A 140,317-nucleotide genomic window follows, 5' to 3' on the forward strand; every position below is an offset into this window, starting at 1 on the left:
TGTAGCTTTTGCATAATCCTGCTAACAAACAAACAAACAAACAACCATGGATAAAAACATAATCTGATTATCATTTTTGGAGATTGAATGAGCTCCATACTGTTGGTTTCTCCCTTCCATAATCACAGCTCATTATAAATCATTCAAACTGTGAAAACACAAAGTACATTGGTTCACAAGCTCTCCAACTAATGAGTTCAGATGTTGTGGGGGTGCCGGCTAAATTTAAAGTTTTTCCTCAATTAAAATGAATGTGTCTGTGTTGGTGATATAGTTCTGGGTTTCTAAATCCCACTGCAGAGTAATTTTCAAAGAATGTTTGAGGGGTAATAATTTTATGGACTTTGGGATAGTTTGAATACGGAGCTGTATTGTGTGCAAAGTGTACTTTACGAGAAATAAAAATAAGCTTGAGATAACTGCTGAGTGAAAACTAATGATTCATATTAAAGGTCAGATACTTTTTTATTCTTTTGCAGCATTAATTTGATCGTCATATAGTAGTTTACTATAGTTTAGTTTTGGCTATTATTATGTAGAAAAAGGGCAACAGTTTAATCTGTGATCAGACAAGGCAATAGCATTCAGGACTGAGAGCAAGAATAAGCATTGCGAGCAAAAATTCCAAAGCTGCTTATCTTGCCAGGTGTATTTTTAATGGGAGGAAAACCAACACAACAACTGGATACCTCAGAAGATCCTGACCCGGACAAACATGTCTGTGATTTTTTTTTTTTTTCGTTGTTACGTCTCTTGGGTAGTTTGACAGCTACGATCACGTGTGTGACGACAGTGAATCGAAAGAAGACAAAAAAACAGAGCACTCAACAGTAAAGACGGGGAAGCGCACCGTCTCCCTTACACTGTGGTTTAGGGCTGTCCCCGAGAGAATATTGTTAATCCAAGAGAAGCATTGTAAAGTCTTTTGTCGTCAATCACAAGCGCTGATCTAACGGCGGAGTGCATGACAAGTCAGCCGGCAGCCAAATCACTGCAACGGCACGTCAACATTGTGACAGCGTCAGAAATTTTGCACCAAATTCCTGCAGCTATGACTCACTTACAAGTTAGTGTAATGACACCGCCAAGAAACACATTTACCTACAGCCGCCACCAGCCTGATTAATGCAGATGGAGGATGCAAGTGGACAAAGACGCAATCTCCATGTTGATTTTTGTTTTAAGATGTACATATCGACATCATAATCCAAGCTGTTGAATGGCTACACTCAAGCAGCTGCGATTAGATGTTAGCTGCTTTGCTCATGGGCACTTGTACATTTGTTGTTGCTAAGCGACGGCAGAATGAACATCACCTCACCCCTTCCAGCCTGATTTCCTCTAGAGCATCAGTGCTTTTTGCACAGTCTTCTTCTCCAACGGTAAGGTTTGCATCGACCCCCACTGTTTCCCTCTGCAGAGCTGTTAGCAATCAGACAGGTCTATTAAGAGCACGGTCGACCAGCATTGTGCCTTCTCACCAAGCGTTACCTGCTTTATCCCATTCCCATTTGTGTATCTGAAAACCAGGCCTTTAGATCCTTTCCACTGTGTGCGTGTAAAATCTTCAAATGTTTGCATAATGCAATGCATGATCAATATTCTTGGAAGTAAATCATTTTCAATGCTGATCGTTTTTAAGCACCATATTTGAAAAAGAAGAAGAAGAAGATCATTCAGAGAATGTGAAAATGCTTCATGTACATCAGGAGAACCTGTTGGTTAAATTCTTTTGAAATCAAAGGTGGTGATATATGAGCACACCAAACACTCATAGTGTGTTGTCTACAACACTGTTGTCTGAGGGACAAGAAATCACTTGCACACCATTGTAGTTTTGCCACAGACTTTGTGTTGTGAAAGGTAGGTATGGCGTTCAGTGACGCTGCCCCCTTAATTTTTGCTTTGAAATTTTGAGTTGATCCTCTGGCTCTCGCGGTGAGGAGAGAAAAGTACACAGAATAATTAATTATGTGACCAGACAGACTAATATATTCAATCTGGCAGTTCCGACAAGCTTGAAACAAGAAAAGCTCCTACATAACTCTGTTTTTTTTTCCCGGGGAAAATTAATTACTGCAGGACAAATATGTGTCATGCAGTGTGTGTGTGTGTGTGTGTGTGCGTGCAATCGTGCGTGCATGTTTAAATTACCAGAAATAACCACCTGGAATTGTCCTCTTGTTTAAACTACCTACATGCTCCTGTAGTCTCTCTCTGTGTAGATCAGTCACAGTCACTGAGCAGAGACAGACTTATCTGCGCCATTAGGAGATCTTCTGAAAATTAATTGCTCTTTTAGAATAAAAAATAAAAAAAAAGACTGCTATGGTGTCTGCACTGATTTTGCCAAGTCAAGGTTGATTGGATAATCAGTTTCTTTATATGTTTATTCATATCTACGTATATATTTATATAAAAAAATTATAATTTCATTTGAATTGATGAAAATAGTCAATATGGGTCTTATTCTTAATTTTTATGGACAAAATAAATCTCACAAACACGAGGACTCCATTGAGACCAGAACCTGCTGCCTTGTGTCCTTAAGCCCTCATCTGATTTTCCTGATCTAAGACTCCACCGTTGGATTTCTCAAAAGATGGATTTATGTTGTATTTTCTTCTCATTTTCCCAGGTATATAGTTTTGCAAGCAAACATTGGTTACGTGTCATTCCCAGTTCCCAATGAAAGTGTAAAATTCATATTTGCGAGTGTCCACGGGTTAATTGGTTCAAGACAGCTGGTGGGAAGCAATTTGTCCACTCTTATTGGAAAAGCCTTGCCTCAGTCAAGCTCTGTTGTATTCAGTCACACCTTTTTATTTGCTGGTTTCCACAGCTGCACAGCACGTAACTCGATCCAATTCAACCTAGATCAAATTCACTTGGTTAAGTGATTTTTATGGTGCAGTGTGGGTCAAATTCACTAGGGGAAGTAAATTTGATCTACACTGCGGAGAAGTGAAACAGAAAGGCGCTGTTAGGGAAAGTAAACGGGGTTGGTTGCAGAGACTGAGGTAATGGTGTTGCTTTTTGCCTTTTCACTATTTTCTCTATCTTTGTGAGGTTATTAGTTATTTTTCTTATTTTCTTTTCTTTATTTCTTTCTTTTTTTCAGTGCTAGAAACATAACAAACAAGACAGAAGCACACACTGGGCAAGAATGCTAAAATATTGCATCAATCATAGGATAGATATAGCCAAAAAACTGTATATATATATATTATTTATATATTTTATATTTATATATATTTTTACATTGCTTCCCATACTATTATTCATATGGTGATCCCCTGACTTTTCCTTAAGCGTCACCTAGAGGTTGACTTTTGTGGTTTTGAATGGTCTCAACAACTGTTGGTTGGATTGCCATGACATTTTGTTGCATGGAATGTGATTTAAACAATGTTTTTTTACTATTACAATGATTTTGAATAGGTTTGACAGACACAGCACAGAGTGCAACACAGCAGTGAGCTTATCTTATCTAATTTAAAAATGCCCCATTTGATTCCATGTGAGTTATTTTGCTTGAGATGGGAACGAACCATTGGTTCAACATTACCTCCTCTCCTGCGATGTGACTTCCTGCATCTCACCGACAGTCACTTCTGTTTTCAAACCTTTGACCCGAGCCGAGGCAGATTAGGTCAGCTGTTCCCTCTGGTAGTCAACTGCTGCAGGGATGTGGAAGGCATACTCCAGTTACTGGCTATGCTTTGTGGTCTTGCTATTGATCCAATGTGTTCATTAGTTGCTGCTCCAAATTATTTGTAAAGTCACAGAGGATGCACACATTCATCTCTGCCAGATGAGTTTGAAGGCTTAATCAAAGTACAAAGAGACCATGCTACAAACTATGTATAATAACGCTACCTCACAATCTTGCATTTTAAAAGATTAAAAGTCTGTACAAACTTCCTATTTCCTGTCCACCCTACGTTAATTGATCCCAGAGGACTTGTGGAAAGGAGTTCTGACTTTAGTGCCTCTACGGCCTTGGGATTTATTGTGGAAATAAGGGTCTACCCCCTTCCATGAGAAGAGCAGCTGTTATCTCTCACTGCCTATAAATTCATCCTCCACAGATTGAACCTTTTGGCTTGAGAGGACATCAAAAGGATTGGATTAAATGGGCTTTAACTCACAGCAGCGGTGATATAGAAACCCCTTCAAAAACTTTGAGAATGGAAAGGTGAGTGCCTTTGTTGTAAACTGAAGACATTTGGGTTTTAGACCAAAACATAAGCATGAGGTAAGGGTTCAGAATTTCAACTTTTTATTTCCTGGTTTATCCTTTTTAACACCAAGTGCAGTCCTCACGAGTGAGACTGAAGACCCAGGCTAAAATTCTGACATTCAGAGCTATTACATGTTTAAACAGTCAACCTAAAAGGCAACACCTGGACAACAAGAAACTCCTGTCACTCATATGTACCGAATGTTTTGGTTACTTGAAAAATAAAAGACTTAAAGTTTCTTGGCGTGAGACGCAATTTAGCATTTCTAAAGATTGCCCTTGAGGGAGGCATGCATCTAATGCATTTTTACGTGTGCATTTATAACAATATGGAGTAAAATAAGATTTATCAGGCATGGTGGGGCTCTCTCTAGTAGTGTCAAGAAGGGTATCAGACAACGGCTACCTTGGGTAGTGCACAAAAGTGATAAAGCATCAGGCTTTTACGAGGTCTGGCAATGTTTTAAAAACTTCCCTTTTTTTCCTTATCAACGTTTGACTACATAATACAATCTTCAGAAATCCACAAGGCCAACATCCGCCTCCAACCACTTTTCTATCATCAGATTAAACGATGCTTCATTGTCAGTGCTTCTCCTCACTCGGGGAAAAAAAAATTGTTGCAGTTAACAGGCTGATAGCGAGATGCAATAAATTTTCACCCTAATCGACCGACCAGTTGTGGATTGATTGGACGAAAAACCTGCATCTCAGGCACAGTTGCAGCACCTTTGAATTCACCCAGGCTGCAATGTAATGTTCTGCTTTCTGTCACTTTGTGTGGGGGGCCTCAGGTGTGGCTAAACACAGAGCAGTGATTTAGCACTTCTCTGGCAGCCAGGTGTTCATTTCACTCACAATAGAGCTGCGACGTCATTGTGCGATGGGCCAGCTCCATCCTCTCATCACAAATTAGAAAACATGGCCCGGCCACTGCCTCGCTTCCGAGTCTGACTTGTAAATGGTGTTTTTATTTAAGGCATCCCCTTTGTCTTGCTAATCAAAGATGCCTCTTGTTTGAAATGCGGGTGAATGAAATGGAGGATGGGATGATGGATGGGAGAGGTGGATGGTAGAGAGGAAAGGTTAAGGGATACAGTGAAAGGGTTCCTGTTTAATTCATGGCTTCAGTTCTGATTTGGTGCTCACAGCTGGGTTTTTGGATGTGTTATCTCCTTTTTTCAGTATCAATCCTCAGTGACAAATCCTTATCGTGTGATGACTAACAGAGACAATGCAAAGGCTCGGGTTCAGTGAGTTATTTGGAAACACTCGCCACAGATAAAGGGAAACATTCGATATCCGATACAACAGGAGACTGAAGCTAGTGGGAAAAAACCACATACTGTACCTGCGTTCTCCACAGCCCACGGGGGCTGAGCAGATGTCCGGCAGTGCTTAATCCATATACATGAAAAAAATTGCAGCTGACAATGTGGCTGACAACAACAGTCTTCACTATTGTTTTTGGACAAATACTTCATTTTATAATATTATATGTTTTGGGGATTTATTTGGATTTAAAGAAAATTCAAATAAACAAAAAGGGCTTTGTGGCTATCATACAAAAGAGAAACGCCGGATTAGAAAGGGCACGGCAGGTTTAAGGAATATTGCGCTCCAAATATCACATATCCCCGTGGAATGACAAGAAGACTAAAGATATAATCCACTGCTGGAGACAGGCAGGGGAGACGGCTGAAACGCCCAACAGACCGCTTCTGTTTAAAAGGAGCTTTGATGGATTACAAGACGGTAAATGAATATTCCTGAGGAGACAGGCTTCTCATTCAGCAGTCAGGAGCAGCTCTCCACTTGTCAAATACCACTACCTCTTTGCTCTCCTTTGGGGATGACAACAACTCCTGAAGAGCGCGGTTGATATAATTATACACTCACTCAAGAATACATCACGGGGACTGTGTTCATTGTCCAAAGTCAGATTATGCTAAACGTAAATGGAGAGAGGTTCTCCAGAGGTGCTCCAAAGTTGTTCAGGTGCCATTTAATAAACACTTGACGCGTTTGTGTGGTGCCAGCAGTTCTCTGCCTCCATGATAAGCATTGACTTTGGACAATGTCTGAGTCAGGGGGGGCAGGTTAAATGTCTAATCAAATATTGACCAAATAATAGTGTGCTAATGTAACCAATTAGAATCACGGCCAGGCATTAGTTTAGTTGTGCTGACAGAGCATTTCTTTCAAAAGCAAAAACATTAATCTGATTGTTTTTTTAATTCCTAGAGAGATGTCCGTAGCTGGCTTGTGAACAACGACACATCAACCACAATGAGGAAGAAAAAGCGAGAGCAGTGTCTTGACTAGTTTTTATGGTTACATATAAATTGAAGGAGATAATATAAGGCTAGAGCATATGTATTCAAAAAACACATTTAGACTGTTATTGCCCATTATGGATGTTTAATTTGACGTACCTGCAGCAATATTTGTGCTTGAACAACATGACAATGTGCAATGATCTGTTACATAACAAACCTTTCTAAGCCATATTGTTTCCTCCGTCACGTCGTTTGTTTTCAAAAGTTGAGTCTTATTATTGCTGATTTATCATCAACACAGTCTGATCAGAAGAAAACACAGACTGTGGATTCCGGTTAAATTTATCTCTGATTGTTTGCAATCCAAAAGTCATCTTTCATTTCTCCATGGCTAGAAGATCTATAACAGATATATCATGCCAAAACCCTCTCATTTCAGAATTGAATTAATAAATGGTGTGTGTGTGGTGGTGGTGGTGGGGGGGGGGGTTATCACAGAAGGACTTTTTCTTGGAAGAAATTATTCAAATGTTGTGTCTTCATTTGAAATGCATGCAGCTCAGAAAGCGACGAAAAGGCATGAGAGTTACAGACGAAAAACATCTTTGCTCCAGCCTGGTCTGGTACGATTCTTTACAGATCCTTTTACAGAATTAAAATAGATTTCATAGTTAAAGATATCCTAGTTAGAAAAGCGAATACCCAAGCATAATAATCACTCACTTTGTAATTCATCAATATGTTCCCATCTATCATAACTCTTAAATGCTAAAACAGATAGAAAATCAGATGCAGCAGAGTGACTATTGATCAACAATCGTTACACTGTGTTTCTGGGGGACTGCAATGTCTGGCAGCGTAAAGCAAGCTGCATCTATGACTTACGCCACGGCCAAGCCTTTCTGATCAGCCCACCTTCCATCATAGGATCAATAAATCAATGTCATTGATATCGGAATTGTTATTTCATTTTATATCACAGTCATCAGCAACTTTTAAATCAGAAATGACCAATCAGGCAATGGCATGCTCTCTTTTCTAGTTGGGAGATTTTCAAGAAAAACAGCTTAATAATTATAAGCTCTCAGTGATTACCTGTCAACATTTTATGACATAATATGCATTACACTAGGGGGAGACAAATACCCTTCATTGATGGACAAGTGTTGCATTCTGGAGATCAATTATTTAAGAGCGTATTTTGTGATGAAAATAGTTGCAACTCTTGTTGTCGTTCCTCGGCGACAACCTACGCCGACCACCAATTAACCAACAATAAGTGTGTGTGTGTGTGTGTGTGTGTGTGTGGTTGGGGGGGGGGGTCAGTGTGGCATGTACAGAGTGCTTTGTACGGCCGGGTGAGTCCCTTTCTGTCACTATAGCGACAAGTGATTTAATTAGCTATTTCCATTTCCAAGGAAGGAAAATCGTGCTCACAGTCACATCCCGCCTGTGTTCCTGGCATGACGTGAAGTAAAATGCTTACCAGAGCACTGAGACTGTCGGGGCCTGGTGGTTTAATTGAAGCGTATTTTAGTCAAATGTGGGCCATATTACTGGGTTGCATCCTCAGGGAGGAACATTGTGACAGCAGAGAGGGAAGAGGGAGAGACACAGAGAGGCAGCGAGAGGGGGGAGAGAGAGAGAGAGAGAGAGAGAGGGAGGGCTGGGGGGTTGAGAATCACACTTTCACAATGAATCTCAAAGCTATAATGCCCTATTGTTGCAGAGTTTATGGGATGTGTTGCACAATCAATAACCAATTTATGTGAACTTGATGGATGGATAAAGGGTGCGCTCTTTACGTTACCTGTTTGCCATTCAGACAACATACCTGACCTTGGTGGACTAGTGGCGGCATTTCTTCTTTTTCCAGGAAAGTCTATCAAGCCTCTCCCATACCTCCTGGAGGAGAGCGTGCTGGGGGGCCGGTGGATGCTTTATAGTTTGTGCATAGTAAGTAATAAAACGCTCTGCATTTTTTATGGCTGTGCAAAAATGGAATGTGTCTCAACTCTTGCACAGTGACGTCTTTACTATGCAGTCCGCCTGGCTACAGGCATGCCTGGGTTGCCATAACAACAGCTGCTGCTAAATCTGTCACTGCTGTGGGTCACGGCTAGCTAAAAGAGCAACATATATCACATCTCTCTCTAACTGCCTGTCTTTTCCCACATCGTTTCTACTGCTACATTCAGCTTTTGTGTTCCAGCACCACTCGGGGCCCTGCTTATCTGGACCAGCTCTGATCGCACCGAACAAAACTCCATGCCACACGGAACTGCAGTGTTGCAGCTCCGTGAAGACTAGCAATTAAAAATACACACCCTTTACATCGAGGGAAAACAAATCAAAAGTCGTTTGTGTCAGCTCCCACTCTGCGGTGTTAATGAGAGCTGGATACGCGAGAGGTTCTCAATGTGGCTGGTGTAGAGCCCGCTGCCTTTCCTTTCAACGCCACCACGACGAGAGATAATGAGAACTTAAGCTGAAGCTGCTGATAGAGACTATTGCATTTTCCTTTCAGCAACCCGGGAAAAGTCTCAATGTGGACTTCAGAAGAGGATCTCTGCAATTAAACTAAAGTGAGAAGTTGTGAGTTAAAAGAAGACCTTCAGCGTGGATGGTGGAATGCATTGTATTTAATTGTTCTAAAGCAGCTCACTCACACAGGAGATGTGTAATAGACGATGAACGGCACAGTATGAAGGAATCACAAAATATACACAGTTCCCCAGTTTTTTGACTGTAGAAATAGGCACGCAACAATTCTCTATAGCAATCTTATTGTAGAACGTCACAGCCTCAGAATAAATTTGAGAGTAACAGTGTGCAGTAAGGCTTAACCCACTGAATGTACTTTGATGGATATAAGATTTGCACAGAGGAGAGTATAGGAAAGACCCGCAGATGAAGTCACATCAGCTGAGATAGTGTGATTTGATACGTATTCATATGTTATCTATGTTTCCAGTGCATTGATGCAAACAGGGACAAAATGCACATCCATTCAGTATAAAAGCTATGCAATTCAATTTCCTTAAAAAGACATTAAAAATATATTGGCCGGTACAAATAAAGCTGTGACCCAAAATCTCAGCATTGACTATAAAATGGTAATAAAACTAAATGAACTAAGCAAGTACCACAGAGTCAGTAGAACAGCCTCGACAGCGGTCGGACAGATTCTTTACTTGGATTGTTTATGTATATCATAGGTTATAAATCACATAGGCAAGCCTCACTACCAAGAAAGTGTTCAGCAATTCCACGCACTGGCAGGTCTGAAAAAAGCATGGCTGCTATTTTTCTCATGATAAGTGCTAGACACCGACAGTTTGGTTCTTTAACCTGCTGTGTTTATGCTTTCGGGTGCCTGCACAAAGGTTAAAGAAAAAAGAAAGAAAGCAAAAGGAGGAGAAAATTTGAGCTCTTAAAGATTTTTGACTGGCTCTTCACAAGACACAGTCGATACACAGGGGAGGTCAGTTGGCAGGATTCCCACGGCTGTCTGGGAGAAACGATACCTTCATCGTGGCATAGATTGGGTTGTGGAGTCTAGTCCTGTTTCTGTCACCTGACCCACTGTGACCGGTCAGTACCTGAAAAGAGCAGAGAACATGTAACCCTTTTATTCCACATGGAATGATTTATATGCTAAATAACCACTGTCATATTTGTAATACCAAACAATATACACGTTCCACATCTTCCAATTCACAAAGGATTAAGATAACTCAGGAGCCCTTCTTCATAAACATGCAAATGCAATGCATTTCAGATTTTGATTTAGATAGATCTTTACCATGCAGTGCAGTGCAAGAGGAGACTGTTTGAATTGGAAATACTGTATCTGATATTGTCACGTTGACATAAAACCTTTGGAAGAAATACCAGTTTTCACATGAGAAATCAAACGTTTTTTGCATACTCTATGATAATAAAAAAAAAAAATATATATATATATATATATCACTAATTTCCCTGCAAATACAAATGCAGATTCTTGATAGTGGCAGAGATTGTGCACTGAATGGAGAGTGAAGACAAACTAAAGGACGAAAAAAGGCGGGAATGAAAGACCACTTGAAGGGAACGAGCTGGAGGAGACAGATGAGGTGCTGAAGCAACGGGACTCCACAATAGAGGTACAAACGATGAGTTGACGGGATGATTTCATTGGTTGGGACGAGGTTGAGAGAGAGAGTCACATTTAAAATACCACTTTTATTCGGTAACAGGAGCGGCTGTATTGTCTTTCTGCTCAGAGGGAAGGGCTAGGTAGTTTGTCCTGCGGGCAGATTGGTAGAAAAAAACAGAGGAGTTTCTAAGAACAGGCTGTAGGGTCCAGCCTTACCACCATACACCACACTCTAGTGCTCCTTGAAGTTTGACATCATTAACTTCAGTGCGACTTCACTGAATTCCTGTTTTTTTTTGCGACAGTGAGTTTGTAACATTTAATCCTAATTCATGAGGGAACTAATATTAAAGGATAAAAACCATCACAGAAACGTGAGCAGCGGAGAACTGCCGAGCTGGCTGCACATCAAGAAGACATGAAGTCCGTATTTACAGTTTATAACAGCAATGTTTCATATTGTTGAAAGTATTAAAAGTACCTCCGTTGAACGGGCTCAATTCAGTGGATCTGCACAGAAACTGTGTAGGCGAAGACTTTTGGGACTCTCAGCAAATACTAAACCCAGCCCCACTTCATATATCCAAAAAATGATTGCTTTTGCCGCTGCATCTTTTCCCACCCTAACAGGACTGATATGATCTGGGCCACTAATGCATCACAAAATGTAACCTCAAAATGTTCTAGATGTGGTACGTATCCATTTAGCCCAGGTGGCAGAGGAAACAGCCTCTTTGAGTGGGTGTAGCCACTCACTGATGGATGTGTTGTCACACAGGTCAATAATGGCTGTGAGGCGGCAACACGCCATTAACTCTTTCAGCTGCAGGAACTGATGAAGTTGACAGCTCTGCTCATGCCATTACTTGATGCTTAACTTAATGTGCCCTCCTGATCTGCTCGTTGATCAATAAACTTTACCTTAATGCAGACGGTAAAGTGGAATGTGATCTCTGCCTTAAAAAAAAAAAAAAGGAACATTAGTCCGCAGCCGCTTTATGGCTTACATGTGCCACTAAATGTTACATGGAACTATCATTCCCTGATCTTTATCAGCTGATTTGAAAAGGACAATATCAATTTGATTTCCCATGGACAATAAATTTGCAAACAAATAAGTGGATGAATAAATTAAGCTTTTTCTTTCAAGGAAATTCCTCGACTTAGAACCAGATTATGTAGTTACCTCCAGAAAACTGTGTGTTCTCCTGTTAAACAACACAGTAAACTGAAACACCTTTCTATTCTATTGCAGAATACCTTAAGGTTATTCTGTAATCTTATATAGTGTTCGAGCCGCTGCATATTTAATATTCTAACAGCATACGCAGTATTAGAAATGCCCTGTGCAGGGCTTGGGACTTATGTGTCACTGGCACTGGAGAGGGACTCGGAACCAGGGTTAATTCCGCCAAACCACAATAACTCAATCAGCACATGTGCAGTGTGTTATCTGTGAATGTTCTGTTGGGGACATAAATTGCCAATTTAAAACTTGTCAACCTGGATTGGCCTGGTCAAAAGCAGGACAATCTGGTGGGAGCTGACTATACAGGTGCATTCGGGGTCCTTGTCAGCACTGACAAGGTGATGCAAAAAGTCTGTTTCTGAGGGAGCTGCAAATCCACAGTAGATGTAAAAAAAATAAAAATAAAGGGCGGGGTGGGGGGGGGGGGGTAGAAAAAAGAACCGTCAGCAGTGCTCAGAATTATTCAGGCCTGTCAGGCGGTGTAAGTAATAAGACAGATTACTACTGTTGCAGGTGGGTTACAAACGGATAGAGTGTCGACTCAATTACGTCTCTGTCTGTCTTCCTATTTGTTTGCCTGCCTGACTCTCTTTACCCTCCTCCCTGTGGCGCTCTCGTCACGATCACTTCCTGCATCTGTTTTGCGTACGTGTTTCTGAGATTCCAAATTATTATGACGCAATATCCAGAAATTCAAGCATACGAAGTTCACACTTGCAGTTATTTGACAAACACACTGTCTGGCATAGAAAAGAAAAAAGTTAGTCTTGACAAAAGGTTTGTTTTCGGGACACACAGTGTTTCAGTAAGTTGTGTTCAACTGTGACCCGGCACTCTCACATATCTTGGGTCTGTCTGTACGTGTGTGTGTGTGTGCGTGTGTGTGTGTGTGTGCGTATCTCTGTGCGAGACTCACGCTGTGTCCTGTGCCTGCTCGTCAGACTTGGAGATCTTCCTGTAGCAGTAGACCATTTCAACCAGCAGCCAGAGGGTCAAGAACACCAGCAGCACGTACATCATGATCTCAGAGTAGAGCGCTGCGGGGTCTTCACTGGCTGTGGATAACACACAGCAGGGAACAGGCATTATCCAGTGTGCATCCTTTCCGCTGAATGTTTTGCTTTGTTGAATAGAGTCGGGGAGAATTATTTACTCAGGGGTTTAGGAAAGAACATCGCTGATCCACAATCGCCGAGGTCGTAAACAAATGAGGCAACGTTTCTACATCATTTTACTGAAAGAAAAGTCCTGATCAATATGTAAAATAGTTCTTACTATGCACCTGAAGGGTTAAGCAAAATCACGCTCTCTGGTGAACTTCCTGTCCGTAGATACATTTGAAAAACGATGCACAAACTATGTTGCATACAGAAGATCATGACCGTGTTATAATAGTAGAGCCTAGTGAGTTAAAGGTGCCCTGTGGAGTTTATTGTATCCTCACATCCAATGAAAATGTTGGATGGATTTTCCCGCAATAAACATTGGGGGAGGCAACTATTACAAATGTTTTGATAACATCAATCTTTGCTTGTGAGCAGTCTGGGTCTTCACTACCTTTGCTGCTGCATTCGTACATCTGTTGAGTTGCTGTGTTAACATCTGTCGATCAGCAAAAAAGCATGAAACTGTTAGCAGGGTGCGAAATGCCCAACCCCTGTACATACACACATGTGGCCTATATCCTGACCTTGTCCCTGTGCACGTTGCAAACACATCAATGACCCACTTATAAAAAACGCTGCTCTACAGCACTACCAGTGGTCAAAAACTCCACAAAGTACCTTTAAATATGAAATAAGAGGGATATGCAAAGTCACAGTGGTTCTCAGGGCATTGCACAGATTTCAAATCCAGAGATATGATGACCTCATATTTCAGGCCACATTTTGATTTTACTAACCCAGCTCAAAACTACGAACATTCAAACCAATTCATTGAGTCATATCATCGTATTTACCTCAAGGATTGGATTACATTCAAATCAACGCTTAAATCAATACTCATATGCCATTGAAGCTGTTTTTGCTTGCTGTAATCTTTCCTCCTGGTCATACTTTTCATTAAAAGATAATTTCCCAATAAGCTTCCAATAAGATGATGGGGGGCAAATTATAGTCCATTTTCTGTGCAAATGGTCCAAATAGTCATGAGTTAAATTGAGGCTTCAGAAATCTGAGTTGATCCAACCAAATGGCTAACACCCAAAGTTACAACCTTTTTTTAGTATAGAATACTGTGTTTGTGTCTCCTGAGCTGAGCTGTGGAGTGAGAATTGTAACAGAAATAGGGAATTTCACACAAAAATCAAATGTGTTTTTGCATGGACAGAGGCATAAGAGCACCTGACTGTTGTTTAAAACCAGATTAAAATGTCATGTTAAGATCATTATTAGCCACTGTGAACCACTGTACCAGTGAGTGTGTACCAAATTCCAGGGAGCCTGCTGACCGGACAGTTGACAGCTTTCACTGATTTGATTCTGCAGCCTCTGCAAATGGAGCCTATTAGTGCAATATAATCCCGTAGATGGGAAAGCCAAGATATGTTTGTCGTGAGCAAATCCATTTCGCTTCTAAGGGCAACATTACCGTAACATGATTCCCAGGCTATGTAATTTACAATACACTGGCTGCAGGCTTTGGGAAATTTGATACCACTGTTGTATGAGATGTAAAGTAGAAGCTCTTAAGTATTTAATAAAAATTCAAACAGTCGTTCATTTTATAAAGTTGCACTTTGGAGGACAATCGCATCCAAATCTGGCATTTCTCTTTTTTTGAATACCAACCAAATGCTAGAATACAACAAGCTTCATATGCCTCTGACAGTCAACTAAATAACCACGTGCAAGCAGATATGGAAGATGTTACGTTAAAGAAATGGGGAGAGTTCCGCTGTTCCAAATATACATGTGTTGTATATTCGATCAAGGTGGAATATGATACATTCAGCAAGCGAAAGCATTCAGGAAGCAGAATACATTACCCCTTTTAATAGATAGCAAAGTAGTTGGTTTGAATTAACCCCTTCACTGACAACAGAAGAAAGCGTTGATGGACAATAAGGCAGACAAAACAAAACACACAATTATTCATCTTCATCACAGTCACAAAGGGGCGAGAAGGAAAGTGGCGCTGTTAGTGGCAAACTGCCCTCACACCGATGCATCACAGTGATTTCGAAAATAAATAATAAAATGCAACATCCACCTAAAGCTTTCTGATAATCGCCATATGCAACGTCACAGGAGGGGCGTGTACAGCACAAGGGGAACACTAGGTACACAGGCGTCAACACAGCGCACAGACTGGTGTTTCCATGAGGGAATGTCATCCTCACTATCTTCAAATGGTTCAAAATGTGTTAAAAATGTGCAACATTCCAATGAAATGATCAGTTATGTTGTCCTGCATCTGCAAAACAAAAGCTTGATTTACTTAGGATTTTGCAACGCTCTGTAAATGACGTGTATTCGCCGTTCGACGACTCCATTTGCGACACTACTGGATCACTTCTTTACAAGAGCTCACACTTATACTGGGGCCAAATAGGAATTATACATTTACTGCGGGGTAGTGAAAAACGTTTTGATTCTTAAAATAAGAACTACTTTGTTATGATAATAGATTATGTAAATTGCGAAAACAGCTTTCATGACACTTTACGTGTCAGGTTTGAGTTGCTGATCTCTCGGGACCGCTGTCTATTATTGTAAACCTGACGGTGGCATGCCACTGCCTGAGAGGCACTCAGCGGGTCGGAGGCCTGAACAACCTTGTGTGCAGCTCGGCAACATCCTCGCCACGGCGATTTTATCATCACAGTCACTGAACATGAAGCCGCGCTGGCACGGAAACCAGGCATTTGGCTAAACCTCAGCACACTATAAGGGGGAATGACATTGAAGAAAGTGGAAAACAATCAGCCACACCTTTCTCTTTCACCTTCAGCGTGATGTTCTTCATGGTGTACACCGAGGGAATGAAGAACTGAAACTCGCGAACCATGTGACACTCATAGACACCACTGTCATTAAAGGTGACATTGAGGATTTGAATGGAGACGTCTTGCAAGTCCTGGCTGCCGCTCCAGGTCAGACGGCCCTTAAATGGTCCATCCAACGCCACTGGTGCATCATTCTCGTACTTGTATATCTAGGACAAAGCAAGCAAATATATATTGTGCGGTATAATGTTGTGGACACACTCAGATATATGTTTTTTTTCCCAAATGCAATAATGGCTAAGCAAACCTACATGAGTTTTGGGGATGTCTTTGTCATTTGTTGGCATGTAGTACCAATCCACACGTGTCTTTGCCTTGAGCTCCTCCCTCCTCATACAGAAGATGCAGGTCAACATCATGGATTTTCCCAGGACTGCGTCTGTCGCCGAAGGGACGTCGACACACACTGGCTGGCTCGGGTGGACTGGGGGAGCAGGGAAATGTTTTACACGTTTAGTGCAGGTGACAAGTTCAAGTCCCCACATCCACTCAAAAAACTTGTTTGGCTTATTATTCCTTCACCTGGATGTTTGGCCTTCACCGTTTAGAGTGATGAATGTGCAGAGTTTGACACTAGAAGAAATGTATATGTGCTCACCTAGGGTCTCTGTTTAAGATGAGTGAGTACGTAAGGATTTCTGACATCACAACTACATAACATAACTAATACAAGTATGAAGTTCAAACTTGACAGGTTGCCTTTTTTTCTTAAGGGTTTCTGATGAATCTCTTAGAAAATGTATTTTGTCGAAAGCAAACTCAGAAATGAATTCAAATTTAAAATCAGAGTACTTTCATGGGTCTGGAAACATGTTAGGGGAGAAGCTTAAGGTTTTATACTCCGTTAATCAGTAACGACTTGATTAAGGTTAAAAAAACGGCAGCACTTTACATTTCTTTCAGTTTTTGAGGAGGGCTCTTCAATACTCCTACTTGTTATTATTACTATATATTACTTTATTAATCGTTACGGTGTTTAACCACAAACACAATTTTCTTTATCCAATGACTCTGACAATACGATCACACACATTACTGTGGCACATTACGTTATCTGTAATGATAAACTGGCCCAGTGTTTCTTATCGGGGGTCATCAGGTGCTCTGAATACATGGTGGAACCAAACGCAAAACTCAGTAAGTGTTAAAAAAGACATTAATTCAATCATGCAGCTCCGTGAGCACCGGAGAGACTTGAGTCACAGCACTGACGCAAGATCATCCAGGCCAGTGAGCACTAATAATGACCTCTGCACATTATTTTCAGCTGGCAGAGGGTGGAACAAGTGAGTGGGAGTGTTGGATGTAGGAACTGTGGAGGGTGCAGGAGGTGGACAGCAATTGCGGGGGCAAGAATTGATTGATTTATCCTGTAAATGCATTACATGACAGAGTCATTAGAGGCAAAGGAGGGGATTATACACGCAAAGATGGAAGTGATGTGAAGTGAGGCAGTAAGCATAGCCACATGGATGTCTTTGAGCGGCTGTTGCAGTGTTGGGTCCAGTGCTCTTATATAAGGATTCAAGTCCCCCCCCCGCCCCCCCAGGGCAGACAGTGACAACATTGATTCAATCTCATCTTTCTCTTTTACTGAGGGCGCACGCACACGAAGGAAATGAGGGCAGAGAAATAAAAACAAAAAAAAAAGAAGGGGAGAAGAAACGAGGGCAAGGACCACGAGGGGAAGGTGAAGCTCTGCTCACTGATGACAACACTGCACTCTTCAGATGTCAGGGGCATCCTGCCGCGAAACTTGGCTTTGGAAGATCACCAATCCATAGACAAGGCCCACGATCTGTGCAGCGCTGGACGAGGACATGCAGAATTCACAATCAGACATGTTCAATTTAACATCTGGCCCAGTCATACTTACCGACTAAGAGCAAAAGGGCCAAAGTGTGCAGGTGAACCCTGGTTGGAGTTACCATATTAGGCTTTTGTTCCCCCTGCGGCAGCAGGTGTTGGTTGTTGGTTTTGCAGGAAAGCCTGAAGTTGCCCTCACAGGAAGCCCGAGGTGAAGTAAGGAGACGCGGAGACGACTTCAGCACCGCGGACAGCGCCTCTCCTCTCCTTCCCTCTTCACGGCCGGAAGACAAATCCAACACACGACGTGCTGCGAGGAGCCGGGAGTTCAGGAGTTCAGGAGTTCAGGAGTTGGAGAGACGATGGCGCGCAACCATGGGATGAGAATCTGCCACCGGCCCGGCGCGCTCGCGTTCCAACACCTATCTTAGAAATAACTAAAACTTCACCCCGCCCTCCACTCGCTGGGAATAAACAAGTCCGTGTGTGCGTCTGCGTGCGTCTGCGTGCGTGACCGCGCAACAGTTCCTTCGCCCACAGACGCTGTCATTCAGTCCCGGTTCCGTCCAGTTGAAAACCCACCGAGGAGAGGGGGAGAGAGAGAGAGAGAGAGAGAGCGAGAGAGAGAGAGAGGAGGAACCTGTGGCTGCAGTCACTGGCCGAGGCGAGGTGTGGAACCGCGTGCGCGCACGAGCGGCGGCGACAGTTCCTCTGGTGTGTCCCCCTCCTCAAAAGAACGACACCGCCGACGGTCGGAAGTCTGTTTCCCCCATTGAGGGTGACTGATGACTGGTGACATCTCCCAGCCGCGGCTCCCTGCCCTTTGTTTTCCGCCAGTCACAGGAGGGGAGGCTCCGATACGCATGCGCGAGTCCCTCCCTCCCTCCCTCCCTCTCTCCCTCGGACGCGCCGGTGTCCATGGCCGCATCACTGTCACCCGGGGTCACCATGCGAGGCCTGTTGCAGTGGACTTTCTCTTGTCAGTAAAGCACACAGCATCAGGCCCCCCCCCCACATGTGACCCGATGCAAGGCAGGTTGATTAAAGCTTATTCTAATGAGAGTATCAAAAAGACAAGGAGGTCTTTGTCATGTGTCCGATGACCTCGTTTAGCAGCTGATGGCAGAGCTCCTTCTGGTTATAGTTCATTTGGTACACATCAGCGCTTGAATTATTTCCAAAAGTCTTTGTGGTGTCCAAAAAACATAAATAGGAACGTTGTTCACAGGATATAGTGATTCAGCAATAAAGGCTTTAGGTATTCACAGCGTGCACAATACTAAAGCTATAATAATAATGTCCTCACATATGCAGATATAAAAAACATGAAATTGAACTATACATGTACAACAATTCATTTTAATCTGTATATTTATATCCAGCGAATGCTAAGCACATACACAGGCTAATCTATATATGTGACTTACTGCAGCAATAAAGCTGATAAAACAGCATGCAGGACACAAGCCACTAATCTAATGATCGTCCATCCCTCCATCCTTGAAAAGGCCCTGATCTTTTCTGTTTGGGTACGAACTCTTCGCATTCTGCATGACTGCCCCCCCTCCCCCGACATGGACAACACTAAATACAGAGAGTAAAGAACAAATATTTTCATTCGACAACTCGAACGTCCTCATTTTTGTTCACAACACCAACACAGCCTGTGCCCAAGTGCCTTTCGAACACTGTAATTATATGACATTTATTTTTTCTCTTTCAACGGCAGCGACTTTACTCAACTGGAGGCTGAAAGATGTGATAAGGAAACAATAAAATGGCCAACAAACTGAATCCACAGGGAGTATTATGCCCCCCTCCCCTTTTTTCCACAGACCTATAGTATATCAATAGACTCCCACTAACAAGGTGGGATATCTATTAATCTATTCTGTATCCGTCCCCCTCTGTATGAAAGGGGTCGTGCTTCTTCACAAAGAAAAGCTTTTGACATATCTCTGATTATAAGCGAAAACATTAAATTAATTTAGATGATTAAATTAATCCATACAGAATTAAAAGTCTATGAATGATTTCCAAACCATTATGAAGACAGACTCATGCACTATATTTTTGTCAATCAGTTTTTCATCATAATTATATACAAAGATAGTAATTAGGGGGGTGCCGTTTCCATGTTTCGCTCGACAAATCACAAAATCATTGAAATTAAATTGAAATGTCTCTGAGACGATAAATCAGGATTACTGTGATTACTGATTTTTATACGTCAACTCTGTGAAAGACCAAGGGGAAAAATGGTTGATATGAAGCTGTGATACGGCCCCCTCCGCTCTGACAGAGCCACACTAATCGCACTGTGACATTAATCTTACAGCTATTGTATATGGAGTAATAAGAGGATTTCTCTCACGAAAATTGTGCACGTCGAAATAAAAGATGATAAACCACACACTTCTCTTTTTACTTTCTCCATTTTGTATTTTTCTATCAAAAAATTTAATGAGGAATCCGTTTTTTAGGGCTAAAAAAAAAAGGCTGAAAACTGTTGAGAGAGAGAATCAATAAGTTTTTCGCTGTAAAGCTTTGAATTTCCGGCGAAACATTCAATGTGGGAAGATCAGCCGATAGTCGGCTGACTGCAGATACTGTCAGCACCGGCAGCAGACTGGCATTCTGAGGAGCGGGCTAAATATGGTAGGCCTGGTTGAACCACATCCTGGAGATAGGGAAACCATAGCAACAGCAATGCAGTGCCATGGTGATAACAGGTCTGCTTCACCACAGCCCACAGACGCAGGAAGGAAGCCTCAAGCACATCTCTTTGTTTTCACAGGCAGTGTGTTTTACTCACTTTATACAAAAAGCAAATCATTTCAAAGAACAAAGGTAAATCAATGATGTTTCCACTGGTGTTTTTTGTGTCCAGGTCTAAGGGCTTTCATCACAGTGTACACCTGAGATGGAGCCAGCACATTTTGAACATATGACATTATAAATTTAAACTTAAACTTAAACAGGAGCCCGAGGACAATTTTCTGTTGTGATATTGAGTCAAATACAGTTTTAACGCTATTTGACTCAATATCACAGTGGCACTCAGTAGAGTGCACAACCTCCAGCCCAGGCCCCAACTGTTCTCTATGATTCAATCAATCCTCACAGCTAAGCCAACAAACCAATGCAGATCAGGAAATCATCATCTCCATTGATTTTTTTTTTTTCCATTAATAGTCATAAATATCACACAAAACCGTGTATCCCGCAATGTTAAAGAAAGTGATCCTGGATCTGCATCCCTCTAAGTTTTGTATTTCTGTAGTTTTTGCATCATCCTGCTGACAAACAAAACAACTGGCAGGGGTAAAAAACATAACCTCCATGGAGGACGCAACAAGGAGTTTACATCAGGAAATAAGTAAATTAAGCAACTGAGTGTATAAATAAGTGAATAAGAGAGAATATGTTTGTTCATGTCTGTGTGTGTGTGTGTGTGTGTGTGTGTGTGTGTGTGTGTGTGTGTGTGTGTGAGTGTGTGTGTGCAGGGGCCCTCGAGTATTTACGACAAACAGCAGATTTCAAGGGATTTGGAAGGATTTCAAGATTATAACATGATTACAGCAGCCAGCCACGGATGAAACATGTTGGAAACTGAGATGTAAAGCTCATGTCCTGCTCCTTTTGAAAAAGCATCTCATCTCTCTTAATATTTACCATCTGTGTTCATTCTTGATCCAGCTGTGGGTTGACTGTATCTGTACATCCTGCAATCATCTGTCCTGATGCACTGTGAAATGACATGGGATTTTGCAACTATACAAATAAACTGCATCAGTGTTTCCCCTAGGTTTAATATATGGTGGGGGGTGGGGGGTAGGGTTAAAAAAATGACTTTGCTCGGCATTATATGTCAAATACAATTTTTTTTTTAAAAATCTATTTGACTTTTAAGGGGGTTAGGGTAAGGAATATCACAGGATGTGTGACAGACATTTCATACAAAAACAAAGCAAGTTGTTGGTCTGGATGAGTTTAAGTTGTGCTTGCATGTATCTGACTGTCTACTGTTACTTTGTTGTGGAGAGAGGGGACAGGAAAACCAGTAACATGCTACAAAACAAATCTCCCGCACGCCTCTGCATGTGCACACAGAATACATATACAGACATATACTCACACAGACATCACACAAAGACTCTCTTTCCTAAAAATAACCCTTGTTGATCAAAAACCAACTAGAGCAAGCGTAATGCTGTACCACTGCAAACAACGCACAAACACTTAGACACACAGCTCCACGGCAGCTCAACATACGATGCCATTGTCACACACACTGGCCAGATCAGTGGCACATTGCGGCTAATCTAATTGATAAGGCGTACAATCTCTGGGAGCTGCTGAACCACACCTCTCTTACGCGCACGCACGCACGCACGCACGCACGCACGCACACACACACACACACACACACACACACACACACACACACACACACACACACACACACACACACACACACACACACACACACACACACACACACACACACACACACACACACACACACGCGCACACACAGCTACAGGGCGATGGCGGATTCAGCCTGGGGGACTTGGCACAGACCTCAGAGCTAACACTGATAGTAAGTGAAGACTTGTTCCATCTGACCTTATGATTTGGCTCACAGTCCCCTGTAGTAATACTCACTTTCTATTATAAGACCCAGTGCCCTGTGCGTCAGATGAAGCATCAAACCAGGAAAAAGAAAAAGGCAGCCGTTGTGTACTGTAGCATTCACTTCTCTTCTGGGGCAGCATCCAACAGACTTTTCAAGTTGTGTAGCTACGGTTAGTTTCACTTGGTTAGAGGAAAAACGACAGAAGGGCTTAGAAAAGAAAAACAAAACAGGTTAGAGGGCCTACATGTGAGCCAGACAGCGAAAAGGGTGACATAATAACTGTTGTTTAATATCAAATACTCATGACGACTTGTGGGACGTCACCTCGACACAACGGAGAGGGAGTTGTGAGCAGGAAGCAACACAGACGCGTGCACCTTGTGTTCAGTCGGCTGAAGTTTATCGTCTTAATTAGAATATGGTAATGAACAGAGAGCCCGTCTTCAAGGCTGGAATTAACTCCTGACTGAGGAACCGCTTGGACAAGATGACAGACTGTGTCACGCCACCGCATGTTGCCGGAAATAATTTCTGTCTGGGATCACAGATAATTAAAAAAAGAACACAGCTCGGATCATTTCCCGAATTAAAAACAAAACAGAATATTATAGAGTACAAAGATAATTGAGCTTTTGTGTTGTAGACACGAAGCAGCACAAAAGGACAATGAAAAATAAGGGTCAGAGAACCGCATGAACAACAATGTTTTGTTAGCATTTATCCATATTCAGATCCAGTTTCCGATCGACAGGGGCCCACATGTTGTCAGTATCTGTATGTGCAGTTGTATTTTCTATTGTGATCTGACCGTTAGGTTCTGGTATTCCTGGCACATTTAAATGCAGCTGACCTTGGCTCGCCGGCATCTGGCAGTCCAGTCGTGTCTCAGGCTTGTTGCTCTGGACAGAGTCACTCCACTGCTGGTCAGATATATGACCCTCAAGTTTATGGTTCCCAAGAACTTCGCTCAGTACGGTTTGTTGGCGGCGACTTTGGCCTGCTGGCATACCGTCCTGCTGCCGGCCGACAGTGGGGCAGCAGCCGTCAGCGGTAGAGTAATGCTCCCTCTGTCCCTGCTGAATGCTGCTGCTGTCTGTGTGTTTACGGCCTCCCGTCCCATCTTTTGACTCGCTGCCATGCCGCTGGCACTGTCTGGTGTGGCTTAATATGATTTGGAGCTCACGAAGACGCTGTAATACATAGCGCCTCTTCAGGTCCAGCAGCACTGTTCCATTACAACTCAGGCTTGGCTTGTTGCTTGTCGACATAGCCCGCTGCAAAAGGATACATCATAGAGTATGAATTGCAGATCATGATGATGATGATGATGATGTAAACGAGTTAGTGTGCAAAGTCTTAAGCGATGATGCAAATATGCAAATACAGGCACACATTCCCGCGTGCTGATTCACACATTTTTCTCTTCAGTCAAGTCAGAATAGGAAAAAATGAATAGGAGCTTGAAAAATCAAAATTTTAAATGAATCAATGTGTCAATAAACATGTCATTCTTTGAATGGAAGGCTATTGAGTAGTGAGAAATGGAAAAAAGGAATATCTCAGCATGTTGAAATGCATAGGATATAAAACACTAAGAGATCATTTGCGAGCCCTTCACGAGACAATTACCGCACATATTAATTCTTTGGATTACGCAATGTATAATATTTGGGTTAATTACCGCAGAATGGTTCCCAGCACTCCTCTCTCTCTCCTTGTGCCAGCTGCTCATCTGGGCTCTCTTCTGAAGCTGCATGCTGAGCTGCAAGAAAGACTCGTTCAGGCGGTCGATTTCTTCCTCTACACAGGATATCTGGAATAGAGGAAATGCTGAAGTAAGAAACGTGTCATGCTTGGAGGACAGAGATCCTTTTAAATTAACATACTGAAGGATTTATAATAAGTAAATATACCTGTGTCGGTGTCCCTTTTGGTGGCAAACCTGCAGAAATCAAACTAAACCTTTAATTATTCAGGATAAAACAACAGATTTTGTGTAGAGGTGTTAATGGAATTCAAACCGAATTAAGAAGTCAACGATAGAAATACATTATAATGTGCGATTGTGTGTCTACCAGAAACCCGCAAACAACGACGGGCTTCAGAATCGCTTCAGTGCTCATTGGCATGTTGTCACTAAAGTCACACACTGTGTGCACTTGGATATTGACCCATTCTTTTGGAACAAAAAGCTCTTCAGGTGACAGAGCGGGTGAAAATCCAATGTTTCTCTCCAGGACTTGCAATAATGATTGACTGATCTTGTGAACTTGAGAACTTTAATCTGAGACCCCATTTGGGTTTGTTCATTACTTTGTATTGGTGTGTTATTGTTGTGAAATAGAGGAATTTCATGGATTTCACAAAATAGCGTTCTATTATGGATCAATGGCAATACAACTGGGATCTGGAAGCATTAAACTCATCCCCACATAGGAAAGACAATTTGTACAAGACTCCTCGTATTAACTTTAAAGGTTTAACACTGATCAAGGGTCAAAACTTTGTGCTGAGGATTCTTTGTATATTTACTATAATTATCATGGTTTTTAAATTAACAAATTGCAACATGTCATGTTCTAAGCGTTGATTAATTTGGATTCTTCTACGATGATACATGTCTGTTACCATCACCATATTTACAGTTACTTTGCAGTGTTTCATGACATAACTGCATCTGACTGGAAATTTGCAATTGCCTTACCTGTGCCTGTGTCCTCGGCTGACCGGAGGTCAGAGACGAGCTGCTCCAGCTTGAAATACTTGTATTTCTCAAGTCTAAATGGGAGGATGGGCATAAAAAGTTATATATTTGAACGGTTTGGCTCTAAGGACACGCTAAACTCTGCTCCAGGGTTCACATTTCTTACCCACCTGCTAGCTAACAGGTGCTCAGTGAAATGTGCCTCAGTGGGAACTCTGGTGTTGAGAAATTCTTTAACCAATTCACCATGCTGCCCCGCTGAAGCATTGGATTTTGACTGTAAAAGAAGAGGCATAAAATGAATCTGCCCCCACCTGTGCAGTTAGAAGGATGATGTGTGGGGTTTTCAGCGCTCACTCACCTCTGCTGTGCTCCATTTGAAAGAGAAATTGAACAGCTGAAGGCTAAGAGCTGAAACGGCCTCATGGAGAGCTCGCATAAAGCCCTGGGGTTTGGGACCTGGAGAAAAATACATTTAAAAAAAGCTTTTTTTTTCCCGATTGTAAAGACGATTACATACTTAGTGCTTCCAAAGATGATTGTCAGAGCTATTATACTGCACTACACATGGCTGCTGTAATGCCAGGACAAAAGATTGGATTTTCAGGACTTACTGCAATGACCACTTTCCAATTACCTGACGCTATGTGGGCCATGGACTGCAGGACGATGGCGATAAAATGCCCCACGTGCTGAAGCTTTGCCTCGGACAGATAAAGGATTTGATTGGTCGCGTCAAAATGGAAGTCCCCCGAGCAATGGGCCAGCATGGCCTCATCAGAGGAGGATGGAGAAACAGGGATTGACTTGGCCACTAGCAAAAGCACGGAGGGGAACAGGGGGCGTTTTTCAAGTAGCTGCACCACCTGGCAACCGAAAAGGAAAACAGCAGCGTGTGGAGGTGAGAGGTCGTCCAGTGCAGTTGGGATGAGTTGCCCATCATGGTTTTCCTGGACAGAACGCTCTGAAGCTAAAAAACAAAAAATAAAAAAGAGAGAAAGGGATGTGTGCAATTGTTGTTGTTAGATTCAGTTTTTTCTTGTATAAATTTTTTTTATCATGTTTGTACCATTGTGGAGACGCTGACTAGGCTCAGCTGTGGAGAGACTTTGTAATGACTGCTGGATCTCATGCAGGGTCTTGAAAAGAGGAGATATGCTGACCAGCTTGGATAGATCATGGTCACTTAGACAAGGGGCTGCACTCTGTAGATGGACTGCGGAAAACAGAATAATTTCGCTGGTGTCGTATAACTTCCTGATGCTTCTGGCAATGCAGCAAACCTTTATGCAGATTTATTCTATACCTGGCTCACGGGCAAGAGCTTCCACTTTGGTCATATTCATCGATGAAAACTGTGGACATAATTTGGAAGTAATGGTAATTCTCCACTTAATTATTCCTAAAATGTGCTGAAAAACTGTTCAAAAGACACTACAGTACCTGTGTGTAACACATGTTGATGTCGCCGCGTTGTGTGTATCCAGCATGTGGCTCACAGTCCCTGGCATCATGAGGACCAGTATGACAGTATGGGAGGCCAGTCAAATCCTGGTTCTGCCAAGCTTCTCCTGTCAGCCTACACAACAGAGCTTCCACAGACCTGAGGACAGTTCCCAGTAATGCTACAGAGGCCTCAGCTGGGTTGATGGGAATATTCAGTTCCATGCATGAATAAAAAAAGAAGGAATAATAATAAAAATGCTGACTTGAATTTCAGCCTCTCAAAGCACAACAACAGATTATTATATACTGTACAACAGTTAGATGTGAGTCTATGGGTCATTAAATACAAAGGAAGTCGACAACTTGACAACTTGGTTTGAGGTACATGCATAATTTATAGATAGAGATACTTTACTGATCTGGAGGGAATTATAGAGCACCTCCAGTTTAACCAATGTGCTCAAGTAGCTCTCCTGTTAACATATGTTTAGGCACAAAATGTCTCATACTGTAGTATTTAATAGTACAACACTTTGTGAAAAGCACAGAGGACACAATTACTGTCCTGTCTGTACATTCAGCTGCTTCTGTCTACAACACATATAAAAGCTCAGGTAACATGCTGTTAACTATGGCTTCATATGTATGGAATAAATATGTGTTATCGATCCTCTCATCCAACTGTCAACAAGAAAGTGAACACACATTCTTTCCAAACACTTTTCAGCGATGGAAACCTTTCCAGTTTTACCTTGTGCATCTCTCTCTCCCACTCCGCTGTCAGAAAGTTTATCCCTCATTGCATTATGGGCAAGAAGCTCTTTGAGGAGACTCAGTTTTTTATGATCCATATTATCAAAGACATTCTAGAAAAAAAAACAACAACACAGTTTTACATAGTTTTCTTGTTGGCACTTGAGACCAAACGTTCTAGATTTTACATATCTTATGCATTCATATTGTGCCACTGTAGTGAAACTCACCTTGAGTGTTTCAGTCTGTTGACAAATGTTTCTGTAGAACTCCTGCGTGTCTTTGCGGTGTCGAGCCAGCTGTGAGGCTATGTGGAGGTTCTGATCCTCCAGTTTGTCGTACAGAGTTTTCACATTGAACTCCTCTAAATCACAGAGCCCAGATAGACTTCCTGAATGGGAGCAGTTAATATCAATAATATGTACTGTAAGTTAGAAATGGGTTGAAATAATGAGGAAAACATCATCACTTTTTCCTTCTAATTATTCTAAAGACCTGAGAAGATACTCTCAGGATTAATGAATGCACCTTAGAAGTCAAATGCTTCCATAACTGGGCTCCAGTAGTGTATAGGTTTCTAGATGGTTTTGGAAGGAGCATGCAATGGCTGATAAGTACTCAAATTAAGATTGGACAGGCTAACTATAGGGAACTACGGATAACAGTGCAAGTCATTAAAGTGTGATATTAGCCATTATTTTCTTTATCATCAGTCAAATGGGGAATAGGCTGTTAACTGCTACCGAGTCATGCGTGGTGATTTCATAATGATCCGATCAATGGACATTTAAACGTCTTATCAAGCTGCATGAATAATGCAATAAGCCCTAAGTGAGAACTCTACCTAAAAGTAATTTCAAACCATATCACACTCCAGCAGTGAGCGATATTGAAAAGCAGTCAAACGGAAAACTGTTGTCAAAGTTTGTGTGCGTGTGTTTGTGTGTGTGTGTATGCGCGTGTGTTTGTGTGTGTGTGTGTGCGTGTGTGTGTGAAATGATCAGTTTATTACTTGGATATTGAAGTGACATAGGAAGTAAAGACAGATAGCCTAATTTATTGAATTTAATGAAAACCTTTATTTAACACGTAACAATCCATGAACTGTGTACTTCACAGTTTTAGCAGAGTTTACTGTTTTGGTTTCATTTCTGTCCTGCTTGTTGACGTGTTTGAGAGGGAATATTTAGTCATCAGCAAGGTCGCCTTTGGAGCCAGAAGCACATGTTGCTAGGTAAGGATGCTGTGTCGTAGATTATATTTAGACAGAGATGGAAAGTTTCTATGGAGATATGGGAGAGGGAGGTTTTTGGATAGGAACAATGTGTAACAAATTAGGAATCTCCTCAATATATCGAGCTCGGTAATGAATGCTTCTGGACAAGACATCCACGGTTTCCATCTTCCCGATTCACCTTAAATTTCATAAATTTTCCCCATTACATTGATCTGGTGGATTTTAAGTAAAATTACTACTTTGGTCCAAACTGAAATACCTCTATAACTATTGGATTGTCATGAAACATGGTACTTGCTATTTTTCATCCAGCACCATCATCAGGTCCAAAATGAAACTTTTGAAATACTTTTGGTTTATGACTACAAAACGAACAAAACTGTACTTTAGTTTTAGTGCTAATTACTGAATATTTGCGTGATGACACGTTAAACTATCTCATAACAGAATATTGTGATGATTTCAGATAGAACAGAATATAATTCCCCAAATAATCTTTAATATCTGACTGGCTATAAGCTCACTGAGCACTCCACCACCACCACATGAGTCATGTTTCAAGAGGAAAATCGATATCACAGTATAATAAATATTGACTTTACCTCCCTTTGAAACAGCAGGTTCCTCAGCCTCTGCACCTTCTCCTACACCCCGACTGCCTAGGACGCACCCCATGCTCGGGACCGCCATGCTGAAAGGCAACACACAAGCCCCTTTTTAATCTTACACATTTGTAATTATATTTATGTGATTTAACAAAGTTTAGAATGACACGAAGGATGCCATGCTGCATTGAGCTTTAAACCTGTCATAGTACATTGTACTTAATGTGCTGCCTGTACACGCAGATTGTCAGCAATATCCTAACACGTGGATACAACATTATTATACCTGTGGTCACACCAACAGACCTGTCTCCATTGCAAACACACTCCACTGGACAGAAGGGCTCCCCGAGACTGCGCCACTTTGGCTTCATCCTCCACTGCGAGACGAGCCTTGCTTTGCTGGGTCGCAGGACCAGCATTGTGGTAGTCAGAACTACAACCACAACCAGCAGCAGACTCAGGACCCCTGTACACAGTCAGCATCTTGTTATGACAAAGTGTCAAGAGCTAATCCATCAAAAGTTAAACGGTAAAACATGACCAAATGACGAGTAGACATGAAAGGAAACACTGGGGATACACACCAGCTATCAATTCCCAGTCCGGCAGAAGGTTGAGTCTGTGCTGCTTGACAATCCCGTATCTGACCAAATGTGCCGGGGACATTGGCTGAAACACTGATGCCCTGGGATCGCACTCTGTCCCCTCCTCACTGACCACCACCACCATACTCCACTCTGGGACAGCACTGTCCACAAACACATACTTGCCTGTTTCTGGAAAGACGTGGGCAAACCTGCGAAAGGAACAGACATTTGTGGCGAAGACATACTCTTTCACAAAGTGTCATTTGAATTATTAACAACTTGAGGTTCTACCTACAGCATACGGACTCAACTCTACCTTGTGGAGTTAAAGTTTGTCTGTTTCATGAGCATCTGCAAATGTCTGAAGGCACCAAAGTCCCAGCTGGGGTTACTATTAAACAGGTGGTCTTTTTGATACACTGGGAAGTGACTCAAATGGCGGTCTGAGGGGGGTAAATTAATTTAGAGCAATGTTTTCATTATTACTAATAAAACATAAAATACGTCACAATGTTGTGAATAAACCAATATTCATGTGTGAAGTCAACGAAAGCAGTACCAGTGTGGTTGATGGTGAGATGGAAAATGAGCATGTCACCGGAGGATAAACAAGCAATGGGGTTGGGGATTCGAGGAAGAACAGCCGGGTCATCATCATCATCATCATCACCACCACCATCATCATCATCACCTGTGTCTCTCCTCTTTCTGGGTCTTGTATTCAGGAGTTCTGTTGGTTCTGAGTAGAGGTAAGTCAGCAACAAGTTATCAATAATCAGCTATTTTCCCGTAAAATTAAACCAAACGTGGAGTCAAAAATAATGATCAGAGACATGAAAACAAAACAAAATCAACCAGTATAATAAAAAGTCTAGTTACCTGATAGAAACGGATTGATGAGCCGTGTCTGCGTGGGAATCCAACCAAATACTCCTTCAGAGTCAAATTGGACCAAATGGATTTTCCCAAAGTTCTTTGCATGGATATCTGGTCCTAAAACATCCATTACAGTCTATAAGTAAACAGAAACAAGTTTGATGAGAACTGATGCAGCATCAAAGTACAGCATATTATATGCCTTCAAGAAAAAGAAAAATCATAACTTCGTAATTACTGACTATATATTTGAAATATACTACTATAACACAATGCTGGTTCAAATCAAGAGGCCTTGTTTCTGTCATATGATGTTTACATTGTTGTATGTACAATCTGAACATAATATTTAAAGAAAATCTAAATCTCCTGTTCTAGAGAAGAACCCACACATTGACATAACTGGGAACACTAGTCCTGACAATATATGTTTTGTTTTTTTCCATGGACAAACAAAATTATCAAGTTATGGCTGCTAGATATATCTAAAGCCGCTCAAGTGTACACACACAAAATATGCACATTCAAAGATGCTGAAACGAATGGAAACAGATGACACCAGGTAGCCATCCTGTTGAATGACTAAAGGATTTTTCCAAGCATGGAGGGAGGGGAGTTCATTAATCACGTTCTCTTCACTGTATTGTGCAAAGAAAACACAGAATCTGCAGCTGCAACATTTTTCCAGGTGTCCTGCTAAGACTGTCTGGGCAAGAACCTGATAAATGTTACATCCAGCTTCCCTCCAACAAACCAGTCTATTTAAACAACCTACAGTCTGACAAGCCTCTTTGTTTAGTACAAAAAACTAATGTTGTATTTGTGCATATTCTTATCTGGTGGTAGCAGATTCCAAAAAACCCTTCCTCTCATTCATACCCAGACTTTATATAATTGATTAGTACGTATAGGGTAAATAAAAATTGCATGTGCTGAGGTGTAGATGCTCATCAGTTTGTCGAAAACCCCATCCCCACTCCCTCACCCGTGCCCAGACAATGCTGTTTCTTTCTTTCAAGCTGAGCAGCAGGTGTCCGTCTGGTGAGAGCCGGGCAGAGAGCTGAGGCAGGCGGGAGAGGCAGGAGGTATTGCAAAGTTCCTCAGCCGACACATATCGCTCACAATGGCAGCTGGTGTGTCAGGACCAGGCAGATAAGAGAAAAGACAGAGAGCATATTCAACTATTTTATCTCCTCAAATATAAACCGTCACTCAATTGAATCCTGGTCTCCAGTAATGGCCTGGAGCACGGTGGACACAAACAAATGGGAAAAACAACAAGAGTGGATAAACTCCTGGTGCCAATGTGCATGCCAGTTAAGCATAATGTACATTTCTACCACTTTAATATGGATGTATCTCAAGTTCAGAATTTTTTGGGATGAGCAGTTGTTAAGAAAAAATGTAAATACAAAAATAAAATATTCCTTAAAAACCCTATCTTACAATAAGGTGGTTCAGAAATCTTGATAAAGTCTTTACATACCACAGTATCAGGTATCCATATTCCTCAAAAGTGGAATAAGGTCCTATCCAGGATTATCTGTTTGCATGTGCTACACATAACCAGGATACTTAAAAACCTGATCATAACCAGGATATTAATGCACATGTAAACAAACTCAAAAATGTCGCCCAGCCACTATTGGAGGAAATATGGCATTTACCACATTGGCATAATTGATCCCTTCACTACATACTGTATAGCTTTAGTAGTTTTAAAATTGTTAAGAGATTCATACATTCCCATCTCCAAATCCAGAGTTCCTCCATGTGGTCCGCAGGCGATATTACAGGAGTGGAGGGAAGGTGGCACACACTCTCTGGATGCTGCCAGGCGTACCTGTCCTGTGGCACAACGCCTGCTCAACTGAAACACACAGTTTCGTAACATCATTCATGATTGAACAAAGGTACAAAAGTAGATAACTGAAAGGTCAAGAAAATCCTGAGTCTAGATCTACCACTGACCTCAGGCTGGCAGTCCGATTCACTGTCAGAGGTGGAGCTTTTCAAATCCAGTTCATTGTAGAAGATAAAGCCAGTTCTACACACACATGAGCCATCAGAGTGCTGGAAGGCACGGTTCTTACCAATACAGGTACAAGAAGAGGAACCTGAGGAAAAAGGAGTGACGCAAAGGGCCAATATGATGAACAGAGATACCTTCCTCCTCAAAAACAAATGCAGACCCTGCTCAATGAAAATTAGCTGAATACCCCTATTTATGTTTGAATAAATTAAAGCTATGTGTATTCTTGGCTCAGAAAGAATACATTTTATATGATCTGAAGTTTTGTAGGAACATCTGAAAATGTCTAACCGGCAGGTGAGGTAGAGGAGCTTCCACAGGGAAAACAGGCCCTCTGGGCAGGCAGGTGGCTGAAGGTGCCAGCGGGACATGGGTAACAGTCAACCAATTTCTCAGCATGAGTGAGGTTACCAAAGGAGCCAGGGGGGCAGGGTATCGGTTGAGTGGATCCCATGGGACAGACGGACCCAAACGGGCAAGGGTTTCTTTTGTAGTGGTCACTACCTGTTTAATTAGAATAAAATTACACTTTATTGTGAGTAAAGCAATGCAATGAAACATGTTCTCCACGTGAAATTAGATCTGGGATGATTTGTGGTGGTGATTGCACTACAGTACCTGGGGGACAAAAGTATCCTGGTGGACACGGAAGGCATTGTGGGACTGGGGAGAGATCAGGACGGTAAGTGCCTCCCTCGCACACACTACAGCAGCTGCTTTTGGATCCTCTGAGCCCACTGCTGTTGACAGGCATGGAGCCCCCTTCGCAGGACTTGATGGCAGAGCTGTTGGCTGGGCAGTAGTGTGGAAAAGGACAGCTGTGGAGCATGGTAACAAGGTTATTTATAAAGCTTTAACCCACGCCCTGCAGAATCAGTCCGAAGCCAGGAGCTTTCGTCATGTCAACAATTTAGACAAACTTACAAACATGTGTTCATGTGCCAGGTTTTACAATATTAGAACTTTCATGCACTCACAGCTGTTTGGGGGTATTGAAGGAGTGGGATCCCTCAGGACAAAAATAACCTTCAGGACAAACTTGAGGCTCAGCAGTCTGAGGTCCACAGTATGAGCCAGCTCTGCACAGCCTCTCTGAGACTGCACCTGGAGTATGAGCAAAAACTCATTACCGCAGAACCCCACAACTCTCTTTAAAGAGAAGGGTATTAATTAAAATTAAGAGTTAAGAAATTAAAAAGTCATTACATACAGAGGCTAATATGGTAACATTATAAACTGTGCTAATAAACCCACCCATGGGACATTGATAAGAGGCCCTGCAAGGGATTCCCTCGACATTGGGCTTCCCTGTAGCCCGAGGGTCCGGGCAGAAGGTTCCCCCAGCACAGGTTTCACAATGTCTGGGTGTAGCAGCTCCAGGAAGTGGCCTCTTGGTGCCTGCGGCGCAGTAGATGGGGGGGCCAGAGCCACTGCACCAGTAACCAGGCGGGCAGGGACTGCTGGAGTAGTCTGTGAGCCCTGGAAAACAACCTATCACTTCACAAACTATAACCAATGCAGAATTACATCTGTTGTATCATTATCCACAAACTCTGAGCAGGACTTTGAGTAATAAAGCTGAACCATAAACCATAAAACAGAATTTCACCAATACAAGTGAAGTTCTTTTCTATTCATTATTTAAGAAGCCTGCATTTATGCATGCAAAGAACCAGGAAGGAGGGAGGAGGACGGTCATATCGTGGGCATTTTCAAACAGATAAATTAACAATATGGTGATTTTTAAACATTAAGCTTTTGTGAGGGATCTTGGCCTTGTTAGAAAAAAGGTATTCCCTTTGTAAATCTATCACTCAATCATTACTATAGTCTGCAGTCTGACCAGTTTGATATATAAAATGCCCTCAATCACATACCTCCTCTACTCCTTTATCTCTGACACACGTATAATACGTCTGCATACATAGCGAAATTAATACAATCTAGCAAGGTCATTTTCTTTGAACTGTCCTTGCAGATGGAAATTCAAACCCACCACTGAGAGGCATATTAAGGCACTTCACAGTTCATTATAGAGTTGGCACAGGATTTTGCGTAATAAAAACGGCCAAAGAAAACCTAAAATGGTCAATAATAGACATTTGTATGTAAAAGTGTACTTCATCTTTTTACAAAAGTGAGTTGCAGTCTGCCGTGTTAGATGCAGTGTGTCAGACCTGTGCTGTTACAGTGCGAACCAGGAGGGCAGGGCACGCAGTCACCCTTGCTGCCTGCTCCAGGGGTAGCTTGATAGGTAAACATAGGACATGGCTTGGGTCCTCCGCTGAAGTGACCGTCAGGCAGACCATCACAGTAATGACCGGCAGGACACAGATGAAGAACTGGATCTCCTGCAAACAAACAAAAGAAGAAAGGGTTCCAGCTATGGATGGGAAATTGATTGAATTTATTTCACTTTATTGATCTATTTTAATGCTCACCGAGCACTTGCCCTCGGCTGCATTTCACACCTGTTAACCTGTCATGAGCCCAAGCCTTGTCATAATTCCCGAGGAAGGGTACTCCCGGCTCTTTCTAATTCTCAGCCTGGTGGTTTTAACTGTAGTCATGGTCCTAGGAACCTGCGGATATCTACTTAAACTCAGTTTACATGAAATACACAATCAATGGAGTGAACTACGTGGCAGGAAAGCAAATGAACATTATGCTGTGCTCCAAGCATTGAACTGAAACCTCCTCATCTAGGCCAAATAAATTATTCATTTTATTACTGTCAGAGCTCTGAAACTACAGAATACAATGATCTTCCTGCTTTTACTGTCTGCACTGTCTTTAACTCAGCTATTTCTTTGCATAAACTCAAGACTAACTTATCAAATACAGGCTGCCTTGTAATTTAAACCATTTCCTGCATTTCCCCCTCTCAAAATGTAATTACAGTAGTAAAAAAAAACACTTCTAACCACTTCAAAATACACACAAACAGGCCATTATCAGCTCATACCAGGTTTACACCAGTACTGAGGTGGGCAGGGTAAGCAGTCCTGTAGGCTGGTACCTCCTGGTGAGCTTCTCACAGTATTTGCAGGACACAACTGAGCCCCCTCTGTGCCCTCTGGACAATAGAAGCCTAGAAGAAAGAAAGTGCTCAGTCTTACCAATTTTTTTTTTGTAATAGCTAAGCTTTAAATTGAATAACCACCCATATCTGATGGTGAGAACTAATTTGAGAAGTCAAAAAATTAGAGAATAAAATATGCATATCAGTGCATGTAGTCTGGATATCAATTGCTGGTAGCATTTCCTTTTTATTGCGTCCCATTATTATTTGCTTAATATCGAGGGAATTTCTTCAAAATTTGCTGCAAACATTCAGCGGGACTGATCCATGAACTGATCAGAATTTGGTGGACAAAGGTCATGGTGACCTCACGTTCTTGTGAACAGGATACACATTAGGAACAACCACTCATTTTGTCTCAAAGATGAGCTGATCAGGTTTTGGTGGTCACAGTTTGATAAGTTAAATTCCACCCCAGAAAAAGGTATAAAGTCTGAACTACATACAGTAAATAATATGAATCTGAACCAACATGGAATTAAACTGCAACTGGGCTGGTTGGCAGAAGAATACAACATGAGGTGGTCATTGCAGTTTATCCATGTATTGTACCTGGCGGACATGGTCCGGCACACTGCACACCCCACTGACACTGGGTCAGGTTAAACACTGGGCCCTGAGGGGTGAAATCTGCACTCCCAGAAGCACACAGATACCCCGCGGCACAGAGGCCCAGAATCCTCCCAGTCCTGCAGAAAATATACACAAAATTACAGGATTCACTGCAGACACACAGAAACACATATATACACAAACAATAACATTTCAGACACTAAAATGCATCCTTCATTAGATAAATAGAATTATGATGACATCGTTTCTAACATTTCCACCTTCCACATTCATTACATTCATGTAAATGAAGATGTTCATTTGTCTGCTCAGTGATCCGTGACTCTTGAACGTGTTCTATTCCATCATTCTGCTAATTGTGTGTAAAATCAAAACAGAGATGAACCTTTGAGCGAGCGTTTGTGTGTGTGTGTGTGTGTGTGTGTGTCTGTGTGTGTATGTGTGAGTACAGGATGTGCATGTGCCATATTCTGCATCTGTAAGTGTATATAGATAGGGTACATGTCATGTGAGTGAAATAAGGGCACATTGGAGGACTTTGGTATGCCTATCACCAGGGGTTTCATGCATCCAGTGAACAGTACCTGCAGAACTTCCCAGAAGGGCACGGTAAACACTCTCTCTCTTCCTGAAGTCCTCCCTTGTTTGGATGAGTGTATGTCCCATTGGGGCAGGGCTGAGGCACCATGGTGCCTGGAGAAAAAAAAGAGATGCAATAGAATAGAAGCAACCTGCACGATTTACATTGTTATCGCCACAAAGGCAATGACTACCAAAAGGTAATACTGTATCTTGCAGCTTTAGTTTTTCATTAAACTAAATCTTTTTTAGTAATTTCTGAGTCATTGCTCTCTCCAGGATGGTTCAAAATGTTAAACAACAACTCAAGGAATAGTTCATCATTCTAGAGAACAACCTTAATAACTTTCTTTCTGAAAGTTAGATGAGAAGATCAATATCACTCTCAAGTCAGTATGGTAATTATGAATCTACTGCCAGCAGCCCATGCAGTACAATGGACCACCTCACATTTTGTGCATGCAGAATTCAGTGTGTTTATTAGTGAACTGTAGAGATGCCGGTAGGCAGATTGAAATTATTTTCCCTAAAGTGTACCTGCAGGGCAGAAAGAGTGCGGCGGGCAGGGCCATGGCTCCCCCACAATGGCCTCCTCACAGTAAAATCCAGGTCGGCAGGGGATACAGCTGTCTGAGCCTGGGTTCGGCTGGTACTCTCCTGTGGGACAAGGTAATGCCAGGGCAGAGCCTTCTGGACAGTAGTGGCCCTAAAAAAGAATGACAATGACAATGGTGGATCTGAGGGGTGGCATTCAATGTAGCAGGACATTAATATTAATCAATGTGAAACAAGCTTTTCTCTGAGAGATTCAGTGAGGAAATACATACGAACAATGGATAAGAACAGGGAAGACAATACCGAGAGAAGAATAGTAGAAGAGTGTACAAATAACCTTCACCTTGGGACAGAGGAAGGCATATGGAGTAGTTGAAGAAAAGTCAAAAGGGCAGTGGAACCCAGCAGCACAGGGGCCACTAGGGTTGGCCAAACCTTCAGTGGAGCAATAGTGACCGGCAGGACAGGCCGAGCAGCTGTCCGTGGACACACCTCCTATGACAGGAGTGAAACAGATAGTGATTCAGTCAGACAGGCAGAGATCCCATTATGACCTCTTTCATATGTAGATGCGAGCTCCAAAATAATAATGTTTCTATTAATCACACAATGGTGAAAAAGAAAAATGCCCTTTTGTGGCGAATGTGAAAAGTAGGTGTACCGGTGGTCTCGCGAATACTGCCAAGAGGGCATGGAATTGGGGAGAGGCACCCCGCTGGACAGTAGTGGCCCACAGGACAAGGGCCATTCAAGGGGAAGTCGTCAGAGCGCTGTGGTGTAGGTCCCATGGCCCCACCTTCGCAGTAGTAACCCTGCAAACAAGAACCTACAAATACAATCAACACCAGTTTGGTTAGCTATTACTAAATCATCTTACTACTGTAGCATGGAGCATTGTGCATTTTGCCAAAAGTTTTAAATTGCATTACCACATAGGTATGTGTCTGATCACCTTGTGGCACTGATGCTCCATATGAGCTGCAGAACACTCCAGCGGAACAGGGGGTACATAAAGAGAGAGAGTGGGCTCCTGTCTGGTTGTTGAAAGTCCCCGGAGGGCAGGGCTGAGGCAGGGCGGTTCCGGTGGGACAAAAATGACCTACAAAAATACACATTATCAATATCAATATAGTACATTAATATTATTGTAGCATATTCCACCAATGGATTATTTTCATCACGCTCACCGGCTGGGCAGATAGAGGGCTCTTGAGTGGCTGAGGAGGAACACATTGTCCCCTGGGGGCACGTTGTGCAGTGGGCTGCTCCAGGGGCAAGACTGTAAGTGCCAGGCTCACAGGGCAACTCCCTCGTTGAGCCAACAGGACAGCTATGGCCAGCAGGGCACAAGTAGCCATGGGAACCATCTGAAGGGACGGGACTGTTGCTGCCACCCAGGCACACATACCTGCAGGCATCAACCGCGAAAACAAATTTTGTATCACAAATATTGCAACAAGCTGTCATTAGCAGCTTTCGCCAATCTGCCGCGAAAGAAATGTAATTTCTTTAAATTCAAATTTTCAATTTTAGAGAAGCACTGATGTGAAAGCAAAGGCAATGGAAAATAGGATGTGCCCCATAAAATACTACAGTATTCAATGTTAATGCAGTCAACATCAAACTAGTGTCATTAACTAGACATATATTCAGGTCTGCTCAGAAGTCTGCACCATTACCTGCTTAGTGTGTTCCAGAAAACTTATTTTAATAAACAGGCAAAATCAATTTCAAGCTAAATGTTTTTGAAATGCATTAGATTTGAATTCTACTTGCCCCTTTCCCATATATTGCTTGGCTTATAACCTCAATAGAGTTTGAAGATGATTTTTGAACAGACCACATCTTGCTGACATATCAGACTGGTCCATTTAATCCAAGTAAAAAGCCCACACATTATAAAAATATATATTTTCAAGTTACAAGGTAATAACAATTTGCATAAGACATTTGGGAGAGACTGAAAGAAGTACTCGTTGTTGATAAAACAGAACTGTGCGCACTTCCAAAATCAGAGTAGGAAGATTTAAAACTGAAAATTCATAAGAGCAGATGTTTTTACCCAGCATGACATGGGAGCGCATCAGAGAACTTTACTATTGCAGGCTTGTCACAAAACAGTCCAGGGGGGCAGAGTGGGCACTCGCCAACTTCCTTCAGTCCTCGGGAGATGGAGAGAGAGCCTGTGGGGCAGGGGAGAGGATAGCCAGTGCCAGAGGGGCAGTAGTGGCCAGAAGGGCAGAGATGGCTTCTAGTAGAATTCCCCTGAGAAACAGGAAACATTGAAAGACATGACAAGTCTAAGGCATTAAAAAAGTCATGAAAAACATGGTTATTTCATTTTCTAGGAGGGAGGTCATATGTTAAGGAAAGTTCTGCTTCGTAAAAATGTAAAACGTTTAGGAAAGGTTCAGAGCTCACTATAGGCTGAAATATTTATTGCACACCACAGTGATAAAGTGCCCCAATGAATATAAAACCTAGAGCCTTCGTCAAAGAGGGATCAACATGTGATGTGGAAGGGTTATGTAGTCATCACAAAATCACATATGCATCTGATCGGCATCATGGCAATATTATCATTTGATTTTGTAATGTTATGTATGAAGTTGACACTGATCTCTATTTGGAATATAGAGGAAAACTTATGGAGTAGCCAAATCATTTGGTTTTATTACAATCCACCAATGAGATGGGACATTTTCATATAAAACAGCATCACCGGCATCACTAAGAATAATTCACTGTGGTCAAGGACCAGTCGACCAACATTGACAGGTTATGCACCCACAGGGGGGACAGAGAACAAGAACAAAACCTGATGGTCAGTTGAGTTTGGGCTGCTTGATCCAGCAGGACAGTAGTATCCTGCTTCGCAGAGTCCTGCGGGCTGGGACCGACCAGGCTGAGAGCAGAACATCCCTGCAGGAAGCACCAACAGAAATAAGCTATCATCATAAATATGTAAAACACACTGTGATGTAGGGTTTAGGTTAGGATGATGTGAAACAAAACATTAATCCTGTCCATACCTGCAGGGCAGGGCAGGCAGGCATCAGGACTGGAGGCTCCGAGTCGGCTCTGCACAGTGCCAGGTGGGCAAGGAAACTCCAGTCCTGAAATCAGTCCTGCAGGACAGTAGTATCCAAAGGGACAGAGGGCAGGATGTACAGTACCTTCAACTGAACCACACAAAAGAAGAATTAATGAACACAGGCGATGTCTGATTAGAGCAATAAAATGAACTCCTCCTCACGTGTCTCACGTCTTTGAGAAGATACGACGGCCCAATTAAAAAAAACTGACTTTGACTCTGGAAAATCAGTTGTCAGTTAGATAAGTAGAGACAAAGAGAGGGGTGACTTCCACTCGTGGTCCCCATTTTACCTCAAGATGCATCATCTCTGCTTCAATTAGCAAAACTTTCCAAATGACTTTGGACAATCCCCATGGAATGGGTGTGAATTTGTTGTTTTCATTAAACTGTCTATGTCTAGAGCAACTCATTGAAAACATGCCTTGCGGCTGTGCTGCATGCTAATCTAATGTGACTACTGGTGGAAAACAAATTGCGCTGTAGCCCCCCGTGTGTTGAATCGCAGATAAGTGTTGTAGCTGAAGATAATCCACGGCTCCTACTTTGACAGTAGGATCCTGGGGTACAGGTGGTGCAGTCGTCCTGGTGTGTGTTCCCTTCGTTAGAGCTAAATGTGCCTGCAGGGCAATGCATGGGGGCTGGTGTCCCACTGGGGCAGAAGAATCCAGCCGGGCACAGAGCTTGATCTGCTCTGCTAGAGCCCCAGCCGCAATAAAACCCTGCCCAGCAATCACCTAGAGGACAACGTGGAAATGAAAATGGAAAATATTATCTTTAAGATCCACCAAATTCAACACTCATGAAAAAACTTTTTCTGTCTTTTATTCCATGTACCTGCTCTTTTCCCCTTTTGGCAGAAAATCCCCGGTGGACAGAGAGATCCAGTGCTGTTGTCCGTCGGGTTGGGCACCGTGGCTCCCATCAGACAGAGAAACCCAGAGGCACACAACCCCGACGGCTCAACCGATCCTTCGGACCCACAGAACTCACCGGCTGGACACACTAGGCACTCACCTGCAAACACAGACTGACAGCTTGGACCCCAGGCCTAAAAGCAAAACAAGCTTCTTACCAGGTGCCATCAATCAACATGGCAGAGACGGGTGCACACTGCTGTGCATCAGTAGATTCCTGCAGTAAATAAACCAATAACTTACAGGAGGATCCTTTCAAGAAAAAAAAAAAAGTTGAAATTGTTTTATTCTACTTTGGACAAGTCATATTATCTCACCTGACTTTTTTTTTTCTTCTTTTGTCTGAAGGAAAATCTCTAAGGTTGTGGGGTCTACCTGTGGTCGTGAGACCCTGGTTGGGGCTGTAGGTGCCTTTGGGGCAGGGGAGAGGACGACTGTCTGGACTCTCTCTGGGACAGAAGTAGCCAGCCGGGCAGAGCAGCGGGCTGGACACTCCGGTGGAGCTCCCCCTGGTGGGGCTGTGACTCAGGCAGTGGAACCCAGGAGGACAGGGATTACACTCTTTCTGGCCTGATAACTCCTGGAACCAGCCTGGTAAAGACATTCAAACAGTGAGGAAATCTTCAGAGAGGCCAAGGGGATTTATACAGCTCAAAGAAAAGCTAGTAATGCAGAGTTATTTTCACACAGTAAAGCTTCTTGTTTACCAAGAGGGCATGGCTTGCAGTCGTCTTTGCCTTTTCCTTCAGTCTCATTTCGGAAAGAGCCAGCTGGACAGGGTGAGGGTACGCGGCTGCCCTCAGCACAGTAGTGGCCTGCTGGACAAACACTTCCAGATGCACTTGACAAAGGAGTAGCAGTATGCGATCCCTCTAGACAGTAGAAACCTGGAGAGAAACACGCTGCAAAGCTACTCTTATCAAGTAGGATAAAGCATCCCAGTAACATACCTAAATCCCTCTTATATTTCTCACCGGGCAGGCAGGGTCCAGAGACTGCGGAGAGGCCGGTCTCTGAACAGTAGAAGCCAGGACTGCAGCTGCGACACTGAGACTCATCTTCAAGTCCACTCTGCTGGCTGTCAAAGGACGCAAACATTTTAATAACTGCTCATCACAAACGTAATTGCATCTAATTTGCATAAGAACCGCTCAGTATTACATTATAGAGATCACTCAATGCCACTACATTAAATCATTACTACTACCACTACACACAATCATTGAGTCATTTTTTATACTAAGAATGAATTAAGTTTAACAATGATATTTACCTGCTAGAACTTCTGTGGATTTGATGTTAAAAATGTAAAATATAAGAACTAGTTACATAGAGAACAATATTTAGACTGGACACAACATAGTCGCCTATACAGTAAATATAATTGTTCATGGTAAAGAGCGATGCAAGGGATTTGTAGGTCAAAAGAATATAGTATATACACTCACTGCAGACCTTATTAGGAACATCTGCACACTCTCTAATTTGTACACGTAACCAATCAGCCAATCACCTGGCAGCAGTGCGGTGCATAGAATCATGCAGATACAGGTCAGTAGCTTCAGTTCATGATCACTTCAAACTTCGAAACGAGGAAAATGTCATCTAAGTGACTTTGACTATGATGGATCTGGATATGTGCCGAGGCTGTTAGTAGAATGAATCCATGACCTAGACCAGCCTTCAACCAATCAACAATCGTTTGAATGCCACAGCTTTTAGCTGAGTAATGCTGCCGACCATGTGTATCCCATGTATAGTGCGCCCTGTCGACTCATTCTGGTTTCTTGAACATGACAGTGAGTTCAGTGTACTGCAGTGGCCTCCACAGTCACTCTGGGATTTAGTAGAACAGGAGATTGGCAGCATGAACATGCAGCTGACACATCTGCAGAAATAATGTGATGCAATCGTGTCAACAGGGACTGGAGTGTCGAAGGAAGGTTTCCATCATCTTGTGGAATTCATGGCACAAAGAGCTGAGGCTACCCAGCACTAGTATGGTGTTCCTAATAAAGAGCTCGGTGAGTGCATGTGGTAGTGTATATAGACAACGTGCAGGAAGTGCACCTGAATGTTCCTTTTGGACATGGTTTTGGCACAGCGGTCCCCACAGAGCAGTAGAACCCAGGAGGGCATGGGGATCCAGTCAGATCATCTGAAGGCGAAGCTACGGAGGCTCTCCCAAAACATACGAACCCTGCAGCGCACGGCCCACTCGGGAAAGTCCTCCCTTTAAACATAACCAACATGTATCGTTCAAGCAAGGCTTTCAATCACCCAAATAACAGTGCAGGTGTTCAATTCTAACTGTTTCTGGGTCACACTGCAGCTATCCACAAGATAGATGTCAGTGAGAAATACACAACAAGCAAATGACAGGTGTAAGGGCAGTGGATGCATTATACCGGTTTCTTTACAGTACAGCCCAGGGTCACATGGTGAGCACTGCCATTCATCAGCCAGTCCTGATATATTTCCATAGGTCCCTGCTGGACAGGGACGATGATTTGCTGATGCACCGGGACAATAAAACCCTCTCTCACAAACAAGTGGAAGGGTCATTCCTGTTGTCCAAGATAAGATTCCAAAGGAAATGTATTTTAATTTCTATATGTATCTTTGTATCTGTATTTTTTTTCTCAGCTGCTAATGCTTAATCATTAAGCAATTTTCCACCCATCGACTTTACCTTGATCGTGACAATAGAAACCAGCAGGGCATGTCTCGCAGCTGCTCTGGCCTCGTCTGTGCTGGTAGCTGCCTGGGAGGCATGCTGTCGGTCGCACACTGCCCTGAAACCGACCATTAAATTTCATTAGACGTTATATCTAGGAAATAACATGCATCATCAGGAGTAATCGTGGTGCAACAACGACAGTGGGGAAGGACACAGCGCCGGAAGAAGTCTGAGACAGTTGACTTGCAGCACACTTGTCATTACAGAATAAGAACCACATCTAAGGATGCATGCAGAGGCACCCCATGCAATATTCAGCAACCATGAGTGACAATAGCTTAAAGACTTATACTGGATGGCTGACCTTCTCACAATAATGTCCCACTGAGCAGATATGTAGTTGTGGTCTGTCAGAGCTCTGTCCCTCAGGACAGTAATAGCCTTCTGCACACTGGCCACTTGGCTCAGCTCTGCCTCTCGGGTGGCAGTAGTGACCTGGAGGACACACCTGGCAAGCCTCAACTGTAGCTCCACCAAGGGAACCTGGTGCGTGGCACACAGGATACATTTCAATTGGAAATGAATTAGTTCATTCTGTTGTGAATTGTTTGCAATTCTGTCTATACATCCACGTGTACACGTCTGTCTGATGAGAAAAAATTAAAACAAATCACATTTTAAGTTGGGGTAATGGAAGCATTGAAACGGATAACAATGTTAATTCAATGCAAAGTACATACCAATTCGCTTATCAGTTTGTAATTCATAACCATACAAAGGTGCTACAGCACATTTTAATAGGATTCTAGTTGTGCCCCGTGAGACATGAATACAATTACATGATTAAACCACTTTGTGACTGAAATTATTCATAAGTGCCCAAGGGAGAGAAGAAAAAGGATTCAGCATAAGTTCATGTTTCTCCACATCACTGAACGGCAAAGACAGACATGAGTTCATGTGAGGATATTAGCAGGAAAATCTGTGCAACAAAGGGGATTAAGCATTGTATTTCTCAGTTTGGCGTTGTGTCTGATTACTCATTCATCATTAATTCATGAGCGAAAAAAAGGAGGGGGGAAAACTCACTCCTCTCTTTCTTTAAAGGATGTAGCTCACAGCTTGTTTTAGATAATCAAACAGTTCACATGAAAAAAAAATCTAGTACATTTTATTTATAAAGCTCTTTTCAAGCTACTCAAAGACACTTTACAGTTAAAACACACTTAAAACAGATAAATCAAACACGTACAGCTATATGAAAAAAAGTAACAATATCTCACTTGTTATGGTTCCAGGAGGGCAGGGCAGAGGAAGAGGAGTTCCAAGGGGGCAATAGTGTCCAGTGGGGCAAGGGGAGGCATGGGGGCCTAAAGAGCCTTTCGGGCAGTAATATCCTGCAGCACAGGGACCTACTGGAGCATCTAGACCCGTCTGGTTACAGTGAAAGCCAGGCTCACAGGGCTGGGGGTAGGCAGAACCCAAGGGACAATAGAAACCTAAAGAATAGACACAAAAACTATTAATAATACATCACATACTGCAAGACCAAAATACCAATGAGGAGGATTACAGCTCAAATTCACACAATCCCTCGACTGAGAGAGGATTTTCTCAAATCCTGAAGTTTTTTATTCCCGCATCCCCATTTTCTGCTTGTATTTACTGTTAAGTCGCCAGATTTCTTATCCATCAGGGGGCAGTAATTACTCTGTTGAGAGAATTTAATTCTGCGCCCTACTGGTCTGACATTCTGTTTTTATGCGCATCGCCACACGTCCATTTCTGGGGGAGTCCAACAGGTCTTTCTTTGAAGATTTTAAACCCCAAGAATGTGGTCCATCTGCAGCATTTACATAAGCATTAGCGTCTATCTTGTGCCGCCTTCGCTGAGTTACTGTACCGTTAAGATAGTTTCATTACAGAGTTTTCTCTAAATCTCAATGTTTTCGTGAAACTAACTAACTGGGCGTCCATTTACCTCTGTCTACATTTCTGTAATATTTTTTATGTGTCGAAAACAAAACCAAGGTGAATTGGTATCAAAGCTGGAATTTGCCACACATACTAAACACACACTGGAGATGACAGTAGATTTGACTACCATGTCACGAGCACAAAGATATCGAAGACAAAGTATCACTTCAAGTTCACTGGTAGGATTTACCCACCCCTTGGGCATATGTCTCCTCTGTAGGAGGTACATGGATAATGTGGACTCTTGAGACATGGCGGGGGGTGAGTCACAAGATGGTCTGAATCTGCCTGCGGCGTTGTTACCACTTCCATCCTCGTAGAATATCTCCCTATAATAGCACGGCAGATAAAAGCATCAAAGATGTTTAAGTCAATATATTTGTCTCCTATGCAGGAAAGCAACAAGGAGCCAATCTTCTCTTTGTACAAGTTGATTCAACACTTTTGACTATCAAGGGTACAACAATCTTTGTATAACGAAACACTGAAAGGCAGAATACTTCAGGGGAAGGACAAATTGAAAGCTGGTGCTCTGAGGGACATTCATCACGTCACATAAGGTTCTGTTCTCTGGTTGAATAGTTCAAAGAAAGCAATGTACTGTTCTTTCAGCAGAAGCATTCATTGTGTAATTACAAAGCGAAGAAATTCACGTTTTACCAAAATGACTGGAGTTATTGAAGGAGGACAGATTGTGCATCCAGAAGGCGGTGGCTGTCTTCATGGTAAAAGCCTCCAGTATTTCATGAAGGCAGCTGAACAGAGAGGAGTTGGCTCGAGGCGTGGGGCTATCTGCCCCTCCAGAGCAGAAGAAACCTGCAAAACACAGACCTAAACCAAGGAGGAATCATAAAACAGTTTGCAAGCATGGATTGATTAAATATCTGATAATGTGTGAGCTTAGTCTGATAATCAAACTAAAAGACCATTTAAATAGAAAAAAAAAAACTGATGTGGGCAGAGTTTCAGTGATCTGAAGCCAGGTTAATGTGACGTGCGTTACTCCTGAACCTGTGCTTAGTTGGGGTAAAACATTAGGTGTTTTACACAATTGGCCCTATAGACTCCTTAAGCAGTAATAAGCGTGAGTGTCCTTGATTAATGGAAACCTGCTGAAATCTCCCACCTGTTGGCTGCGAGGCTCCAGGACTGAGGCAGTATTTCCCTGGGGAGCAGGGCTGGCAGTGAGATGGGGAGGAAGCTCCAGGCTCTGGGAGATAGCTGCCAACAGGACAGGGTTTTGGTGCCCCACTACCCTGAGGGCAGAAGTGTCCCAGAGGACAAACATCTCCATAAGGCTGGGAGATGGGAGAAATCTCGGTGGACCCCAGGGAACAAAAATGCCCTGTGGAAGACAATGCAATTAGAAATGTCACTGACAACACTACAGCATTTGCAATGTAGGAAAAAATTAACTGTGTGATTCAGTGGAAACTGGCTTAAAGCAGCAGAGAAAAAAACACACTTTCATGCTGTAGCTCAATTCTCTGACAGTTTATCCCAAGGTGAAGATAGATTGTCAGACCTGGGTGGCAGAGCCCTGACGGCTCTGTCAGAGCACTGCTGTTACAGAAGGAGCCAGGGGGGCACGGGGAGCAGTCGCTGAGGGACGTCCTGCCAGGTGATGGACCGACATGGCCCGCTGGACACGGAGTTGGCACAGATGAACCCTCCGTACAGTAGAAACCTGGGCAAGGTGGTGTGTCTAATTTAATATTAACCTTCAGGTTACCTTTGTTTCTGTGTGTACAGTTTATTGTCTACAAATATGAGTAGACAAGTGTTCGTTTTTTTTAATTACCCGCTGGGCAAATGTTACAAGCCGACTGTCCAGATGAATCCTGGAACGTGCCAGGGCTACAGATGGATGGCTCAGCACTACCATGTGGGCACACGTGGCCAGGTGGGCACTGGCGTCCTGCGACACAGTCAGATAAAGAAATGTTCAGACTCATTCCTCCTCCTTGTTGTTTACAATGCAAGCAAAAGTAACGTACATGTAAAATTGTGTATTCATATAATTTATTCTATAAGTACACCAAGGTGTTATTCATGGAAAAAGAAGAATGGATTCGTCATTCCCAGTGTGGTCGGAGGGAAACAAAGCAATGAATGAAAACAGGGACTGCTGTTCGTCCTGAACATAAATCCTGTGGGAGGCGAGGAGAAAGGAAAGCAGCCTCAGCAGCAGGTGCCCTCACTCTGAGAGCAGTGAGCTGGAGACTATTGATAAGTTGGGGGCCATTTCATGCTCAAAATAGCAAAACGTCTTTTCAATGAAAGGTGAATAGGGGATGAGGATGACTTTCAAAGAATCTGTAGGTGTACCTGTAATATTGGAGGAGGAGGGACGCTCATTCCAGGAATAAAAAATGACCTCCATTGTATATGTATATGCACAGTTAGGTTAGTCAAGTGACACTCTCTCCAACGTTGGTAATATTTAGTTTTACAGGAAAACTGACAGATGAGGTAGAAAATTTGCCAACTTCTTACACTAAACAATCTAAAACTAGTTGAATTATTAGAACATTCTGCACAAATCTGACAAAACTGTTTGTTTTGGTTTTCAAAGGACAACAACAAATGACACATGGAGAATGGTGATATTGCTAATGGCACTGCAACTGTAAGTGTCTTTATTTCATAGCAACACAAAATGTGCAATATCATTCATATGTAAAGTTGCACTACTTTACAAATGTTTGCAATGAGTAAGTTAAGCAAGTAAAATTTGGGTCCACTCTTCCAAACTCATTATTTGAGCATGTGTTGGCCAACTATTTGAAAGCTAGATTTACTATTTACAGTATGTGGTCAAACACTGTAAAGAGGGCAAAAGAAAAAATGATGAAGTCTTAAGACTACTGTGGTTAAACCGGAGCTGAGCCCTGGTCATGTTTACTGTACCTGGCTGATGTCCAGACATTGATCCTGGAGGACAGAACCAGCCCCGGGGGCAGAGGAGGTCAGCAGAGATCTGAGCCCATGAGGGGCAGTAAGATCCTGGGTAACAAGCTTCACAGTCAGCTTCTGACTCAGCTCCAGACTTCCCCAAGAAAGTGCCTAAACGGAGAAGACAAATTGTCATGTGAGTAAAAATAACCTCCCCTCTATTTCTTTATGTCCTTAACACCCACACAGAGTGTGAGAGAGAAAGAGAGGGAGTGAGAGAAAAGGAAATAACATAGTGTCATGTGTGTGTGCCAAATATGTCTCCTTTTAATTCACTTGGTTAAGCAGCTGTCTGACCATTATGACAGTTTTATTGGACTTCCATTAGGTTTTACAGCCTCCTCGTAAGTTTGGGGGGGTTTTATGGCACTGTACAAAACCTTTAGAGGCAATGCAATAAAAAGTGAGAGGTCAGACACAGCTCTTTCAGGGAAATGACAGGGGACTTTCATGTAAACCTCTGTTCAGCAACACATTCATGATACAGGAATAATTGTCACTTCCGCCAGAGTTCTGTGTGGATGTGTTGGTTTCCTACCTGGAGGACAGGAGCTTGGCTTTGCACTCCCTCTGGGACAAAAGTGGCCGGCAGGACACACATCACCATGGAACTGACCCAGGTCTGAATTGCCAGTAAGTGGAGATGGAGATGTGAAATCTCCTGTAACTGAGACAATGGACCTTTATTGAATGCATCACTCATTAGGTTAGCAAGTGAAATAAAAGGGCAGAACCATTTCCTGCAATCCAAAGATGAAAAATACGACAAAAGTGCAGTGCGAGAAAATGGTGCAATGGTGAAGCTCGGTTTGCAAGCTCTTGTTTTTTTATACCACAAATAAAATGTCTATAATAAGCAGTTGTGTTTGTTGCCATGCATTTATTCACACTGCATGAAAGGCAAGAAGAAACAGCCTGTTACCTGTGATATTACCCCAAGGTGAGGCTGTTGCAGATCCTCCTGTGCAGTAGAAGCCGGGGTCACAGGGCCCAGATGGGGAGGAGAGGCCAACCGTGGCACAGTAATGGCCAGGCAAACAGGGTCGACATGCTTCGTTGGAAACTGCCCCTGATGACCCAAGAACATAACACATATATGATTTGAAAGGTAAGACTGGAAGTAAAACATGGTATGAATTACTGAGAAATTAAGTATTTTCACTTCCCTTCAAGGTAGGAAAATTCTTTCATTACAAAAATGCATACTTAACACCATCAATAACGTCGGTTAAATTATTCTATTATGTTCAAATGTCATAAACGGTGTATCTGTGTAATTATGCGGTGTTACAGTATATGTCACCGTCAATGGAGCTGAAGGTGCCTGCAGGGCAGGAAACCTTATAGCTGGTGCCCTTGGGGCAGTAGGACCCTGCAGAGCAGCGGCCTCCTGTTGGGCCCTCCTCTGGCTGGGCAGAAACCGAACCATGGATACAGAGGTAACTAGGGGCAAAGAAACAATGAAGACAGAGACGAGTGGGAGGGGCATATGGGATGTAGGAAGTGATAGACAGAGACAGGGCAAAAAGGATGTGTAATTACAGAGACAGAATTAAAGACAACCAGGATGTCGTATCTTTCAAAGTCTGTCGGTGAACATGATGAGGTATGTGTTTACCCAGGAGAGCAGACCCCAGTGGGAGTATCCAGTCCAGGGGAACTGCAATATTTCCCGGGAGGACAGAGCTCACAGTCCGACTTATTGGACAACCCCATCTGCCTGCTGAAGGTACCAGCTGGGCACGCGAAGGCAACACCTGACTGCGTTCCTGTGGATTAGCATATAATATCTACAGATGGTCGTGGACGAAACATAACAGAACATCAGCGAGCTATTCAAGATCAGGATGCTGTTCACCATTCTCATCTTGTAAATGCTCAATAATGGCCATTGGCAAAATTAGAAAGCCAATTACTGTTATAACCATTTGTTTTGTGTGTCCTCGGTAGTTGTCACTCAGGAGTACACACACGAAAACAAGAAGAATGTTAAATAACATTTCACATGCAATACAAAACATCATTAGTTAATTAATCAATCTCACTGACCCTGCGGCACCACTTGTGTCCCATATATTCATAACTGATTATACATTTGTCATGAATGTGTTTAGAATAGCTGCACTCTTGTATCCTACCTGCTGGGCAATAGTGTCCTTTAGGACACAGCATGGGTGCCTGAGTCCCAGACACATGCCCAGTTTCGGCATCCACTAGGATGGGACAGTAAAATCCTGCTGGGCATTTAACACACTCTGCCTGTAGAGGGGTAAATTACACACATCATTTTTTTAATACACAGCGCAAACACAAAATTATGACTGCAGATGTTCATGGATATAAACAGACCAGAACATGCTTGTGTTGGATATGATAAAAGCTAAACTATACGCTGTTTATAGTACGCAGAGGTGTTGAAGAAGATGGGCCTGCTGGAACATTATCTCTTTGGTTCCCACACAATGTCTAAATAACGCACCCTCACAATAGATTGAGTACTTATCTTTTATAGGTCATAAAGATTTAGTCAATAGCACCATTTTAGATTCAGGTTTAGATTAAATCAAGGTTTAGATTAAATAACTACTTAGAGTATTTTAACATTAAAAGATTTTTCATTCCAGTATGTCAAGCCTTATGCTGTGTAAAACAGTAGCACAGTGGCTGCAGGTAATTCTAAGAAGTTATTATTAATAAAGGTGCAACCAGTATTTTTATTTAATAGGTGCACTGTGCACTTGAAACTGCAGGATATATCAGAATATTACTTATCTTCCTCACCTGTCCTGGTAAATCCTGGTAGGTACCTGGCAAACAGGATACCTGCCTATCAGTTCCAGGCGGGCACATGTTTCCAGGTGAGCAGGGTATAGAGGCCTGCTGGTTACTGTTGTCTCTGCCTGGACAGTAAGATCCAGCAGGACAGATATGAGAAGGGAAAGAGAGCCCTCTGGTGACACACAGGAAACCTATAAAACAAAAGCAACACGGTGAAGCAGTCACAGAGTCACAGACACTGTACAAGGGTATTAACCCTCCATAAATAAAGATGTGTAATGGAATCTTTATCTTCTGACTGATAAACGACACATACTTAAACACTATTGTGCTGAATTAGTGCCAACCTGGGGGACAAGGCAGGCAGCTGGAGAGATGAACGTTGCTGGTCTCGTTGCTGTAATATCCAATGGGACAGGGCAGTGGTGCTGACGAGCCCTGGGGACAGTAATGACCTTCAGGACATCTGTCACCTGTCTTCCCTCCATCCTCTGGTGTGGGTGACGAGGCCCCAGAGAAGCAGTAGTACCCAGCATCACACTGGCCTGATACAACACCCTTCCCAGGGGAAGCACAGAAGGAGCCTGGTTCAAGTGGGGGGGGAAAGTGAAATTGGGTGAAATGAAAAACTGTCTGAATTCTAGTTGAGACAATCCCAGCTATACAATTTTTTGTAATAAAGCATTTAATTACCACTTACTGTCAAGGTCTCTCTAAACCCTGTAACAACTACTTACTCTTACCGAAGCCCAAATTCATTAGTAGTAAATGGCGTGTGACCTGGAGGGCAGGGCAAGCAGTCCTGAGGTGTTGCCATCTGAGTGCTGGGGTTGATGGATCCAGGTGGACACGGGTGCTGGTGTTTGGACCAGGTCCCAGACAGGCAGTAATGACCCACTGGACATTCATTACTCCCTGACGAAGAGCCATTACTACTGCCAGGACAATAAAAACTATCCAGACAAAACAAGAAAGGACTTTGTTCGTGCTGGTGGTGGTAGCAAATTGTGTCTCTCTTTGTAATAAGTATGCAAGAAAAATAAGTTGTGTGCATGAATATCCAAAACATTTACTGGATCTATATTTACAGTTCCTGCATAATCCATCATGTTCGTATGCGAAAGTGTGCATGTTTACAGTGCAGAGTGACTGTGTGGCAGATAAGCCAGTTTACCCCTGGGGACAGGTGCTGCAGTTGGCTCGGCCATCCTCAGTACTGATGGTTCCCTGGGGGCACTGCTGAGGAGTCACAGAGCCCTCAGAGCAGTAATAACCTGGTTGTGTGAAGACAAGAGTCAAGAAAGAGATGCACTCACACACACACACACACACACACACACACACACACACACACACACACAAACACACAGGGACATGCACATATCACTGGGGACAGAGTTCGATTTCTAGTGTCAACACAACAGCTGCTTATGTTACGCCCTATTAACTTGAATGAGTGTTTTGTTTGCCTTTTCACCATGTGGGCTCTGGGCTCATGTAAATTGTAAAGTTACTTGTGTGCTTCACAATTCCCATTTTCTTTTGTAACTCCTGAAGTAACATGCAGGATTTGTAACATGTTTCAAATTTCCTGTCTAAGCAATTGGCATCTGATTACATTATCCTCATGTTTGATTCTCATAATGCATTTCCTTTCGATATTTCTCTCGTTCACTCTTAGAACCTTTTGGGCAAGGTCCTCCACGGCTGTCTCTGAAAGGAGGGTCAGGACGATCTGCACCCCCCAGACAAAAGAAACCTTCCCAGCATTTCCCTGAAGGCGCTGAGAGCCCCAGAGTGTCGCAATAGTAACCAGGGAGACATGGCTGGCAATCCTCCTGAGAGGGGAAATGAGAGAAACAAAAGATGAGAGGGAGACAAAAACAGAGAGGCTGTTAATAAATGAAAGTAAGAGAGTGCACCACATTGCAACATTGATTTTTTATTAGATATTGATTGCTTAGACAATCAAAAAATCCAGACAACATATAAACATGAATCTGCTAAATATTATATGATATTTATAATATTTATTTTTAAATTCATTACTATGAAATGTTATTTTTTCCCTTCTCCTTTCAAAGGTCTGTTTTTATTTCACAATGACATTTTCCCTAATGCCCATTTCATCTGTAAACAAAACCAGTTCCCAGCTATTTGTGATATTGTCTGTTACTTTAGACTGAATATATATTTTCTTTCTTTTATTCATATTATCAATTATATCCTGTCTTATTGAATACAAAATCTAGAATTGTGCATGTACTGTTAAAAGAAATATACCGTCCATACACACATTTCCAAAACACAAAACAAAGGGGAAAAAACAGACGGAAAAACAGACGGAAAAAAATGACGGAAAAAAATGACGAAAACAAAATATGACGAATCCATTTCAATTCCATCCGGGTGTAACTCTGAGAAGATAGATGTCTCGCCTGATCATTGGGAAGGACATATCTGAGTGGGATGGTGAGTCAAAGTCACCTGGGAGATTAATGTTGTGAGGTTAGAGGACGTTCCACGTGGACAGGGCAGAGGATGGATGGAGGCCTGGGGGCAGTAATGACCTGCAGGACATGGCCCTCCCTCTCCTGGTGAGAGAGAAAGGGAACACAGCAGCTATTTGTCAACCATCTCGTCATTATACAAGACTATATTTTTCCTGAATTCGTCAACATGTAGGGCATTGTCGGTTACGTATTCCATGTGTGTTTACCTGCATCCTGTGAGGCAGGCTGTGGAGAGGTGTTTCCACGTGAGCAGTAATATCCTCCATGACAAGGTCCAGTGACAGCTGTGCCATTTCTGGAAGAGCAGTAATGGCCACCGTCACACTGCCTGCACTGAGAAATGGACCAGTGGCCTGGTTCAGGACCATAAGTTCCCTCTGGACAGCCTCTCAGGTCAAATCCAGTTCCTTCTGGGCAGTAAAAGCCTGCAGGTCACAGACCACACACAAGGAAATGCATAAAGGATCAAAAAAAATGAATTATCTTGTCCGATACATTCATAACAATAGCATTCAACTAAAAATAAGTACAAAATTGAAACCACAAACCGGCAGGGCACAGGTACAGCTTGCCAGACACACAGTACCAGCCTGGCTCACAGGGTTCACACTGAGTAGCATGTGTGACAGCAACGTATGTCCCCGGATCACAGGGCACAGGCTGAGCAGTTCCCTCTGGGCAGAAGTAACCCTTAGGACAAGGTCCCCCTGTAATTCCATCAACAGGGGTGGATGTGACGGCTCTCTCTACACAGTAATATCTGCAGGAGAAATATGAGAGCATGAAAAGTCTTCAACAAGTACATTGAGTACTTATATTATGAGCACCGGTGATGGCTATTTTTGAAAATTAAGTGATAAATGGCTTGGAAGCATCATGTCTATTTAATCAGTCTGATGTACCCCCCACTGCAGGGTCCACTATGTTTAGTGAGGCCAGCAGAGTCACAGTAAAATCCTCCCAGACAGGGTTTGCAGTCCTCCCGGCTGCGCAGGCCTGAGCTATTTGACCAGCTTCCTTCAGGGCAGGCCAAGGGAGCCGTGGTGCCTAGAAAGATTAAAACAGATACCGGCAAAACATTTCAACTGCAGTTAACACAGGAGTGTGCGGATGGAGAACTGCTGAGAGGAACGTTGTAGTTATGTGGTGAAACACACTACACTGTGAGCAGAACATAAGAGCAGCTTAAGAGTGAAACACTCATTGTTGAGCAACTCAGGAAAAGGCAGCGTGAACCCTAGAGCGGCATTTTTTAAAGCATGGGTCAGTGCCCTGAGTAAGAGAGAACTAGTGTAAAGATTAATTTGAAGAACACAACATAAAAAGTTACAAGATGAACATTGTCAGAACTTCCTGTATGCCACCAAATGGTAATTAGCATGAATAAAACATTTTAGCCCCAGAATATTAGAGAGTAAAATGTTAATATCCTCACACAGTATAAATTTGGTTATATTAGCCTATTCAAAAAAAAAGTTGCATCAGCAATGCAATGAAATTTGGACCCTCCTCTGCAACTTAAAATGTTCATGCATCAGCAGTGGCAGAATCTAAGCAGCTACAGGTGGCTGCCTGCTTATTAAAGGCGAGCAAGCAAATAACCTGAGGGGCAGTATTGACCAGGCGGACACAGGGAACCTGAGAGTCCATCCAGTGGGCTGGGAGAGGATGCTCCCTCTCTGCACCAGTAACCAGCATGGCATGGTCCTATGGGTAGAAAAAACACACGACAATCAGTTCATGATGACATAAATACATCTGTGGCCCAATTTGCTAGCGACCACCAATTCTGAGTTCAACCAAATAAATACCAATACCAATAAAAACATGTATTCACTTTTAACAGTACAAATGCTGCAGTTTTGGCCTAGCTTTAGTACTTAAAGCAGACAGAAGGGAACCTAATTCTGAACAATACATAAACCCTTCAAATGGCATGAACAACAAAAATAAATAACATGAGAAAACTGCAGAGGTTTGTTTGTTGAACTACAGAAAATAATTGCCAAAAGTTAAAAGGAAAGAGAAGGAAGAGAAGCGATTTCTCTTCCTCACCTGCAGGCTCTGGCAGTCCCACAAAAGGACAGTACTGTCCACCAGCACATGGCATGCAGCTCGTTGAGCTGTCTGAGCGCAGTCTCGGGTTGAAGGAGCCTATAGGGCAGGGGTGTTGGTTCGGCAGGGCTGTACCTGCAGGGCAGTAGTGACCTTTAGGGCATGGCTTCGGCAAAGAGACATTGGCAAGACCCTGTCTCGAATCACAGTAGGAACCTTTAAAGAGGAGAAACGCGTATTTTTAAATAAGCAATTGTCAGTGTGGGAATGCACTGAATGCACAATGATGGAAAATTGAACACAGAAAATACTGTCAACAAACTTGAAAAGTGCAGTATAATAAATAGAACGCATGCATGTGAACAAGCCATCAGTTTCAATCAATAAGCAATTGCTGGGTTGCTTGAGAGCTGTTCTCAATATAGCCTGTTCAGCAGCACAAAACAAAAACAATTGTATGCTTCTGCTCAGAAGGAACGGGGGGTACAAAGGAGAGAGGGCAACTCCTACCCGCCTCACAGACAGTGCAGGCTTCCTGTTTCCCTCTCTCCTGGTAGGTTCCTGGTGGGCAGGGCTCTGGGGCTGCACTACCCTGTGGGCAGAAGTGGCCAGGAGGACACGGCAGAGCTGTGGCCACAGTCTGACCAGGAGGGCACCAATAGCCTATCAAGTGACAACAGACACAGTAGAGTAAAAGGATGGAGAACAGGTAGGAGCTTTAAATAAAATACTGCAAAGTTTTAAAAGGGATATTAAATCAATTTATGGACCGACCTTGACTGCAGGGTCCTGTCGGACCCCTGAGACCTGCTCCTTCACAGTAGAAACCCGCGACACAGGGCTGACAGCCAGCCTCATTGGTTCGACCTGGCACTGGTGAGAAAGTACCAGCTGGACACAACTCTGGCTCTCTTGAGCCCTCGGCTGTAGAGAGAAATAATCGGAGAAGGCTGTCATTCAATCATCTGCTCACACGTTGCCTTTGCATACCAATGCCTCCGCAGAATTATAGGGGCACTGTAGATTATACCAGGATGTCGTGGTTTGCACAAGGCAGCAGAAAGGACGACCCAAATGCAGACACAGACCAGGCGAGCCAGGACAGTTCAGTCATTTTATTAGAGGAGATATTAGAGGTTTACAGGCAGGCGGTAGCATGTACGGGGAAAAAACAAGTAACCAGACAGCAAGAACACAACTAAAGGAAAAGCATGAATGACACAACAATCTGGTAGTAAAAAGGCATGTGTGGCAGTTATGAATGGGTGATTAGGGAGCAGGAGGCTGCTACGGTAAGTAGTTGGGTTTGAGTAGGTGTAAGTCAGAGGACAACTTGTGCACAGAACTAACTCACTAACAAGATTAAACTGGGCAAGGGTTGGTATCTGACGCAGGATACACTGGGCAGAAAGTGTGGAGACACCCTACACAGGTCAACATTTTATCAACGGGCTGACAAGAATAGATTCCAAGATGACTCGCACTGATACCTATGACTAATTTAGAGTTAAATCCACCTGAGTCATAGTTGAAGCTATTTCAGAGTCTCAGTCCACCTAATGTACACGTCTTTGGTCTGTGGAAAGAAAACTTAGAGAAAACCCCATTGTTAAAGGTAATCAATTCATAAGAGTTGCCCTTTGAATTTAAATTAAGATCTGACAGGATGTTGCAGACTCTTATTCTGTGCAGCATTACATACACATTTTATAATATTTACTTATTTAATGGTTTCGGTTTCCCTCGACACCCTCGGCCTACTTCTGCTTAAGGTGACGATGTCCACCATTTCCTGTATAGGCATGTATAGATTCCTACAAAGACGTGGAATAACTCACTTTTTGCTCTTCAATACTGAGTTAATTATGATGCCCGTCATCTGTGGACCTAGTGAGATGTCCATTTCACCGAGCACCTGACTACACAATTATTCAAAGGCTTCAAAACTGTGTTGGCAAGTTATAGATAAAACCGCTCCAAGGCGATAAAGCAGGGCTTACCACAGTATGTCCCCGGTGGACAGATGCTGCCTGTTTCTCCATCTGTTGGTCTGGCCTCTGTGGCTCCACCAACACAGTAAAACCCAGGGGAGCAGGGGCCCATCGGCAGAGCCAAACCTTTTGAGAAGCACAAGTACATTTGTTGTATTTTATATATTCTCCAAATATTACAAGTTGAGTCGAGTCTGTCAACCCCTTCTGCAGAATAATGTGCCCCTTATGGCTCTGGAATCATACAGCCCCAGGGTTGTCCTTTCTTCACTTGCACTCTTTATATACTATATTGACCACTCAATAAAACACAGATTATATAATGTACATGAGTATTTCTCATAACCTTAGCATACATATTGTGGCCAGAAATAATAAAAAAAAAAGGTGCAGAAATTAAAAACCCATATATCCACCTGTAAATTATAATAATAGTTCCTCATCATCATGCAACAAAAATGCAAGTATATTTTTCAAATATTTATAATACTTTAGGAAAATATGGCTTAATAGATTTAGAATATATGGTAAAATGCACTGTCACTGTGTAAGACAATATACAGTCATATGCAGTATTCTACCAACAATTATGAATATATAAATGTAATGTAATGTAAAATTACATTTTGTTTTTCAATAAATTTGAATACATTTTTATTATATTGCAGTATAGTTTTCATTTTCATATTTCTCTTTTTATGTTTTATTATGATAGATTAGCAAATGTTAAACTGGGTCCAACGTAGCTTTAGCAGGCACCCTGCTGGCCTTGGGGTTCAGGTGCTGCACATGAAAAGCAATGTACCTAGTTTGGGTTTTCAGCCTTGGACCTCTATTGAATGTCACAAAGCCTTACTTTACAAACACATGTACCCTATGTACATTTTCACTGTTTACGAGGTTTAATAGGGAAATTATATGTGATATTAGATGTACATGTTAGTAAATCCTAATGTGGACTAATGAAAGGATTGGGTATTAAAGTATCAGTGTCCACATACCTGAGATGTTACAGAAAGCTCCAGGTGGACAGAGAAGGGGCTCTGAGCTACCCGAGGGGCAGTAAAAGCCCACCTGGCAGCGCCCCCCCGTTGAGGTGGCTGGACACAGACAGTTGGCGTTTGTGTAATTGTCCAGGTCAAAAGGCTGAGAGTTCCACGCTGCTGACACGCAGAACCAACCTGAGAGGGAAACAACGCAGCAGGAGCCAGAGTGGGAGACAATGACAGCGATGTACTAGTGCTGTCTGTCTCTGCGATATTTAGAAAATTTGTAATCCTGATGTATTCTGTAGCATCACTATAGACATTCATTCAGCACAGTGGCAAGTAAGAGGCTTAACATAGCAGGAAGACAGTAATTCAGAGCAAGGTGAGGGAGGTGAGTCATCAATGAGAAAAACACGTTCCGCAAACCAGGTAGCCACTGTTCTAATAACTGCCTGAGACTATGCATTTTGATGTTGACATATGAAGTCAGGCTGTTTGTACATTAATAAATAATATAGAGGGGGGTATTTATAATATGCTGTTGTTATTGAAATGCCAGAGTTAAAATGCATAATGAGAAGTAAAATAATCACTGATGTGGCTGGTGCAATTCTAACAGACACAGTCTCAGACTGGCTTCTTGGCCTCTAGAGACTGTATGAATCTTTGGTAGAACTAAGCAAAGACACTATTACTGACCAGCCTTGCATTTTCCAGACACTTTGGTCAGCCTCTCCTTCTCGCAGTAGTGTCCTGGGGGACAAGGCAGGCAGCTGTCCAGGCTCTGAGTCATGGGCTCTGGGTTGTAGTATCCACGAGGGCAGGGAAACTGGGTGGCATGCTTAGTTCCTATGTGTATAACACAATTCGATTTTAAACAAGTGGCACGTGCCATGTTGCCGTTTCAAATGCTATGATTATTTGCCTGTATTGTAAAAGTCAGAGAGGGAGAGTTCATCAAATCAGAGAAAATCTTTCGGTGCAACAAGGTGCTCCTCATTGGAGACTATGATAGATTCACAAGGTGGCAAAATTATTTCAGTTAATTTATGAAGACACACAACCATGACTGATAGTGTTTTCGGGTGCGTCTACCATCAGGGCAGTAGAATCCGGGGGGACAAGAGAACTCGGTGAAGTTGCCAGTCTTTTCAGGACAGTAGTATCCAGCAGGGCAGCGGGAACACAGTAACTGGCCGGTGAGGTTGGCGTAGGTTCCAGCTGGGCAGGGCACTGGGCCAGCACTGCCTTCGGGGCAGTAATGAGCTAGTGGGCAAAGACCTCCATCTGAGCCTGGAGAAGAAAAAACAATTAGATATGGCAAATTAGGGAGATTATGACTGCTAAGCCCTTAATGTGATAAACCCTGATTAATTCAGTAAGCATTCGTTCAACAGAACACCCTAACACATTCAGATCTCATGCATTTATCAGCATCTGTTTCTCCTCTATCTGATGCCTATTCGTAAGATTCACAAGAAGTTTACACCGCAGAAGGGATTAATGGAGTAAAAAGTTGTGCTGGCTGTATTCAATAACCACAATAATCACAAAAAGTCAAGTCTAAGCATTGAGCAACCTTACCTGTAGCTTTTGTATCTCCCCCAAGACAGTAGAATCGTGCCTCACATAGTCCAGATGGATGAGTGAGACCTGCAGTACCACAGAAGTGACCCGCTGGACATGGACTGCAGCCAGATATGTCTGTCAGGTGAAGACTGCAACCATATGCACATAAACATGTACAGTTACATACTGTAGTAAAGAAAACCATTGTGAACTGATAAGGGATGTGTACATAATCATCTCTGCCAAGGAGGGGGTTTTTTTTGTTGTCGTTGTCATAAGGATTACACAAAAACTATAGCACGGATTTCCATGAAACTTGGAAGAATCATGGGACATGGGCCAAGAGAGAACACATTCAATTTTGGCATGGATCCAGACAAAGGAGCAGAGCCAGGACTTTTTTTTCCTCACATTCTTTAAGATTGCAAGATAGGGCATTTTGGACATTTTCACCAATATCCCAGGTATTAATGCATGAATATCTTGACGAAAAAAATCAGGCATATTTAGGAGACTGATGTCTATGAGTGTGTGCAATTTGGTGCAGCTTGATTTAATTTCAAGGGAACTGCTGGGCCATGGCAGAGGTACACGCACCACTGAGTTCTATTCTAGGGCGTAATGTTTCTGCCCACCAACCCGTTAGAGTAGGTCCCTGGTGGACAGGGCAGAGGCAGACTGGTGCCCTCAGGACAGTACCTCCCCTTTGGACACGATCCTCCTACTCCTGTGCTAAAGTTGCCATCCGGGTTCGGAAAGTTTACACCTAGAAAAGTTTCACATTTTAGTTAGTTGCAGTCAACTTATCCTGTTTGCCAATACAAAGGCATTTTTAGAGTACCATGTCTTTAGATTAGCTAATATTTGACAGGTGGTTGACTTATTGTCTACTCAAAAAAGCAAACAACTGTGCTTGTATCATACATGTGTACCTGCTAGGCAGTAATAACCAGCCTGACAGGGTGCAGTCGGTTCAAACAGACCCCAGTCCTCACAGTAGAACCCTGTTAACAAAGCATGAAAATGGAGAGCAGTAAAAATAAGGCATGAAAAAAGTGTTTATAACAAATCATGTCACAACAGAAATTATACTGCCTCTAGATAATTGAATGTGATAAAACATTCAATTATTGCCTTTATTCAAATGAATTGGTTTCAACACATCCATCCAATAAATCACAAAGTCATGCATTAAATCCGATTCAGCTCACTAAACACTTCATGGAAAACTTCCTGCACTGATGAGAAATATGTGACAACACTCTCACCTGCTGGACAAATGAGGCACTGCTCCACTTGGCTGAGGCCAAAGTGAGGGCTGTATGTGCCGGGAGGGCACGGCAGGATGCCCTCAACACCACCACCAAGACAGTAGTGTCCTGCTGGACAGGGCTGAACACCTTCTCCTGACAGACAGTAGGTCCCTGTGGGACAGTCATCGCAAACCTCTGCTCCTTCATCCCAGAATAAAGAAATAAAAAAATGAAAAGCTGCCTGAATTTTATATTTCAAATTCTGATACCCCATATTTAATGCAGGTACCATGAGATGTTTCGTTTTTTCTTGTACCTGTAGTGTTTGAGTGAGTTCCATCGGGGCAGAGTACAGGGGAAGCTGAGCCCATGGGACAGTAATGTCCAACTGGACAAATTTCCCCCATCACGCCACCTGAAGGCTTTTGAGATAAGGCCCCTCCTGAACAGTAATAACCTAACAATCAGCAGATACAAAATTTTCAATCAAAATCTTTTCTGGCTATGTCTTTATTCTTTTCATTGAGTTGCTCTTGTGTCCCTTTAATGACAGAAGTATCAACATTAATATTTTGCTTTTCACTCATATATTGTCATACCCGCATCACAGATTCCTGTGGGCTGGCTCAGTCCAGTAGTGTTGCAGTAGAGTCCTGGAGGGCAGGGAATGCAGGAGGACAGGTTTTGGGCTCCAACAGTGTGGCTCCAGGTTCCTGCAGGGCAGGGGTGCTGCTGGGGGTGCTTGGTCCCTCGTGGACAAATGTAGCCCACGGGACACATACTGCCAGAGGCCACAGCCACCTGTGGGAATGTGGGAGTAATTGTCAGAACGTTGCAAAGTTTGAATGTTTTGGCTCTCAACATTTAAAACTTAAAGCTGTGGGCAGTTTGAGTTATTAGCTGTCATTCATTTCCCACGCACTGCAGCTTATTCAAAAACACTTCTTAAAAAAATTTATTGAACTAATGCCAACTTGACAAAATGTGTCTTTCTGAGTGAGAGGGAAATTAATGGCTGCCATCAAATTAAATACACAGCTTTAATTAAGAAAGCAGAAATGCTCAACTTAAAAACTAGGATATTTTTCTACCTCATTAAATCGCACCATGTTTTTCCCCCTCCCTCTCACTGACTCATATACTGCCACATTCTAACAAAACACAGCATTACCTCACTTGAGCAAAATTAGAAGCATAATCACAAGCACCATTCACAAGGGTACAAAACATCCAAGATTTCACCATAATCATACCATTCAGAGATCAGCATGGTAAATTATAGACTGGTTCCTGGTTACATTGCTGCATATGAAGAGTGAACAAAAATATATTCTAACAACAATTTAGTTATATGACATCAAAACATTGGGGTCAATGCAAATATTTTCTTCAGTGTTTGTCGAATCAGGTGATTGTATCAATTATTTCATTATCTGTGCAAAACCTCACACAGACCTGTATTTGTAGACTTCACATTCACTTTCATGAGAGTACCACCATAAACATCAGATAAACTGCTGGACACAGGGTTATCAAAGCTGTTATGTGTTACATCTTACTGGAGAGGCAGTGGAAGCTCCAGAGGTGCAGTAGTGTCCCGGATCACAGAGACCCTGAGGGCCAGAGAGACCGGCTCTGCTGCAGAACCAACCTGCCTCGCATGGCCGACAGTGCTGCACAGCATCGCCCCCAGGCTGGTCAGAGTAAGAGCCCTGAATAATCACAATGTACAATTTCACAATATTAACTATGTGAACTTTGATAGAGGGTAGACGAAACTCCTGATGCTACAGTGCAGAGATGAACATTACGGACTATGAAGACACGTAATAAGACTGAAGAATAGGGCTGAACAGCTGAATAGACATATTTTCACACAGATACTGACTGGAGGACAGGGGCGAGCAACTGAAGACCCTGGAGGACAGTAGTATCCTGTGGGACATAGTGGTGCCTGGGACAAGGCCGTCTGGTTGCACAGTCTGCCTCCCTGACACTCCACACATGACTGTGCACCTCGTTGCTGTGGAGGATTTATGGACAAGGGAATAACCTTGACTATGGTATCATCTTATCCTCTCATTTTAACAGCACACGTTCAGAGGAGCAGGAATTTGCATTCTGAATGGATGATTTCGTACCATCTGAAAAGTGCCAAGAGGACATGGTTGTGCCCTGAATGCCCCCTCCGAGGTAAAATGACCCTTTCCTGCTTCATTCTGAACAGGCGAAGCCGAGCCACCGGTACAATAGTAGCCAGGAAAACAAGGACCTGAAGGTGAGGTGTTGTTGAGACCTAAACAATAGAAACTGTCAAGCAAGGAAATATATTGGTACACAGAGTAGAGGCCTCGGTTTCACATAGTCCTCTATAAATCAACTCATGTCATAACAATCATATTGCAAAAATTAACTCGACGTTACCCTGGTGGACAGCTGACACACTCCTCTGGCCTGCTGAGGCCTGTGCTATTGCTGAATGTGCCGGGGGGACAAGGGAGGGGAGTGGCGGAAGCTCGAGGACAGTAACTTCCTGCCGGACACAAACCTCCTGTCGGACCATCAACTGGAGTCTGGATATATTCACAGTACATACATGATAGTACAAAATGTACTATGGTGAATAATGTCATTCCTCAAATGAATTTTAAATAATGGAATGTAATAAATGTAATTATTCTTTAGGCAAGTTTTTTCGCGACACTGACAACCAGAGATTTGAAAGGTTCCTATAATCTTTTTTGCAGTGCCTCTTTTAGAAAAAAACTAATCAGATAGAAAGGAACCTATTGTTAATTTAAGTTAATTTTCACATGGACTCGCAACCACTTTATGGAAGTCAATGGAGATCCAAATGTATAAAGACAAGGATTAAGAATTAATGACAACTAGCTTTATTTGATTAATAATTTTTTAAAAAAGCTTTCTCGTACTGCAGACTTGGCTCCCTCTCGACAGTAGAAGCTCTCTTTGCAGCTTCCAGAGGCTTCTGTGAGGCCACCACCGGTGCAATACTGGCCTCCGCCACAAGGGGAGCACTCGGACCTATCACTGAGAGCGGAGTGTGAGCTGTAGGTTCCTTCAGGACACGGTTCAGCAGCAGAGGTGCCCTCTGGACAGTAAAAGCCCTGTGAATTGTGGGACAAAAGACAAATAGAGACACAGAGCCAGAAACAGGATGTTAATAACACATTTAGTACATACTGTTTGTAGTTGAAAACACACCACCCAAAGAAGTTACTCTCTCATCCATTCAATATAACTTTTTTTTTTAGATGCTGGAGATTCCCAAAATACCTGAAGACAGACGATGGGCGTGTGAGTTCCCAAACTGGCACAGTAATGCCTGGATGGACATAAAACGCATGCCTCTCCACTGTGACCAAGTGTGTTGTTCCTGTATTGTCCAGCCTGGCAGGGGTAGGTATAGGGGTAGCCAGTCCCTAGGGGGCAATAGTGCCCATCAGGGCACATCCCTGTCTGAAACAGTACAGAGTACTCAATAGTTGTGTCATAAATCTTGTAAGTACATTGTGCATCTACAACTAACCTTACTAAATATTGAAACAAATGAGCATAATACACAAATATTTGTATTCATACACTTCATTTAAGACTTATTTAGAATTATTCGTTGAAAATGGATCTGATGAAGGCATGCACATTACAGTATTGGTTTTTCATATGCTGTATATATCTAATTTATTTGGTATCTTACAGGCCCGGTAATAGGCTGCTCTTCCGGCTGCTCAGAGTAACAGTACTTCCCCTCTGGACACTGGGCACACTCACTAAGGTCACGGAGACCTGGAAAATCACTGTAGGTACCACTCGGGCAAGGAAGGGGGTTAGGATCCTACGAGGCAAATCGGATTTGCAAGTAGTTTAATGGACAAAAAAGTTCTTCAAACATATAAATGAAGCAGTGATGCAATGGAACATATGAATTAAACTAAATTCTGCATGTGTTGTTCTCGGACTCACAATGCCTCCTCCAGGACAATAGAAGCCTCGGGGACAGAGGGTGGCTGAGCGCTGGGGGTCTCTGGCCAAACCCTGGGAGCAGAGAAAGCCTGGGGGGCACACCATGACGCTTAACATGGCTTCCTCACTGGTGGTCTCATTACTGCAGTAGTGGCCCTGCAGGCACGGAGAACACTCCACAGAGCCCTCGTCCTACACACAAGAGAACGTGAAGGAAGATTCAGAGGGTTGAAGTTAAGGATATCAACTTATACGGGGGAGGGACACAGAAAAACATGCACTAAAAAGGCAAAAGGAGAAGAGGATTTAACATACTACTAACTCTGATGTTACATTTAATCACAACTATGATAAAAAGTTAAACTCCCTCTTTTTGCAGACATTTACTGAAGTACATACATAGTAAGAGCAATGCAAAACGATAACACTGTGGGTGGAAAATGCAAATCTAAAAATAGGACAATCAGAATGGCTTGTGGAAGGACTATAAGACTATAACACAGTTGACCAGTCGCTGTGGACTGTGTTATAGACGGGGCCTTACAGAGTAGCTGCCAGTTCCACACACTCTGGGGTTGACAGTGGCTGAGTGGGGACAAAAATAGCCAGCGGGGCAAGCAGAGCAGTCCTCCAGCCTCCGACCTCCTTTCAGGCGGCGAAAAGTGGAGCTGGAGAAAGACAGGACAGAGTGGCTGTACTACATTTTACCTATCACACCAGCTACACCCCTTCATTTACCCCATATTGAAAATTCTTTCTATATCATCATCCTCTGCCTCTTCATAGCTGCCACACATCCCCTGCTGATGACTGCTTACAGTGGGCAGGGTGAAGGTTTGGAGGTGCCCTGCTGACAGAACGAGCCTTCGGGACAAATCAGGCAGTCTTCTCTGTGTCTGTTACCCATTTGCATGCTGTAGGTGCCCGCGGGGCAAGGAAACTGGGTGCCATATGCAGTCCCTGGTGATGCAACATCGATCGACACTGTTATATATACACGGATGACTCACAGGAAGATAAATCTATAATTTATGAAATAATTTTATATAAAGCTGTATTTAGTTTGTGATGTAAAACATTTAGATACTTCTGTGTGTCTGATCTGCAGCAGTAAAAATGTTTATAAATTGAATATAGCTACTACTAATATTGCCACTTAGGTCTTGCTCAGGTGTACCTTCAGGACAGTAGTGTCCGGAGCTGCATCGACCTGTCGGAGCTCCAGACCCGGCCAAACAGTACCAGCCCTGCGGGCACGGCCGACATTCGATCTCAGCTTCCATTCCACTGTGACTATTCCATGTCCCCACAGGACACTTGTACTGGGTGGGGAACATAGTCCCAGGGGGACAAAAGTGCCCTGCAAAACAGGAGAGAGGTGGTCTCTGGATACCACCAGTTCCTGATGAAGTGTAAAGAATACGGGAATCAAGGAGGGAAAACTTGCAAACAAGCAGCACGCTAGGATTTTATTGATGCAAGGTGGGATCGCAAGGTCTTGGTGCAACTGACACAATCAACTATCTTGGGCCAAATACCTCAATGGTGATAAAATTTAACAATATTTTGGACTTTATCATCATAGCTTTGAAAACATGTTAACATGAGAATTTGTTTGTGAATTACTCGTAATGTTTGGCTATAGTGATGACATTGGTACAGACATCCATTACTAATGTAATTTCTCTAGAATCTATAGTGTCATTATGTATAATATAACCACAATGCATCTTTTATGTCGTTGGTGGGAAAACACCTCGAAGACAGGCGTATCGTGCGGGGCACTGCTGACACTGAGAGCGGTCAGTGAGGTCAGTGCGGTTGCTCAGTGTCCCTGGTGGGCAAGCATTGGTTGGGTCGTTGGGTTTGGAGGAACCAGGAGGACACACAAACCTATAGGATTCAGAGGAGATTAAAATAACCTGCCATGACTGGATTATATTATAGGCCATATTAAAAGTTTTTTTGTTCTTTTTTACCTCAAATATACACCACCAAAAACACATGTTAGCAGTATCACTATGCATGCCTGACAGTAAGCCTTTTTTCTTGAATCTGAAGAGGTTACTTACCCTTGCATGCAATCCACATCAGGGGCTTTAAGAGCTACCTGTGTGCAGGCCTTCCCTGCGTAGCACTCTCTGCAGTCAGCCAGCTCATCCTGACCCTCTAGGGGGTTGAGGGAGCCCGCTGGACAGGGCACAGGGTCGCTGGTCCCCTCAGGACAGTAAAAACCAGCAGGGCATTTGAGACAATCCTTCACGCCTGGAGGAACATACAAACATGCTGTTGTCATGCTGAGATGAACGCAGGATTAAAAAACACTATATTATTTTGTAAAGATTTATGTTTTGCACTGCCTGGTTGTATAGCTCATCATCAGGTTTCCCTCCATCATTAAGGCCCGAGCACCGACCAGCAGGAGGCTGGCGAAGGCCCTCTTTTTTCTATAGTTGACTCACAGCTCTTACTTTCTTTCTGACTTTTTTTTTTTCTTATTGCTAAATTAGACAATTCCTGTCTTTGCCCTCTTGGCATCCCTCTGTTTCCCATCCATATATTCCACTTCATCATGGAAGTTGAATAACACATCATTTTCACTGAGTTTCGCTATATAGCACCATATTAGTTTTAGCTGAGCATTTGAAGGAAAGGTTCCCAGGTAGTTATTTTGACTTATAATTAAAAGGAAACTCAATGACTGTGATGAGTGAATATTTCTTAATGAGTGGTGAGTATTTAACAGCAATAACACAGCATATAAACTGACTTAGTGCCCCTTGATGAGGGGTGAAGGTGCCTCGAGGACATATCACTTCCTCCAAGGTGCCAGCAGGGCAATATCTCCCCCGAGCACAGGGCAAGCCAGGAACCGATGAGCCTGTCTCACGCGCACACACGCACGCACGCACACACACACACACACACACACACACACACACACACACACACACACACACACACACACACACACACACACACACACACACACACACACACACACACACACACACACACACACACACACACACACACACACACACACACATCCACACAGAAAAAAAGCATAACATACATAATGGGGCAGTGGGCACAATGCATCCTGCAATAACATTTAACCACTAGAACGTATCTTCATTTCATGTTCTTTCTTCAAGTATGGCTGTAGTTACTACGTTGCATAATTTGAATTATTTTTTTCAGGATTTGTTGCTGTTGAGTATTGGTGACAAGACTTACCTGGAGGACAGAAGCGTCCTTCTCTACATCTTTTACAGGCTGCCCTACTTGTCTGACCCAGTTGTCCCCCCGCTGTGCCAGCAGGGCAAGGTGACCCATGAGGGGTGGCAGTGCCTTCTTCACAGTAATAGCCCGGCGGGCACAAGAACTGGGAGATGGGTCTCCGGGAGCTGCCTTCCAGACAATAAAACCCTAGAGAAAAGTATTTATAGGGAAAGTCATAACCTTCTTTTAAGGATATCATATGTGGTAAAGTAATGGAAAATAATTGCCTAAGTAAAATTGAACTAATAGACTGGAAAAACCATTACTGAATCTAGAAGATAGTAGGCATAGTAATATTATATTTTGCACGAGTTACAGTCTTTGGGGTGTGAATACGTCATTATAGAAAAATAAGGTAGAAGGTCTGCCACTCTACCTGCAGGACAGATTGTGCAGTCTCTCAGCCTCTGCAGACCTTTTATAGGGCCATAAGTGCCTGCAGGACAAGGTAGGGCTACACCTCCTACACAGTAATGACCTGGAGTGAAGAAAGAAATGTTCAAATGCATGTTAGTCTTCATTCATCCAGCAACTATTAAATGACAGTAAGCAGTGATATTCACTAACCTATTGGACAGACCACACACACCAACTCATCCCTGGTTTCTTTGTATGTTCCTGGTCGACAGGGGATGGGTTGACTGGATCTTTGCACCGGTTGGCTCCAGCGGGGGGGCACAGCTCCCCCACACAGTAATGTCGTATCATTACAGCTACGGCAGAGAGTCTGTCCAGGTGCAGAAGCCCAACCAGGAGGACAAGGAAGAGGCTGTGACATACCATTATCTGGACAGTAACTTCCTATGAAATAAAGAGGACATACTTTTGATTAAAAAATTATTAATATTGAATAGATAATCAGACTCATAAAAAGTATTTTATTCCTGCATTACCTGCGGGACATTGCACACACTGGATGGTGCATATAGTGGAATAGAAGCCAGGGGCACAGTCGTCACACACAGTGTGATCTATGCTGGGCTCTTTGCCAGGCCCACACTAGAAGGCAATATGAGAGATCAATGATCAACACGTGAGACCAGGGAGAAAAAGCACAGGGCTTAGAATACTTCTTCACCAGATACAAAACTTTTTTTGGAAAGTCTGCTGCCATCGTCACCTTATGAGGGAATCCAGAATTGCATACAGAGTCTACAGGGCAAGTCAGACACTGTGGGACCCCCTCAGGAGAATGTTGTCCTGGGGGGCAAAAAAAGAGCGTCCCATCGTCTGGGTCGCATGAAAACCCTGCAGGACACAGCCTACAGTCCACTCTGTCCTCTGAACTGATCAGACCTGGAAAACATGGCTGCAACACATGGATATCAAATGAGGGCAGCATAATGACAACAACAATACCTGTCATAAAGTGTCAAGCTCAGTATTTTAGGTATTTCAGTTACACACTCATATGATGAGGGGAATTATTAAAACTAATGGGAAATATTTTTTTTTTTCAAAGCTGGCATTCTGTCGGACACAGGTATAAGTCAGTATTACCTAAATAAATACTGGAGCGGTGTCCTTGTTATGACAAGTCAAAATGTCTGCCTCGAAAAAGGTCTATCAACCTGATTCACTACTAGAAGGACAAGTGAAATACACTCTCTCTTTGGCTTTCAGATGAGGGCATGGCAGAAGGAAAGGTTTAGGAGGCACTGACTTGATTGATGATGAGGGTTTTTTTTCATTGTAGTTTATTACCTTGCAATCACTGATACTGCTTTTTCCTGTGTAGAGATTGAATGTTCCTGCTGGACATCTGTGAGGCGCAGATACATTGCCTGGACAACTACACAACACATATATATTATATAACAGTTAAAGGTTACAAGCAGTGATTAAATATGTTTCATTTTTTGACATTTCATTTTAAATTCTTACACGAGACTCCTCAAAAAATAATATCTCTTTACATTTTCTTAATACACACATTAAAAGGTATACAAGTCAATAATTTCAAAGATTGCTGATGACTTACAAATGACCCGAGGGACACTCTAAACAAAACTGGTGGGCGATGTATTTTCCTCCTGGGCACTGATCAGGGTCTGTCTCTTTGCTGACTGAGGGGTCTGCACTCCCCTCAGGTGATTCTTAAACAAATAAATTAATGTTTGGAAGGTTGAAGGACTCTATCATGTCTTGATTTGTTAAATATGCGCAGAAAAAAAACGACATAACTTGTAACAATCGTTCCTCTTACCTAAGGCAAGTCCAGACTGCGTCAGCAGCAGAAAACTCCATGAAGCTGAAAAACAGAATAGATGAATTACTTTACATGAGCACATTATCACAGAATCTCCAATCGAGTCCGCCGTTTCAGTCATTTGTGTATTTTCATTCACAACTGCTTCTGGTCTGAGCCTACGTGACTGATTGTTAAAGAGGCATGAAAGTGAGAGGCCCTCAGTCACTGACACTGAAACAAGAGCACGGAATGTGATTCCCAGGAGGCTGCTCTCGCTGATGGGGCACAATGATGTTCTGTAACTGTACCTTCCACCTTCATAATGCATAAGTATGTGCCACAGCTAACCACGATATTGTTCCTGTTAGTGGAGCTTCAATTATTCATGAAACCTATGTGATTCATTTAGAGGTTAGAACAAAAATAGATTAAAAAGAGCAGTAACATTTCTGGAATCATTTAAATTTGTCTAATACTGAATTCATTTTCACAACCGACTCCTTTGTCCTAAAAGGCTGAGGATTTAAAAAAAAAAAGTGAATGCCAGGCATCCTGCTGCAGTAGTGCATCTGCAGATACATGTGCAAACCACACTGTCATGAATCTTTTCTTCAAGCCAGGTACTAAACGTATGCTTTGTGGCATTAATGCGAACCCAAATTTAGGTAATCTAAATGTTAGTATGTCATTGGTTTATCATCATTTTGGAGTAAATACTTAAGTCCTTTGAACTTACAACTGAAATGTATTTTTCCAGGAAGTGCAATAAATGGAAACTTCTAAATCCTGTTATAAACCACTTCCTGCAGCCTTACCCAAAGTTTGGGTATTGCAGTACTGCTCTGCAGGTGCAAGCATCACCAAACTCCAGACTCAAGAGCACAAGATTGATTGCTTTTTTTCCCTTTCAAGAATCAAAACATTTTTAGCAACAATGAGCTCAATCCACTTCACATTGCTGTTTTTTTGGTTGACACAAGGTAAAGTTCATTCAAAATTGTTAGAAAGGTGTGTTAAATCTATGTACATTACATTTTGACATTGTTTTCTGTAAAAATTTCCTCTGCAGATTTTGTGAGCTGTGTTAATATGAAGATACCCACGGAATCCTTGGCCGTAGTGTTAGGAGACTCTCTGACATTAAACTGCACCTACAATTGCTCCACTGGATTTGTTCGTGGCTGTTGGAGCAAAGCATCCGATAACTCTGGCTGTCATGGGATATTCAGCAAAAGCAGCTTTTGCACAATATCACTTTATCTGTCCAATGTTTCCACCGAAGATCTCAAGAAAAGCTACACTTGCTACACACAGGACACAGATGACCCTCTGCTTCCACAAAAGACTGAGCGTATTGTTTTACTTCAACTTCAAGGTAGATTATATCAAAATGTGAAAATGAATATAAGTGTTATATTGTCATTGGTTATACAGAGCCAGGAGTAGATTTAATTTCAATGTTTTTGCTTTCAGTTCAAACAAGTGCCCCACACTGGACAGTTACCACAAAGACTGGAACAAAAAATGGTAAGGACCTTTTATGTAAAAATATAAAAAAAAAGAAAAATATCTGATATAATAATAATGATCACATTAATTGTTATACTTTGTTTAATATTTCTCAGCATCTCTTCCTGCTAAGCCAAAAGACTCAAGTAGAGGTGAGATTGCACTTTGAAACAGTGCAGAATATAAAGTTTATTAACATAGATAATGTAAGACTGTGTGTCTGTTGTATAACTACGTGCATCTAAATAAAAACTTTTTTTTTATGTAAACAGGAGAGTTTACTGGAATTAAGATTTTAGCAACAGTTACTGTTTCTGTGGCCATGGTGCTTGCGGCACTGGCTGCATACCTGTGTATGAACCGGAACAGACAGAACTGGAATGGTAAAGGTGATCACAAAATATAACGTTATTAACAAAGATAAAATATCACTTTTTGAATGAGGAAAACATATGAAGTTTCTACCTCTATATCATTAAACTAACAATGTCACACCTTCCAGGGGAGCCTGTTGTGTCCAGGACAGGGTGAGTACAATATACAAATGACTGTTTGGGAAATGTGTTTAATAACCTTCAAGAATAGGAGTTAATTTTCTCATCTATTACCATTGCAGCTCACCACTACCGTGTCATGGCGTCCTCTCACCAGTGATGGGTAAATAGTTTTTAAAAAATTGAATTTTTTTTATCCTTCAAATACAGTCCTGCCATTTTGACTCATATTCCGCAGGGTCAGTGTCAACACAAAGTGAAAGAGTGACTCTGAGGATTCCAACACCAGGTGAGATAAACTCACTGAGGAGTAACAGCACACATTTTTACCAAAGTGACCAAAATCACTGTTTACAATGCAAAGACAGACGATTGGTGATATATTGTACAATTTCTTTGACACAGATAATGACAGTGACACTGAAGTTCCATATGCTGACATTATGATCACTGTCCGAGGCGTCAGCACACCAGAGCTCACTCAGGTCGGCTACTTGACTCCTGGAGATCAGAAAGAGGTGAGGGACTTCAGGGTCAACTTTTTCGTCACTTTTATCTTCTTAAATTCCAAAGAGGCAGGACAGATTTTTGTCTCCTGTTCCAATTTGAGCATGTCTTTGATACTATAGATCAAAATTATATATCAAAACCTGGTAAATGCCTATAGCTGACTGCCGGGTGTGCAAATAGGCACAGTGAGGACAAAGACTATATCAGCATATATTCGTTAATTGGCTATACTTCATACCCATCTTAAGGCCTAGGTTAACAAAGGATAAGTACATGGAGAGCATCAGTCACTTTGGGGTAGTCAAACAAGAAATTGTGGAGTCTATCATTTTATATCATAATGTTAACACTATGCTAATCGGAATCGTGCACGATTCCACGCACTTCATAGTTACGGTTTTGTATGAACAGACATACTGTCAGAAACCATTTTAATTATTCTAGTCAACCATGTTCGACTTAACTGCAGAATATGAACGAGTTTTAGGGCAAGGCATTAGGGGGAAGATCTTTCTTTTTTGTTAATGAAGTTTTAATTTTTTTTATTTAACATTTCGCCAATTAAGTCAAAATTTCGAGAATGAAGTCGAAATGTCGACAATAAAGTCGAGCCCCTAAACGTCCGTGCTGTGGTACCTTTCAGCTGGCTCCAACACGTCCACGTTAACTAACGTTAGCAAAGCTACGCTAGCTTTGGTAACTGCACGCCTCCCAAAATTAACTAACGGTTGTTTGCACTTGAACGCTATATTGTCAGGACACACGTTGACGTTCATGTGCAAAACACCCGCTGCCCCGCGTCGTTTCTTCAATCGTTTATCGCAACAACGCGGTTAGCAGCGAGCGTTAGCTAGCAAACTGGCTAGCAAAACGGCTAGCAAAACATCAACATCCGGTTGTTTTGGTGCGGCTGAAAAGTGCTTCCGGGTCACAATTTTCGACTTTATTCGCGAAGTAGTATTTCAACTTTATTCTAGACATTTAGACTTTATTCTCGAAATGTTACCACAAAAAGAATCCTCCCACTCAGCACGGTTTCCAAAATAACCATACCATTGAATCATACCATTTTTTTTTAACTGTGTAAATAAAACCTGAACATAGCCCTAATGAAGGTAGGATTTACGGCAGAGGTATTGAATTAGATTTTGTCATTTTACAACACAAATGTTACAGGTTTCTATGCAAATCTTACAACAAATAACTTAGAAACAAGTAGTAGCTTACCATACACGTGTTCGTGTCCCTTTTTAAACACTTTAAACCACGTTTATCTTTAACTACCAGCGACACTTTCATCAAACTCAAAAGAACGTGTCTTGCTTTTTTTTCCCCTCGTTTCATGACTTTTTCGTCGCTTTTACCTCCAGTGGTGGGGAGATGATTCGAGGTCTCAGCTGCAGGCGTCACGATCAGCTGACAGGCTTCACGTCATGCTGCCGAGGGAGGTCAGTCGCAAGATGAGCACCAACTCGGAATACGCAGTCATCACATATGCTTGAGGAGAGAGGGAGAGGAGCAAAACACGCCAGGTGTTGCTGTACATGCTAGTAAACGTCCTGTGTCTTTTTCTACATGGCGTCATGATGTAAATGTAATATGAGATTAGCGTGGTTTAGCGCAGGAACCCGGAAGTGAGTGGATACAGAGGCTTGGGCGGCGAAAAATTGTGTTATGGGGAAGAAAAACTGTTGCGATGAGCGAATACACGTTGTGATGGATCACAGGACTCAGTGTCACAGCGGTGGCGTCTCGGTTTGCTCTTTCTCACTTTAGTTGTGAGCTCAAAAACTCTTCTCTAGCCACGGAGTTAAGGCTCGACTAGTCGATCGCCAGTGAATCGATCAAAAAGTTGACATTGCAACTTAAAAAACAGAACATGCTGTCTACTTCACAAGAACGGGTATATCAAACAAGTCATATTAATGACACAAATGATCGTTCGAAATCACAAAGTGATGGATACAATGCATTCAAAATACCCACGGGACACTTTTATTTTACTGCAAACCCGTGAATATTAAAGATAGTCATCTGACGCCATATTTCAAATGTTTCTTTTTTTACTTGTACTCATCATATTGTTTGCTTTGTGTGTGTGCTGTGTGAATAATGGACATGCAATTGTGTACAATAAAAGATTACGTCTTGTGAGTTTTGTCAAATTTGAGCTTTGTCAGTATCCGTAGTTTGAGTCGTTGCCTAGGAACCGTTATCAACGAACCGCCAGCCATACAGCGTTTTTAAAAGTGACGGTGTGCGGGAGTTGCAGATCATCTCAGGCCGCAGGTGTAAGTAATAACACCCATGTACACACTTTCTAAATGTCACTGAATGTGTGTTTAAGCAGTTCACGTTGTGTGTGGTGCCTGGATAGCGAATGGGTGTTGAATTACACACGTTAGCGGAGGCAGACTATGCCACATGCGACTCCCTTCACTTTTGTTTTTGTTTTGTTTTTTTCCCGATGTTAGAGATTAAGAATTCTACCTGACAACAGCACTGGACTTATTTCTGACTGTTTGTTGTGGTTGGTTCACCAATGGAAGCTGTGTCGAGCCTCCTTTGATGGGCGGTTTGACCTCACACAGTAACGTCAGCCACCAGGACAGGAGTCGAGACGACACCTGGCAAAACCGGAACGAAATGATATAGATAAATATATACTTATAATCGTTGATACACAGAATCTCCAACTGAGTGGTGTTTTATTGTCATCACATATAACTTGGTTACAGTTATATTTTTTACAAAATCCCCAGCCAACGTTAGCTTCTCTCAACCTTCTTACGCTACGTATTGTATACGCTGCCGAGGAAAAACGTCCCAAGTACAGCAGCCTGTGAAATGGCAGTGCCTTTCTCCAACACTCACCTGCGGGTCCCGCGAGGATTTGGTACAATCCTGGAAGGACTGGCCAGAGAAGTCATGCGAGACCAGCCTGAAGACATCCCGAAATTTGCTGCAGAGTACTTCAAGGCTCTTCTCACGCAAAGAGAAGGTAACTCCAACTTCATATGCATTGAATGAGTCAAATGCCATTAACTGCTTTCACATTATATTCATATGTCCAGTTGTTTATTCTTTGTTATTTTCCTTGTAGAGAGTGACGTGGACCCTTCTGAGTGGGCTGCTAAACTGGAAGATAGATTCTACAACAACAATGCATTCACTTCTGGGGTACGACATCAACCTATAGTGCATAAGCCTCTTTACTTTCAGGTATTCTATTTGTCAGTGAGTCCCTTTTTACCAAAGCACCTGTGTTGTTGTTGTTGTTGTTGTTTTCATCCCAACAGGCTGGCCCTGAAAATGAGACTGCAACAGAGATCGCAATATCCAAGTGAGTCTCACCTTATGTGCTTTCAACAGCCAGGAGGATCAACAGGAGAGGGAGAGGATCAACACGAGGGAAAGAATAGTGACAAGTAGAGATGAGAGTACAACTTTTAATGTCTATTAATAAAATGTTTACAGCAGGACTCATTTGGTGTGAGGTTTGTTAAGAACATGTTTTTCAGCAAATTCGGTTGTCTATACTAATTCACTAATATTTATCGTTGTGTGGTCCAATTTCATGCGTCAGTGTTTCAGAGAGGTGTATATAATTGTCGGCACATTGGTGGATTATAGACCCAGAACTGGCATGTTGCATCAGCTCAATATTAAAAGCACTGTTAGGTTTGCAGTGTCGTGAGGGACAGATCAGAAAAAGCAGGCTTGATCCAGCAGCTGCCACCTGCACAGTGACATGTTCCAGAGAAGCGTCACCTAAATTATCACGTAAAAAAATGTTCCCATATCATACTGCACATTTCTCATTTGAAGTCTTGGTACTTTTTAGAGAAAATTCATACGAGTCCAACACTGCAAATGAATCAAGTCAATCAGCTGAAGCCGCAGAGCTTCCCACTGCACAGCCTCATGTCTCAAAAGAGGTGGATGTGACTGAAGGTTCAGAAGAAGAAGAAGAAGAAAAACAAGACAATACAGAGAAAAATTACATTTCAATGGAACAGGGGCTTTCAGAAGAGGAATCAATCAACAGGCCCCCCACCACAGATGTACAGTCAAAGGAACAGAGCAGGACTGAGGAGGAGAAAGAACCAACAATATATACTCTTGATAAAGCTGTCAGTGAAGCTAATGAAAAAGATATCACCTCTGCTCCAGACCAAGATGTACCCCGGTCTGCGTCCACTGACTTGTTACTCAGTGGTGTTGCTAATGTGGACGTATGTGCTCAGGAGTTAGGAATGGAAGAATACGGACCAGGTGATGAACAAGAGACTGCAGTTTTAGATAAGGAGATTGTAGACTCAGAAGGAGAGGAAAATACTGAAGGTGAAGAACCAGTAGGGGTCTTTCTGCGTCCGGGGCTGGCTGATGTGGACATTTGTGCTACAGTGCTTGAAGGAACAGAGATGACGATGGAAAGGGCCACTGCTGAAAACGATACACACTCTGTTGAAGAGGAATCCCTGAATCCTAAACCTGAGGAAACCCGTGTACAATCATCACTGTCTCACTTTGAGAGCCCCGAGGGTAACCATCAAGAAGCAGCAGGAACAAAGGAGGAGGAAGAAACAGAGACGAGAGCTCCTTCTGGGGAAACACATGAAAGTTTAGCTCATGTTGAGGATGCTTTAGATAGTGATACCATACCAAAGGAGGATTTGTTGGTTGAGATTAGCTTTGAAGATGTTCCAGACGCTCAGCAATTTACTGAGGTTGGGGAGAAACAGGCAGAGAAAGAGGGATCAGTGGAGGTATTACAGACTAGGGTATTAGAAATGCAACAGGACGAAGAGCCCAAGGAGGTTACTGCAGTGGCAGTAGACCAAAATATACCAGGTACACAACACGAAGATGAACCCGAAACAGAGGGAGTTGGAAAAAAATTAACATCTGGAAGGGAGGGAATGGAAAGTCAGCTTGAGGCGTCTGAGGAAAAGGTGACCACATATTACTCTAATTTAATTGACAATGATGATGATGATGACGATGATGATGATGAGACGGAAGAAGGTGTTAGACACATCAGCTCATCTAATCAGCCCACCACCGAAGCAGACACAAAGGAACCACAGGATGAAACCGATCATGCGATTGAAGGCAAGAATACGAGAGAAGGCGAATTTCACCAGAGTGAGGATTTTGAGAAAGAGACAGACGATGAGATGACAGACACAGTTGGAGGAGACAAAGAGGAAATACACACAGAAGGTTATAGTGAGATGGAGGACGAAGACATTCATGACGGTGGTGCAGAACATCATTCAACACAGGTAACCCCGTCAAATGCAGCCGCGGTGGAGGGGGAGAGTGAGACTTTAGGAGCAAGTGCTCAACATCCATCAGAGGAGAGTCAAGGAACACTTGTAGAGGCACAGCCAGAGGATAGAGTGGACGAAAAAGAGACACGTCACATCACGTCGAAGGGAGCAGAGAACGTCCGAGAGGAAGAAAATATTCATTCTGAGGTAGAAGAGACGAGTGATGCAATGTGCGAAGAGGAGAGCATTGGCGTCACCCACATCTCAGATGGGACAGCTGCTGATCACCAAGGAGAAGAAATACCACTTGGGTCTCAAAAGGACACCACAGAGCCTGAGGAGAACAAGAGTACTGTCCAGGTAAAGTTTGAGATGTTTAAAGTATGTATATAATTTGATTGATTTGAATATAATCCACTTTTTATCGGCAGGCTGAGGATAAATGTTCATACAGCCGTTACACAGAGGTGTATTAAGTTAGGCTACAGCCTGCTCTGGTCCCATTCTTGTCTGAAGTAACCTATATAAATATACCCTTCAAGGACGAATCAACAGCGACCCTTTCCTACTCCCCTGGGCTCTCTAGGGGTAGGTGATAGAAAATATCCAAAATAGTTGCTCTTGAACTTTGGGAAAGAAACTATAATTTCTCAGCGAAGACGAATTAGATTACGACCCCCTCGATGATGTTCAAAGTTTTTTTTATGCTGTTTGAGGCCTTTTGCTCTGCCGAATGCTCATGAAACTGTAATTCAGTTGCTTTGTTACTGCCAGATCCACTGTCTCCTCGGGAGCCACCACAGATTGACACTCGATACAGTAATCTGTCATCATAAAAAAAAAAACAGACTGAACAATTTGTCTTGTGAATTAGGCCTTTAACATTTTTACTGCTGCCACAGTTGGCTCCGTCTGATTTGTCCGGACCGACAGTTCTCAAAACACTCAGGGAGGGAGTGTAGGAAGGGAATGTTGCCGTGGTAACCCCTCACCATCCTGCTCTCTCTTAGTGTTGTCATGGAATTAATGATGCTGATAGTTGCTATGCGCCATCTGTATCAGTAATGTAGCTTTAATAGCAGATCCCAACTGACTGTGTTAACAGTAAAACAACATGTTTTTTTTATTTCTATATAAAGTCCTGTTTTGTCTGCTCTTGCTTACAAGCAGAATTTATTTAATCTGAAACAAAACAGTACAGTTTATAGGCCATTTAATTTGACAGTGACTTAACTGCTATATCTAAGTATCTAAGTCTTTTTTTATTTTAACATTTTTTTATTTTGAAGTGCTCACAATGATGTCCCTATACTCTAATTATCTCAGATGTCTAAATACTGTGTGGTATACACTAATATGAGCAGAATGTTATGATTGATCACAGTAAATCTGATTACTCAGTCGTTATCATTCCTTCAAATGAACAAAGGAGAATCGATCGATGAGGCATGTCAGCCTTAGTGGTGGGGATGGCTCAACATACGGTTTGAATGATTTGCGGGAGAGCGTTAATGGCGGGAGAGCGTTAATGTAAGAGAAATAACGCCGATAAATGGAATCTGTTCCTCTCCCTCTCCGTCTTGTCTCTGAGGCTGGCAGAGGAGTGTGGGCGGCCATACCAGCTGGGATCAGAGGGATGGAGAGGGCTGTTAGCTTGCTCTGCCGTAATAAATTTATAACACCTCCTAGTGTAACACAGTCCAAGATGCTTTTTAAAATTTCACACTATTGGTAGAATTCGAAACTCAGCAATTATTGTCTTATGACCATCTGGCTTTTTCTATAGTATTCCTATGTTGGTCATCTGTTTTTTTTTTCTCCTTTTATTTATGGAGTTTATTATTGTAACACTGCAACTTGTGGAGTATTGATGTTGCTCATTTCATGCGCTAGTCACTAGGCATATTCCTTCCTCAATATCCAGACTGAATAATTCCATTGATTTCACTTGTTTCAAAACTTTAAATCACTGAAACAGTGATCTAGTCTTCAGGTCATGCTTTGTTCATGCGGGGTTTTTTTTTTAAGGTCTGTAACAGTAATGTGAACACAGTAGGTCAGCAACCTTAATGAGACTGAAAAGATGGAACACATGCTGTCATCTTTGTAGGAGGTCTCTCTTTCCTTCCCTCCCTCTTTCTCCCTCTCTCTCTCTCTCTCTCTCTCTCTCTCCCTCTCTGTGCGTGTGCAGGTTGCTCATGAACATACAGTGATTGTTAGTAAAAGCCAGTGAGGCATCTGTATTATACGGGAGACTCGTTCAAAGAGAGCGTTGCTTGGTCCACATAGAAATATTGAGGGGATACTATAGTCAGCTCACCTGAAGACTGAAGTCATCTCTGAGAGAGAGACATGGACTGTCATAATGTAAGTAAAAGTTTCCGATTTAACTTTTTAGGGAGATTTTCTTTTAATATTTGTCCACTTGTTAGTTCAATGATGCTCAAATGGTAGATTTGTTTTAAGGTGAAGGGACTACATGAAGCCCCCCCCCTTTTTAAAAAAAAAACAAACAACCAAAAAGATTTTAAGCTCTTTCCATCATGAATCAATAATATTACGTGAGTCATCAGAATATTTCAAATCGGTCTGTGTCACATTAAGTATGACGGCCCTTGAGGCAATGAAAAAAATAAGCCCCCCGGGATGGACTCTGCTGCTGCCAACCAGCCGGATAGTGGCTGCTCAGCGAGCGGTCAGACACAGGGCAATGAATGCTGGTTGAACAGGTGGGTGGCCACACTCCTACACTGGAGGGGCTTTTCACTGGAGACATGCTGCGCTGCCTCACCAAGGTAGTGGGACGACAGTGGGCTTGTTCTGTGAGCTGCCTTTTGTGTGAGACGTCAATCTGTTTCCATGAGCGAAGCTCGGGGTGTAGCTGGTAGGCGTTTGCCACAGAATTTGAATCGGTGTTTACATAACTTGTCGACAGCCGTGGAGCTACTCCTCTGCCACTTTATGACAAGCCATGATTTCTCCTGTGGGACAGTGGATATCGCACGGTCAGTCGCCGAACGAGCTGCTTCTGTTGCATTTTTCACTGGGTCATCCATTTCAGCCAAAAGTTGACAGTGGACCATAGCAATTCATTGCAATACAGTCTTGTCTCTGGCATGTTTTTTTCCAGCAGGGTATTCTTAAAGACAGGAGATGGGGCGAGCAGGTATGTTATTGTTGTTAGACGTTGTTGGTTATTGACTTGATGAGAGGCCAACTGAAGTCATGTAATAGATATAATATATATCCCTTGATGCCATAACGACAGTGTTGTAGCAAACACAGTTAACTTATTAAATTAAGTACCTGATCTGTTCAGGATGCGATTCCACCACCTGTGTTTAAGGAAGAAAGAATTTGCATATGCTCCTGTGATATTTTGTCTTACTGTGGAAAAAAACCACTGCATTGTGGTCCTTCTCAGCCGGAGGAGTGCAGTCGGCCCCAGGAAGAGGAGGACATCATGGACATCCCCCTGGATGACCCAGAGGCCAACAGGGCTGCCGCCAAGATCCAGGCCGGCTTCCGTGGCCACATGACCCGCAAGAAGATGAAGCCCGAGGACAAAGCAGAAGGCGAGGAGGTGAGCAGCACTCGGGATGTGCTCAACGGCGGTCAGGGGGACACAGGTCAGTGGTGTAGAACAAGGGATAAGACCAGGTCCCATAGTGCCGTTAAGGAAGGTATTATGGCTAGTGACTATAAGGATGGTAAAAGATGCTCCCATCAGCAGCTGTAACTACAGTAGGCGACATAAGGTAAGTGATGGGGGGCATAAGTGGCATATTTGACCATAAACGCGGTCTTGTGGGCTGTGACAAGGACAATTCGCTGATTGCGGACAGCATGTGGTAAAGAGGATACATTCAAACAATGATGTAATGATCATCCAATCGCCTAAATGCATTATTCCCCTCTGCCGTTGTGGTGAAACACACTACATTATTGTTGTTTAATAAGTATCATTTTCATTATGTTATATTTTGAATAAAACATTTGCTTTGCGTGGCATTGTGTAAAGTTCAACTTTGGTGAACAGCAATCAGGCACTCGTGTGGGGCTAGTAGATCATACCATGGTTGAATTAATCCTGGGTGAATGTTTCAGTGACAGTGATATTTTGTCTATGTTGTGGACTTTATTCAAGGTATTTGTTGGAGTAGAAAATATATTTTTATAGTTATATGAGTTCAAGGTGAGATCTAGCAGTGAATTGCAGATTGTGTACATGTAATGGTAATTGATAACATAAGTGAACGGTTGGTCTCAGGGAGGGGCTTAACTTTTAGACTACCCAAGAGTCTATAGCCCAGACGGTTTTTGAATTATATGTATATATATAGATATATATCTATATATATACTGTATATATGCTGCGCCGGATCTTTACTCAGTGCCGAGCACATGAGCATAAGGCAGAAACACTAAACGAAAAGATACTATTAGAAAGCGATACATAATTAAATACACAGATTAGAGCCCACTATGGTTGAAACCATGTGTGATTAATGCAATAAAACTGAGTGACTCATTTAATTACCTCACAAAGTCTCCAGCAACGGAGAGGCTGATTGAATCTTTCAATTAATTCTTCTGTCAAAGGGGTTCTAAATGAATCTGCCTCTATGTGTGCAGAGATGGAAAACATGCTCACGCTGTGTTCTCCGTTGAAAGCACAGGTTGCATGTAGATTGCGTTTTTTTTTCTTTTACAAACATTCATGCAAACAAGGATAACACAAAATAGTTATTGTTTTAACCTGAACCACCAAGAACGGAGGTGAGAGGAGGTTCTAAGGGCCGTCAAATGTCACATTGTCCAGCAGCATTTTCTTTGGGGATGTGGTTGAGACAAGGAATCTATGTCAATGATTCTCCCTAACCCATTTGCCGGCTGCCTTGCATGCTTATGTAGGAGATGTATTTATAGTTCCAGGTGCTTTAGGTACTGTATGCTTCAGAGGGTTTGGGCAGAATTAATGGACCTGTCGAACTGGAACCGAGCATCCATAGCACCTCCCATTGGGGGGGACCCCCTTTTCACAGCAAAAGTATGTTTTTGAGTCAGTTATGTCAGCCGTCACGAGGGAAGCTATCAGCATCTCAAGACACTTTAAAACTTTGGAAGTAGATTCTACTTAAATGTGGTTGTATAATAGGAAAGATTCCTTGAAAAATGACTCATCCTTAAGTAGCAGCTCGGTATGAAGTTTTCGATAAGTGTCTTTGTGTGTTTCAAAAGATCCACCCACAAGTAACGTTGCTGTTTGTGACCACGTATCCCAGCGTTTAACCTTGACCACAAGAGTGTGCGCAGAATCTGCAGTGTTTTAACGCCTTGCCTTTTTCTCATTTTAGCGACAGGAGGATCGGGGGCAGTAGAGAGCGACGACACATCTGTGCCAGAGCAGTGACCCCCGTGTCCTGGCCTGGATGAAGAGAAAGAGCGGGATCAAGGTAGCGAGGGATGGGCGGCCAATGGCCTCTGCTGACTGGTCTGACTTTCTGACACATCTTTTTAACACCCAGGAGTCATTTTTCTTTTTCCGCACAAATTACCAGTAGAGAAATGAACAGTTTTGAGGGTGTGTTATGTGTGTTTTGTGAACTTAAACGCCCCTTCTCTGCTTCTCCAGCAGTCTCATCGGTGCGGATGTCTTTGACCCAGAATTTGCAACTCACTGCATGTATGTACTTGTGAAACTTCTGGTAGTGTGCTAGTTTTTAGATGATGATCTGTGAATGTGAAAATGACTGTCCTTTAATTCTAAACAGGGCTCATTTTGGAAGGATCATTCCATACCATCTGTGTGTAAACCTAGTATGTATCAGCATTGGACTTCTGTGTAATTCGTGGCTTAAATTATTTCTCGTTTTGCATTGTTTTCTGATGTGCTTGTATCTTGGGCCATTATTCATTATTTGACTCGTTACAAAAACGATTAAAACATCAGAAATAGCAAAAGAAAAGTAGCTGTATGCTGTATGTTCTATTGATTCTAAGATTGCAATTGCCTTGATTCTCTTTTTGATCACGAGTAGGTTCTCTTTTCAGCATTTTCTATAAATCTGATCTTCCACAACAGTAAGCATGCAGTAATTACACTTTTTTTTCCCAGATGCATTTGGTACAGCTAAAACTTATGAGACACTGGTTCAATATGCTCCGTTGTTGTGTTGCTGGGTTTGACTTGTTTGCGTTTTTGGACCTGTGTTTAAAATTCTGTTGTCAGAGTTTGCAGAGCTGTCATGCTTTAAAACGAATTGAATAGTACCGTGCTGAACTTTGCTGTAGAGTCATGGCTTTACACTAATAAATCCACCTTAAATGTACGGTGAAATGTCTGTTTTAAACTTCATTCATTCGAGTTGAGGATTTTTTTGTGAGAGACGTCCGGGATGTTTGTTTCAAACAGTACAATGTATGTATAGTTACGTTTTTTACAACACAGCAGCATAAAAAATTGAATCTTTCATTTTTTATGCTTGTTCCTGAAACATTAACAGGGCTGTTAAGTGATGAGAGCAAATTTCCATGGAGCGGAAACATTGTTTTGACACTCGTGTGTCTCTCTTACACAAGAAATCTCATGATTAATTTATAACATAAAACTGTGCATCATTAATATTTACAAATACTTTATTGTACACCGTTGAGTTGAGAGCCTACATGTAATCATCTATAAGAATGTTTTCGTCCTATCGTCAGGTGATTAATCACAGACACCTACGCCGCAGAGTGATGTGTGCACCTGTCGAAGGTTTCTCCAAAACATGTCCTACCTTTTCGTGCAATAAGGCTGTACGGATCACAAAATAATAACGCAGTGTTTGCTTCATTTGCCCGGGCAGTCTTGTTCACTTTATGAGAAACAGGCTGGAGCATCTTCAGTCTCCCAATGTTCCCACTCAGCCCACCCACGCACATCTGAGCCATACTGCACACACTCAAACTGCACATGCATTTTCACACAGGAAAAACACAACCCCTACTTTGGTATGCAGATCCCACTCAAGTTGCTCACTCACACACACACACACACACACACACACATGTTCTTGTGTGTGTGTCACCAGCTGTAGAGGTAGGACAAGCAACATGGGTCTTGCTCTCTGTGGTTTTGCACAGCGCGTCATTCTCAGGCTGACATTCCTCCTCCGCCACACTTTCATAAGCATCCTCTACGGGTTTTATATGGACGTATGCTCTCTTTTCTCCTACTCAGTCCCAGAGGTTCCAGGGCCACGTTCTGCTGTCTCTTTAATGACTGTGGGTGAACAATCAATATACTGCACACCTCCAAACATAGCACAACACCCACTTGGTGCAGCAGACTGAATTCTGCGAGTGAAGGAAAAGACATGTTTAAAAAAAAAAAAGGAAAAGCCTGGAAATTCTGTTTTGAGAGGTTTTTAATCGATCCTCGTGTGAGACGTGAGGGCGTTTGTGAAGCACGAGGTCGTCTTAATCCTTCCATAGAATAATAGTTCTGTCCCTTCCTTTTACAAATGATTAAGCTCAACTATTTTCGGATTCGATCATATGAACGATCTGCTTGGCCAGTTCGCTTTCTTTCTCAGACAGCTTGTCAGTGCGAAAAGATCTCTGTACTCTCTTGGGTGATAATTAGAGATGAAGAAGCCAGGACAAACAACAGGGGGCGCACTCCTTGCCATCTTAGGAGAGATACAGTATTTTTTTTTTTACTTAGCCATAGTGGCAGGATATAAATGAATGGGCTTAATTGCCACAACTGCACAAAGAACACCTGCTTGATATGTAAAATAGAAGAATCCCAGTCAAAAGATGGGAGGACGCTGGGGCATCATGTTGTAAAGACCCATTTTGTCACATCTGTATGTCAGGACGGCGTCAGTCCCAACGTGGACTCGATGTGACAATGGTTTCTGTGATAACACATGCACAAAAAACCGACTGAGACACACAGTCAGTGTGTCTGTATCCCATCTCCCTTTACGCCTTTGACTGGAAAGTGTCCCTCTCGATTTAGAGTGTGTCAGAAGATGAGAGGAAGAGGGAGTTGCTGCTTTTAGCGAGGGCAGAGGTGGAGGGGAGAGGTTCGGCTTTGATGGCTGACTACACAGGAGACGGAACCCTGGGAGAGTGGTGTCGCACGGCAGCTGTTCCCACAGTCCAGAAGCTTTCTGTCAACCACGAGTCTTCCTCTGCATAAAACCTCCCTTTGTTGTCAGACGAAAACTCAACAAAAGACTGAAATTTGCTCTACTCTAAAGCAAATTACTCATCTTTGCAGGCAAAGATTTCAACACCTGTTGGTGCAAAACATGTCTGATCCAATGAAAAGTGACAAGACTTAAATCCTAACTCACACATTGTTTTCATTTTCATACGTTCTATTTTTGATAGAAGAGCGTTCATTGTTTTTCCTTTATTTTCTTCTTTTGATAGATGTGTTGCTCTTGTATTGTATTAAATATTAATATCATAAGTCACAATTTTTATGTCAAAACATGACCAACACTGTTGTTGGTAGCCTCTTTTTTGAGTCAGTGTCGCTCCTATCCCACCTAGAGGACAAAATAGGTACAAATTGTTTTGGGAGTTTTTTTCTCCCTCTTATTTTTTGCCTTGATTATCATGCCTCTCTCAGCCAGGTACAGAACCATGGATCATGCACCTGACAGGTACTGTGGCAGCAAAGTGCTTTGACACTGTGTGCGTTTGTGTGTGTATGTGGGTCAACAGCATTGTGAGTTTACTGTGAGGCTCCAGTCCAGAGAGAGAATGTGACAAAAGTGGGCAAAAGAAAGTGAGTTGTTTTTTTTCCAAACTCAAAACATTTCAGAGCTTTATCGCTGGGTTCCTCATAGGGCCGCAGCTTTGGCTGCAGGTTCAGTCGACCCTCCCAGCAGGAATTCTTGCAACATAGCTTAACTCAGTATTGAATTCAACTCTTTACCAAAGGTTGAAAACCTTTTTTTTTTTGCTTCAAGACAAATAACCATAAAAATAAGCAAATATAATTTTCTTCCAGCTCCTTTCTGAAAGGGCAACGTGGAGTGGAAGAGGGGAGCTCATCTACACTATGTCTCTGTCTCACATACACACACAGTCACACACAGTCACACACACACACACACACACACACACAAGCACGCACAGTTGGCTGTTGTTGGCTGTGACTGGGGTGCTGAGAGGAGAGTGGGGCTCAGTGTGACCAGGCAGAGGCCAGTGCTGCAAGGCAGGCAGGCAGTGGACAGAGTGTTGAGCTGCAGGGACGTGCCCCGGGTGGATAAACCATGCTCACTGAGTGGGAGAGAGACTCTGCCCAGGACACAAGATGAAGGTAAAGAGGAAGACCTCCTCCACAAGCGACGGTCTCACTGGCTACCCTGCGCTGCTGAGGCTCTTCGGCCTCCTCCTCCTCGTCACAGGTGAGTCCAAACATTTGTTGGACTATATTGGAGGATGAAGAAGTCCCTGGAGATTCTTACTGTATGTTTCAGATGATGGACAAACAAGTGGATTTTTCTTGAGTGGTGAAATTCTGTGCAGATCATTTACAGGCAAAGCCGAACTTGACTGGGCCCATTATCAACTAATTGTTATTGGAAGCAACATGCTTTTTAAATTGCTGTTTTATTTTAGTCTTTTGGTTTACGCTCCTTTTGTCACTTTAAAACCACACAGTCTTTTTGGAAGTAAAGTTAATCCAGGTTAGGTTAGGCAAAACTGTTTCCTCTTGTCCTTGTGTTCCAGCACGAAGGATTCTCTGGATGGGTGCTGCTCTATAATGGGCCACTGCTCAAAGGAGCCTGGAGTGGCCATTGTAGGCGTGTGAGGAGGGGATGTGTAGGTTAAGTGTGATGGGATGAAGTTGTGTGGGGAGCTGTTGAGTAGGGCAGGGCCTGCTTTGTGTGATTGGAAAATTTACCTGGAGATATTGGTTTTAAAATGTGGCAATTTAATTTCGTGGCTGTAACAAAAGGGTCCAGTTTACCCAGGCAAGTCCGTTTTAGTGGAATCACTGATCCTGTGTCTATCCCCAACTTCGCCAGTGACAAAGAGTTTCTCTCTCTCTCTCTCTCTCCCTCTCCAACCCTCTCTCACTCTTTTCAGTGAAGGAAACTAGTTCCAACAATCATGCCCTTTGTCTTATTGCCTTGGCAACCCCTGTCAGGCGGACCAAATGGTTGCCACAGCAATGAGGCGATGCCCTGCTAACTGCCTCACTGCAAAGAATACCAAACCGTGCAGAGTAGCTCTCTCTCTCTCTCTCTCTCTCCTCTCTCTCTTCTCTCTCTCTCTCTCTCTCTCTCTCTCTCTCTCTCTCTCTCTTCTCTCTCTCTCCAAGGTTGATTTTCCCATCACTGAGGCCTAACAGTAGGATGCCCCTCACAGGCCCACAGCCAATGTTTAGACCTCCATGTGTCCAGCTACAGCTGAGTTATAGGATCCTCCACTGTGAACATAATCGCTTTGCTGTGTTTGGTTTCCAAGACAGGGCTCCTCTATAAAGGATGAAATGTGGCTCACACTGTAATACCTTATCCTTGTATCCCTGTGGGTGGTGGAGGATAATTGGGGAGCACAAATCAAAATTAGTTATTACTTGTTCACTACATGGGGTCATGAGAAATGCTCTGGGGGGGTTGGGGGTGGGGTTCTGAGATTAGTGATCAAGGCATGACTAGACATCATGTACCAGAGTTAAAGCAAAGCAGCAGGTTCGTTTGGGTGCGAGGTATAAGGCTGTCTGGAGGGGAAACATTTACATGATTTATTTTATTTAAAGGGACAGTACGCAATTTTAATCCAATACACTTTTTGTAAAATCCAGCAAATATTTCCCAGCGGCCTGCAAGCTGTCGGTTCTGTGTGTGCGCAGAAAGAAAAGAAAATGATTTCTGACTCAGCCCTGGCTCTGTAAATTGAAAACCAGAAAAGAGGTGCGGATTGCACTACACAACAGCGTGTGCAGTTTGTAAACATCACTCCCCGACACTTTAAGAGACGTGCAGTCCAACAATGAACAACAAACAATCTTTCTCCAAAATCGAACATGTATTTCAATTATTCAAATATTGTCATTATTTAATAGAATCAAACCAGCTTACTATTGCTAAGTTCAAAGTATAACAACATTAAATAAATATCTGGGGCTCATCATACAGTTGTTGGGTTTTTGTTTTTTTTACGTTAAACGCACTAAAGTGATTACAAAAATCTATCAAATGAAGAACAGTAATGAGTCAGTATTTTCAAACACAAAATATATCATTCTTGCAGGAACAGGAATTTTAAAAGTATAGTCATGGTACAATCCATCAACAGTTTATTTATTCTGCACATCCTGCATAAATGAATCTTGTTATTTTGTACCCTCTGGTGTATCGGCATTCCGGCCCCTTCACTGCGTTTTCATCTCAGTCTGCTCTGGTAGTAATAGTAGTGATTAATAGAGCAGTAAATAGTGTGGTTTTGCATGAATCCTCTACTGTTTCAGTGTGGCAGAGCATCAAAGGCAGCACAGTGACTGTCCCCACAAAGACCCTCTACTATCCTTGTGTTCCTCTCTGTCTGCTCCACAGTTTGAGACTACAGCGCTGTCTCTTTGCATTTCCTCCAGGTGAGGTGACAGGGGTGAACGTGACCAGCCAGTCCCAGGTGGTGAGGGGAACAGTGGGCAAAGAGGCCCTGTTGTCAGTCAGCTACTCCAGCAGCAGCTCCGACAAGCCTGTGATTAAGTGGCAGCTAAAGAGGAACAAAGAGAAACCTATCACCGTTGTTCAGTCCATAGGAACGGACGTCATCGGGAACCTGCGTCCAGAGTACCGCAACCGTATCCTGGTGTTTGAGAATGGGTCCCTGCTGCTCCACAACCTGCAACTTTCAGACGAAGGGGCGTACGAAGTGGAGATCTCCATCACGGACGACAGCTTCACTGGAGAGCACTACACGGAGCTCACTGTGGATGGTATGCAGACCTTCCTTTTAAAGAGCTTTCCTGTCCTTTCTCTCGTATTCAAAATGGTGTGAATAGATATGTGAGTATTAACATGACAAGTTTTCTCTTTCAGTGCACGAGACATTAACTGGAATTCCACTTTTCAGTTGTTCTGCATAACAGAACAGAACCAACAGATCAACCACTCTGTCATATTTTGGAATTTCAATCTCAAGCCCCCCTCCCCCTCCTATGCCCTTTGCCCTGTCATCCTCAGTTCCTGTGTCCAAACCTTATATCCAGATGATAGCGTCGTCCGTCCTGGAGTACAGCGAGCACTTCAACCTGCACTGTTCCCACAATAATGGCACAAAGCCCATCTACAGTTGGCTGAAGGGAGGCAAGGTGCTGGCCAATGACTCACGCCTGCTGCTCTCACATGACCAAAAAGTGCTGACCATCCTGCGCGTTGTGATGTCAGACGACGACATATACGCCTGCGCCGTGGAGAACCCCATCAGCAGCATGAAGAGCACACCTGTCAAGCTCACTGTCTACAGTAGGTGGCATGTTACACGGGTAGGATCCCAAGTCATACGAGTTTACACTCAGGTATCGAGACTGTAAAAGTAAAAGTGAGCAAAAGTGGTCACAATTTCACAATGTCAAAATGCTCAGATTTGTTATGCAATTGCTGCACAGCTATATCTATATATCTATCTATTTTATCTATCTATAATAATGTATGAGATGAAAATATGTTCTATGAGTGACATATTTGGGACAAAAGTAGTAAAAAGTTTATATTATTTCCCTATGACATAAGCTGGAATACTTATGGAGTAGAAGTATGAAGCGCCATGAAATAGAAAAATCAGAGTTTTCATTATTTTTCAAACAATACCAACCAAAAAATATGCAGTCACATATTTCATCTCATTGTTCAACAACCTTCCATTTTCAGCTACAGTACCAGAGGCAATTATCATCTCACGCTGACCTATAAACCAGCATGCATGCCTGCCTCTCTAACAAAGTTGTTTACAACAAGTGCAAAAATCCAGGCTGTGAGTGCGGCAGAGTTGGCTCCGAGCGGCTGTGACTGGGCGCCAGTGTAGGGCCGCATGTCAGGCTGAGAGCGAAGGCAGCGGCGGTTCAGTCCAATGAATGGACATTTATTTATGAGGAGGGAGCAGAAAGAGAAGGCAGGTGGGGGGAACGCTTTGCCTCAGTGGACCCCAGTAATCCTGACTTCATTATTGCTGTACTGTGATGTGCTGCATGAAGAGACAGCTACAGGGCCCCGAGACTGCCTCCCGTTCCCTCTGCGTGGATACGAGCACGGCTGAAAGTCTCAAAGTGACTTCACTAATGTGCCACTTCACTACACCTTATCCATGCGAGCACATTCGAATGCCTTGTCAAGCGGTGTGTGTGTGCGTGTGTGTGTGTGTGGGGGGGGGGGGATCTAATGTTCTGCTTGCTCCATTGCTGCATCCCAGCGATTCTTCATTATAGGCGCAAAAGTCTGAGAGAGAAGAAATAACAAAATCAACGAAAAGAAAACGTATCAATTTATTTACCAGTGTAAGACGACAAACACAGCAGGTTGAGTTTTGAATTTGATTACGTAAGGGTCCGTAAGTAAATGTGAAGTAAAGGTACAGCGTAGTGGCTCAGCGTGAGGGAACTCGCACCGCCATGCTGTTATTGACGCTCTTCCTTCCTTTCTTTCTTTCTCCCTCCTCATATATCTCTCTGTTTCACTCTGCTTCAGGACGGAGCTCGCTATACATCATCCTGTCCACCGGGGGCATATTCCTTCTAATCACCCTGGTGACAGTGTGTGCCTGTTGGAAACCTTCCAAGTGAGAGTTACTTTCTTCCTTTCCCTCTTTTCACTCTCTTTCCCTCTCTTTCATCCCTTCTCTCTCTCTCTCTCTCTCTCTCTCTTCCCCCCTCTCCCTCGATCTCTCTGACTGGCTTCGATATTGCTCTTGACGATGTGATTAGAATCTTGATGAGCGCCACAGTGTCACCATACTGCACTGCTCTGAACATTTTGTGGAAAATTGGCGAGCACATTGACATGTAGCTTGTGGGTGGGACGTGTTTAAAGGATTCTTTTTTTCTCTCCTTGCTGTAGAAAGAAACATCGACCCGTCCCCCAAAGAGCTCCCATCTACGTAGAGCACAGTGAAAATGGCCACGATGGTGAGCAGCAGCTACAGTGGTTCCTCGACGTGTCTTCAGAGAATGTCCCCGATGCACACACACATACACTTCCACACTTTTTTTTTATCTTATTGTACTTCACCAGTGACACGTGTCACACGGCACGCGAGCATTCATTCACACATTTATTCAGCTACTCAGCAGAAAACCATATGAAATGTATTTATTTGCAGTTGATGTTGTGCCCAAACCAACCACACTTGGTCGAAGGAGTCCAATGCCTCTTTATGTTCTCAATGAAGATGTAAGTCTTTTCCTTTTTCTCCTCCCAAACTTCCACATTTGTATTGGCCTCTATCAACTTTATCCCCATGAGCCTTGACCATGCTAGCAGCTGGGATTCGTGCTGAATTTGAACATCAGCATAAAACGATCTCAGTGACAACGCTCACATACTGATGTTAACAATTATCATGATTGCTGTCCTGGTTATGGCGTTTCAGCACCTAACAACATTTGCTAACCAGCACTAAACACAGAGTACAGCTGAGGCTGAATGAGAATGTTTGTAAGGCGTAAACCACAGTTTCGCATAACGACATTTTGATATGGCACTGATTCTTAAGGAAAAGTCACAATTCATCCCAAGAGTGGCACTAGAGGAGAAGTCCGGGGGTCACTACGGGCTGGATTTTTTGAGGACAGTGACGGTCCGGTGGTGAGAAATGTGTTAATTCATCCAATGGCTCTCAAAAATGTTCCCTCAGACCCAAAAATGTAAACTTTATAGTCCTTAGGAGTCATCCTCTGGGGACCACGAATCTGTAAAAGAAGTTCATGGCAAACTATCATATCAAGAGATTTCACTCTGCCAACGTAGGACCGTGCTGCTGGCACGGACAAACATAATAATAACGGTGTCATTCAAATGAGACCCAGAGATGAAACACCAAAGATGACGAATGTCACATGTGCATCTTTGTTTTGTTTCAGGAGACTCTGGAGCGTTTGGAAGAATGTTCTGGCAATGCCGTCAACCAGTCCGAAATGATTATCCCCGCCGCCTTTGCTCCAGTCCTTCCCCCCTCCTCAAACAGAACTGAGCGGCCCATCTGGTCTGCCCCGCGCAGGTACCCCCGCAGCCCCTCTCCACTGGCTCTCCAACAGCCCTCTCTAGGTCCTCCGCTGCGCCCTGTGCTCTCGCCCGCTCCCTCCCCTGGTTCCTCTCCGCGCAGTTTCAGCCCAATAAGAAAGGCCCGTCCCCCAGTAGGCATCCCAACCAGCCACCTGCCTATTGAGGCCGAGGGTCCAGATCCCAGCGATCAGACTCCCTGTCCGTCCCAACAATGACCACAGCATGTTGCTCAACCCTTCCTGGGTGTATGCTTTCATTCTTTGACGTGTAAAGTGCGTGTATAGTTTGTGGTTATTCTGTTGCATCCTGAGGATATTGAGGATAATGGGTTGGATGCACAATTATAAGAGATGAGTTCCCTTCCAGCTAACTCTTTATCTTCATGTTCCATTATTTATCACCAATTTTCTCTATGTCTATTCACATTGTCTGTAGTAATTTGATGATATCCTCTGATAGGAAAAAAATATATATACGCTGTCCAACAGCATGTAGTATGAATATGATGCTGAGACAGAACTGCATTTCCAGCTCTGATTTATAAAATGCTTATTGTTGCATTATGAATTTTACTGGGAACTTTTCACAAGTGCCTGTACATATGTAAGTAAATTGTTTTGAGGGACTTGCTAATTTGTTCTATTGTTTTTTTTTTTCCCCTTTTAAAAAATTAAACCACAAATCGTATTATTATTCTACATTAGGGCCATTGTATGACCTAAGGCAATAAAACAATTTAAATAGTTTTTTAGTTTGTCATCAATTTTCTCAGAATCAAGAAACATATTTAATTGTTGTACTATTTGAGTGAGAGTGTAATTCTTGTTTAGTCCTTTAGGTGTCACCCATTTCTTTAAAATGCTGTATTGTATTCCAACGACCACTTGCCAGGAAAATGTTTCAAAGAGATAGATTTACTTGCAAATATATATTTATAGTAAATGTAGTTGTTGACCTATGGAAATTTCTGAGTATATTTTGCAAGGATATGTGTAATGCTTTGGCTGTATGATGGCTGTATTATTCCTTTTGATTCGCCTTGATCCACGAGCAGACGGTTAACTTATGACAAAGTGCCTCTAATGAACGGAAAAAGACGCCTCTCACTGCAAAAAGGACTGAATCCTGTCTGACCGGGGTCTTGCTCTTCAATTACCTGACGTTAGAAGGTCACTGAGGATCAAGCTGGGCAGAAGCGGTTATGATCAACAACATAATTGATTCTAAATATAGGAAAATAAATACAGATCAAATGAATGTCAAGAGAAGTCTGTGTGCCTTCAAACAAGTTCACATCGACAGTCATTACTGAATTAATGTGGGTTATTCAGTTCAATCATGTAGCCCCACTATGATTTTCTTCAAATTGACTTTTGATTATTTGAGGACAAACCGTACATGCAAATATGGCAACGGCAGAGTAACGAAATTAACGTGGGGTTTATTGTCTCTTCTTTTTTTCTTTTTTTTGCACAAAAACGCTGGGACATGGAATAAGAAGATAAAAGACTAAAGGTTGTGCTGAGCTGTTTTCAGTTGTGAGGTGCACTAATACACGCAAATGCACACACACACAGACACACCGACACACACACACACACACACACACACTGTGGCCTGGTCCATCACTATTATCAGGATAATGTGTTTCCTTCACACGACCAGCTGGACATCCTTTGTTATGAAAATCTGCCTGATTTATTGCTTTTATCCCTGAAATGGATGTTCCATTACCGAAGGTGTGATGAGTCGGATCATGTCCGCCTGTTTTTTGATCTGGGCTTTTGTGGTCTTTTAAGCCTCGGCGCACAGTCTCATGAATACACATGTACACACACAAACATGTGCATAATCACTTCGTGGCTGACAGTAAGTGGAAAATGAAACCCTCCGATAATGAGAGCGGCCCATTCATATATTGAGTCTGGACATTTCTTTTTAGTCTATTTTGAGTTCACATTTTGGTCTGTTTTTCGTAGAGTGTATCACATCACGTTCTGCCTCCGCTCCAGCGTTGCAGTGGAGCCCAGATGCCCCGGTGGTATTCAGACTCTGGGGAGCAGCTTTACCTCATTGTGTGTATGCGTCTGTGGATTTGTAAGTGAGTAGGTGTCCTGTGAGTTCAATGGAGATGATCCAGCATGCTCTCATCTCTATTATAATTACCTCCTCTTCCTGCCTATTCGAGCCTTCTCGCTAATGTCCTTGTTCACACCAGCCTGTTGCTGTGAGATTCCCTGCAGAGGACGGTGACTTCATTGTTGGAAAGCACTGAGTTTGGCTTGTTATGCCTCTATAGGTCGAGACCTGTCAGTGCTTAGTGTGGAGTAGTGCACTGGCTTTAGTCTCCATCCATCGTCTACCGCTTCATCCATTGAGGGGTCACTGTGCTGTACCTGAGAGTATCTCTTTCCTGAGATACTATTTTACATTTTACTCTGCTTGTATAATTAAAAAAAAAAAAAGAGTTCCTGGTTACATTTCAGATTAAAATTTCACATTATATCATATAGTACACGTTTATAAAATAACCTACTTTGTTGACTAAAACAGTGCTTTACAACTCTGTTTGTTTGTGACACTTTACACAAGTCAGTGACTTCTCCCCTCTAAACTTTGCAGATGCTCTTGATTAAATAACTGTTCAAGGCCCCAAGCGAGTTAAATATTGTGATATTTTATATAAGAAAAAAAGGCAAATATATAGAGTATACATTTTATTTTTTAAATTCCTTCCTCATTTCACTGCCCCTCAGATGCATCTCGTGTCCCTGCAGAGAACCACTGGATAAAACGTCTAACTCTCTATAAAGCAGTTAAAACGAGCGGCGCCCCAACCAGCTGCAGCCAAATTCATTCAGTGATGCATCAGTACTCATTATTTAACATTGCAACATAATACATCAGTAACATGGGCCATGATTCTGCTATTCTGCTTTTTGTTTTTTCTAATATTTTGCTGATAAAGCCTATTCATTTCCAGAACTTTGCGAATACTCTCAACTTCAATTGGCATTGGCTCTTTTAAATAATGAAAGGATTTCAGTGCTTTTATTCCACCACTGCTGCCGTGGTAGAGGGATGGCTCTGAGGATGTTGTGTGCTGCACACACAGGCACACAGATGTTTTTACACACTGTGTTAGAGACACAGTTTTTTTTTTTTGGACTACACTCATGAAATTGTCCTGGCATGAAATAGCATCCAGATGTTAAGACTTAAGCCATTTCTGAAACATGCCACGTGCTATTAGAACATGGGTTTTGACATATATTTATACTATTGCCGTAAATGGATGCTGAAAATGAAATGCACTGAAATCTCCTCAAGTGCTCTGCTGAACTCATCTGACCAAACCATCTGCCAGACCTGTTCTCAACACTGGAGTGGATGAGTGGATGAGTGGATGAGCGTGCATGCGCGCACACACACACACACACACACACACACACACACACACATACACACAGATAGATCGATACAAACACACAAACACATGTCAAATGAACATAACACTCTTTTTACACATACTGTGTGTACATACAAATGCATTACTCCTGCAGACCAGACAGGAGAAACAGAGCATCTCAAAATTAGGGTCTCCTTGTTCAGAAGTGGAGTCGCCCTGATAAGGTATATTTTTTTTTCAGGCATCAGTGTTTTGTTTGTGCACCGTGTGCCTCTTACGTCATTAATACTCACTGCTTTCCATAGAACAGGGTTAGAATATAATTCTCTAGTCAGGTTTCAATCAGAAAGCTGTTTAGAATAAACACGTATGTTCAGAATTTGATAAACTGTAAGTGTTTTTCTATTGGATACAACGCATCAGTCTATGTTGATAAGACATCTATGAGCAGCACAGGTAAAAGCCGGGCAGCACTTTACAGGTTTGGGTTGTTTTTTTCCATAGTAACTGTCCCCTGGCAACCAATACGAGTGCCAGTTGAATTAATAGTACTCCATAGCCCACTGGCTCCCTCACACATACCCTTCCTCAGCCTTCTCTTTAACCCACAGCCCCTCTCTCTCTCTCTCCTCCCCGTTGCTCCCCAATTTGCATATGCGCGTTTGTGTCTGAGCGTGTCTGCATGTGAGTCAGCTGCATCCTCATCACCTGGGACATTACCTCCGGTCTCCACAGGGGAAGCTGCATCGCTGACACTGTGAGTTTAACAGATGTGCTGGTGATTTTCATTAATTCATTTGACTGTGATTCTTCTTTTTTTTTTTACTGCACTGCTATATGTATAGATATGCACGATTGTATTATCTGTTTCATTGAAAGTGAATGTTTACTTATATTGAATCGAGGGAAATGATACATGTACACGGCCAGTTTATTTATCATGTTCTTATATTTACATTTTCCTGGGGATTGTTTTGCATTTGTTCTCCTGTGTGTTTTTATCTGTTTGTTGTATTCTTTCTTTCTTCTTCTTCTTCTTCTGGAGAAAAACATGACAATTGTGGAATTTAAATTTTGTTTCATTTGCTGATGTTTTTCTTGTTTTCTTGTGCAATGGTTCTCATTGAGCAAAACCACCTCCATGATTGTACTTTGAAAAATGTGTGTTCTCCTGCAGTATTGTTTCCTCCGGGATATTACACTGTTTGTCAGCTGGCCAGGTTTTTCAGTCAGGGATCCAAGCCAATATTTCTGCTGGTGTGTAAGAGAGGAGAGAGAGGTCAACATGGGCTCCAGCTCCTCCTCCTATGCCCCCAAAACCATCTACCTGGATGTGGATGGGAAGGTGCAAAGGGTAGGTCCGATTCGAGTGGAAATGTTTTAATTTGTGGGTCTTTTTGATCATTTTCACTTTCCAAAATATATGCTTATGCTCACCATTTTATTAGAGATACCGTGAGATGGCTAAAATGGGCTAATTTGACCATAATGTTAACCAGTTTCATATAAATGTAAAACTATTTTGCTAGTAAAAGGGCTGGTAGGCATGATTTCATTAAGAATTAGATAATACTATAACAAACAAAAAGTTAATGTGGAAATTTAGTATTAAAATGTTTACTGTAATATGTAAACATCTTTATAGTAACAGCACAGATATTTAAAAATGTAGATTATTTCTTGTATTAATTAGAACTGTGTTTGCATGTGGATTGTTTGTCAATATATAGATGAAACCACAATTAAAGCTCTTGAAATTCATGTCACACTAATGCTTAACGGGAAAAGGTTGTTTTTTTTTAAATAATGATGAGTGAGTTTAATCTCATACATTACAGCATATCTAAATTCATCTTGCTATTTTCAAGACACCGATCGTAATTCGATTAGGAGTTTAATTAAAAAAAAACACAACCTTGAACAACTTAAACTATGGCAATTAAATATGGCATTTATATATTTTGAATTCACACCCCTGACTCACATAAGAAGTGTTCCCCGTGGACCAACTCACCTGCGGAGGCGCTAAAATGAAATGGTGGTGTGGAGCCGTTGGCCTTAGAGGTGTTACTGACAGAAACAAACACCAGTTATCAGAAGCTCACTCAGCCTTTCTGCTGCCTTGCAGCTCTGGGGTATGAGCAAAAGGATATGGATCTGGTTTTATTTCTTTTCTCAAGCTTCGGTTTACAGGAGCGGCAATTAAGCAACTTATCAAAAAACACTGCTGAGAAAAAAAATGTGGAATGTAATAAAGTAAATCACACTTCATAACCATTTCAGCTTTTTTTGAATCACAATGAAAACATAGCCACATTTTACATGATAATTAAAACAGTGATGGCAAGTTGTTTAAGGCTCGGGTTTTTCGTGTTTAACAATCCGAACGTACTGAGATAAATACATATGAAACACTTGCTGATCTGGTGATGTAGTGTGCTTCAAGTAGAGAGCTGGCCATGACACATGTCTGTTCAAGAGTGCCAAGCCCCCGGCCTGAGGCTGAATGTTTGTCTGCTACACCTGCTCGCTTTAAGTTCACCCCCAATTCTTTTCCTCAGGTTATATTCTCCCACTCGTTGCCATAGCCCCTCCATAAGCAGATTTTACGCACTGCCTACAGGTCATGCAGCGAAGTGAATCTCCTAAACGGGGCCGATTTATTTTCTGCATATCCACCAGCAGAGATAAAATCACTATCTTTGACTCTTTATCTCTCGCACACCAGTTTGTCCTTTGCTTTCCCACACGGATATCTCTGCCAACCTGATTTTATTTAGCCATATCACAAACCAGCCCTTACGTTTGCACTCCCATGGGTCTCGGTTGTCCCATGGAACTCGATGACCTTCCCTTCCTGTCAGAACACTGGGGCCTTATGTCAAAACCACAGCAGCTGCTTGTAAGCAGCTGTGTGCAGGTGTGTCTTTGGAAACCATGCAGACACAGACTGCACTGTGTCGGATCTGTGGGCCGCGGAAAAGAGGTTTTTCTTGATAACGAAGTAATCAATACCGCTCCTACTTTACATTATCCTTCCCCCAAAAATCATTAAATTCAATATAGATCCGCAGCGTTCTGCCATCGTTTCCATGACGTGTGTGTGTAAATCACAGAGAATCGAGCCTTGAACTCAGAGTGACTGTGTGTATCTCACAGGTGGTGTTCAGTCGTCACTGCAGTCCGTGTGACATCAAGGAGCTTCTGTATTCCTCAACTAACATTCCCAGGTTTGTCTGTGAAGATTCTAAGGTCATGGTGGTCCAAGAAGGGCGACACCGGCGGAAAAAGGGACTCGGTTGTAGATGCTCGAGTATGTTTCGCCTCTCATCCAGGAGGCTTCCTCAGAGATACCAGAACATGTTTGTTGAGAGGCTCCACACAGTAAGGGAGGGCCACAAAGGAAAGACCTGTATGTAATAGTCAGACAGACATCTTCCCTGAGCCAAGCACATTAAAGCCGACAATGATTTACGATACAGGAACGATCCAGTCGTCCTCTGCCATAGACGAGGAAGATAAATCTTTTTTCATACGCTGCTCCATCATTTGGCTTCCTTCCCTCGAGGTGGATTGCAAAAGTTTTTTAGCTGCAAATGTTCTGCTTTGTATTTATTATTTCCACCGACAGCCTTTGTAAAAACAGAACAAAAAAAAGATTAAATTATAGATCCTAGGCATAATGCACATTGCGTAGTTGTGTGTGTAGTAAAAACAACAAAAAAAAAAGTTTGTTACTGTCCTGAAGCTTAAGTGTTGCTCCTCCGTTGTAATTCCTTTTGGTTAAAGGTATTTTGATGGATGTGGGAAAAAAACATAGTAGTAAATATAAATGTATATGATTAAATCTTTTTATTTATTTTTTTACTTTCATATTATAAAATCTGATGGAAGAGTAAAACTGTCGAGAAAATTCATGTTTATTTTACATTTTATGAAAAAAAAATTAGGTTAATTGAGGGCAAAGGTTACGTGATTCTACTTTTCTCACTTTCCCTCTCACGACAGGAACACTCCCATCATGATGGTGGATCCTGAAGGTGCCTTGGTCTCCATCGATCCCACCATGCCCACCAACTCTCCAAAGTAACATATCTGCACTATGATTGTGTACTTGTGTAGACATTGCATAAACTATGTGCCCCCCTGCATGTAATCTTGTCATCTGTAAAGAGATTTTTGAAGGTGAATAATAACCGTTGCACGTCTGGTTTCCTCACAGCTCTTTGTACAAAGTTGTTCCTCTATCCACTGGTCAACTCGGAGGTACACTGTCTGCGCTGCCCTTCACTCGAGCGAGCTCACTAACACACATACATTCCCGCATCAACAACACACATATACTGTGAAAGTGGTGAAAGAGTTTGAAAATACCACACTGGACAGAGCAGCTGGCGGTCACAGTGACTCATCGGGATCGCATTTATGTCCACAGATAAGGAAGACATGTTTCAGAACGTGCTGTCCCAGGTGGCGGAGCAGTTCAGCAGGTAACACCTCCGTCGTTTATGTTATGGCTGAGGCCTGCCCCCTCCCCACCCATAACGCATAACTCACACATACCTTGGCACCGCTGCATTTCAGTGGTATTACAGACTGAAACCCGTGGGGGCGAGTTAAATTAGACAACAACTCCTTTCACCTTTGTCATTGATTTTCGTGCGTCGCATTGCCGTCTTATTTCTTGTGGTTCAATGAACCGCGTGGAGTGAATGTCATTCTGCTCACGATGATCTCATCTATCACAGAGCCTTTCGCATCAACGAGTTGAAGACCGAGGTCACCAACAGGCTGGCCATGCTGGAGAAGAGAGTGGAATGTGAGTGCACCGTGCATCCGTAGGGATCTTACTGGAAGCCCGATCCTAAATGTCTGTAGCCGGCGAAAAAATTAGATGATTCCGGCGGAATCCCATTACTTTTTTTGTTTGTTGTTGTTTTCAGTGGAGGGCTTAAAAGTGGTGGAGATCGAGAAGTGTAAAAATGACCTGAAGAAGCTGCGAGATGAGATGACTTCGAGAGGTGGTGGCAGGTGAAATGGCGTTAGACATAGGACCGCTGCGCTCACGTTCCACACCCTGAGATATTACATTTCAAACGTAAAATCGAATCCAAATTCCGTTTTTGGCACCACAGAGTGAACTGTCCGTGCAAATACAACTTCGACGACGGGAAGAAGGTCACTCCCAGACGAGATGTCCCCAATTACCCGAAGGTGAGTTCGCCCTTGGACCGAGCAAACATTTGATTAACCCAAAGCCTCTGTTGATCCTCGGATGACTGTTTTTGTCCGGCGCGTACAGTACACGTTGTCTCAGGAGACTGTCGAGGCCCTGAAGAAACCAACATTTGATGTCTGGCACTGGGAACACAACGAGGTTTGACGATATCACCGCTCGATTCCGTACAGCGTCTCCATCACAGGTCACCCAAGTGATTTCCCTTCTGTCTTTCTTTCTTTCTGTGTTGCTGCAGATGCTGAGCTGTCTGGAGTACATGTACCATGACTTGGGGCTGGTGAAGGAATTCAACATGAACCCCATCACACTCAAACGCTGGCTGGTAATGTGGCAGCAACAGAGAACGCACTGTCTTGTCTACTGCGATGCACACGGTCTTTGATTTCAAACAAGCTTTCAACTCAAAGATTCAAAAACCAATCGTCAAAGGGCTGGAACTTAGAAGCACTCTTGATTCAAGATTGTCTAGCGAGCAATTCTCTGTCTTCCAGCTGGCGATTCAGGAGAACTACCGCAACAACCCCTTCCACAACTTCCGTCACTGCTTCTGTGTTAGCCAGATGATGTATGGCATGATTCACCTCTGCAACCTACAGGTAAACAGACAACTTGTCATAAGAGTGTGTTTTTCAAAAATGATTATCCACCTGTCGTGTACTTGTTCAAAATGACTGAAAGATTAGGTTCAATTCAGAATGACAAAACATATTTTCTTAGAAGCCATGTTTTTTTTTTTAGATCGCCTGTCTTTGAAATATCAACCAATACATTTCCAGACTGGACATGTTGCATTTTTTTTTTTTTTCTAACAACACGGTTCCTGTATAATGTTGTCCAGGAGAAGATGACTCTCACGGATATGGGCATTTTAATGACAGCGGCAGTGTGTCACGACCTGGACCACCCCGGCTACAACAACACGTAAGACTCACTCTCCTGTCTGCGGCCACTGTTGTCAATGAACTGTGAAACTAGTTCAGCATGGAGAGTGCGCTGGTATGAAAACACGCCGACTCAGACGATCGTGTCGGAGATTCGGGGGAAACTCGATAAGCGCATACTGACAGCCCATCTTCGGGTGTTTCATACGCATGTTTTATTTGCTTTCCGTCACATTAATGCGTTGGTGGTTTTTCCTTCGCCTGAGATTCGACTGGAGCTCTTTAAAATACCTCAGAATTAGTGCTCATCTTGATGAGTCACATCAATTGATGTTTGTTAAAAAAAAACACTTAAGGATGGAAACAAGCACACATTTGAATTTTCTTCTGCTGTTTTTCTGTCAAATCTGTTATACATTTTTTTGGAAATATGTATCACCCCTGACATAAACCATAACCCCCTAACTCTTTACCATTCACCACCTGTCGTCCGCCTTCCAGGTATCAGATCAATGCCCGCACCGAGCTGGCGGTGCGCTACAATGACATATCTCCGTTGGAGAACCATCACTGCGCTGTCGCCTTCCAGATCATTTCTCTTCCCGAGTGCAACATCTTTGCAAATGTGGATCCCGAGGCATTCAAACAGATTCGACAGGTGAAATGTGCGAGGCACCCTCGGGATCTGCTCATGACCAGTGATTTCGGAGACTGTTGGGATTTCATGACTTAAAATGACTTTTGATCGTTTGTCCGTCCCGCTTGCAGGCCATCATCACCCTCATCCTGGCCACTGACATGGCCAGACACGGGGAGATACTGGACTCCTTCAAGCAAAAAGTGGACAACTTTGACTTCACCAATGAAGAGCATGTGACATGTGTATGTATGTCTTACAAGATCACCTGACATCAGCAGTTTACTGGACTGTATGCATGCCAACAAGTGGGCCTTTATCCGTTGTCTGTGCCGTAATTAGCACAAGCCAAATGGATCATATTAGTGTAATTGGGAAGGCGGTCACAGAAATACAGTGGATGCTGTAAGACAGACCTGTGTGTGTCATTGTAACAGTGAATAGGCCTCTTTGTCCCGAGTCTGTGTTCTCATTGTCCGTGTGTGCGTTTTTGTTTTCAGCTGAAGATGGTTTTGATCAAGTGCTGTGATATTTCCAACGAGGTGAGGCCGACTGAGGTAGCCGAGCCATGGGTGGACTGTCTATTGGAGGAGTACTTCATGCAGGTAACCCCCGACGAAAGCATTCACTTTGACCCCCTAAAATCCAAGAATCCAATGTTGTCAGCGTGAGGAAATCAGTACTTTGGGTGAAGGGACAGTATTTCCGCCTCTGTGCTTTCCAGAGTGACAGGGAGAAGTCTGAAGGTCTCCCAGTGGCTCCCTTCATGGACAGAGACAAAGTCACCAAACCCACAGCTCAAATTGGATTCATCAAGTTTGTCCTCATTCCAATGTTTGAAACTGTCATGAAGGTAGAGTTTTGCCGTCGCGGCCGTGCGCCCGTTTCACCGCGCTCCCCTCGACGCGCGGACGACGTTCACACTGTGCTGTTTCCCAACAGCTTTTCCCCCAGATAGAGGAGATCATGGTTCAGCCCTTGCGAGACTCCCGTGATCATTATGAGGAGCTGAAGCAGATCGACGATGCCATGACAGAGGTAGAACCAACTTTACATGTCTGTGTGTCTGTGGGGGTTTGGGTGTAGGTGGGTACGTTGCATGGTCAAGCTTTATTATACATTTATTTTGATTTCACTGAAGCTGCCGCTGCTCTGGTGATGTACATGCTGCTCGTGCTAGGCCTCCTGTGTAGACACAGAGATTAGGCTACAACCGGCTACAACCAGCAGCCAGTAAGCTAAGCTTAGCACGAGGACTGGAAAGACAGGGCGACAGCTGTCTCTGTCAAACAGTAACTTAATCCAGAAAACAAAACTGAAGTTTAAAAAAAAAAAGTTCTGGAGGGCTTTGTGCAAAACAGTTTATTAGCTCCTACCAGGAGCAGTTAAATTTACTTGCAGGCAATTTAGTTCATATATATATATATATATATCCTACCCCTACATTTTGTAAATTGACATTTTTATAATTACATTTTTACTCATTCTCTGCCAGAAAACATATTTCCCAAATTGTTGAACTTATCCTTAATCGTTTTTGTTTTTTAAAATTTTGAAATGTAATGCCTCAAACACCATTGACACTAAAGGACCCATATTATTACTTTTTCATTCTAATAAGATTATCACAACATCAGCATATCTTTTTTTTTTTATTATTTTTCTTTTTCCGTATCAACAATTTTTCAATCCAATATTGTGACCTCGGGGGATGTGACGAGCAAGGCCTGGAATAAGACTGGTCCGAGCTTGCACACACACGCAGCAAACAAAGCTACAATGACTCTTCTTTGGGGTCGTAAACACGCCTGCTAGGACATGTCAGACTGGGGGGGGGGATTTAAAGAGAAATGTGAGGGGATAAAAAATTGCAAGAAACCTATTCCTGCAGTGAGAAACGGGTAACTCACACAGTTCAGCTTGTCATTTCAAGCTTTTCACTTGAAGCAACAAAACACTACCAATTTTCAGTCATGCAATTTGTTTCACTTTGGGCGGGGTCTCTCACATACACACATGCATTACCATGTGCACCAAACAACTTGCTAACATAAAGGTGTGTCTTTTGTTCAATGAGGCACAGAAGAAAAAAACTGAAAATATGTCATTAGGCGGGAAGAAGAAGTAAACTCTGCAGTGAGTGAGTGCAGTGTTATCTGTGTAAGTAAAAGTAACTGACTCCTTGGTTGTGCTTTGGTGTTTAGTGATAGTAATCACGAGTGCTTTCTGTCGCTGCCTCGCTCTGGCCTCTCCACAGCAGCTCTCCTCTCCACTGAACTCCTTTAGGATTGTGCAGCACTTTCACCACTTTGGATTCTCTACTTTTATTATTATTATTATTATTATTATTATTATTAAGTAATCACCAATGAGTTTATATCAATGAGCTCACAAACAGGAAAAAAAAACAACAGGGTGATCACATTCAGTCAGATCAAGGAAAATGGGTTCAGCATCATAAAGTCATCAAGCGTGTAGCTCGTCTGTGTACAAGACCAACGGCCTACTAATGTAAAAAAGACAGGCAGGTTACAACACTGGAAAGAAATCCCACTGAAATGATTCAAGTGAGGGTAAAACCGTGTGCTATTACATCAAAAAAAAGAAAGATGATGCTTTATGATATCATTCCTGTATCCATTGTCTGACCAGAGTGTAACTACATCATGGGAATTGCATTTTGCCGTCATGATGACTGAGGTGCCGAAAACAAAGTGGTGAAAATGTCGCACAGTGACAAGACACAACATTGTCTGCTCGTGAATATTAGACATTAGAGTCTGGGCAAGTTTTGACCAGAGAGAAGTCAATCCCCACTCACACCTCTATGGCGATTTCAGTCATACAAATCTCTATTTGTTTTTATTTATTTATTTTTTCTTTCAAGGTGGATGATAATGGATTGGATTTGTGCTGATCTAAGCACAAATCTCTTGTGTTGTTCTCATCTAGATTTAGCTTCAGTTTTCCTCTCCAGGGTCGTGTCTCTCTGCCTAATTCCGGCTTTATCGTTTTATTGCAGGGGTCTTCTTGTGTGATCAAATTCAGGAAAGACTTTTAAAAAGAACGTGAAACGAGGCGTCGAGGTGGAGACGCTCCGGGCCGTGTCCTGAAGATGACAGACCGAGCGGCAGGGAGAGAGAAAAAGAGGCAGACTGCTCGGCTACGTACTGAACTAAACTTAGGCATCAAGGAGGCAGATCTTGAACTTTGACTTAGACTTTTTTGCACTGGATGTAAAAGAGAGGGACCTGTTGGCCTCTCTGCATATTTATGGTGTTTATGTTGTGCTCTCTCTCTGTTCATAGCGCCTCAAGATTTTTGAAGGACCAGTGTCTCTAAAAACAAACGTTAAACCTTATTTTGAGATTGATTTATCGTGCATAGAAGTGTACCGTGGCTGCAGAATCGGCCTCATCGACCAACGGTTCAGGAGAATGCTTCCCACGAGCAATAATTATATCATTTTTTTTCCTTCATTTTTTTTCCAGTAGAAAAATAAAAATGCACCAAAGTGGGATGTTTTCGCCTCATCGTAGCAATACATTTTTGACTGACATGGTGCACGGAGTGTTTTTCAAAGAATAAGGCAGCTTCCCACCGATTCTGTATTGTTCACACGCAGTGAGTTAAACCGTCACAGTTCTCGCACTATTCTCTCACGTTCAACAGTTTTTAATGTGATAAAGCCAAGTAGGGATATATATTGTTCGAGATTTTACACCAATTGTCCAATAAAAACGTTTAAATATCTCACAATACATGTACACGTGTCTGTTCTTCTGTTCCTCTGTCACAACCGTTTGAGTCCCTGTTTACAAAGGTCGGGCAACGCACATTTGACTCTCTTCCATCTCAAGAGGGGGTGACTGCGTGTCCAAGGTGAGTCGAGTTACTTTATGTGATGCAAACAGATTTACAAACAACAAATGCTGACTAAGATTAGTTGGAGAAAAATTTCAAAATAAACTCTTATAGATTAACTGAGCCATAAAGGTTATACAGTGGCTTATGGTTAGCCATTTTGAGTTGGAGATCAAACAGTGACAATATCTAATATTATTATACCCCCATAAACCTAAATGTGACTTATTAAATATCACTGTAGATAAACATGAAACTTCGTTCCTCACCTGAGATATACATACTACATGACATCTGACTAACGTTTTTGTGGAACGCCATCAGTGGATGGGGAGTTTGTTCCGTTGTAGCGGGAGATGGATCTGTCTTTTCATCCATTTCGAAATGCCCACAACAGTTACTGAGATGGCTTGTCAACAGATACGTCTCCCTGACAACTCAGTCTACAACTTAACTGATCACAGTGATAAATACTGTTAATGCACAAACACTATAACACACCACAGAAAGAGCCTGGCTATAGTTCCCTGCTTCCCTTTGCGGTTATTGTATTTGGTTAATTGTGACGTCTTTGTTGAACTATTATGACGTCACCTGTCCACACTGTATCAACTGAACTGAGCAACTTTGATTTGGCGCAGAATAATCAACAGCGCCCACTGTTGAACATTTGAATGTTAATTTTTGAAGCAGGGCAATGCGTCATGTGGGTGGAAGATTTGTCTATAGGGGTTAATTGGACGTCATATCAGCACCGCGTCATACCTGAAACTTGACCACCATTTCTATTTCACATAAATTTCAGCTGTCAACACGGGCTGATGCTTTTTCCTTGACACTTTGCATAAAGTCCGCATTCGTGTCATGAATTGTTGTTCAGATTCTCCAGGTGTGCTCGGCTTCGCCCCCGCCCCCCGTCCTGATTGAGGCACACTTTATTGCCACATTTCGGACTTGAGGGCTAGAATCCAGTCAAAATGTGTTGAAATACGACTAGTTATTTAATTATCTACCACCCGAAGGTGCCACTTATCTCAGCCCGCGCCACGCCTCTCTCTATCTCTCTCTTTCCGCAGCTTCCCTTTGAGTCACATCAAATACGGGTGGTTTTCCTCCAGCTACACCACAGTGATTTTATCACAGTTTTTTTGGCAACATGTCTGCAAATTACTCCAGAGCCATTATTGCCTCAGTCAGGCCTAATCTCACATTTCTCAAATACCACCTACATAGTTCTAAAGAAAGGTAGTAATACAGAGTGACTCACCAGAGACATTAATCATACTGCTTTTTTGTTTATCTTAGTTTGTGCATCCCCCCCAAAAAAATCATATGATGAGTTATTAAACGTCATTCTCACTCCTCTTGTCTGTGGATACATTTTTGGATTCTTACTATTTCGTCAATGGTCTTGCGACGTTTTAAATTGATCTTATTTTTGTGTGCAGACTACTTGTATGTCGATGATCCCTAAGCAGAAAAAAAAATCAGCATACCTCATGTTATTGTCACAGCTGAGATGAGAGAAAGCGGGCATAATATGAATGCGTGTCTTGTTTGAATTAGTGTAATTGCCCATCACCTCCTCCACATAGCATGACGCAGTGCATTGACATTAACCTGGCCACTGATTAAAGTGAGCCTCTCGCTGACATGTTGAGACAATGTGCACTACACGGTGTGTCACGTTTGTCTCGCTCGTTAATGGGAACTTAATGCAAAAGTTTTTTGCTCAAATGCTTCGTTTTCATCGACCCCGACAACATGGTTCATAATGCCGATCTTCGATTACGATTACAACATCAAGACGTGAATCGCACAGATTGAAAATCCACCCGGTCCTCTGACTTGTCAGTCAGTTGACGGTTAGATTGGTTTCATGAGTCCAACTCTAATTAAAGTAGCTGATATCCAAAACCCTTTGCCTTGAGGCCGGGTGTGACTTCATGGTACAATACTTCAACGGGGCGGTTTGCTAATGTGAAACTGAATCCTCTTTCTATTACAAAGGCATCTTGATGGTGGTTAAATGTGCAGTTGTTCAGTTGTGCTTGGATGATATCAGACCTTTGCATGCAACTGAAGGTGAGGCAGATCTGCAGTCACAATTGATCAGGGCTTCGCCACATAATCAAGCTGATTTTAATAAGTTGTCTGAGCGCAAATGTAAAATTTGTTCCTCCATGACAGTGTTTTTCTACATAGAAAAACAACCACCACAGTGGAGATTTGGACAATCATAAAGACACAGTAGGGTTTCATTTTCAAAGAAAAAAATCTTCATCATGTTTTTTTTGACAAATGACTAAGTATCATTATTTGATTCTATTATTCTATCATATCCTCATTTTGCGTCATATTCCAGGGGACAATCAGTGCACTTTGTGATATACTTTCTGGTCTTTCTTTGACCTGACAACAGAGGTTTTTTGAGAGCTTTTTGTTTTCTGCAGTGTGCTTCAGATTCAACCCAAACTTGCATTATGAGTGTTCAATTTAATGAGTTATTACAGTAACAGTGAAATGTTTTTTTTGGATCCATACATCCCTATGAGAGGCCTGAGAAAAAGTTGTAATTGTAATTTGTACTGATGGACATCATCTATCTGAATTGTGCGGATACCTCCCACAGCCTTTAGCTGCTTTACAAATCATGGAGATCACAGATCTGCACCGGTGGTCTAACAAATCCTGATGCCTCAAGAGACCAGGAGGGTAATTTGATCCAGCATAAGTCACTCTGACTGGTTTGTGGGAAAAGACGCGCACCGGAATGTTGATCAAAACTGATAAAATATTCAGTGTGCAAAGCGGCGCACGGAAAAGAGAGAACACAACCTGTAGATGTTTTTTGCTGCGCTATGAGCCTGTTTTGACTTGACCCCGGTTCATGTCGCTGTGATAGGAAGAGGAACGGTTGGAGCCTAATGAAAAACCTTTTGTTCACTCTATCATTTGAAAGGGATCTTGTAGCATCACAGAAATCCTCTTTCGGCTCTGTGTGTGTTCCGCAAACTTCTCATTTAAAAAAGAATTAGATTTACAGGTGTAGTTAAGACTTTTGTCCACATGTCATTCTCTGCCTCCTCCTTTCCTTCTATTTTTCTTCTCCTCTTTTTACTCACCACCGTCTCACGCCAGTTCGCCCTGTGAGGAATTCCTCCCAGCATCCGCTCTTCCAGGAGTTGAGGTAAAAGGGCCGTGTGTGTGTGTGTGTGTGTGTGTGTGTGTGTGTGTGTGTGTGTGTGTGTGTGTGTGTGTGTGTGTGCGTGCACGCGCGCGCGCTGTCAACAGGCTTTTCAAAGTTGAAGTCTTGCAGCAGGAGGCCGTGGATGATCCATGGCCTAGTTTCATGGGAAACTGGATAAAATACAAAACACGTGTAGAATAAATTATGCCTGCAGTACTACCTGACTGTTTTACTACCATACTGTCCATTAATCTGTTAGTCATTATGTTCTTCAAGCTCGTCCAGCAGTCATCTGAATGAACTCAATGTGTGTAAGCTGTAGGATTCTCTGCCTAGTCTGTGTAAACACGTGCAAATTCTGCATTCATCTTTTGTCGAACCACAGACTTGACTGCGGCATCGGTCGGGGGAACGAGTCAGCCGCGCAAGCTTTTCTCTGCCGACGGGACAATTGCGCGGCCCAGACCTATTTTGTGTGGGCAAACACATCACACGGACACATGCTTGTGGAAAGGAGGCAGTTAAATCATCGGGGACGTCCCCTTGCCCCTGACTCCCACATTCACAAGAATGCCCAGTTCCTTGTTTGACCACTGGACTGTGAGGACACAAGCTGGATTTACTGAGGAGAGTTACAAGTCAATGGTCAGAAGTGAGAGTAAACCCCTGAATTCTCGTCCTGCATTTTTGTGCCAGCAGCCACAGACTCTGTGGCAGAGAAAACAAAGAGCAGCGACAGATGGGGCATACCGGGGCTCCAAAACAAAAACACTTTTCACTTTCTTTCTCTCAAAGAACTGCAAATCAGTGTCCCTTTTAATTTAGCTTCTTGTTCTCTCCTCCTTCTAAATGTACTTGTTGATGTTGTACGTCTAGTAATCGGAATAAGTTGATCACAAAACACCCACACAAGTCTGGTCCTGTGCACACTCTTCTGCTTTAATAATTCAATTTTGGTATTTGCCTCGTGTAACTTTACTGGTCTTATAGTTTCGTGGCAAATAAACATTGATTCCAATCACCATAATGTGTGAATCTACGTAAAATGTGTTTATATTCTACATAACTCAGAAGCTGCCAGTGGCTCTTTAGAAACTTGCACTGCCACGTTGCTTTTACTACGGCACAATAGAGTAATCAGCTGAACAGCCGCTGTGAAATACTGCCCTCTTCATTGTACATGTATAGAAAACATTGCTCTCCAGCACCACTGGTGGACAAAACTTCCACAGTGTGACATTCATTTGACTAAGGCATCTCTTTAAACATTGTATTATGCATCTGTCTCTCTATCTTGAGTCATGACCTCTTTATCCGATACTCCATCATCCGCTATGATGTCACATAACAGTGCCAATCCATGCATTTTGTCCTCTTTTAGGTCACAGTGGTTCAACTACCACACGCAACACTGGCTTTTACGTAGAAATCAAAAGATCTGATATCCAGAGAGCTGTGCGCAAAGAGGCTATCTCAGCTCAAGTATCCATTTCATGCATTCCAGCATCTTTTAGATAATACTGTTGCTTTCTCAGCTGCCTCATACAGGCCAGAGCCCTACATCAAGTACTCTGGTGACACATGTCGTCAGATACGTGTAATTCCTAAGCCTGCATCCTCTGTTTGAGTTTGCCTGTTCTTTTTACGGCATTGTCTTTGATTGGCATTTAAGAAGCTGAATTTTATACAGATTTATACTTTTTACTGATCTGAAACTGATACTGAAAATACACTTTTCTAAATGGTTGTTTCGACTTAAACTCCTTCGGCGGGCACACTCCCTTTAATCATTTCTTCATATTCAAACATTTTGTATGAGTTAATACTGGAGCAATTATTCTATATCGACCATTTACAGCGGTATGTTCCTTTAGTTTAATTAAACTCGGCACACATGCAGAGTCATAAAAGCCCAGCCTTAATGTTTCCCCTAAATATACATTTTTACAACCTTCCAAAAACAGACATCAGGCTGGTTTACTGTGCTCAGAGAGAAGCACTTAGATTAAGAGTCTGTAAAACAGCACCAGCGGCAGCAGTACACCCAAAGTAGTGATGACCGACGTGGATTCAGAAACAAAATGCGATTAAGACATGATATCATAAACAATTACTAATATGTTGACCAATTAATACCGTCATGGATCGCTGATAGGTCAGCACATCTGTTGGGGTTTATCTGATTCTTTCGTTGCACACACTCAGTTTGACGAGAGAGGGAGAGGCCGAGAGCCCGGTCTGGCAGCTGACGGTTGGAAATGCTAATCCAATTGAAAAAAGAAGAGAGTCCTGACAGTTTGCAGGAGTTTGTTTACAGCGTGATAATCTGGAGCAGGCATCCTGATTGTGTTGGCAGTCGATCAGCAGCCATGCTGTGATTGCGTTGCCACACGGCAATTACACTGGCCTCTTATCTGTATGAATAGCAGGCCTGTTACTGCAGTAAAGCAGGCCCTAATGACAGATCGACATATGGAGCACGGTTGCAAAAAAAAAAGGCAGAAAGTACTTTAAATTCGTCCCTCTATAATCTAGCATGGGGCTGGTGTAGAATTGCATTAAAGCGAATAGAGTAATGTTTATACAAATCACTATTAGCGTAATGATTTTCCATTTTCATAATTGGAGTGAAATCTGCCCCAGAATATCCTCTGGGTATTGAAAAGCTTGCAACGGAATTTAAATTTTCTGCTGCAGAATAACTGTATTGGTGCTCGTTCTTTTTTGAATATGTGCCGTGACACAAACCAGGAAAAATAAAGGTCACTTTAACTTACAATTTGCCAGTTTTTGGCCACTCAGAGGCAGCAGAAACAAGAGAAACGCGGACGTATTATCGCATACAGAGCAATATTATATATAATATCATAACTCAGCTCAGGCATTCGGTTGGCGTTATTTTTTGGCGACGATGTAGCTCAATTCACCTGGTTTGCTGTGTTGGTTCAAGTGAATCTTGAATATATGAACCTGTTGCATCCTGCGACTTTTTCTGCCAAACCTGTTATTATTTTGGAGGAAAAATACCTTGAGCAAGTAAGTGATACTAACTCAATATATTGGCACGGCAATTGTGTTGGACGTCACGCCTCATTTCTGGAAAATAGTGGGATCACTCAAGGCTGAAGACCAGCACTGCTATTAGTGGGAAGGCTTGAGTTGACACGCTGTTTTTTTGAGTCAGTTCTTATCTGACGGCACATGTGTGATAGGAACCAAACACTGGGTAATATTGGGTCCTGTTTGTGGAAGGGGACACAGACAGTGAACGCAATTGTGTGATCATCTGTGAAGTGCAGAATAAGCAAGCCACAGCTTTACTCACGGGAGTCACTGCAGAACATGTGTAGTAAAGCCACAGCTTTACTCACAGGAAACTGCGCTTTGTGATTCACCTCTGAATGACTCCCAGCAACCTTATTAAAAGCCCCCCCCCCCCCCCCCCCCCCCTGTGAATGAGCAGTCATTTCGACTTCGACTCCGGCAGGCCAAGAGTTTGATTCATTAAATATACGGAGGAGATGTTCCCTGAATCCTCCACAGATGTTCTGTGAGTCATGTACTTCTTTAGAGTTTAGCGTTGATTTAAAGACTTAAATCAGGACCATCTGACGAAGGCAGAGATGCTGGAGGATCTTGGCTGAGCATCACCTACGTTGAAGCTTCGCATTTTACCACCAACATTATTGTCCACTGGCTGCAGCTTTGATTTCAACTTGGAGCTCTGGAAGATGGATGTAGACATTAGTTTGTAACAGGGTTTGGAGGTAGGTCTGCCTGATGTGTACACACAAGCAGCATGGGGTAGACTTCTTCTTCTGTGATTACCATACAGTGGACGCTCCAAGTATTTGTAAATGTACTTTCTAGAAAGAAAGAGAGAGGTAGCTCCACCTCAGCTATTCGATCATTACAGGTTTGACCTGTCATAATGGAGGAAGATGAATGATGTATTCCTACGACTATGTTTAAAGTGGGATTGTCTTTCATCTCCAGCTGGGACTCTGCCAGGAGCCATACTCACTGTGGAGTTTAACGCTCTGAGCCATGAGCCCAAACATGTTTATTTATTTTCACAATTATCCTTTCTTCCCCATCTGATTCTCGCCCCCTCTTTTTCCCCTTCTCTTTCTGTCTGTCATTAACTTTATGGGAATTTCCATGGAATTATTGTGTCATGTGAGTTATTGTGTGAGACGCAGAACCACTTGTGGGGGTGTGACGTTCCCTCCGAAAGGCAGGGGTTAAGTGATCCCCTCTGGTTTTTTCATCGTGGTGTTTTTTTCTTATTTTGACCCCTATAACGCTACATTCACCCTGTAATGTTAAATCATTAAACAGTATCCAAACATTTGTAAATAAAATTGTCTCCTCTGTCGAGATTAACTGAAAAACGATCTCCTCTTCTCAAAGCCTTTTGGATTTGTATTCCTATAGATGCTGGAAAGGCCTCCCCAAGGAACCACATGTGCCCAGTCTCCAGGGGTGGAGGAAGTATTCACATCCATAAATCAGAAAGTTACTCCATAACAACTAATAGTCTGGTATTGAAAAGTCATTGTAAGTAGAAGTCTGTTAGTATTATTTTCAGAATGTACCTAAAGAATGAGAAGTACTGCAGAAAAAATACAGTGAATGAGTTGTATTCTATTATTGGGTTATTTGGATGTAGAGTTTTAATCTGTAAAGTAATTATTAACTAAGTAGCCATAAAATAGCATGAAGTAAAGTACAATTTACTAAAATGTGCACCACTACATATACAGTACTTGAGAAAATGTACCTAATTTATTTGATATATTGCCAAAGTCTCTAATTTCTTTTAAAAAACAACCTTGTTCTTTCCTTTCAATAATGTGTAATACATCCTTTGTTATTTAATAACCTATGTATGAGTCTCCCTACATGCTTGCTGTGAATGACTGTACTATTAATCATATCATAGTACTATCAATATCATCACTGCCAGCATTGTTATCATTGTTTTTTCTTCTTCTTCGTCTTCTCTCCCCTTATGGCTATTTCTCCCTTAAGTACATTGAGATTTTGGTGTGAAAGCTTAAAGCCCCTATAGTTTCTCGTCTCCCCACCGTCATCCAACCTTCATCCCCCCTTCACGTTCTTTTCCTCCATGTGAGCCTGTGTTCCAGATGAGTTACCGTGGCCCCAGAGTCCCACATGTGTAAGGGGATACCTTCAGTCAGCCTGCAGCAGGGAGCTCACCGGGCCGCTGGCTGCTGCCCCCGACGTACTGTAGGCAAAGCAAAGACATGAAAATATCATCAGAGGGCTGGAGAGCAGCTTGATTTCAGCTCCTGCAATCCTTGTATAAATACTGCTCACATTCTCAAAGAGAGTGCGCGCGCATGCACGCACGCACACACACACACACACACGCTCGCTCGCGCGCACCCAGACAAACACCTCTGGCATCCGTCTGGAGCAGAGATCAACAACAGATCAATCACAGAGCTTGGCTCTCCCCCACTGGCTCTCCTCACTCTGCAGCGGAGCACCATCGGCCCGCTGGTTTTGGAGACTTTGTGATCACCTCAGAATACTTGGCTCAAGCAAACCATCACGGAGGAAAATATTACTGCCATGCACGGAGTATTAGGGGTATTAGTGTGTGGCCACATGCGATGGCGATCAAGTCACAATGCAAATATTGTCTTTCTCTATCTGGAGTTTTCACACCCTGCTATAAAAGCAAAGCGTTCCACTTGCTCTGAATCCAAGCTACTGCATGCATTTAAAAACCACGACAACCCAGATGAGATGCCGGAGCGTTGCCCCCCCCCCCCTCTATCGTCCAGTTCACTGGCAAACAAATAAAATAAATTGCTGTTTTGGCGCCAGCTCCATCTGGGTGGCACAAATCCCCTGTCAAACGCAAACCGTTTTAAGCTATGGTTGTGCAAGTCCACGCCGATGCACACACATAAACACACACACACACACACACGGCTGGAATGCAGTATTAGCACCCCTGGCTGTAGTCAGAGCCAAATACCTCACAAATAAGCACAATTGTCCCCCATCAAAGGCTGGAAATACCTCTAATTTCTAATAGCAGAGGTAGAACTGGATGTGTTTGTATGTAGGATTACCTCACAAGCATGTCACCCACCTTGAATCCCACACTGTTACCCCTTAAAATCTCATTTGGTCCTGCATTTGAATTCTATACATTTTGGCTGCTGAAAGCATCTCCACTGTCTATTTTGTATCTTATTCAGCGATGATTTATTTACAGCAGTGTAATGTCTGACAATAATGCCCCCGAAAGCAAAGCAAAGATGATGAGATGTTGAAATGTAAACATAAGGTCTATCATTTATATGAGCACATCTCCTACTGCATAAGTCACTGCATCTGTTTTAACAAACAGTGAGATATAGATTGGGTTTTTCTTATTTCACGTCTACCACAGGAAGCCAGGAATCTGTGTGTTAAACCTTCGCAGCTGTGTTGTTGGGATGAAAAATGCCATCACGTAGAGGAGGACTGACCAGACACGACTGTACTTCACAGGTTTGGCCTTTAGGTATGCAAACACCCCCCCATTCCAGCTGTGGAGCGATCGCGAGAAATAGTCGAGTACGTTTGAACATTTTCCAACAGCGATAAAGAAGTGAAAGTAATATGGGGAAATTTAAATTTGATAATATATAGTATGTTAGACTATTACTTGATGATGTTAGTGTAAAGTAGATTTCATGCATTTCTAAACGTCAGACTGTGTGTAGGATTTTCACATCTGCTTCCTCTCTTCTCTGGCCCATTGTTTAATACCAGACCAATGCGGGCGAAGCACCGAGGTGGTAAACAGAACACTTCTCGTTGTGACTGTCATTACTGCAGGACAACACACACTCCCTCTGCACACGGTGGCTTTGCACTGTCAGAGCGACTGCACTTTGGACTTCTGCGTGCGTGGCCACAGCATGACAATTCAGAGTGAAGCAAGTGCAACGAGCAAGCACGTGATGCAGCTCCATAAGTGCTCCTGATTATAGGAAGGCAGCGAGAAGACGCCTGTTTGCTGGCGGTGTAGGGGTTATTAACTTTGTCGTCTTCACGAGGTTTAGTAAAATGTTAGCTGTGACAAGCATCCCGTGGCCTATTCTCGCCTACGACTTTGGCTCGCAGCCACTTGAACGCCCTGACTAAGATGTGGCTGGAGACTAAACTCCATGACAAAGAGGTGTGTTTGCCTGACCTCCACTCCTCCAGTCTATCAGGGTCCCGGGGCCCGGTTTGGTTTGCCAGGCCCTGCTAACAATGTTTGCTCTGCTTTATGGCCCCTCTGTTTGTTTTCCCCTTCACTGAAGCGACCACCTCTTCGGTCTCAGCAGCACTCAAGTGCGGCCACATTCGGGGTCACCAAGCCCTGGGGCTCGGCCCACCCAGAATGCAGTGCGTCAGGCGACAGAGATAATACACAACTGCACAGGTCGTTAAGTGCAGCGGGGAAGTCACCATCACTTTGGCAACACACACACACACACACAGTGGTAATCAAACATTTAATTGTGGCTGGCTCTGAGATCAGATAGGCAGTTTCTCTCACCTCAGGCTTCTCGCCCCCGGAGGACATCCTAAAATTGAATAACATGTGTCAGGAGAATAAAGGAGCGACTATTCCCCCCTTTTATCTGAACCCACTGAATCAAGCATACATTGTCCTCAAAGGTAATAACTACCTGATAGATTTACAGTATTTCAAAGGGCTGGTATCACAACGGAACACATCAACAAAAAGTGTCAGGGAGATAAGATGCACACGAGATAAACAACAGGATGAGGACACAAAGGGAGATTGCGACTTACCGCGATTTTCACGCCGATTTCAAACCGTCTCTTATAGAAGTTGCGGAGAGACAAAAAAAATCCGAGTGATTGAACATCCTGCATATTTGTTCTCCTCTTTAGGCTGTAGGTGCTAAACTGCAGTGCTGATTGATTTGTGTCAATCATTGATATTTGATATGGCAAAAAAAGAGAGGGAAAGTTATGACCCCCCCCCCCCCAAAAAAAAGAAAGATCTCACTTATGTTGATATCATAAAGGTTGCAAGCTTGAGAAAATATCTAATAAAAGATTGTTATTTATTATTATTATTAATGTTTGTAAGGAGAAATATAAATACAACCGTTTGTTGTTTGCTTGTTTGCCTTTATTTATTCCAGCATGGCCGAGATCAACACCAACAGAGCTGTGATTTACGAACCCTGTCATCTGTATGATAATTGTTTGGGGGGGGGGGTGTTATCAGTCCAGCTGATCCTCGCCGGAGTGCAGGGGGATCACATGAGGCCTTTAGGGGGATGGGCAGGGTTTTCAGAGGGGTGGTACAGCTTTAAGAGTTTACTACCATCCGCGCGCACACACACACACACACGCACACACACATCAGAAAGTTTTGGAGCAGTGGGATACCGACGGGTAGGAAGTGACGGGACAGCACCAACTGCCGAGGCAGGAATAAAAAGACAAGTCGGGATTATATCAACACACAAAGCAGAATGAGAAGCAACGTGCGGCCGTCGGACTGTTGGCTGCCGTGTCGGGGGAACTGAATTTGCGCATGATCCCATCGCCGGACAAGGAGACTTTCAATGGAGGTGAACGAGGCTCCCAGGAGTTAAGAAAGAAAAAGAGAGCAGATCTTTCAGTGAGGGGGACTGTCGTCTGATTTCCAACACCGTGCTTGTGAGTGTGGAAAGTGCCGGGGGGTGGGGGACCCTATGGAACGGCGACCCGTAAGAACCACGGCCGCGCTTCGAATATGAAGGGAGCGACTTTACGCCGAACCCAAGCGGCGAGCCGCGGGATGTGAGCGCAGACCTCTGGGCTCCACCTCCACGCCTCCGTTCCTCTGCGCGCTTCGCCGTGGCCTCTACTCTTTTGGGGATGTTTGCGAGTCGCGGCTCCTCTGCGGCTCCGGTTCGGATACTGGCCCGTCTCTGCGCCCTGGTGCTGGTGGTCGCCGCGGGACTCGGCTCGGAGCTGCGGGTCCGCGTCCGGCTCGCCGACGGACTGGTGACCGAGGAGGTGCTGGAGGCGGACAGCGAGGGCGACTCCGTCACGCTCGAGTTCAAGCAGGGCGACGGGACACTCGTCACCTTCGTGGCGGACTTCAAACAGGTGAGAGGCCGCTTTGAGCGCGCGCCGTCGAGGGTCTCGTCTCCCCGCCTCCTGTGTGACATGATATGATGAGGACGAGGATGAGGAGGGTGGTGGTGGTGGTGGCTGTGTGAGCATTTTAAACTTAGAAAGTATGATTGTACATTCTGCCTGAGCCAGAACTTCTTGCATCTAGATCCACTCCATGCTTCCCAGGATAACTGCCGAGGCCCTTCAGGGGTCCCCAGGTGAAACAAGAGCTTCATAGGTGACAGAAACCATCCTGTAGATATGTAGAGACACACCGTCTCGGTCAGCGCTAGAATCAAGTCAACGAGCCAAAATAACATTGTTCCCTCTTTCACTGGGGAGACCTTGGAGACATGTCAGGGACCACTGATGGAGCCCCAACCTTCACGCTCACCTCTCCGGTTCTCGTCAGGACAGAATCTAAACCAAACAAGGGGTCCACTTGTTTACCACTTGTTCACCTTTTCCTCCACGTTGTTTGAGCAGCCCCGAATCAATAATTCATCCAAGCTCAAATCAAGTAATCACAAGGGCCTCTTTGGTGCCTACTAAGGGTCACGAGTGAGAAGCGTAAAGGTAACAACCCCCACAGCACAAACCGTCCCGGAGTAGATACTGTAACTCAAGTCGAGCTTTAGTTTCATCCATCGTTTTTCCACCCCGGCATGCGTCTCGCGGGGGTCAAGACAGCTGCTGCTCCTCAGATGTGGTTGCCCACAAGACCCCCGGTGGCCACAGAAACGCTGTCTGCCCGTGGGTCCGGCAGCCCAGAGCTGAGCATCGGCAGCCATATTTAGCATTCTTCTAAAAGTAGACGAGCTGATCAAGTGTCCCCTCCCCGGCCGGCACTGCTTTTGTGATTTTTTTTTTTTTTCTTTTTGAAAGATGACACTGTTTCACTTTGGACAATTGCTACTCGGAGACACATAAATGTCAGTCCTGGGAGGAAGAGCACAACTGCAGAGCGTGGGGAGGAGGAGGAGGGGGGGCGCAGAGCAAAGGCATGTGTCTGTGATGGTTGCTGTCACACAGAAGCTGACAGGCTGGCGAGATGTGAACGGGGAGATTTACCAGGATTAAGTGGGCATGTCTGACCTTTTTGATCTGCGCGTCTGGTTCACCAACCAAAACAGCTAATTTAAAGTTGAAAGAGAGGAGGCCGTCGCCCCCAATCATTGGCGACACACCGATATGAAGAGACGTACACTGATCTGTGAGCACGGAGCCTTTCGGCCTGGTTGTGCGGTGCGACCTGCGTTGCTGCGTCCTGCCATGTGTGCACTTCTTGCTTGCACACGTACACGCAAACAAATGCACATATGGTTGTGTTTACTTGAATAAAGCCAACAGAACCTCTTAGGTCACTTTACTTTTCCGTTGCCTTGATTTATCTGTTCCAGTTGCAGGTCGGGCTCCTTGCCCCCCCCCCTCTCTCTTTCTCCCTCTGTCCCCCTCTGTGTCTCTTGCTTACTTCTCGCCGCTCTCCCCCTCATTTCTCCTGCATGTGGTTTTTATTTCAACCCTTGTGCAGTATCTCCAACATTTATGGAAAGTTGGACGAGCTGTCACTTCCAGCTGCCATGAATATACAGTCCAGAAGAACGCATGTGGGAAGAAGAGTGTTTTAACAGTGATGTCGCCCACTGGAGAGTTATAATGAACCTACGCGGCCAAAAGGTGGATGGGTATGACGAGGTTTGATCGTGTCACCTAGCAGCGAGCGAATGTAACTGGCCTAACAAAGCATTTCACCGTTGTCGTCTTATTTATTTTTTTCTCCTGTCTTTTTTTTTTCTCTGAATGCTATGATCCTGACCGGGATCATTTCCAAAGGAACGGTTTGTGAATGATCATCAGACAGCCAGCTCCCGGCTCTCTTAGTGCTCCGTGAGTACGTGGCAAAGAAGTGACGGGAAATGTTATAGCCATTAGACACTGGCGTAGTGGTCTGCTGGATGTGAGAAGGAAGTTTAGTCAACCTTATCCCAAGCAAAGAGTCACCGCGAGAATCAGCCGTACCGCCATTTCAGGGGGGGGATGCGTCTGCTGCGATGGCATGCAGACATATGGAAGAGGTAATGTGGTTTAGCTAAGTCTTGACATCTCAGTGTCTCACTGAGTAAATATCCACACGTAGAGAACACTGTCAATTAAGTTCAAACCCCTGAGGAACTGTGATTATATCCTCATTTTATGAATGAAGGGCATCATGGGAGGGATTTAATCGTCCACTCTTTATTCTCCAAGTGCATTTGCAGGTTCGCAAACGTGGTCAAACTCTTCGCAGTGTAGTTGATTGGCTATGTCTGAGTGATTGAACGACGTTTTATTCCTATGTGGTATCACAGAGAAGTATTTACAGCCGAGTCTACTCTCAATTATGTGAAATAGCAGCAATCTGTTGACAGCTCTTCCGGATAACACGCCGAGTGGCCGCGTGCAATTGTGCAACGCAAGACCAATCTGAATGCAGATGTGCTGTTGAAACCTCGAACGGAGAGCTGTTTGTTAGTCGCAGCTTCGGCGCGTTTCCTTCAGCAACCGCTGCAACAATTTATGGTCTAACACAGTCAAAGATCTTGAGGCTGAACACAAACCATGTCTCGGAGATTAATCCAAGGGAAATGTCTCACATATTTTAGAGGCTGTTTTGGGGTCTTTCCAGATGTCGGAACTCTGTCGGAGAGGCTAATCAGTCTGTACTCATGTGTGTCTGACTTTCACGTCCAACCCGTGGGGTTGATCAATGCAAGAATGTGAGTGACTTCACTGGCCTCTCAGCTGAGTTAACAATTGAAGGAGGTTTCATTTCTGGGATGCAATGGTGCACATCCTTCTACATGTACGGTTACATGCACCTTGACTCTAATAATAGAACGTCGGAGAGCGCAGTTCTATAGACATTGTCTTTTTTGGGACGCTTCAGCCGCTTAGCTTAATAACAACTCACATGAAAAATCACATCAGTTTTAGGAATGCATCGTTATCAGCATCCACAATACACCACAAAACCATTTTTAACCATTTAACGACTTTGGAGAGTTTGCTCTCGGGTGGATGGTTTTAAATGTCTACATCAGTGTTGACATGCTGGCGTGAGTGACCCCTCGCTGTCCCGATGGGTCAAGGGAGCAACAGATGTTGGGAAGTCACTTGACCATCTCGCACTCTCGTGTGAAATGGGTCTGAATTTAGTGAAAACAATGGCACCACAGTGTGAGCGAGCACGTCGGCAGTTATATTTAATTCTCATTTCATTCCAGCGCTAAAAACCTGGATTGTGTTTCAGCCAGAGGCCCCCGGCGTCGGCTCACACTGGTGCATATTGGGATGTGTATATTGTCTTCAATGTACAGAGGCTTTATGGATATGCTTAACAAAATGCGCTCGCTGTAAGGATGAATTGGAGATGTGGAGGCAGGTTGGTTAGCCTCTCTGTTGCCCTCCCACTGGGATACACAATATCAGTGACCCATTTCGGCAGCTGACCATTTCCTAGTTCTCTCTCAACCTTACATACTACTTCGCTCATCAAAATTGTCCAAATGGATTTGAACTGCGGGCTTAGCGTAGCTTTTTTAGGTAAACTGTGGAGGAGGAGGAGGAGGAGGCTTGCCGGTAAATCAGTTGGTTCTCTTTTTGTTGATGGAAAATGCCAGTGTTTGCCAAATGAAACAACTCGCAGTTGTTTTTCCTGAAAACAGGCACTGTACATCAGTTGCAAGTCGGTGCAGTTCTTTTTTTCTTCCGGCCGCCGCACCTTGCCTCTCACTCATCCCTGAAACACCATCCCACTTTGTCACTTGCATAAACTTGTCTTTTTTCACTGGTACATGTCACTTGTTCCAGGAATTGTTGCTGTTAGAGAAGCCTGTTTTAGGACACTTTATAGGGGAAGGTGAATCTTCCTTGCTACTATTGGGAAAGGTCCCAGTGAGTCATCCGCGAGTCACCAGCAGTCAGTGAACTCACCCTTGTGATAAACCGGGCCCCCTAGTGAGTAAAACGGAAGCAACTCAAATGGGATTACAATGGATTTCAGTTCCTCTCCCGTCACCGCAATGAATGTTCAACTATTAAAGCTGATGTTTGTGTTGATTAGTTCCCCTAAGAAGACCTCCACTCCTACTCACTTTCCCTTGTCGTGCTATGGCTCCTTTCTGTGCGGGAGCGAGAAACTCCTCAGATAAGTCACTGCAACAGCAAAGCAGGATGTGTGACTCAGGGGAACTGCACTGCTCAAACTTGTCAAGAAAAAAAAAACAACCTTTTTGAGATTAATTAGATCACTTTGGGTGGGGGGAGGTGTTTACCTTTCCAAAGATGAACCCTCTTAGGTCGTTCTCCTGGCCACCCTTTGTTCTCTGCTGACTCTGAATCACAGGGGGGAAAAAAAGCTTCTTAGCGTGGCCTTGTTTTGGCCCTTCAAGGCCCCCACATGGGCCCCCTTTGGCCTCTTGTGGCCTCTTGTTGATGTCTTCATCCTTTATCCTCCTCGCACCGGCGGTCCAGATGTTCAAATGCAATGCTGCAGATGCAGAAAGGGCTTCCCTTTCCCAGAGCCGCGCAGGGGAGCAGTGGTAGACAGGGCACGGCTGGCGCTCACCGTTTCCAGAAATGTTTCCAGTGATCGGGGACAGTGGCGTGCATCGTGCCGCTGCGACACCCTCTGATGGACGAGGAGACGGTAGTTGTGGTTTGCACTGTGCGTAGTTGTGATCATTTTCTAACTGCCTCCAGAGGTTTAAAGATCACAGTTGGCAACAAAAAGCCAACAAAAGGCTTTTACTCTGCCAAACCTTCCATCCGTTCTCCACGCAGTGTCCTGAAATGCCCCTCTGTCAAATGCGAGGCTGTGTCCTTTTGGCTAGTTCAGCCTGGTTACTCTCACACCAATGTATGGTGTTTGACTTCACTGTGCAACCTTTGAAACTCTTTTGTGACACAGTTCTGCTGCTAAAGGTGTAAGTCAACACATGTGAAGTCATTACACCAACCTTTTTTTTTTTTACTTTTTTACAAATAAAAAGGCTCTTGTGTTACTTTTCCAGTCATTAAAAAAAACTTTCCTATGGTTAAAGTTCAGAAAAAAATGACAAGGAAAGACAAAAAAACCCCAAAACTATTGCTTGATTTTGCGACATTGTGACATTTTCCAAATTTAAAGAAAAAAAATATAATTATAGCCAGGGTGCACCCATGGGTTTTCTCCAATGCCTCCAATGAGGTCGGGAGTTCCAAGCCACTCCCATTACACATGATCGTTACCTAGCCCCCCCCCCCCCCCCCCCCCGCCCTTTTTTCTTTCACAAATCGCACCCTGATTATAGCCAAACATTAGTAGTGTCTACACAACTATTAAGATATACTATTCTTTTTATTCAGATGACAGGACAAAACACAGACTACATTCAAACATTGTTTTAATCACAGTATGAATTGTGTGCGAGTTGAGTCGTGGTGTTTTATGTTCATATTTGCAAATAAAGCTTAAAAATAATATCAACTATCTTTATAAAAATAAAAGATATATAGTTTGAACTTTAACATTATTATTATTTATTATTTGTTTTAATCTTTGCCATAAATTAGTTGTTGGTGTGTGTGTCCTGTGACAGGATATGAAGGCTCTGGGACAACGGTTGGAGGCTGAACGGGACTATAGCTGTCTCTATTGTTTATTCCTTATCTGTCTGCCTCATTTCCTTCCCTGTTAGCACTCACTGTTTGTCTCTCATTTCCTGAATGCAAAGTCCCCATGAACAGTTTGGGTGTTGGGATAATTGCATCCAGATTCTGTGTGAAGGAATAGTTCCCTCTCAGTGGCCTGCACGTATTTTGCGCAGGTTTGAAGCATCTCAAATGTATATATTAAAAGCTGACGCTGCCGTTTTTACGGCTACATTTCCTGAGTGCACACGCAACGCGTAAACATTGAAACTCCTGCTCCGGGCAACGTGAGTTACCTTCCATTGTTGTGAAGAAAATGGCCAGGAGGGACTCCTTTCTTTCCGAGGCCTCCCGTGTTTTTATTGTCCATTCACTGCCACTGTTCACTAATTGGTTCGCTCTCTGGACAGCCAGGTGTGACCAGGTCCCGAATGTGACTCCACATTCCTGCCTTTGGAGCCCCTGTAATTAGCTTCAACTCAAGCATTTCGTGGCGCAGCAGTTTTCCTCCCGCTCCTTTTGTCTGTCGGCCTGTCTCCCTCTCTCCCCCCCTTCTCTCCCAACATGATCTCTAATCCCTACCTACACCTGTGCCTTTCGACTGGGCTCCGTTCATGCACCGAGGCACCGAGGCCCCATCTCCGAATGTGGCAAAATCCATATGTTGTTTTTAAAAACTGAGTCATTAATTTAGGTTTGGGGGGCGGGGGTCTCAAAAGTAAATACATTTATCTGCAAATAAAGGCCTAATGGATCAACTGGATTTTTTTGGAGCATTTATCTAAAAGGTAAATTAGGAAAGGGCCTTCAGAAAAATTTGAATGTGTCAAAATTTGGGATTCCAAAAAGAATACATTCCGAGCCCTTCACATAACCACACAGACCAACCGCGATCCCCAATGCCTCACCAGAGCGTGGCTGAACAGCAGTCCCCCCCCCTAGCAAGCCGTCAGCCTTATCGACAGACAGGGTCTTAGAGGGGATTGGGAAACAGGAAGAACCCACTGCACAGGGGAGAGCTACTGGCACACTGTTTGTGTTTGGGTGTGGGTGTGTCAATGTGTTTTTTGCGAGGTCAAATGTCCATCCACGCATGCAAGTGCCAGTTGTCACAGTTTGTATAAAGTCCAAAGTGAGATTTTTTTTTATGTCTAGCTACAGAACCCGCGTAGAAAATAACCTTCTTTTTTTTTTTTCTTTGGATATATACAGGCTTCACACAGCTCTGATTTTCAGAGCCAGTAAACATGGTACATGTTAAGAGAGAGCGTTTGGCCCGGTGGGTTACGACTACAGTGACGGAGAATGTTCTCTGTAAATGGCCCCCTTTGAGTATCTGAATAGGCTTTTGTGCAGCTCTTAAATAATCTGGCCCACCAAACGTAGCCACAACTGAAATAGGCCCCCGCCTATCTCCTGTTCAACAGGTCTTAGTATGAGCCACATGTCAGCTTGCATGAATACACACTTGTGTCTGGCTGTTGGCCAGTGGTAGTTTGTCTGCAAGTGGACTAAGTCCCCGGTGTCAAGGAGCAATGCTGAGGAATCCGTACTTGTGTGGATTATTTATAGCCGTGCTGACATTTACGCTGTTCTCGTGGGGGGATAACTTGAGGGTACACTGTCCTCTGATCATGGTAGTACCCGTCTCTTTCAAGACGGGGGGGGTGTCGCTCTTTTAATTCTGTACATACCTGATGATTTTCTCTAAATGTTGGTCTGCAAACCTTTGATTTTTTTGTAGATCTGCGGAAACGCTCTTGAAAGCGGTGACTGGTTGACTTGTTTTCCCCAATATAGGAACCACTGCTTCTTTCTGATTCGGGAAAACCGCCCGCTGTGTTCTTCAGATGTGAAAAAAAAAAAAATACGAGGACACAATTTTTCCCGACATTTTCCAGAGGGCATGTCTGAAAAGCGCAATATTTGTCCGAACTTTGGTCCGAATAATACTGTAGCAATGTCTTTCCTCATCAATTTGCATAAGTCTCTGACTTGTTTGGATTCAGCCCGTCGTCTCAACGGCACATGTCATTTAATCATATCGCTGCACATTTCACTCTTTTGCCTCAGTTTCTTTCGTCGTGCTTTGAGTGTGTGTCAATGTGTGCATGTGCCAGTGCTGGTTTTCGGGCGGGCAGAAGTGAGTCTCGTCTTGTCCAAACAAACCGCCGAATCCAGCGGCTTCTGTCTGGATGTAGATGTGGCAGAGATGATGTCATTGTTATTACTCTATTTGTTGGTAGAAGCCAGGCTGATTATTATCTCAGCTGCACCAAAACTGCTATAGTTTTTTCTTTTTTCTTTTCATTTAAGTATCGACCACTGACTCTAGCTTCATATTTAGCACTCAAACATGAGAGTGGTTTTCTCATCTGACTCTCTCCAAAAAAAAAGGAAACGTCTCCAAACGCTATTTCCCTTTAGATTTTCTGAAGTGGGCTGATGATGTCACTTTCAGTTACATCCAAAAATGTTGTTGCCACACTAAGCACTGGTGCCCTCCCTTTGCCCTTTTGCTCCTAAATCCAATTGCATGCCAGTAAAGGTAGACAATCATTCATCTGGACACATCATGTCCCAAGAGGAGGAGGAGATCTCAGCATCCACGCTTTTGATATATAAACCAAGTTCCAAAGAAGCAGAGTTGGTGGAGTTATACCCTGCTTCCATATAATTACCCAGAGAGCCCTGGGGCAAATCCATGTGGCTGAAACGAACGCCTCCTCCCTTCTCTCTCTGTCTCCCGGCCCACAACCTACAAACACGTACACACACAGTGTCCCAGTGCAGCGCCATGTGTCTGCAATATGGGAGGTCTTGAAGCCGTGGCCTCTGCGTCTCCATTCACTCGAGGGGAAATGGCACTCCTGCCTGTCTCTGTTCACGATGATATATTCGCGCCCTCCTCTAGTCTTGACATTCTCTTGATCATTCAGACTTTGTTCTCTGTGTAAACGTGGAGTACTGGGCTATTATCACAGTGCGGCAACATCTGAGGTATTTCAACTTTCGGTGTTTTTCCAGTCTTCAAGTTTGTCATAGATGCAGAATGCCGAGATCTGTGAGGGGGGAAAAAAATCTTAGGTTATCTCTCACAAAGCCTGCGAATCAATATTTTCTCAGTAATTGGCTGTCCAAAGGTCAAATAGTATTGCATGATTGTCTTGTGTAATACCCATGCTTGTATTGTACGCCTGCCAGGAACTCTTTTCGAAGGTAAAAGTGGCTCTAAGGATGAGGAACCAGTGATCATACAAAGTAGTCCTTAAAGAACCACAGAGCGTAAACGGGTCTTAGGAAGGTTGTATTGCTTTCTTGCCAGTGTGTACTCTTTTGCACACAGGAAGTGGGACCAAAGAGCTTGAGGCGGACTCAGTGGGGTTATCTCTGGGCTGTTTATGTGCAGGGTTTCCTCCTGCTCGGGGAGTGAAAGCCTGGAAACTGCTACTCTTCTATCTCAAGCCTGTTTGCTTCAGACGGGTGTGTGAAAAGCGGAGGAGGGGTGTTTGGGACTGTGTGTGCTTGTCTTGAGGCCGAAGCCAAGGGGGGGGCTCTGATGAATAGGGAGACAGGTCTGCTGCTCTACACTCCCCAACTTCTGGAGCTTCCCACCATGTCCTCCTACAGAACTCTTGGGTTTGGCGCCAGATCTCGGTCACATTTGCCAACAGCAACAGTATTGTTTTGTTTTTGTGTGTGTGTGAATTCTCCACTATCTCCATTTTCCTACTTCTACAGTTTCACATAAAACTGTGTGGTAAAAAAAACAACTCACTTTTTACTGCATGTGAGAATGTTTGATACGTTTGTCATGGAGCAGGCCCATGAGCCTTAATTTGACAGCAAAAATAACCGGAGCATAACTGGAGCAACGCTGCACAGGCTTACAGACAATAAAAAGTATCAACAAACTGTCAGATGAGACTCTGTGGATGTAGTGAACATAAACCCCCCTTCATTTTTAGCAGATGGGTGTTTGAACGTCTTTGAACTCCACATATTGAATTACTTTAGTGTGTCTGGAAAAGTGCTCCATTAAGTACCAAAATGGAGAGAGTATTTGTTCTAATCTGTATGAGCCTGCACATATAGCAGTAAGTTATTATAACCTCGCCTTGCGCCACAGTGTCTTCTGGGTGTTGTGTGCGTCTCCGTTGAGCCAGCCGGTCATCACTCGTCCCTTGTGTCTTGCAGGAGGTGAAGATATTTCGAGCGCTGATTCTCGGCGAGCTGGAAAGAGGGCAGAACCAGTACCAGGCCCTGTGCTTCATCTCCCGCCTCAACCGCAATGAGATCATCCCCAGTGAGTCGATGGCCCGTCTCAGACAGGTATGACATGGCAGCTGTTGTATTATGAACATTTTCATGCAATTGCTTGATGACATTGCCCCCGCACCTCTGAGGGTTTCAACACATTTTTTTGTACCGTCTGCTCAGAAAAACCCTCATGCCATCCGCTTGGCGGAGGAGCGGCGGGGCCTGGAGCAGCTGACGATGAGCGCGGCCGTCAATCTGAGTCGGGCCTCGCAGCTCAGCTCCCACATCCACAACATGTGCAGCGAGGCCCGAGAGGCCATCTACACCAGGGAGGCAGATGTCAAACACTGGCTGGACAAAGGTCGGTGGTCACCGCACTGTTGTTCATTATTGAAACGGGCAAACGTTCAGTGGGCGGTGAGAGCCAAATGTTTGTCTTTTGGTTTATCTGTCTGCCTCCTCTCCTATCCGTCCCCAGTGTCACTACACTCTTTATCGGACACGCTTTATCTCCCCAACACTGTCCATCTTCCCTGTGTCTACCACCTCAATGTCTGTATCCTCGTGTTAGTGATATGATGTCAGGTATTATCTCTGTTTTTTTTGTGATATGGCTACATCACCAGTCACTCTATTTATGTCTGTCTATGTTTTTCCACTTTTACCTTGAAAAGAATCTGAGTTGGTATATTTAGTTTATATCTTTAAACAGTTTGTGAGATATTGTATCTCATCACTTCTTTACATTGAAAAAACATAGTAATACAGACTTATTTGGCTATTTGCTTTTTGTGGAATCCAGTGGGATCCAGTATCTTAATAGCAATGAAGTCCAAATTGTCCAGGCTGAGGAGAATCCATATGACAGCACTATTGTCCACTGACAGCACAGTTGTAGAGGGAACAATGTTGATCGTCATGGCTCACCAAGCACTCTTTTGCATTAAACAAGCTCTGCACCGGTATCTGCAGAGCGAATCACAGTTGCATCTCCTTTGCATAACAAAGCTCCCATTCTGCCGCACCATCTCCCCTCTCTTTAACCACTTTGTTTTCCCTCTCCAGTTCAATGCGGCATTTTAATTGAGCGAAAATCAGAAAGAGAAGGATTCACACAGCTGTATGATAGCAGGCTTTTTGTTTTTAAGGCCACGAGCTCTGATAACAATGCTCTCCTGTCCCGTCTGTGTCGTAGGGGTGGACGGCTCCATGTTTGAAGTCCTGCCCCAAACAACGGAGATGCCCAGCTTCCAGGCCTGTCACTCCACTAAAGACTTGTGGCAGCCCTGTCTCTGCACATACAGCCTGCGCCTGGAGTGGTACCCGTGTCTGCTGAAGTTTTGTCGCAGCCGGGACACCATAGGCAAAGGCTCTACGTACAAGTGTGGCATAAAGAGCTGCAGCAAGGGCTACCATTTCACCTACTATGTTCCACAGAAACAGCTCTGTCTATGGGATGAGGACACCTAGCATTTTGTTCCGGATGCTTAAGAAAAGGGACGCACATTTTTTTCTTTCCGCAGCCAAGCCATTGCTCCTCCACCCATGCTATTCAAAGTAAACACAGTAACACTGGACCTCAGTTTGTATGATGACGAGTGAAGCTGTCTCAGGTGGGGAGTGGCGCGATCCAGATGTTCAGGCTGAAACGGAACCAAATTCAGGTTGCAAATGAGACCAAAACCTTTTTGAGGAGGGAGCGACGCAGCACATTGTTTGAAGAAGACTTACTGACTGTAAGCCTTTTTTTGGGAAATTTGACATATCATTGTCAGCTACGATGTGACCGTGCCAAGAAAATGTCACTTTCGTGCCTTGTTTTTTTTCTTCTTCTCTTTTTGGAAAGATTATTGGAGCAGATGACGGAGACCAACAACAATAACCTCTCAAACAAACTACTGTATGCACAAAGCTGGAAAGTGCATTTCTGGTCAATTAAACACCAGCAGAGGAACAGCAGGGTCCCGCTCTGATCAAAGGAGTTACACAAACCTAATCTTCCATCCTATTGAAGGAAAATTTGGATGGTGGATTCATCTTTCTTCTGCAACTCTGTGAAAAAGCATGTATTGCCAGCCAAACGCCTGTTTATAACGATGTAAGGGGGCTGACAAAAAAAATGTTTCTCCAATGCCTGCTTTATTTATTTTAGTTGCAAAGTGAAATTATGGAGGACTATTTTTGTATAATGTTTTTAAAAATAACCTAATTTTTCTCTCTCTTTTTTTTCCAATTAAACAAGCTCTTAAATGTTCATGTCCAACCCACAGGTCCACATTAAGAAGTATTTAAAAAAAATCTGTTACCTGTTGGAGATTGGATGGCTGGATTTTGGACTCCAAACATCCATATGTCATGTTACTTTACACCATGTGCATAAACAGGTTTAACATTTTATTTCGTAGAACAGGTTTAGTTCTGCTTTACCCCATCGTCCACACCACTCGCATCCTCAGTGTGTTTTTGAAAGCGTCAAGTAAACCAAAGTCAAAAGAAATACTTTCAAAGGTTGTAAAGTTTCAGTTTCAAGAAACGGGCTCTCCAGTATGGCATTTTTCCTTGTGATGATTCACTAAAACTGCAGTTTAGCCTTTTAATAATCTACACTGCCATCTTCTGGTTGTACAGTGTTTAGGTTTGTCGTGGGGTTTTGTTTAGTCATCTCAATGCCACTTTCTGTGTTGTCTCTTACTGTCAACGGTTAAATGTTTATAGTTTATACATCTCAAATCCCTGATCATTCACAGGCATAATTTAAGGAGCACTTCTTAAACTCGTGGGACCAAATTTCATTTTCTCTGTCTCTTCCTTAGAGCAATAGGTTGAAGTATGATTTTGGTTAATCTTACCTCCATCATTTATGTCTTTACTGCCATATTAAATGTTCTTTTTTTTTTTTTAAAATATGTTGGTATGTCCTGGTAACAAAAGAACCAAATGAGTGAAACATTTCTAATTGTGGCCTTCTCTGGTGATCAAGTGCCTTAACATTTCCACTGATATCTTTGCTATGTAACTATAGTTTAAGTTGTTAAACATATTTTTTTTTCTATGAAAGAGTTCTGTTTATGCTGTAAAAAGATTAAAAAGTTGCCATGAGGGGAAAATGAAGCAATTAGGTAATGTACCATTTATGAGTTGTTTTACATGAATTGTTTCAATAAAGTCTTTCCTTGCACCACATATAATAATTATTTATTTTGGGGGAAACGATGCCTTTATTAGATAATATAAATAAACAATAATTAGCTGATAGGAAATTTGGATTATTACGCGTTTTTATTACAGCTTCCTTCTTCCATTTTGTCCCCCTTGTGTTGGGACACGTGTCATTTCTGCAACTGACCACAAGGTGTCACCACTGTTAAAAAGACGAGGCGCCTTACAATCGTCTCGGTTAGACACCGGGGAGAAAGGAAACATGCCTTCTCTGTTAAATATTTTATAAGCCTGCCATTATTGATGAACTACAATATTGGATAATACAGCCAGGCAATACTGACCTCGTTAATTCTACTCGTTGCTACATTAGCGTGTACGGTGGCCGATGAGGTGGCAGGCGGGAGGATTCAGGGATGCTGAGGGAGGCTCGTTGTTGCCACCCACACCGCCCGGCGGAGTTCAGCGATACAGGACGACAAATAGCATCTGGTGTGTGAGTGAGTGTGAGTGAGTGTGTGTGTGTGAGTGAGTGTGAGTGAATGTGTGTGTGCAGACACACCTCTGACAGTGGCCTCCAGAAACACACACTCACACAGGGCAACACACGCGCGGGATGTAAAGCGAGGAAGCTCCCAAATGTGCGCCTCCAAGGTAATGAATGATACATTTCACGTCCCGTAGCATAGCGCGTTGTTAGCGCGTTGTTAGCCCGTCGACGTTAGCCTGCTACCCGATCCAGCTAACTGTGGTACCCGGTGAGCATGAGGGATAATCTGCGGTTCTGCTGCCGCCACGTACAGTTTACTAGCACCAGGTGAACCCCTCGACGTGGTCACCATCTATTAACCATTGCCCGCCACTACTTTCCTCCGGTAGGTTGCCATGGTAACGCAAGTAAAACCTCAACCTTAAAAAAAAAATAGCTTCCACGAATCTCATTCAAGGATCCCCACACGGTCTTTGTGTCTCACCTTTCCCCTACCATTGAAATGTCTAATTGATTTTAACTTTTTTGTTTTTTGTATTTATTGGTATTTTACATGTAATGTCAAGCAGATGTAATTTCACGTCACTTTCCTTATACACCTTATTCCTCATTTCTGTATGAAAGATTGTGGATGACCCCCCCCCAAACCAGTAAACCTAGTGGACACATTGTGTATGTATATATAACTTTATTTAACGGAAATGAAGAAATAAATCTTCACCTAGGACACAGGGGTTACAAAATATAAGAATGAAATATAAACATAGACATAAAACCTACTATCTCTTTTTTTATGCTGCCATCTAAAGAAAATAGTTTGGGAAATATGCCCCACTTCAGTTAGTGTCCTCGTCATATTGGATCAGTGCCATTTAGTTTGTTTTTCTTCTCTCTTTTGAGGGTTAGTGCACGTGTGTAATACCACGGCTTCGCCTCCCCATGCCATCCCTGACACCGAGGTGTCATCTGAGGTGAACATAACAACCAACGTACAGCAGTGCACTCCCGCACCGATTTTATTCGGTGGGCACACATCGTGTGATAAGAAGCCCTCTGTCTGTCAAATGAGCCAGGGCATCCAGTAACCTCTCCTCTACTTTTGAAACTCGCTTGAAGTCTCGAAGAATCAAATGTTGGTCTTGTTCCAGTCCAGTGGGGGTGGGCCTGTGGATCGGCACGGTCTTTCCTCCTAGTGCAAACGTCACAGCCGATGGAGAGACGTCCCCCTCACCCCACCAGACCCTCGGCCGGCCAACTATAGTGCTATTATAGTTCAAGCAAAGGGTTTTTGTTGGTCTCTTACAAAGGATTGCACAGTCCCAAGTCTTTGCGGGGTAATGCTGTGTCTTTCTACTGTAAGCGATATTACTGGGCAAGATGTGCATTTTTTTCCCTCACCATGTAATCCGATTCAAATTTGGCTTGATGACTGCCGACTGGCAAATGTTTTGAAAGGCACGGTGAGTTTGTTTTAGCCGCTCTCCTTGTTTTGTTTTTTTTCTTCAGAGGCGAAGATGGCACTGCTTGTGGTGTGGTCACTCCTCTGCCTGTCCTGCTGGGTCTCTTTCTACTTCATCTTGTGTAATGTTTACGGGTCCCGGAGCTGTGAGTGGAACTGCCGCCTTGTCACACTGGTACACGGCATCCTGGCAGTCTGCATCACAGGCTACATAGGCTACGTGGACGGACCCTGGCCTTTCACTTATCCAGGTAAGATGCTTACCTTCTGTGGATTCAAATCAGGAAGTGCTTTCTGTTACAATAATTTAGTAACCACGTTCATTTGTACTTGACAGACATAATCACAAACAGTAAGGGCTGTCATAGATATATCTATGTTAGATACATTAGATATGGAGTATGACTGTTTATCTACCGATCATTTTCTATAAAATGTAATAAAAATCTTTAAATGAACCAATACGATGTCTTATGAACCTAAGGTGACATCTTCAAATGTCAGTCCAAAATTATAAGATAGTAAGTTTTTTATTACATAAGTCAAAGAAGAGAAGCAAAGCATCTCAATTGACAATATGAAACTAGGGGATTTTTGGCATTATTTGCATTAAAATTTTCTGTCAGAATTTACATTGAATGAAACTAGTCATGAAGGATGAATAAACCATTCTGTGACCAAATGTTTTTAACTTTTCTTATCTTTATTCTGTATAACACAAATATCTGCATGTTATGTAAATGATGCGCTCCTGTCACAGTAAAATGTGTTTTATCACAGTGGTCACCTGGTTGTTCTTTCTTGTATTTTAAAACTTGTCTTTTTCTGTTCCTTTTGTGGATGCCAGGTACTAAGAACACCCCTCTGCAGATAAGTGCCATGGTGGTGAGCCTGGGCTACTTTATTTTTGACATGGCCTGGTGTGTGTACTTCCGCACAGAGGGACCCGTTATGCTGGCCCACCACACCATGAGCATCCTTGGAATCCTGCTGACCCTGTGGTTGGGGGAGTCTGGCATCGAGGGTTGCGCGGTTCTCTTTGGCAGTGAGATTACCAACCCACTTCTGCAGGCGCGCTGGTTCCTCAAACAGACGGGACATTACAGGTCGCTGCTCGGGGACGTCGTGGACGTCCTGTTTGTGCTGCTGTTTGTGGCGATGCGCATCTTCGTGGGTGGCGCAATGCTGTACTGTGAGCTGATCTCCCCAAGACCCCGATTCTTCATCAAGTGTGGGGGAGTGGCCATGTACGCACTATCCTGGGTGTTCATGGTGGACATTGTTCGATTCGCCAAACGAAAAAGCAAGAGCTGGCACCAGCAGCAGAGAAACCAGCAAGAGACACTGGCAGCCAATGGTCATGAAGGAAAGATGGACTGATTGGCTTGTTTTCTTTAGAGGAAATCAATTTACAGTTTGTCTTTGGACATGCAAGGGAAAGGACACAGAAAATCAACAGATCGATAAAGGGATATTTCAAAGTCACAAGTTTCTTGTCAAGAAATATTCTGTATTCTGTCTGTAAAGTCCAACATTTTGGAAAAAAAACTTGAGCACATGTTAGATTATTATGTAAAAGGTACCGGTGCAGAAACAACACAGATGTAGTTCATGTTATTGAAAACCAAAGCACTTTTATATAAACACTTGAGCAGATGTTGCTTTCAGTCGTCGTGAACTGTTTGCTGCCTTGTCACATCTGCGATCGTGGGATGTTCACTTATGGGAAAGAAATAGTTTACATGTAATATTCATGATCCTTGTGAAACATTCTTAGTCACATCAAATGGAATTTTGGCATTCACAATGAGCAGATGTGAAAAGGTGTGCTCAGGGAGATGAAGACACACTGGAAAGTTGGGGTGAATTCCAACTAATTTTGTTCAATATAGTTTATAGTCATATCTGTAAGCTTTTAGCTGCTGTCTGGATTCCTATTCCAGAGCCTGCTCAAAATATTTTTCATTTATTTTACCTCTCTCGTGTCATGTACAGGCATACACTCAACTACATATTTCTGCACTGGTAATGCTATTTCATTTATAGTCCATTTGGATATATATGTAAACTATTAATATCTTCAGATGTTTGTCGGAATTTTATCATAGTTTTCAGTTGGCACAGTTGAAGTGTGATTTAAATCATCCATCTGTGTGAACATGCGTCACTTGGATCTCTCAGACAGAAAGTTCACACTCTGTACGCATACTCTGTAATTCAATTTTATTCAATAGGAGTAATTTTTCAGAGAACTTTTCAGCCGAGACTTGACAGTTCAGTTAAATTTATTGTGAGCTATCCATACAGAGTGCTGAGCTTTTGTCAGACTTTGGCTCCAGTTGCATTATTTTGAGCCAGCACCTGTAAACATTCTTTGGAGATCTGCATCCAATCAAGCGAGCAGGGTTTAGTTTCTAGCCCCTAAAATGTTAAGACTTGGAAAGTCTTATACATTTCCTTTACACAATGTTGTGTAACCCCTTACCCTACACACACAACACGGACCGGATAATAGTGACCATTTATTGGCTTTCAATAAAAACATATTGAGATGTAAAGATCATACTGGGAGATCATTTTACAAAATTATGTTGTTAGATTTGATATTAACAAACATACTAGCATACAGATTTTTTAATCAATCAACTACATGTGTGAATAGTTTTGCTAGAGTGAACATCTGTTTTAGTATTTTATGTGTGATAATGCTTAAAATTGCGATTTTGTGATATTAATTACTTGAAAAATATTCATCTCAGTGTTGTGATATTGAGTTCCACCATATTAATCACATACAACACACATATGCATCACGGGGTAAAGATAAGTGACTTGTTGTTTTGAGATGATATTATGACTTGGCCCACTCCAAGCCTGCGTTTTTTCCATGCAAAGATTCTACCGTCTATCATCTTTGTGCTCAGACTTTATATCTGTTTTTCTTATTGTTGTGACTGTATCTGCTTTGTTATTTTTAGTTCACATGGTTTTCTACAGTCATGTGCTAGAAGACTTGTCATCCCTTTGTTTTCCAATTTATTTTAGATTGAATTGTGTTGCTGTCATTCAATCCATCTTTACCTGGCTGACATTGTTAAAAAAAATGCGAGCATCAACACTGTATCCAAGACAGTAAGAATCTAACTGGTGTGTGCCTTAGTTATGTGAATGTATTTGTGTCTTGTACTACTGTAAAACCTCTTACACAGCAGGAAACATACTGAAGAAGCTTCTTCAGTTTGGCGTTTCATGATTTAACTTTTTTTAATATTCCCTCCCTTTGTAAAATGAAATAAACATCTGATATATTTTTTTGTATGCTTGTGAATACATTTTAAACTAGAATGGCACAAAGTAGAGCACATACCTGCGCCATGCCAGAACAATCCTACACATGATTGTTTGGTGGAAATCAGTTTACACATTTTTGCATAATCTTTCTAACAAATAAACCAAATTTCCTTCAGCTTCAACAAAAATTAGACGATAAACATACACTCGAACAGACTTTGCCATTACCTAAGATGTCCACATGAGGGTGACATGTCAGTTATATGAGGAATGAATGATCAGTGAGGAAACATGAAGATAGTCATTTGGCAGTGCTGTGGTAAAGTACAATAATATAATTTTACATCATTCTCTTCCGAACATTTTGTAAAAATTGTCATCCTTTTTAGATTTAACAATTTCATATGCACATCATTATCAATTCCCCTGCTTTAACGAACACAACGTTTAACATGGTGTGTGATACTGTGTGTAATATATGGTGTATTCCTTATATTGTAGCACTGTACATAATATTGCCAACTGACCAAAGTATAAAGATGTAGTAAGACTGCAGTAAAGTAAAGAGATAATCATTTCCATTGTATTTCTTAGTACAACTGGTGCGTTAAATAGGATCCAAACAATCAATAAACACAGTATTTCACTCATTTACACAATCATGGTCATGGTGGTAGTGCAAATATTAGCCGTATCCTACATTATAACATATTTACATGACATTGTGATCTAAAGTACATTCTCTTCCTGTTCTGTTTGGGTGAATTACAAAAACAAATCTTCATCATGAAATCTTATCTGCAGTATTTTGCAGATGGTTTTCAGACTAAATGAACCGGAAACCCATCCGAATGAAAGCTTCTAGATAAAGAACGTATCTTTTTCATTTTTAATTCTCTGCCTCCTACACTCTATCTCACAAACTCAACCCATCTTCTCCTCTTTGTTTTCA

At 42.9% G+C, this 140,317-nt stretch overlaps 8 protein-coding genes across 25 annotated transcripts; 6 read left to right on the forward strand and 2 right to left on the reverse strand.

The window, feature by feature from the left end:
* Positions 1-9,144: 9,144 nt before the first annotated feature.
* scn3b (sodium channel, voltage-gated, type III, beta) lies at positions 9,145-18,591 on the reverse strand. Of its 4 annotated transcripts, XM_035622263.2 has the most exons (7): positions 17,850-18,591; positions 17,628-17,729; positions 16,173-16,345; positions 15,848-16,070; positions 12,829-12,967; positions 10,745-10,813; positions 9,145-10,124 (listed from the first exon to the last, which is right to left on the reverse strand). In XM_035622263.2, the coding sequence occupies exons 2-6, from the start codon at positions 17,662-17,664 to the stop codon at positions 10,750-10,752; spliced, it is 636 nt and encodes a 211-aa protein (XP_035478156.1). In that variant the 5' UTR covers positions 17,665-17,729; positions 17,850-18,591; the 3' UTR covers positions 9,145-10,124; positions 10,745-10,749. The 4 variants fall into 4 exon arrangements, with proteins under 4 accessions (XP_035478156.1, XP_035478158.1, XP_035478155.1 ...); XM_035622265.2 differs by lacking the exon at positions 17,628-17,729 and having other exon boundaries at positions 17,850-18,590; XM_035622262.2 differs by lacking the exon at positions 17,628-17,729 and having other exon boundaries at positions 17,798-18,590.
* A 4,043-nt stretch (positions 18,592-22,634) lies between these two features.
* Positions 22,635-75,645, reverse strand: si:ch211-286b4.4. Its single transcript, XM_047335450.1, has 104 exons — positions 75,507-75,645; positions 71,645-71,689; positions 71,420-71,534; positions 71,143-71,230; positions 70,559-70,747; positions 70,332-70,437; positions 70,006-70,239; positions 69,815-69,916; positions 69,394-69,585; positions 68,924-69,034; positions 68,226-68,418; positions 67,910-68,046; positions 67,331-67,555; positions 66,972-67,113; positions 66,698-66,821; positions 66,154-66,345; positions 65,888-66,025; positions 65,467-65,649; positions 65,103-65,297; positions 64,594-64,742; positions 64,311-64,479; positions 64,058-64,192; positions 63,729-63,881; positions 62,769-62,970; positions 62,486-62,626; positions 62,185-62,370; positions 61,849-61,920; positions 61,556-61,682; positions 60,932-61,065; positions 60,443-60,640; positions 60,047-60,196; positions 59,360-59,539; positions 58,368-58,484; positions 57,142-57,291; positions 56,878-57,030; positions 56,368-56,583; positions 55,915-56,019; positions 55,215-55,359; positions 54,861-55,072; positions 54,519-54,737; positions 54,287-54,393; positions 53,484-53,637; positions 52,974-53,073; positions 52,580-52,752; positions 52,147-52,383; positions 51,803-51,990; positions 51,160-51,280; positions 50,640-50,790; positions 50,325-50,464; positions 49,944-50,090; positions 49,560-49,682; positions 48,977-49,132; positions 47,868-47,984; positions 47,592-47,753; positions 47,193-47,411; positions 46,727-46,897; positions 46,261-46,395; positions 45,373-45,588; positions 44,454-44,632; positions 44,102-44,204; positions 43,818-43,976; positions 43,480-43,642; positions 42,384-42,487; positions 42,117-42,296; positions 41,785-42,000; positions 41,330-41,509; positions 41,038-41,229; positions 40,431-40,580; positions 40,217-40,320; positions 39,461-39,663; positions 38,586-38,806; positions 38,351-38,497; positions 38,060-38,224; positions 37,742-37,893; positions 37,381-37,549; positions 36,849-36,957; positions 36,244-36,380; positions 35,575-35,700; positions 34,787-34,960; positions 33,864-34,088; positions 33,587-33,713; positions 33,228-33,427; positions 32,901-33,113; positions 32,549-32,694; positions 32,320-32,447; positions 31,563-31,707; positions 30,581-30,713; positions 30,261-30,440; positions 30,018-30,144; positions 29,699-29,910; positions 29,418-29,580; positions 29,109-29,197; positions 27,500-27,660; positions 27,268-27,382; positions 26,514-26,710; positions 26,377-26,425; positions 26,140-26,286; positions 25,708-26,040; positions 25,432-25,529; positions 25,241-25,347; positions 25,071-25,144; positions 24,280-24,308; positions 24,048-24,179; positions 22,635-23,640 (listed from the first exon to the last, which is right to left on the reverse strand). Exons 7-104 carry the CDS (start codon positions 70,214-70,216, stop codon positions 23,077-23,079), a joined length of 15,702 nt encoding a protein of 5,233 aa, XP_047191406.1. The 5' UTR covers positions 70,217-70,239; positions 70,332-70,437; positions 70,559-70,747; positions 71,143-71,230; positions 71,420-71,534; positions 71,645-71,689; positions 75,507-75,645; the 3' UTR covers positions 22,635-23,076.
* On the forward strand, positions 72,444-76,296 carry LOC118298983. 2 transcript variants are annotated; one of them, XM_035622260.2, is made up of 10 exons: positions 72,444-72,609; positions 72,699-73,004; positions 73,103-73,156; positions 73,255-73,290; positions 73,411-73,527; positions 73,641-73,665; positions 73,755-73,795; positions 73,871-73,921; positions 74,038-74,150; positions 75,513-76,296. In XM_035622260.2, exons 1-10 carry the CDS (start codon positions 72,564-72,566, stop codon positions 75,642-75,644), a joined length of 921 nt encoding a protein of 306 aa, XP_035478153.1. In that variant the 5' UTR covers positions 72,444-72,563; the 3' UTR covers positions 75,645-76,296. The 2 variants fall into 2 exon arrangements, with proteins under 2 accessions (XP_035478153.1, XP_035478154.1); XM_035622261.2 differs by having other exon boundaries at positions 73,411-73,521.
* Positions 76,297-76,336: 40 nt separating this feature from the next.
* On the forward strand, positions 76,337-85,750 carry spa17 (sperm autoantigenic protein 17). Of its 8 annotated transcripts, none has more exons than XR_007031668.1 (8): positions 76,365-77,143; positions 77,246-77,322; positions 77,442-77,485; positions 77,987-79,778; positions 82,843-83,001; positions 84,776-84,874; positions 85,054-85,104; positions 85,193-85,750. XR_007031668.1 is itself a non-coding variant. In XM_047335451.1 (7 exons), the coding sequence occupies exons 2-7, from the start codon at positions 76,990-76,992 to the stop codon at positions 84,829-84,831; spliced, it is 2,328 nt and encodes a 775-aa protein (XP_047191407.1). In that variant the 5' UTR covers positions 76,337-76,433; positions 76,617-76,989; the 3' UTR covers positions 84,832-85,750. The 8 variants fall into 8 exon arrangements, 4 of the variants coding, with proteins under 4 accessions (XP_047191407.1, XP_047191409.1, XP_047191410.1 ...); XR_007031666.1 differs by having other exon boundaries at positions 76,428-77,143; positions 82,843-83,047; XM_047335451.1 differs by having other exon boundaries at positions 76,337-76,433; positions 76,617-77,143; positions 82,843-83,047; positions 84,776-85,750.
* Positions 85,751-88,564: 2,814 nt separating this feature from the next.
* On the forward strand, positions 88,565-95,403 carry hepacama (hepatic and glial cell adhesion molecule a). The gene is made up of 7 exons (XM_035623942.2): positions 88,565-88,834; positions 91,030-91,377; positions 91,625-91,906; positions 93,125-93,215; positions 93,494-93,561; positions 93,756-93,826; positions 94,516-95,403. The coding sequence occupies exons 1-7, from the start codon at positions 88,741-88,743 to the stop codon at positions 94,870-94,872; spliced, it is 1,311 nt and encodes a 436-aa protein (XP_035479835.1). The 5' UTR covers positions 88,565-88,740; the 3' UTR covers positions 94,873-95,403.
* A 3,268-nt stretch (positions 95,404-98,671) lies between these two features.
* Positions 98,672-108,584, forward strand: pde9ac (phosphodiesterase 9ac). Of its 5 annotated transcripts, none has more exons than XM_047335840.1 (20): positions 98,672-98,823; positions 99,244-99,420; positions 101,226-101,296; positions 102,075-102,152; positions 102,289-102,332; positions 102,502-102,556; positions 102,815-102,885; positions 103,010-103,097; positions 103,202-103,280; positions 103,369-103,443; positions 103,541-103,627; positions 103,797-103,901; positions 104,144-104,226; positions 104,688-104,844; positions 104,955-105,068; positions 105,324-105,428; positions 105,548-105,676; positions 105,766-105,861; positions 106,901-106,983; positions 107,846-108,584. In XM_047335840.1, the coding sequence occupies exons 2-19, from the start codon at positions 99,352-99,354 to the stop codon at positions 106,949-106,951; spliced, it is 1,557 nt and encodes a 518-aa protein (XP_047191796.1). In that variant the 5' UTR covers positions 98,672-98,823; positions 99,244-99,351; the 3' UTR covers positions 106,952-106,983; positions 107,846-108,584. The 5 variants fall into 5 exon arrangements, with proteins under 5 accessions (XP_047191796.1, XP_035479819.1, XP_035479814.1 ...); XM_035623926.2 differs by having other exon boundaries at positions 99,279-99,420; XM_035623921.2 differs by lacking the exon at positions 98,672-98,823 and having other exon boundaries at positions 99,104-99,420.
* An 11,685-nt stretch (positions 108,585-120,269) lies between these two features.
* On the forward strand, positions 120,270-134,149 carry oafa (OAF homolog a (Drosophila)). The gene is made up of 4 exons (XM_035623461.2): positions 120,270-121,027; positions 130,904-131,038; positions 131,147-131,327; positions 132,162-134,149. Exons 1-4 carry the CDS (start codon positions 120,794-120,796, stop codon positions 132,434-132,436), a joined length of 825 nt encoding a protein of 274 aa, XP_035479354.1. The 5' UTR covers positions 120,270-120,793; the 3' UTR covers positions 132,437-134,149.
* Positions 134,150-134,436: 287 nt separating this feature from the next.
* On the forward strand, positions 134,437-139,385 carry tlcd5a (TLC domain containing 5a). Of its 3 annotated transcripts, none has more exons than XM_035623838.2 (3): positions 134,437-134,779; positions 136,122-136,325; positions 137,015-139,385. In XM_035623838.2, the coding sequence occupies exons 1-3, from the start codon at positions 134,668-134,670 to the stop codon at positions 137,452-137,454; spliced, it is 756 nt and encodes a 251-aa protein (XP_035479731.1). In that variant the 5' UTR covers positions 134,437-134,667; the 3' UTR covers positions 137,455-139,385. The 3 variants fall into 3 exon arrangements, with proteins under 3 accessions (XP_035479731.1, XP_035479729.1, XP_035479732.1); XM_035623836.2 differs by having other exon boundaries at positions 134,449-134,779; positions 136,922-139,385; XM_035623839.2 differs by lacking the exon at positions 134,437-134,779 and adding an exon at positions 134,801-135,970 and having other exon boundaries at positions 136,922-139,385.
* The last annotated feature ends 932 nt before the right edge of the window (positions 139,386-140,317 follow it).

The sequence above is a fragment of the Scophthalmus maximus genome, chromosome 11 (assembly GCF_022379125.1).
Source record: "Scophthalmus maximus strain ysfricsl-2021 chromosome 11, ASM2237912v1, whole genome shotgun sequence".
In the NCBI taxonomy this organism is placed as follows: Eukaryota; Metazoa; Chordata; class Actinopteri; order Pleuronectiformes; family Scophthalmidae; genus Scophthalmus; species Scophthalmus maximus.

Coding starts and splice junctions, on each gene's coding strand:
- hepacama (XM_035623942.2), top strand. CDS start 88,741: ATGAAGGTAAAGAGGAAGACCTCCTCCACAAGCGACGGTCTCACTGGC. Junction 91,378..91,624: donor CACGGAGCTCACTGTGGATG/GTATGCAGACCT, acceptor TGTCATCCTCAG/TTCCTGTGTCCAAACCTTAT. Junction 93,216..93,493: donor GCCTGTTGGAAACCTTCCAA/GTGAGAGTTACT, acceptor TCCTTGCTGTAG/AAAGAAACATCGACCCGTCC.
- scn3b (XM_035622262.2), bottom strand. CDS start 17,852: ATGGTAACTCCAACCAGGGTTCACCTGCACACTTTGGCCCTTTTGCTC. Junction 16,346..17,797: donor GGCCCTTTTGCTCTTAGTCG/GTAAGTATGACT, acceptor CTGCTCCCCCAG/TCCACCCGAGCCAGCCAGTG. Junction 12,968..15,847: donor GCTGAAGGTGAAAGAGAAAG/GTGTGGCTGATT, acceptor TGTTATCCACAG/CCAGTGAAGACCCCGCAGCG.
- pde9ac (XM_035623921.2), top strand. CDS start 99,226: ATGTGTGTTCTCCTGCAGTATTGTTTCCTCCGGGATATTACACTGTTT. Junction 103,098..103,201: donor ACTTCGAGAGGTGGTGGCAG/GTGAAATGGCGT, acceptor TTGGCACCACAG/AGTGAACTGTCCGTGCAAAT. Junction 103,628..103,796: donor TCACACTCAAACGCTGGCTG/GTAATGTGGCAG, acceptor TCTGTCTTCCAG/CTGGCGATTCAGGAGAACTA.
- tlcd5a (XM_035623836.2), top strand. CDS start 134,668: ATGTGTGTGTGCAGACACACCTCTGACAGTGGCCTCCAGAAACACACA. Junction 134,780..136,121: donor CCCAAATGTGCGCCTCCAAG/GTAATGAATGAT, acceptor TTTTTTCTTCAG/AGGCGAAGATGGCACTGCTT. Junction 136,326..136,921: donor CTGGCCTTTCACTTATCCAG/GTAAGATGCTTA, acceptor TGTGGATGCCAG/GTACTAAGAACACCCCTCTG.
- LOC118298983 (XM_035622260.2), top strand. CDS start 72,564: ATGAGCTCAATCCACTTCACATTGCTGTTTTTTTGGTTGACACAAG. Junction 73,157..73,254: donor AAAGACTGGAACAAAAAATG/GTAAGGACCTTT, acceptor AATATTTCTCAG/CATCTCTTCCTGCTAAGCCA. Junction 73,922..74,037: donor TCTGAGGATTCCAACACCAG/GTGAGATAAACT, acceptor TCTTTGACACAG/ATAATGACAGTGACACTGAA.
- spa17 (XM_047335451.1), top strand. CDS start 76,990: ATGGCAGTGCCTTTCTCCAACACTCACCTGCGGGTCCCGCGAGGATTT. Junction 77,144..77,245: donor TCTTCTCACGCAAAGAGAAG/GTAACTCCAACT, acceptor TTTTCCTTGTAG/AGAGTGACGTGGACCCTTCT. Junction 79,779..82,842: donor AGAACAAGAGTACTGTCCAG/GTAAAGTTTGAG, acceptor GGTCCTTCTCAG/CCGGAGGAGTGCAGTCGGCC.
- si:ch211-286b4.4 (XM_047335450.1), bottom strand. CDS start 70,216: ATGTCACAGCCTCTTCCTTGTCCTCCTGGTTGGGCTTCTGCACCTGGA. Junction 65,298..65,466: donor CGCCCATCGTCTGTCTTCAG/GTATTTTGGGAA, acceptor CACAATTCACAG/GGCTTTTACTGTCCAGAGGG. Junction 38,498..38,585: donor GCCCTCTATCTGCCCAGCCG/GTGAGCGTGATG, acceptor GTATTTTTGTAG/GTCATTTTTGTCCCACCGGA.
- oafa (XM_035623461.2), top strand. CDS start 120,794: ATGTTTGCGAGTCGCGGCTCCTCTGCGGCTCCGGTTCGGATACTGGCC. Junction 121,028..130,903: donor TCGTGGCGGACTTCAAACAG/GTGAGAGGCCGC, acceptor TGTGTCTTGCAG/GAGGTGAAGATATTTCGAGC. Junction 131,328..132,161: donor CAAACACTGGCTGGACAAAG/GTCGGTGGTCAC, acceptor TCTGTGTCGTAG/GGGTGGACGGCTCCATGTTT.